This window comes from Salvelinus fontinalis, chromosome 9 (assembly GCF_029448725.1).
Source record: "Salvelinus fontinalis isolate EN_2023a chromosome 9, ASM2944872v1, whole genome shotgun sequence".
In the NCBI taxonomy this organism is placed as follows: domain Eukaryota; kingdom Metazoa; phylum Chordata; class Actinopteri; order Salmoniformes; family Salmonidae; genus Salvelinus; species Salvelinus fontinalis.
The window spans coordinates 46,043,508-46,187,686 of NC_074673.1; the positions used below are offsets into that span (position 1 = coordinate 46,043,508).

The following is a 144,179-nucleotide window of genomic DNA, read 5'->3' on the forward strand; positions in this document are numbered from 1 at the left end:
CTGGAAAATGGTGAAAGACCTGAAAAAAACACTCTCCTCCTCACAGCTGCCCGTGTCCCTTAATGTTGATGATATGGTTGTTACTGACAAGGAGTGCATGCCTGAGCTCTTTAATCACCACTTCAGTAAGTCCGGATTCCTATTTGACTCAGCCATGCCTCCTTGCCAGTCCAACATTTCCTCATCTCTCAGCCATTCTAATGCGACTAGCCCCAATGCTCCTCCCTCTTTTTACCCAGCCCTGGTACACAGTTTCTCGCTGCAGTCGGTCACTGAGTCCGAGGTGCTAAAGGCTCTCCTTAATCTTGACCCCAAGAAAACATCTGGGTGTTAGGAAACTCTCCATTTATATGCAGATGATAAAGTCTTATACTCAGCTGGCCCATCCCCGGATTTTGTGTTAAACGTTCTACAACAAAGCTTTCTTAGTGTCCAACAAGATTTCTCTGTCCAAAACATTGTTTTGAACACCTACAAAACAAAGGTCATGTGGTTCAGAAAAGAAGAATGCCCCTCTACCTACCGTTGTGATTACTCACTCTGAGGGTTTAGATCTTGAGGTTGTCACCTCATACAAGTACTTGGGAGTGTGGCTAGACAGTACACTGTCCTGCTCTCAACAAATATCCAATCTGCCGGCTAAGGTTCAATCTAGACTTGGTTTCCTCTATCGTAATCACTCCTCTTTCAAACCAGCTGCCAAATGAACCCTGATTCAGATGACCAGCCTACCAATGCTAGATTACCTAGATGGAATTTATAGATCGGCAGGTAAGGGTGTTTTCGAGCAGATAGATGTTCTTTACCATTCCCCATCAGATTTTCCACCAATGCTCCTTATAGGACACATCAGAGCACTCTAAAGTATACTCCTCTGTAAACTGGTCATCTCTGTATAACCAACGCAAGACCCACTGGTTAATGCTTATTTATAAAACCCTCTTAGGTCTCACTCCCCCCTATCTGAGATATCTACTGCAGCCACCATTCTCCACATACAACACCTGTTCTGCCAGTCACATTCTGTTAAAGGTCCCCAAAGCACACACATCCCTGCGTCACTCCTTTTTTCAGTTCGCTGCAGCTAGCGACTGGAGTGAGCTGCAAAAAAAAATAAAACTGGACAGTCTTACTGACACTTGTGGCTGCTTCGCGTTATGTATTGTTGTCTCTACCTTTTTGCCCTTTGTGCTATTGTCTGCCCAATAATGTTTGTACCAGTTTGTGCTGCTACCATGTTGCACTGCTGTCATGTTGTGTTGCTACCGTGTTGTTGTCATGTTGTGTTGTTACCATGCTGTGTTGTTGTATTAGGTCTCCTTTTATGTAGTGTTGTGGTGTCTCTCTTGTCATGTATGTTTTGTCCTACATTTTTCTTTTCAATCCGAGCCCCTGTCCTTGCAGGAGGCCTTTTGCCTCATGGTAGGCCGTCATTGTAAATAAAAATGTGTTCTTAACTGACTTGCCTGGTTAAATAAATGTTAAATAATTATATATATTGTCCTCATCAAACTCGTTGATGGTCTGGACCAAATTTGTAAGCAATGTGGCATCAGTGTCTACATAGTGTGTCTCTCAATGGTCGGGTTCAGCTTTTTGCACAGATTCTAAGGAGGAAGTTTAAGATAGATACATTTCATTCAATTCATTTAATTTCTATGCAAATCAAATCCATCCAAAAGAAGCTTTAACACCTACTGCAAAATCAATACGTAGCACGGCAGATAATTAAGTTCGGATTTTGTGGTACCCATTGTATGGCTGTATGGATGATTTCATATGTCAGGTATTCAAAGCAGATCAATGAGAATAAACTGGTCAGAGTGGTACGATACCTGCAGCTCAGGAAGACCCCCAGGCATATCAGAGCAGAGCAGTTATCTTCCATATACGCTGCCTTTTCCTTTACTGCTTCTTCCTCCGGCAGGTCATGGGCAATCGAAAGCATCAAGCTCTAGAGAACAGGGGGAGAACGGGTGTTAGAGCAGCTAACACAGACCAAGACTAGGCAAACACATGTGGGACTCACCAATGGAAACAATGGCTTGGTGCAGAGTTTGTATTTCTCTTGATACCATCTTGTGCTACCATTTGTAAACATAGTTACTCTGTGGTTATTTGATTAAATGAGGAAAGATATTTGTATTTTATATCGCTGCTGTGCTCGCCTTTTGCCATTCATATTTTTTTTTTAATAATTGACTTACCTGTATAGATAAAAGTTATATAATAAGAGAGCAAGAACAAAACAGCTTTCCATATTGGAGGGGAAAATTGGATTAGATCAGAATATTTACCATCAGATGACCACTGCGACTCGACGTCATCTTTTTCCTGTGAGATGAAGATGTAGACAAATTGTGACATGATAGAGATCTGACAATCAAATCAAATGTTATTTGTCACATGCACCGAACACAACAGTTGTAGACCTCACAGTGAAATGCTTACTTACAAGCCCTTAACCAACAAAACAGTTTTAAGAAAATAGCTAAAAAAAAAGTAAGAGATAAGAAAAACTTATAATTAAGGAGCAGCTGTAAATAACAATAGCGGGGTCATATACTGTACAGGGGGCACCGGTGTCGAGGTATGCTTGCATGCTGCAAGGAGGCATGAGGACTGCAGATGTCGCCAGGGGAAAAAATTGCAATGTCCGTACTGTGAGACGCCTAAGACAGCGCTACAGGGAGACAGGACGGACAGCTGATCGTCCTCGCAGTGGCAGACCACGTGTAACAACACCTGTACAGGATCGGTACATCAGAACATCACACCTGCAGTTCAGGTACAGGATGGCAACAACAACTGGCCGAGTTATACCATGATCGCACAATCCCTCCATCAGTGCTCAGACTATCAGCAATAGGCTGAGAGAGGCTGGACTGAGGGCTTTAAGCCTGTTGTAAGGCATGTCCTCACCAGACATCACCAGCAACAACGTCGCCTATGGGCACAAACCCACCGTCGCTGAACCTGACTGGACTGGCAAAAAGTGCTCTTCACTGACGAGTCACGGTTTTGTCTCATCAGGGGAGATGGTCGAATTCGCATTTATCGTCGAAGAAATGAGCGTTACACCGAGGCCTGTACTCTGGAGCGGGATCGATTTGGAGGTGAAGGGTCCATCATGGTCTGGGGCGGTGTGTCACAGCATCATCGGACTGAGCTTGTTGTCATTGCAGGCAATCTCAACGCTGTGCGTTACAGGAAAGACATCCTTCTCCCTCATGTGGTACCCTTCCTGCAGGCTCATCCTGACATGACCCTCCAGCATGACAATGACACCAGCCATACTGCTCATTCTGTGCGTGATTTCCTGCAAGAGGGGGATGTCAGTGTTCTGCCATGGCCAGCGAAGAGCCCGGATCTCAATCCCATTGAGCACGTCTGGGACCTGTTGGACCGGAGGGTGAGGACTAGGGCCATTCCCCCCAGAATTGTCTGGGACCTTGCAGGTGCCTTGGTGGAAGAGTGGGGTAACATCTCACTGCAAGAACTGGCAAATCTGGTGCAGTCCATGAGGAGGAGATGCACTGCAGTACTTAATAATGCAGCTGGTGGCCACACCAGATACTGACTGTTACTTTTGACCCCCCCTTTGTTCAGGGACACATTATTAATCTGCTGTTAGTCACATGTCTATGGAACTTGTTCAGTTTATGTCTCAGTTGTTGAATCTTGTTATGTTCATACAAATATTTACACATGTTAAGTTTGCTGACAATAAACGCAGATGACAGTGAGAGGACGTTCCTTTTTTTGCTGAGTTTATAAATATACATACACTATCAGTCAGAATTTTTTGAACACCTATGTTTACTATTTTCTACATTGTAGAGTAAAAGTGAAGACATCAAACGTTGAAATATCACATATTGAATCACGTAGTAACCAAAAATGTGTTATACAAATCAAAATATGTTTTATATTTCAAATTCTTCAAATAACCACCCTTTGGCTTGATGACAGCTTTGCACAATCTTGGCATTCTCTCAAACAGCTTCATGAAGTAGTCACCTGGAGTGCATTTCAATGAACAGGTGTGCCCTCTTAAAAGTTCATTTGTGAAATTTCTTTCCTTCTTATTGAGTTTGAGCCAATCAGTTGTGTTGTGACAAGGTAGGGGTTGTATACAGAAGATAGCCCTATTTGGTAAAAGACCAAGTCCATATATGGCAAGAACAATTCAAATAAGCAAAGAGAAATGACCTTCCACCATTACTTTAAGAAATAAAAGTCAGTCAATACAGAAGATTTCAAGAACTTTGTTATAGTGCAGTCGCAAAAACCATCAAGTGCTATGATGAAACTGGCTCTCACGAGGACCGACAGAGGAAAGTTATCTCTGCTGCAGAGGAGATGTTCATTAGAGTTACCAGACTCAGAAATTGCAGCCCAAATAAATGCTTAACAGAGTTCAAGTAACAGACACATCTCATCATCAACTGTTCAGAGGAGACTGTGTGAATCAGGCCTTCATGGTCAAATTGCTGCAAAGAAACCACTACTAAAGAAGAAGTCTTTGTGAGATGTGGTGTGGGTGAATGGATGATCTCCACATGTGTATTTACCACCGTGAGGCATGGAGGAGGTGGTGTTATGGTGCTTTACTGGTGACACTGTCTGTGATTTATTTAGAATTCAAGGCACATTTAACCAGCATGGCAACCAGAGCATTCTGAAGCGATACGCCACCCCATCTGGTTTTGGCTTAGTGGGACTATCATTTGTTTTTTAACAGGACAATGACCCAACACACCTCCATGTTGTGTAAGGGCTATTTTACCAAGGAGAGTCATGGAGTGCTGTATTTTTATAGATATGTTTAACCTTTATTTAACTAGGCAAGTCAGTTAAGAACAAATTCTTATTTTCAATGACGGACTAGAAACAGTGGATTACCTGCCTTGTTTAGGGGCAGAACGACAGATTTTTACCTTGTCAGCTCGGGGATTCAATCTTGCAACCTTTCGGTTACTAGTGCAACACTCTAACCACTAGCTTACCTGCTGTCCCATATAAGATGACCTGGCCTCCACAATGCCCCGACCTCAACCAAGTTTGGATGGTTTGGGATGAGTTCGACTGCAGAGTGAAGGAAAAGCAGGCAACAAGTGCTCAGCATATGTGGGAACTCCTTCAAGACTGTTGGAAAAGCATTCAAGGTGAAGCTGGTTAAGAGAATGCCAAGATTGTGCAAAGCTGTCATTAACGCAAAGGGTGACTATTTGAAGAATCTCAAATATAAAATATATGTGTAGGTGTGTAGGTGTTCTAAAACTTTTTACTTATAGTCTATATATATATTTTTGCTTTCCTTTCAACTTCCCTAAATTGTTGTTGATTCCTCCTGACTGTTTCGAAATTACAATTTACATACAGTTTGGAGAAATGACAACACTCTAAAGAAGTCGAAAATATGCGAATAGTTCAAAAAAGTTAAATATCAGTTATTTTTTTAAAGAATGCTACAATCTTACTCAGACAAAATGCAACTTGTTTTATTAACTCATGATACAAGGTTTCATATTCTGATTATTGTTTATATTTCATTCCTATGCATTCCCGACATCTAGAGACAATCTATTCAGGAAAATACATTTTTGCATGAGATTACACAGACATAGCGGAAGTAAAACATCCAGGTAACAAGGTTCCCTTGAGCATCATCATGCATGCAATCTGCCTACGAAGTAAACTATTCTTAGTGACCAAGACGGCTCAAACTATTGAGCTAGCTATACTTCCTGAATAGCTAGATTCACATTTGGTGACGCAAAACAATCCAGCAATGAAATAAAAGCAATTAAGCATTTAAATTCCTTAATATCTGTCAATCATGTGCACATAATGAATTAACATATTTTACATACAAAACTAAGGTGTGGATACAGACCTATATTTACTTCCAATTATACTGTATGCCATTTAACAGACGCTTTTAGCCAAAAGTGTCACGATCGTGTGGCGGATTGACGGACCAAAATGCAGCAGTTGGAAAATAAGCCATCTTCTTTTATTAACACCACGAAGATGAACACGACACAAAACTCTATACAAACTAACAAAACAACAAAACATAAACATTACCCATGTCACACCCTGACCTAACTAAAATAATAAAGAAAACAAAGAATAATAAGGCCAGGGCGTGACATAACCCCCCCCTTGAGGCGCGAACTCCGGGCGCACCATACACAGTCTAGGGGAGGGTCTGGGTGGGCTCCCCTCCACGGTGGCGGCTCCGGCTCTGGTCGTAGTCCCCACGTCACCACAGTACCTAACCACCTCCTAGGCTTCCTCCAAACGACCCCCCTCCACATTAACCCCATTGCATTAAGGGGGAGTTCCGGACTAAGGGACAGCTCCGGACTAAGGACCAGTACCAGGGTAAGGGGCAGTACCAGGGTCAGGGGCAGTACCAGGATAAGGGGCAGTACCAGGGTAAGGGGCAGCACCAGGGTAAGGGGCAGCACCAGGGTAAGGGGCAGCACCAGGGTAAGGGGCAGCACCAGGGTAAGGGGCAGCTCCAGGGTAAGGGGCAGCTCCGGACTGAGGAATGGCAGCTCCGGACTGAGGGACTGCAGCTCCGGACTGAGGGACTGCAGCTCCGGACTGAGGGACGGCCCATGGCTGGCTGACAGATCTGGCTGCTCATGGCTGGCTAACGGATCTGGCTGCTCATGGCTGGCTGACGGATCTGGCTGCTCATGGCTGGCTGACGGATCTGGCTGCTCATGGCTGGCTGACAGATCTGGCTGCTCATGGCTGGCTGACGGATCTGGCTGCTCATGGCTAGCTGACGGATCTGGCTGCTCATGGCTAGCTGACGGATCTGGCTGCTCATGGCTAGCTGACGGATCTGGCTGCTCATGGCTAGCTGACGGATCTGGCTGCTCATGGCTAGCTGACGGATCTGGCTGCTCATGGCTAGCTGACGGATCTGGCTGCTCATGGCTAGCTGACGGATCTGGCTGCTCATGGCTAGCTGACGGATCTGGCTGCTCATGGCTGGCTGACTGATCTGGCTGCTCATGGCTGGCTGACTGATCTGGCTGCTCCTGTCTGGTTGGCGGCTCTGGCAGATCCTGTCTGGTTGGCGGCTCTGGCAGATCCTGTCTGGTTGGCGGCTCTGGCAGATCCTGTCTGACGGACGGCTCTAGCGGCTCCTGTCTGGCTGGCGGCTCTAGCGGCTCCTGTCTGGCGGACGGCTCAGTGGGCTCATGGCAGACGGGCGGCTTTGCAGGCTCATGGCAGACGGGCGGCTTTGCAGGCTCATTGCAGACGGATGGCTCAGATGGCGCTGGGGAGACGGATGGCTCAGATGGCGCTGGGGAGACGGATGGCTCAGATGGCGCTGGGGAGACGAGCAGTTCAGTCAACGCTGTGCAGACGGCAGACTCCTGCCGGCTGAGGCGCACTGTAGGCCTGGTGCGTGGTGCCGGGACTGGTGGCACCGGGCTGGAGACACGCATCTCAGGGCTAGTGCGGGGAGCAGCAACAGGACGCACAGGACTCTGGGGACACACAGGAGGCTTGGTGCGTGGTTTAGACACTGGTGGTAAAGGGCTGGAGACACGCACCATATAGCTAGTGCGTGGAGGAGGCACTGGTGGTACTGGATTGGGGCGGGGAGGTGGCGCCGGAAATACCGGACCGTGCAGGCGTACTGGCTCCCTTGAACGCCGAGCCTGCCCAACCTTACCTGGTTCTATGCTCCCCGTCGCCTGACCAGTGCGGGGAGGTGGAATAACCCGCACCGGCCTATGTAGGCGAACCGGGGACACCATGCGTAAGGCTGGTGCCATGTACGCCGGCCCGAGGAGACGCACTGGTGACCAGATGCGTTGGGCCGGCTTCATGACATATGGCTCAACGCTCAGTCTAGCCCGGCCGATACGTGGAGCCGAAATGTACCGAACCGGGCTATGCACGCGTACAGGAGACACCGTGCGCTCTACTGCGTAACACGGTGTCTGCCCGTACTCCCGCTCTCCACGGTAAGTACAGGGAGTAGGCGCAGGTTTCCTACCTGACTTCGCCACACTCCCTTTAAGGCCCCCCCCAAGAAATTTTTGGGGTGTACTCACGGGTTTCCAGCCTTGTCTCCGTGCTGCCTCCTCATATCGCCTCCTCTCGGCTTTCGCTGCCTCCAGCTCTTCACGAGGGAGGCGATATTCTCCAGGTTGATCCCAAGGTCCATCTCTTTCCAATTCGTCCTCCCAACTCCAGAGATCCTGTGTAGGTAGGTCCTGTTGCCGCCTTCCATGCCGCTTGGTCCTATGGTGGGTAATTCTGTCTATGTAAGAACGTTTGTAGCCTGTTTGTATGTGCACAACGTTTGTAGCTTCACGGTCGTTTTGTTGTTTTCTTGTTTTGTTAAAGTGTTTTTGTGTCTTGTTCATCTTCGTGTTATAATTAAAGAAGATGGCTTATTTTCCAACTGCTGCATTTTGGTCCGTTAATCCGCCACACGATCGTGACAAAAAGCAACTTAGCTGTCTTGCATGCATAGATTTTTTGCGTGGCTGGCCCTGGGAATTTAACCCACAAGCCTATCCTTGCAAGCGCTGTGCTCTACCAACTGAGCCATAAAGCACCACACTTCAACTGAGATCTTAATACCTCACAATATGCAGAAACCAACAGTTAATACACAACTGCAATACTAGACACAGTTCAAAACAGTCAAGAGACAGGAGCACATTATGGATGCTGGAGCACTATCAGATCCCACTATAATCCTCACCTATGAGAGAAACAATGATGAGAAATGAAGAGCAGCTCTGAGAGGATGGCAAGCCACTGGCAGATGAACGAGGCAGTACACAGTATTAAATGCTAATAGTGGATACCAGTTGTTTATCCCTCCCTCTACATGGTAATTTTTACTACGGTCTTTATGGTAATAGAAAATGATGCTGCCGGCCCCCTGTCAGCCTGATATACTGCCCTGTCATGCCCTGTAATATCATCATATCCTGCCATCCGCAAGCGAACATTGGCTCTTGCATTATTCTACATCATGAGAGGTAACACATGTCATGAGGGTCAGTCTGAGCCCCAAGCTTAAAATAGGCTCCACACTGACCAACCAGATAACTACAGTATCAATAATATTTTCACGTCTTGCTCTGTAACGTAAACAATAAAAAACAACATGCAACTGCTTGTCACAATTTCATCCCTCTCTCTCTATATATATATATATCCCTCTATAGCTTTCTTGTTGTGATTGAGTTTTAATCAATTAATGCAAAATAATGTGGTCATAGTTGGCCTACACTACAGGGCCAGATGTTAGACGTGTTGGATTAGTGGATCTTACTATTTAGAGTCGCTGACATATTTCGCGGTAAAATATGATGTATTGCGGCGGTGCTTCGGGATCTTATGGTAGGATAGGTAGGGGGTCTGATCCATACTTTGACCACATCTATACTGTTTATTTACTGTAGGTAATTTGGTGCCAGAATTAGCTTTCTAACCGTGTAGGCCTAGTCCTATATTCCCCAGCCATGTAACTAAAGGCATAAAGTCTGGCAAAATGATTTGCCAAAATGTAATGGTCCCTCCTAGACAAATGTATTGGAATATGTGGTGGCAAATATTTCTGCAGCTCTTATAAGATATTGCAGGCGTCCTCTATTTTGGGGAGAAGGGCTCCTCTGTATTAGTGACATGCAAACTTGGAATGCAACGTTTGCTTAATGTGAAACTGTAAGGAAATCTGTCCGTTAAAGACACAGTCGGTTAAATTTGATATCCAGTGAAAAGTGTCACCTTGAAACTAAGAGGGACGATTTGGCAAATGGGCCTTACAGCAACCAAGAAGTAGAGGCAGAGACAAAGACAGACACCAAGACGTAGAGACAGGGGAATCATGCACCCTATGGTTTATCAGTTTATATATAGAAGGTTTTGTCACGCATTGCTTACAGAGTTATGATCCTGTAAGCTTCAACAATGCAATCACACAACCATTTCCTTTTCACCTCATAAAGCACCATGATCTAAACAGTACTTACATCACTCACCCAATATCCTTTTTAAATCAGATGTCTCAATTGTTCATGTACCCAGACTGAATTCTACACTCTAATTGACAATAAAACCAAGGCACTTGTCAATAAATCACATCAAAGCTGTTGTAAGTGAAAGGTTAAGATAAGTGTACTACACTGATGGTCGATGTATTGATTCATTTTTACATCATCCAGCAAACAGGTTTCTTATCCAGTTTCTTATTTCTTCCTTACCTGCAGTTGTGTGAGCTATGGTGGGGCAGTAGAGGGCATCATATCCATGCTATTCCTCAACTGTCTTGCTCTCACTGCATCGGAGATGTCACAAGATGCAGCACCAACCTATGGTGTCACAAGACACAACAAAACATAACTTTTTCAGCATGAATACTCAACTACCCTGGTCAACACATGCATGCTGATTTTTGTGTGAGAAAAACTAACAATCCTATATTCTGTAACTCTTTAAGCTTTATAGCATGTATTTAAATGTACTTTGTTTACAAACATTGGGGTGAAACAAGCTTATATTTTGGGTTCTGATGGGGAATGACACTTGAACTAAGCTCATGAGGCATTTATAAGTATTATTCTTCAAGAGTCAATGGGTATATATAATTCATTTAGGATTCCAAAAATTGATGTACTGTAGCAACTACAGATTGCCCCTTTAAAATAACTCTCATGAAAAAACCATTACAAATGCTTACAAAACTTTATAGGCCTAAATGATCATACATGTTATAAATGCTTATCAATTGTAATGCTGTTTCTGCATATAAAAGTTTATAAATGTTTACAAATAATAGATTGTAAATAGTTCATTAAGACATTCATCAAATGTGTTACAACATGTTAGTCTATATTCATTCTTCATTACTTATATCAAATGAGTGTTGTATTTTAGTGTTAGTACTGATAAAACATCAACAATTGATTAAATCCTAGCTTAAATATGTTCCTATCAGTTTTCATGCACAAAATGCTCACACAATAAAAATTTGCCATACCAGTTATAGGAGTTATAATTACCTCAAGTTCAATAGGTCAGCAGATTGACACAGAGATAGAGAGACAGGGGGAGAGGGAGAACGATAGAGAAACGGGAGAGGGAGAGAAGAGGCAAGGAGAACAGGTGCTCCACTGACATCTTGTGGTTTTGGTTAATATATATAGTTTATTGTTATATTATTTAAAAAGTTATGCAATGATTAATTAATGAAATTATTATTCATTATATGAGAGCAAAAGAGTACATGCACAGAGAATATGCCTTTTGGTGTGTGTGATATGTTCCAATAAATCAAGTCCTAGATTTAAAGTCCTTTAGTTATTCCAGTTTTTTTTCACACCTAGCTTTTCATGCCCATTATCTTCTATTGAATAACATTGAATAGCATACTAATCCTACCCAAATCAAGTAGTCTACTGCATAAGTAGTTTCGTTTTTTAATCTCACACATTATGAAGACGTGCAAGCAAAATAAAACTGCTATTCCAGGTGTTGAAATATTTATTTAACATACAGTAAGTGCTTTTCAAAATGTGTTTAAGTTGCTGTGAGGTAATTACCTGGGTCTGGGGTATACAGACTAAAAGGAAGCAGTGAAATCGATAACAAGGTCGTACAAATCCACCTGTGACTTAACCACAGTACTACCTTATATATCCAACACAAAAGACGGCCATGGCTACCAACTGATTTATTAAGACACAGAGAAAAGCAGGGGAAATGGTCTTGCCATAGCGTTTATGCGGCCTCAAACATCTTCTTCCTGCCGTCCATGCCGGCCTTGTCGTCAATGTTCTTACGCCAGTCACCAACTGTATCTTTGTCCTTTAATGGAAAGTGGGTGTTACAGCAGAGATATCAGGTCAAGAGTGACTATAAGCTATTTGTTTAGGTCAAGGAAATGATTTATTTTGAGCTTTAAGGGGTTTATAAAAGGAAAATAAATACATAGGATGATATTAGTCAATATGAAGTCATATTTGTGCCAAAATAATTGTATTTGAGTAAAATGATTGACTACAATTGTAATGTATATTGGCACTGATACATAGCCTTGGGAAGTAAGGGTGCTGGAGGTTCTGCAGCACCCTCTGATAAATGAAATACAGTTAACCAAAATTATAGAACTACTCCTGTCTGTACAGAAATATAATCAAATCATTCAAATTACTACACCAGAGAGCATAATTTAGCCAGAGAGGATCAATAGCTTCTTTAGCTGTCGATTGTGTGTAATCACAAGCGCATACTGTCAGGAATCCTGCTACAATTTGGACAGCACAAATATCAAGCAGCTGATTTTTGAGTGAACAGCAGCTAAAATATCCTGGCCTCTCGCAATATTTTGAAATACAATCACGGGAAAAACAGTTTGGAAATCAAATTGGCTACTGCTGAAAAGAGAAGTTAGGCTACACAAGTATTACCTATAATTAAGCTACTGAATATGTTATCAACTTTGCAATATTGAATGCACAGCATTGTTTTACAAAGTATCTATGAGAGATAGGCTATTGGCACGACTGCATCTGCCATCGCTGGTGAGGCGTGTATTCAGTCTCTCCATCACTGGTAGTCAAAATTTTTGAGGACTATACATTCCTCCTCATATTGTTTAGTCTGTGTTTCTCCACTCTTTTCGTTGGCCTAGGCTATTGTTTGCAACTAGGTCGTTTCAATTGATCTTAGTTTGTCAGTGTCAGAACCCTGTCCACTTGATCATTTGTGTGGTATTAAAACATACTCTGGTAACTTCTCCACACGTAAAATGACGTAGAATTGCATGAAATCCGTTTTTAAAATGCCACATTTTCCCTGGACCTTACTAAAAGTCTGGATTCCTTTTTCCCCATGTGTGAAAATTCTAGAAACACCTCTGCTCTACTCTATGCCACTATACGCAAACAAGATGATAGACGTACCCCACCAACTCAAAACATCTTCCGGCGGCTATGCACTGATTTCAATCCATAGTACATATATATATATTTGAACATTATTATGCCTCCATGTTACTCACATCCTCTTTGACTTCCTTCTTCACTTGTTTCAGATTGGATCTCAGATCCATGGTCACCTTGTGCTTGGAGCCCAACAGAGCCTGGAGCATAGCATCAGCAGACATACGTACTTTCTTCAGGGCTGGCTTCTTAATGCCCTGGATCTCAACCACTTTAATCCTCAAATCATCAATCTGTAAAGAGAAAAGATCAGGAAAAACGCAAGATATGCACTTTTATCTTCAGGTCTTCAATCTAAACAAGAGAGAAAATCAACAAATGTAATCGACCTCAACTGGATGACAATACCTCTTTGTCACACTTGCCCACTTTGCCTGCCAGGTCGTATCTCTCCTCATCCACTTTATCAAGCTGGTGATGGATTGTCTTGCACATTTCCTGCAGTTGGTTATCAACAAAAGGAACCTTCAACAACAGTACTGTGGGGTTACAGTGAATATACTGACAGCGTAGATTGAAAATCCAGTTTAAAGGCCCAGTGCAGTCAAAAACATGATTTACCTGAGTTTTAAAAACACAGAGTGTATAAAACATTAGGAACACTTGCTCTTTCCATGACAGACTGACCAGGTGAATGCTAGGATCCCTTATTGATGTCACTTATTAAATCCACTTCAATCAGTGTAGATGAAGGAGAGGAGACAGGTTAAAGGACTTTTAAACCTTGAGACAAATGAGATTATGGATTATGTATATGTGCCATTCAGAGCGTGAATTCGGCTAGACAAAAGATTTAAGTGCTTTGAACCGGGTATGGTTGTAGGTGACAGACGCACCGGTTTGAGTGTGTCAAGAACTGCAATGCTGCTGGGTTTTTGGTGCTCAACAGTTTCCCTGTGTATATCAAGAATGGTCCACCACCCAAAGGACATCCAGCCAACTTGACGCAACTGTGGAAAGCATGGAGTCAACATGGGCCAGCATCCCTGTGGAGTGCTTTTGACACCTTCGACACAGTCCATGCACTGACAAATTGAGGCTGTTCTGAGGGCAGAAGGGAGTGCAACTCAATATTGGGAAGGTGTTCATAATGTTTTGTACACTCAGTGTATATTTCCACACAATGAGGTTGGAATGATACTGTTAAGTTGTGAAAATTATGATAATTCCCTTTAATATTTCTTTGGGATTGGTGTCCCCTCCTCGGGACGGTTGAACTAATGTAGGCTAATGCGATTAGCATGAGGTTGTAAGTAACAAGAACATTTCCCAGGGCATAGATGTATCTGTAATGGGCAGAAAGCTTAAATTCTTGTTAATCTGACTGCACTGTCCAATTTACAGTAGCTATTACAGTGAAAGAACACCGTGCTATTGTTTGAGGAGAGTGCACAATTTTGAAAATGAAAAGTTATTAAAAAACAAATTAGGCACATTTGGGCAGTCTTGATACAACATTTTTAACAGAAATGCAATGGTCATTGGATCAGTCTAAAACTTTGCATATACACTGATGCCATCTACTGCCCAAAATTAAAATTGCACCTGGGCTGAAATAATACATTAAGGCCTTTCTCTTGCATTTCAAAGATGATTGTACAAAAATAATACAAAAGAACGGTTGTTTTTTTCTTTGTATTATCTTTTACCAGATCTATTGTGTTATATTTTCCTACATTCCTTTCACATTTCCATAAACTTCAATGTGTTTCCTTTCAAATGATACAAATAATATGTATATCCTTGCTTCAGGGCCTGAGCTACAGGCAGTTTGATGTGGGTATGTCATTTTAGGTGAAAATTGGGGGGGAAAAGGGGCTAATGCTTAAGTGTAAGACCACATGAAATTTCATCCTGTTTTGGTGGGATGGAGTTTTGGCCTGATATACTACATTAATTAACAGACCGATAAGAGAGTTCCAAACCTCTCTGCCTCTCTGCCCTCCCCACTCAGACCACTCCAAGACAGTTCTCGCAAAATTCTTGCTTGAGAAATTGTTCTTTGCTAAGAAGCTATTTTTGTTTCCTTTTGACCATTGTATTTGAAAACAATCACTGTAAGGTACTTAATTATTACCCATAAATGATGCCTGCATTGGACCGTTACAAACAGCTGTTTAAGCACTGCTTTGTGAAGCTATGGTAAACACTGGTGATTTCAACTATTGGTGATACTGTACCTGCAGTTCCACCAACGACCCAGGCAGGTCCAATGCGGGGCAGTTCTCTTCCATGTACCTTTTTTTCTCTTCCACTGCCTCTATGGCCTCTGCCTCCAGCAAGTCCTTAGCAATCTGGAGCATCACGCTCTGGAGGAGAGAGAAGCATGAATAGTGACACAACTGGTTTATGGTTAACAGGGGAATACACAACACACAGAGACTTTTATAATAATAATAATATAATATATTTTGCTCAAGATTAAGTTTCATTACAAAAATAACAATTCAATGTTACTAGTGACCACTTACCTTCAGATGATGCTTGCGACTCGATGGCATTTTTTTCCTAAAATATTTCATGAAAAGACGTGTGAATTTTCCAGAAAGGTACACATTTCTGACACTGGGGAGGTAAAGATGAGTTTCTAACCATTAATATAAAAAAATGTCAGTTTCTTGATTTCCATGGATGCCCAAGATCCTGAAGATGATATCATAATTAGAGTGAATACTATATTTCCTTTTCCACATTGAGCATCTCTCCTCTAATAGGAGGATATTACATAGATGAACACCAATATAAAGGTGCTGTTAATATAATTCAAACAGGGCATAAAATATACAGGTGAAGTCGCAAATTACCTACACTTAGTTTGGAGTCATTAAAACTCGTTTGTCAACCACACCACACATTTCTTGTTAACAAACTATCATTTTGGCAAGTCAGTTAGGACATCTACTTTGTGCATGACACAAGTAATTTTTCCAACAATTGTTTACAGAAAGATTATTTCACTCACTATCACAATTCCAGTGGGTCAGAAGTTCACATACACTAAGTTGACTGTGCCTTTAAACAGCTTGGAAAATTCCAGAAAATGATGTCATGTCTTTAGAAGCTTCTGATAGGCTTAATGACGTAATTTGAGTCAATTGGAGTTGTACTTGTGGATGTCTTTCAAGGCCTACCTTCAAACTCAGTGCTTATTTGCTTGACATCATGGTAAAATCTAAAGAAATCAGCCAAGATCTAAGAAAACAAATTGCAGACCTCCACAGTCTGGTTCACCCTTGGGAGCAATTTCCAAACACCTGAAGGTACCATGTTCACCTGTACAAACAATAGTACACAAGTATAAACACCATGGGCCCACGCAGCTGTCATACCGCTCAGGAAGGAGACACGTTTTGTCTCCTAGAGATTAACGTACTTTGGTGCGAAAAGTGCAAATCAATCCCAGATTAACAGCAAAGGACCTTGTGAAGATTCTGGAGGAAACAGGTTGAAAATTATCTATATCCACAGTAAAATGAGTCCTATATCAACATAACCTGAAAGGCTGCTCATCAAGGAAGAAGCCACTGCTCCAAAAGTGCCATAAAAAATCCAGACTACGGTTTGCAACTGCACATGGGGACAAAGATCGTACTTTTTGGAGAAATGTACTCTGGTCTGATGAAAAAAACAAAAATAGAACTGTTTGGCCATAATGACCATAGTTATGTTTAGAGGAAAAAGGAGGAGGCTTGTAAGCCGAAGAACATCATCCCAACCGTGAAGCACGGGGGTGGCCGTATTATTTTGTGAGGGTGCTTTGCTGCAGGAGGGGCTGTTCCACTTCATATGATAGATGGCATCATGAGGCAAGAAAATTATGTGGATATTTTGAAGCAACATCTCAAGAGATCAGTCAGGAAGTTAAAGCTTGGTCGCAAATGGTCTTCCAAATGGACAATGACCCTACGCATACTTCCAAAGTTGTGGCAAAATGGCTTATGGACAACAAAGTCAAGGTAATGGAGTGCCGACCTCAGTCCTATAGAAAATGTGTGGGCAGAACTGCAGAAAGAGTGTGCGAGCAAGGAGGCCTACAAACCTGACTCAGTTACACCAGCTCTGTCAGGAGGAATGGGCCAAATTTTACCCAACTTATTGTGGGAAGCTTGTGGGAGGATCCCCAAAACGTTTGACCCAAGTTAAACAATTTGAAGGCAATGCTACCAAATACTAATTGAGTGCATTAAACTTTTGACCCACTGGGAATGTGATGAAAGAAATAAAAACTGACATAAATCTTTCCCTCTACTATTATTCTGATATTTCACATTCTTAAAATAAAGTGGTGATCCTAACTGACCTAAAACAGGGAATTTTTACTGGGATTAAATGTTAGGAATTGTGAAAAACTGAGTTTAAATGTATTTGGCTAAGGTGTGTGAAAACTTCCGCTTACGACTGTATACTGATATCATAAAAACATATTGGAACTTACTCAGACATCTTGGACTCTTGTTTCTTTCCAAAGGGTTCTGAAGCAAACAATACAACAATGTAAAAAACTCACAGAATATACAGTTCACTTGCAAATAATTTTGTACTGTTGACAACCTTTTCTTTTTTCGAAAAGCATTTGAATACCAATAGCAATCTTTGACCAAAAATAATTGACTTCAGTGAATGAGATGTTTATCAAAAGTGTTGGAAAAACTTGTCAATAATCAACAGACTGGCTTTCTTGATGTTTATAGTATTCTCTTTGGTATGCAACCTGGTTTCCCCTCAGGTTATGGATGTGTCACTCCAACCTTAAAGGTCCTCATTGATGTCACAATTGGTCTTGATTCTAAGAAAAGTTGTGCTGCTATTTTTATCGACTTGGCCAAAACGTTTGATACGGTAGATCGTTCCATTCTTGTGGGCCGGCTAGGGAGTATTGGTGTCTTTGACCTGGTTTGCAAACTACCTCTCTCAAAGAGTGCAGTGTATAAAGTCTGCAGAAAATCTGCTATCTCAGCCACTGCCTGTCACCAAGGGAGTACACCAAGGCTCAATCCTAGGCCACACGCTCATCTCAATTTACATCAACAACATAGCTCAGGCAGTCTTATACATGCAGATGATAATGTCTTATATTCAGCTGGCCCTTCCCCGGATTTTGTGTTAAATCCTCTACAACAAAGCATTCTTAGTGTCCAACAAACTTTCTCTACTCTTAACCTTGTTCCGAACAAGAAAGAAGAATGCCCCTCTCCCCAACCGTGTGATTGCTACCTCTGAGGGTTTAGAGCTTGAGGTAGTCACCTCATACAAGTACTTGGGAGTATGGCTATACGGTACACTGTCCTTCTCTCAGCACATATCAAAGCTGCAAGATAAAGTTAAATCTAGACTTGGTTTCCTCTATCGTAATCGCTCTTCTTTCACCCCAGCTGCCAAACTAACCCTGATTCAGATGACCATCCTACCCATGCAAGATTACAGAGACATAATTTATAGATCGGCAGGTAAGGGTGCTCTCGAGCAGCTAGATGTTCTTTACTATTCGGCCATCGGATTTGCCACCAATGCTCCTTATAGGACACATCACTGCACTCTATGCTCCTCTGTAAACTGGTCATCTCTGTATATCCGTCACAAGACCCACTGGTTGATGCTTATTTATAAAACCCTCTTTGGCCTCACTCCCCCCTATCTGAGATATCTACTGCAGCCCTCATCCTCCACATTCAACACCCGTTCTGCCAGTCACCTTCTGTTAAAGGTCCCCAAAGCACACACATCCCTGGGTCGCTTGTCTTTTCAGTTCGCTGCAGCTAGAGACTGGAACGAGCTGCAACAAACACTCAAACTGGACAGTTTTATCTCAATCTCTTCATTCAAAGACTCAATCTTGGACACTCTTATTGACAGTTGTGGCTGCTTTGCGTGATGTATTGTTGTCTCTACCTTCTTGCCCTTTGTGCTGTTGCCTGTGCCCAATAATGTTTGTACCATGTTTTGTGCTGCTACCATGTTGTGTTGCTACCATGTTGTTGTCATGTTGTGTTGCTACCATGCTGTGTTGTCATGTGTTACTGCCTTGCTATGTTGTCGTCTTAGGTCTCTTTTTATGTAGTGTTGTGATGTCTCTCTTGTCGTGATGTGTGTTTTGTCCGATATAATTTATTTATTTATTTTAAAAATGTATCAAAGCCCCTGTCCCCACAGGAGGCCTTTTGCCTTTTGCTAGGCCGTCATTGTAAATAGGAATTTGTTCTTAACTGACTTGCCTAGTTAAGTAATGGTTAAATAAAATAAAAAATACAAGATGTAACATCGTGCTTTGTCATGTAACAGATAAGATCACAACTTAAACTTGCTTGAATATTGCCAATGGTGCAATTGAATTGGATACTTTTCTTTATATATATATATATGTTTTTATAACAATTATAAAGACAAACAGAAAATAAACAGAAAGACTATCACATGCACATAATATTTTACATATAAAACAAATTCAAATAGCAGCAGACATAATTTTTAGCAGTCGATACAATTTTAAAGTACAGTTAGGGCTCGATTCAATAGGATCTTCTTCAGCCAACATCCGCAATAGTGGTTGTTTTGGAGGTGTCGGAGGTGAAACTTCGTTAGAGCTGTCATGTCCACAAGTAGCTACCGGAATTACACCTACGAGTGGGGCGGGTGTGGCTTCTGGACAATGATCACAAGGGCAGCTGCTCACAAATTTGATGGCTCTAACACAGTTCCACCTCTGACACCGCCAAAACATCCGCTATGCGAGTGTCTGCTATCGCCAGTTAATGCTGGATCTGATTTGAATCTAGGCCTTAGTATTACAACTTAGCAGTAGATAGCAGCAGATATAATTTCAAAATACTGTTAATGTTGTTAATACAGATATATTTTCATAGTTAATCAAAACAAGTACTATAAATGTAGATACAATTTCAAATAGGGGTACTTGCTGGGTCTCAGGATGCTGGACACTTTTGAAGAGCTTTGTTCTATTAATAAGCTACGCCTCTTGAAAATAACCTAAAGATTACATTAAAAAAACAGCTGCATGGTTAACCCTGCATGAAAGTAAAAAATACCCAACCAATGGTTATATTAACCCGTGTTTGGGTAATTTCAACATCCCAACATGTTGGGTTATTCACGCAACCCAACTGGCTCGGTCAAAATAACCGTTCTGTCCATTACTTCTGTCTAATATTTACCCAGCGCTGGTTTACCAAATAGCCCAAATTGGGTTGGTTTTAACCCAGCATTTTTTTATTGTGTATGTTCCCCGCTATTGTCCTTTAAACCTCTTAAGGTTCCGCCCCCTTTTTTCAATTTCCGCCTAAAATGACATACCCAAATCTAACTGCCTGTAGCTCAGGCCCTGAAGCAAGGATATGCATATTCTTGGTACGATTTGAAAGGAAACACTTTGAAATGTATGGATCCGAGGAAGGGACAACGATCCCGAAAAAGTTAAGGGCATGGCTTTCCGATAGATCTTATTGACCACCCGTGAGAGTAAACGTCATTCCTGTTCATCATGTTAAGTTCACAAACTGCATGTTTTTTCACAAATTCTTCTATAATATTACAGTTATTTATTACATTTTATCATAAAGTATACCACCTTATTGCATCCCAACAATTTACATAGGCTTTTAGGGAACTCATACACTTCTGTAAGACTCATTGAAGCTACACAAATGGCAATGCTCAGTTGGTGGGATGTAATTCTTCCAACACACAAGAATACGTTTCTTTGAAAAGTAGAAATAGTTATCAGCAACCTTATCTTGTCTGAAACAAGCATGTAATTAACAAGGTAAAGGCTTGGGAATTGTACCATTCCGTATTTAAATAATCTGTCTGACTAGTTGTATGAATAGAGTGCCAGAAATCCATTTGTTTATCGCACTGCCAAAAAAGTTCCTTTCTCAGCCTTACATTTCAGGCAATTTGGTGAAGTGTCTGGGAACATACGGTTTAATTAAACAGGAGCAAAATACAGCTTTAAGATTAATTTGTAGTTAGTTTCTTTAATATTGGGACTAGTAAGTGGGTAGTGGGTCTTTTTACAGATCTCAAGCCATACCTCTAATCAAATTCCATGCCGAGGTCGTTTTCCCACACCATTTGACGAGGGACATAGGAGGATTCACATTGTTTGGATAATGTACAATACAGCTTAGCAAATATTCCTTTGATAGATATATATGTGTCGATTCATTCTTCAACTTCTGACAAGTGAAATCTCAACCTTTCCTTCTTTTACAAACATAAAGACGAGCTCTGTAAAAAAAAATCTGTACCAGGGATGTTATATTCAGTACGGATTTTGTTAAAATTCTTCATTGTTTTAGATTCACTATGGAACAAGTCTGCAAACCTCCTAACATACAGTGCCTTGCAAAAGTATTCATCCCCCTTGGGGTTTTTCCTAATATGTTGCATTACAACCTGTAATTTGAATCGATTTTTTATTTGGATTTCATGTAATGGGCATACACAAAATAGTGAAATGAAAAAAAGAACTTGTTTCAAAATATTCCAAAAAATAAAAAACAGAAACGTGGTGCTGGAATATGTATTCAACCCCTTTGCTGTGAAGCCCCTAAATAAGATCTGGTGCAACCAATTACCTTCAGAAGTCACATAATTAGTTAAATAAAGTCCACCTGTGTGCAATCTAAATGTCACATGATCTGTCACACAATCTCAGTATATATATACACTTGTTCTGAAAGGCCCCAGAGTCTACAACACCACTATGCAAGGGGCACCACCAAGCAAGCAGCACCATGAAGACCAAAGAGCTCTCCAAACAGGTCAGGGACACATTTGTGGAGAAGTATAGATCAGGGTTGGGTTATAAAAAGATATCTGAAACTTTGAACATCCCATGGAGCACCATTAAATCCGTTGTTATAAAATGGAAAGAATATGGCACCCCAACAAACCTGCCAAGAGAGGGCCGCCCACCAAAACTCACAGACCAGGCAAGAAGGGCATTAATCAGAGAGGCAACAAAGAGACCAAAGATTACCCCCTGAAGGAGCTGCAAAGCTCCACAGCGGAGATTGGAGTATCTGTCCTTAGGACTACTTTATGCCGTACACTCCACAGAACTGGGCTTTACGGAAGACTGGCCAGAAAAAAGCCATTGCTTAAATAAAAAATAAGCAAACACGTTTGGTGTTTGCCAAAAGGCATGTGGGAGACTCCCCTGGACAGATGAGACTAAAATTGAGCTTTTTGGCCATCAAGGAAAACACTTGTTCTGAAAGGCCCCAGAGTCTACAACACCACTATGCAAGGGGCACCACCCAACACCTCTCATCACCCGAGAATACCATCCCCACAGTAAAGCATGGTGGTGGCAGCATCATGCTGTGGGGATGTTTTTCATCGGCAGGGACTGGGAAACTGGTCAGAATTAAAGGATTGATGGATGGCACTAAATACAAGGGAATTCTTGAGGGAAACCTGTTTCAGTCTTCCAGAGATTTGAGACTGGGACGGAGGTTCACCTTCCAGCAGGACAATGACCCTAAGCATACTGCTAAAGCAACACTTGAGTGGTTTAACCCTTTCATGTGTGAGTTCCAAATATCTCTAACGGTCGCCTCAGCGTGAGTTTTTTTATGCACGTGATGTTAGAACGTTCTCTCCATTCAAGAATGTGATTGTTATGTAACAGTACATTTAATCTGCGCTGCCCTCAAACCAAAGCACGCAGCCTGTTTTATTTGTCAATTTTAAATTATTTTCTAACAAGTTTTTTTTTTTCTAATAACATTTTGAAATGAGGTGTGTTCCGCCTCATTCATTCACATAAAAGTAGTCATTTTTACTTTTGAGACCAATTAATTTTTTTGACATTTCTGACCCGGACAAAATTCCCCAAACACTTCTCAATTGTTTGTGCAGGACATTTACTCATCTGCCGTCCTGCATACACGTGTTCATATTTTCCACCTGTCGCCTGCAACGAAATCAAAGTTGTTTTCGTTACCAATAATACCTTTGGAAATGTGTGCGTTTCTATCAAAGTGCCTTAATACGTTATAATAGTTTCTGCATGTCGTGTTATGTCGTTTCTACTGTAACATCATGTTTTTGTGTATATTCCTTATAACCACGGACACGCGATGTAACGTTACTCATTTCATAACATTTATGGTGTTATACTCAATGCTTAGGTATCTAGCTACATTCTCCTATTAGCTCTGGAAAACAATGCTAATTGCGTCAGGGAAGTATTAGCATGTGTTGTATTTCGAAGCTACCCTGGCCTTATGACCCAAGTGGCACAGAAATCTGAAATCTGCAGGCTGTTCTGAGGTCGGTTTATTAATTTGCGTGTCTTCTATTGGTTGAGATGCACTGCATACGCCTTCCCCTGGATGTCAGCAAATAGTGAGAATTGGAATGGAGTTGCTATGCAGATCTGAGGCCTTATAAATGGGCTGGCAACGTGGGGTCCTCTCTTTCTTTCATTCGCAATGACGCAAGACAGACCTCAGGATGGCGTTCTAGAAAGCTCCCGTTATAGCCCTTAGATATATCCGGCTCTGATTTTATTCAATATAGGTGTTAAAGACATCATAATGTTGTTATTTTAAACCGAGTTATATCAGTTTATATCAGTATATTGCGATTTTCGGGTATTTATTTGTGCTGCGTTCTAGTGAGTTGGGCACGTCTGGCTAATGTTTACTGCTAATTCCAAAGTTGAAGGCGACAATCTACAACCGAGCAACGATTATTTTGGACAAAGGACAACTTGCCCAAGATTCTGATGGGAGCTCATCAAAAAGTAAGAACTATTTATGATGTTAATTCGTTGTTCTGTTGAAAAATGTAAAACTCATATTCCGCCATTAATTTCGGTGCGGTCTCGCTTTAAAGCACGCTGTATGTCGTAGTAACGTTCATTTTAAAAATCTAACACAGCGATTGCATTAAGAACTAATGTATCTTTCATTTGCTGTCCAACCTGTATTTTTTAGTCAAGTTTAAATTTAGTTACTGATTAGATTAGGTGCCTCTCCCAAGATTTCTCCCGACATATTGTTGGCAGCTTGGCTACTATTCTCATTGTATAACCACGATTTGTGCCGCTAAATGTGCACATTTTCGAACAAACTCTTTACGTATTGTGTAATATGATGTTATAGGACTGTCATCTGAAGAAGTTTGAGAAGGTTAGGGAAAAAATTAATATCTTTTGCTGGTTTATTCGTTATCGCTATTGTTGGCTTGAATCAATGCTGTTGTGTGGTTGGCTATTGTAGTAAGCTAATATAATGCTAAATTGTGTTTTCGCTGTAAAACACTTAAAAAATCTGAAATATTGGCTGGATTCACAAGATCTTTGTCTTTCATTTGCTGTATGCTGTGTATTTTTCATAAATATTTTATGATGAGTATTTAGGTAATTCACGTTGGTCTCTGTAGTTATTCTAGTTGCTTTGGTGAGAGTTGTGATGGTGGCTGCAATGGTAAACTATGATTTATACCTGAAATATGCACATTTTCTAACAAAACATATGCTATACAATAAATATGTTATCAGACTGTTATCTGATGAAGTTGTTTCTTGGTTAGTGGCTATTTATATCTTTATTTGGTCGAAATTGTGATAGCTACCTATGCAGGAAAAAAATGGTGGGAAAAAAAGTTGTGTCTTTTGCTATCGTGGTTAGCTAATAGATTTACATATTGTGTCTTCCCTGTAAAACATTTAAAAAATCAGAAATGATGGCTGGATTCACAAGATGTGTATCTTTCATCTGGTGTCTTGGACTTGTGATTTAATGATATTTAGATGCTAGTATTTACTTGTGACGCTATGCTAGGCTATGCTAGTCAGCTTTTTTACTGATGGGGGTGCTCCCGGATCCGGGATTGTGACCAAGTTTAAGTTTCTGATGAGCAATAGTGGGAACTCTGATCCTCTCATTGGAACGTATGGACTCTGCCAATGTGTAACGGCTGTCTAATGCCTCCTCCTCAGATGAGGAGGAGAGGTAAGGGTCGGACCAAAACGCAGCATTGAATGAAGACATAATTAATTTATTTACAGACAGACGAAGACGGTAAAACTCTTAAACAAACTACAAAACAACTGTAAAGGGTGACGCTCTCCTCATCCTCGGATGAGGTGAGGAGAGAAGGATCCTCAGACCAAAACGCAGGCTTTGGGAAATAAGCCATCTTTATTAAACAACGATGATGGCAAACACGAAACGAAACAAAACACTTTCAAACTACAAAATAACAAAACGACGTTGACGAAACCTGAACATAAACTTACATAACTAAACATAAACTTACGTACAGGAAACAGACGACATCGAAACGAAAACGAAACAAACAAACGCTACAGTCCAGTGTGGTACGAACAAACATACTGACACAGGAGACAATCACCCACAAACAAACAGTGAGAATGCCCTACCTAAATATGACTCTTGATTAGAGGAAAACGCAAACCACCTGCCTCTAATCAAGAGCCATACCAGGCAAACCAAAACCAACATAGAAACAGATAACATAGACTGCCCACCCAAAACTACCGCCCTGACCATAAACACATAAAAACAACATAAAACAGGTCAGGACTGTTACAACAACAAACGACTAAAGACAGACCTGAACTTGAGAACTTACATATACACGAAGAACGCACAAACAGGTACAGACTACACAAACGAACGAAAACACGAAACAGTCCCGTGTGGTGCATACAGACACAGACACAGGAACAATCACCCACAAACAAACAGTGAGAACAGCCTACCTTAATATGGTTCTCAATTAGAGGAAACGTCAAACACCTGCCCCTAATTGAGAACCATATCAGGCACCACATTTCACCCAACATAGAAACACATAACATAGACTACCCACCCAGCTCACGTCCTGACCAACTAAACAAAGTTAAACAAAGGAAAATAAGGTCAGGAACGTGACACAATGGTTCTACAGCCATCGAAGGAGGAGGGGAGACAGAGGACAGCCTTGCCCCCACTCAGTGGGAGTTGTTGTGACCTTAAACCATTAGTGGAGACCATAGCTCGGGGACTGGTATAAATCGATTTGACCCATTTCAAGAAATTAGCTTATGTATAAAATGTTTGCAGAATAGAAAAGAGGAAATTCCTTAAACTGCCTTAATTTTGCTGGACACAAGGAAGAGTAGCTTCTGCTTTGACAACAGTATAGGAGTCTTATACTCATTTAAGTGGTCGATAACATCAAACAGTACTGACTTTATCCGATAAATACCCTTTTTTTTTTACAAATCCTGTTTGGTCGGGTTTAATAAGCGAGTGTAATAGGGACTCTAGTCGTCTGGCTATCAATTTAGTAATCACTTTATAATCAAAATTCAACAAACTTCAAATGAAGAGCATTCTAATGGGTCTTTCCACTTTTAAGCAAGACAGTGATACACGCTCTATTCATAGAATCAGGCAAAATTCCCTTAGTACAAAAGTTGTCTATCATAGCCATAAATATTGGACATAGTTCTGGCCAGGACTGCTTGTAAAATCCACCTGTGAAGCCATCTGGGCCTGGGGATTTATTAGCAGGCATGGACTTAATAGCTACTAACACTTCCTCATGTGTAAAACGAGAATTGTGAAGCAGCTGATCTGGTTCTGATAGTTTGGGGAGGAAAATGCCGTCCAAATATGATAGTAGTTCACTCAGAAAATTCTATATCATCTTGGTACAATTAGCAACTCCAGTGTATATTTGGCCTTGTGTTTAAGGATATTGTCCTGCTGAAAGGTGAATTTGTCTCCCAGTGTCAGTTGGAAAGCCCACTGAACAAGGTTTCCCTCTCGGGAATTGCCTGTGCTTAGCTCTATTCTGATGACAAGCATACCCATAACATGATGCAGCCACCACCAGTCTTGAAAATATGAAAAGTGGTACTCAGTGATGTGTTGGATTTGGCCCAAACATAATGCTTTGTATTCAGATTGTATAGTTAATTTCTTTGCCCCGTTTTTTTTCTTTGTACTTCAAATCAAATGTTATTAGTCGCATGCGTCGATTACAACAGGTGTTGACCTTACAGTGAAATGCTTACTTACGAGCCCCTAACCGACAGTGCAGTTCCCAAAAAATACGGATGAGAATAAGAGATAAAAGTAACATGTAAATAAAGAGGAACAGTAAAAAATAACAATATATACAGGGGGGTGCCGGTACAGAGTCAATGTGAGGGGACACCAGTTAGTTGAGGTAGTATGTACATGTAGGTAGAGTTAATTAAAGTGACTATGCATAGATGACAACAGCGAGTGTCAGTGGTGTGGAGAGGGGAGGATAATGTGAATTGTCTGGGTAGCCATTTGACTAGATGTTTAGTACTTTAGTACCTTATTGCAAACAGGATGCATGTTTTGGAATATTCTGAAGAGGCTTCTGTCTTTTCACTCTGACATTTAGGTTAGTATTGTGGAGTAACTACAATGTTGATGAGCCATCCTCAGTTTTCTCCTATCACAGCCATTAAACTCCCTAACTGTTTCAAAGTTACTATTGGCCTCATGGTGAAATCCCTGAGAGCTTTCCTTCCTCTCTGGCAACTGAGTTAGGAAGTACGGCTGTATCTTTGTAGTGGCTGGGTGTATTGATACACCATCTAAAGTGTAATAAAACACTTAACCATGCTCAAGAAGATATTCAATGTCTGTTTTGTTTTTTTATCCTTCTACCAATAGGTGCTCTTCTTTGCGAGGCTTTAGAACATTTCCCAGGCCTTTGTGGTTAAATCTGTGTTGGAAGTTCACTACGTGACTGAAGGACCTTACAGATAATTGTTTGTGTGGGGTACAGAGATGAGGTAGTCAATCAAAAATAATGTTAAACTATTGTTTCACACAGAGTGAGTCCATGCAACTTATTATGTGACTTGATAAGTGCATTTTTACTTCTGAACATATATAGGCTTGCCACAACAATGTGGTTGAATCCTTATTGACTCAAGACATTTCAGCTTTTTATTTTCAATTAATAAAAATATGAAAATGAAAATCATATTTCCACTTTCACATTATGGGTGTGTTAAGCCAGTGACACAACATCTACATTTAATCCATTTTAAATTCAGGCTGTAACACAACAAAATGTGGAAAAAGTCAAGGGGTATGAATACTTTCTGAAGGCACTGTAGCTTTCTAAACAAATTGCTTGTGTAGGAGTCTGGTTTCCGAATGTCACATCAACAGTTCATATATCAAATAGCTGGCAATGTCCCCAAGAATTTGCTACACTTCATCAGACAGCGATGTTCTCCAGAATTGGAATCTGATTCGGTCACGTCAGTCACAAAATTGGAAAGAATATGATACATGTAACACTATATTCCAGAGTATATGGAACTCAAACAAACCTATTAAATGAGATCACCATGTTTTACCCAGCAGTTTTTTCCCCTGTATGATTTCATTTTTCTAAATGAATTCCAGGTTTAAATAATATACACTCCCCTACGTATTTGTTTGGCGATTGAAGGTGACACGTTTAACTTGGCTCTATACTCAGGCATTTTGGTTTTCGATAATATGTTTTATGAGGTGAAAGTACAGAATATCAACTTTTATTTTCCTAGAAATGAATATGTCTAGTCCCCCCATTTGAATGTGTCATAGGTATTTGGAGAAATTCACTTATAGTGTATTCAATTAGTCAAAGTTTAGTATTTGGTCATATTCCTAGCACACAATGTCTACATCAAGTCTGTGACTCTTTTTGGATGCATTTGAAGTTTGTTTGGTTGAGTTTTGGATTTCGTTGTGCCCATTATAAATGCATTTTGGAGTAACTTTTATTGTCACTTTTAACAATATAAGTTGTTTCTGAACATTTCTACATTAGTGTGGATGCTGCCATGATTACAGATAATCATAAATTAATAATGAATAATGATGATTGAGGAAGTTAAAAACATGCTAACTTTCTTGATTATTGGAAACGGTTACAGGTTAGTATTTTTGGGTGGGTATAATCTTTGTTCCCTTTAACTTTCTCACTCATCATTATTCACTATTTATTCCTGATTATCCATAATCGTGGTAGCATCAACATTAATGTAGAAGTGTTCAGAAACATCTTCTATTCTAATTTACAATAATTCTATTGGGCAAAACGTAATTCGAAACACAACCAAAACAAACTGCAAATATATCCAGAAAGTTTGTAGAGACACAAGCTTCATGTGGTCATTGCATGCTCGGAATATGGGACCAAATACTAAACTTTTAACTACTTTAATACACTGTAAGTGAATTTGTTCAAATACTTATGAAAAAAACCTACATATTCAGTTGGGGGGGACTAGATACATAAAGTGCTTTTATTTCTAAATGATCAAATATATATTTATGAAAATACTCTCAAATGAAACATCAAATCCAAAATGCTGGAGAGTAGAGCCACATTTGTTTTTAAATGTGCTTACAAATTTTTATTATGTATGGAGTGTATGATGCTGCATATGTTAAGAAGACCAATTTGCTTGTCAGGATCAATACTTCTAATGCCCTCTACACATGGTAAATGTGGAATACTAATAGGACATGCTCAATATAAAATACATAGCTATTGCAGTCATGCCACCATTCAATTAAAAAACAAAAACCTCGTAGCACAATGCAGCTCTGCAATAACAATATTAAACAGTCTAACATGCAAATTAAATCACATACAGTAGGTTAGTTCAAATCAACTCACACAATCACAACGGCAATAATAAAGTGTGTCTCTTTCTCTATTATCGCAATAGCTGAATATGTATTTAGGTACAGTAGGTTTACATCAACAGGTATGAGGCATACATGGATGGCTTCACAATTTTATGACTAAAAGACAAGTGAGCAAAGTCATTCATGCTCTATAATATGTGTGTTGTGACAGGACTATGTCCTAGTTACTTTATCATCCAAGCTTTGTATATACCAATTTGAACAAGTAATTTTGCACATAGAGACACATGGTCTGATCTCACGTGTGCAGCTGATTGCTGGGTTTCCAAATGGAAAAAGTAGTGCTAATCCAGAACGGGAGAGCCGGTGGAGTTGCTGAAATCCTGTCATGCTTAACCAAGCCGAGAACAGAGAGCAGATAGAGTCAGGATAGACAGGTGAGAGGTTCTTACCTATTAGAGAAGGCTGGCGATCAAGCAGGACACACGCTTGGGACTGGAACAGGCAACTGAAATGCTCTGAGGGTTTTAATGGGTTTCTATGATGGGTCAGCAAAACTCTGCATTTCTCTTTCTGAAATTGGAACGGAGTCCCACTCCAGACCAATGGTTCAGCAAGCTGCTGAAACTCTAGCCACAACCTAACCTCCATGCATATAAATAACCAACCCTTCAAGATTGTTATTCTAGTTTTATTGCTTGTTTATTTAAGCTTTGATGAGTTACAAAATTACAGTGCAGATCGGATAGTTCAACTCTACATCTTTGTACAATCTTGATAAAGAGATAAGCATTGGCCTAATATTAAACAACTCTTTCTGAGAATATAATATGCATGTGAACTGACATAACCAGGGTGGAGGGCAGCCTAACGGTTAAAAGCATTGGGCCAGTAACTGCAAGGTTGTTGGGTCGAATCCTCGAGCTGACTAGGTGAGATAAAAATAAAATGAATTTTCCCTTGAGCAGTTAACACTAATTGCTCCTGTAAATCGCTCTGGATAACAACGTCTGCTAAATGTAAAACATATTTATGTGATTTTTAAAAATGTATTTAACCTTTGTTTAACTAGGCAAGTCAGTTAAGAACACATTCTTATTTACAATGAAGGCCTAGGAACAGTGGGTTAACTGCCTTGTTCAGGGGCAGAACAACAGATTTATACCGTGTCAGCTCAGGGATTCAATCTTGCAACCTTTCGGTTACTGGCTCGAAGTTCCAACCACTAGGCTACCTGCCGCCCCAAATGATGATGGTGGGAGATGTGATGGTTGGAGAATAAATAAATATCCTCAATATATAGACACTTACCACTGAAGACTCCATCTGATGATTAAGGGACTGTTTCTGTTGAGAGTAGGAAAGTAATAAATTACAGTAAATGGCAATGTAGACTGGAAAGATCATTTGAAACAATTTAACTCTGATTTTGAAAACATAAAATTGCTTAGTCAATGTGTTACTTTTAAAACAATTCAACAATGGACTAATAATATACTTGATAACTTTGTGATGCAAAGAAAAAGAAAAACGAATAATGAAACTCACCTTATTTTCAGTTGCCCTAGTGGTAAAAAAAAAAACTGAATTAGGAATTAGCATTTGCAGAATAGCAGGATCTCTATGGGAAAAAGCTACAAAGCCCTCAAAAAGTAGAAACTGGTACAGAATGCAACAGAAAAAAGCTGTGCCCAATTTTTCAAGCTCTTAAAATACATACAAAATCTCTAAAACAAACCTCATGATTTCACTTAACATGTCTTGGGAAGTGATCTTAATCCAACAGTAAATGAATAACAATCCAAATACAGTTGTATAACATGACAGAAAGCATTGGTTTCAAAACCTCTAGAAACTCGTTACATGTTGCTCCATTTAGACTCAATTGAGATGAGTATCAACTATAGCAGAGATTAAGGGTCCACCCTATACGGTAATAGTCCAGGATAGTGGTTCCGAGATATAGCATTTTAGTTCTCTTAGTGTATCAGCATGACAAAATATAAATAACACAAACTAAGAAAGATTTCCTTTAAAGGCAATTTATTAGAAAAGTTGTCCACCTTTACCTCTACTACAGTAAACCAACTGTCAAACAATTACACACATCTTGTTTCTGTTTCTTTCTGTCTTCAAAAGAAACAAAGATGTATTACATAGTTCTGATATTAGTTGTAATGAATATCAGTATGTGGTTGACAGCTAGACATTACAGGACGGTAGTCAGCCACATCACACAAACACATCCCAATGATCTAAGAATCTCCCTGAAACATCTTCTTCCTGCCGTCCATGCCAGCCTTGTCGTCAATGTTCTTACGCCAGTCACCAACGTCACGCAAATCCTTATCCTGTGATGATAGAAAAGGTGAGAAGACGTCGAAGGGTGGAATATTAAGGCCTAAAGTTCATTCAACATTGACAATGTCTCCCCATGCGATATCTCTGTTATATATTGTGTTAGCCTGATGGACAGATACTCACCTCTTTCTTCTCGTCTTTCTTCACTTGTTTCAGGTTGGATCTCAGATCCATGGTCACCTTGTGCTTGGAGCCCAACAGAGCCTGGAGCATAGCATCAGCAGACATACGTACTTTCTTCAGGGCTGGCTTCTTGAACTTGCCCCTCATGTCAACGATTTTTATGTTTAGGTCTATAACCTGGTGGGTGTAATTTTTATACAGGAAAATCAGTGATTCAGGAGGGCTCAACGGAGGAAACATATACAACGTTTGGACACACCTACTCAATGCAGGGTTTTTCTTTATTTTCACTATTTTCTGCATTGCAGAATAATAGTGAAGACATCAAAACTATGAAATAACACATATGGAATCATGTAGTAACCAATATATTTTATATATCAGATTCTTCAAAGTAGCCACCCTTTGTCTTGTCTTGCTTTCTGCAGTGATACGCCATCCCATCTGGTTGGAGCTTAGTGCAACTATCATTTGTTTTTCAACAGGACAATGACCCAACACACCTCCAGGCTGTGTAAGGGCTATTTGACCAAGAAGGAAAGAAATGGAGTTGTGCATAAGATGACCTGGCCTCCACAATCACCCGACCTCAACTCAATTAAGATGGTTTGGGATGAGTTGGCCCACAGAGTGAAGGAAAAGCAGCCAACAAGTGCTCAGCATATGTGAGAACTCCTTCAAAAGTGTTGGAAAAGCATTCCAGGTGAAGCTGGTTGAGAGAATGCCAAGCGTGTGCAGAGTTGTCATCAAGGCTGGTGGTTGGAGCGTTGGACTAGTAAATGAAAGGTTGCATGATCAAATCCCTGAGCTGACAAGGTATAAATCTGTTGTTCTGCCCTGTAAAAATCTGTTGTTCTGCCCCTTAACAAGGCAGTTAACCCACTGTTCCTAGGCCGTCATTGAAGATAAGAATTTGTTCTTAACTGACTTGCCTAGGCTAAGGGTGGCTAAGGGTGGCTTAGAAGAATCTAAAATATAATTAGATTTGTTTAACACTTTTTTTTTATTACGACATGATTCCATGTGTTATTTCATGGTTTTGATGTCCTCAATATTATTATACAATGTAGAAAATAGTCACAATAAAGAAAAAACCTTGAATGAGTAGGTGTGTCCAAACTTTTGACTGTTACTGTAATTACAGTATATACAGTACATTCATTCAGTGTATATGAAGGGGAGGAGACAGGACAAAGAAGGATTTTTAAGCCTTGAAAGACAAAAGATTTAAGTGCCTTTGAACGGGCTATGGTAGTTGATGCCAGGCGCTCCGGTTTGTGTGTAAAGAACTGCAACGCTGCCGGGTTTTTCATGCTTAACAGTTTCCAATGGGTATCAAAAATGGTCCAACACCCAAAGGACATCCAGCCAACTTGATACAACTGTGGGAAGCATTGGAGTCAACATCAGCCAGCATCCCTGTGGAACGCTTTCGACACCTTGTAGAGTCCATGGCCAGACGAATTGAGACTGTTCTAATGGCAAAAGGGGATGCAATATTAGGAAGGTGTTCCTAATATTTTGTAGACTCAATATATATATATATATATATATATATATATATATATATATATATATATATATATATACATACATACATACATATATATATATATATATATACATACATACATACATACATACATACATACATACATACATACATACATACATACATACATACATACATACATACAAACACAGTTGAAGTCGGAAGTTAACATACACTTAGGCTGGAGTCATTAAAACTCATTTTTCAACCACTCCACAAATGTCTTCCTAACAAACTGGTCAGTTAGGCTGGTCGGTTAGGACATCTACTTTGTGCATGACACAAGTAATTTTTCCAACAGTTGTTTACAGACAGATTATTTCCCTTATAATTCACTGTATCACAATTCCAGTGGGTCAGAAGTTTACATACACTAAGTTGACTGTGCCTTTAAACAGGAAAATCCCAGAAAATCATGTCATGGCTTTAGAAGCTTCTGAAAGGCTAATTGACATAATTTTAGTCAATTGGAGTTGTACCTGTGGATGTATTCCAAGGCCTACCTTCAAACTCAGTGCCTCTTTGCATGACATCATGGAAAATCAAAAGAAATCAGCCAAGACCTCAGAAAATAAATTGTAGACCTCCACAAGTCTGGTTCATCATTGGGAGCAAATGCCAAATGCCTGAAGGTACCACGTTCATCTGTACAAACAATAGTACACAAGTATAAACACCATGGGACCACGCAGCCGTCATACTGCTCAGGAAGGAGACACATTCTGTCTCCTAGAGATGAACGTACTTTGATGCTAAAAGTGCAAATCAATCCCAGAACAACAGCAAAGGACCTTGTGAAGAAGCTGGGGGAAACAGGTACAAAAGTATCTATATCCACAGTAAAACGAGTCCTATATCGACATAACCTGAAAGGCCTCTCAGCAAGGAAGAAGCCACTGCTCCAAAACCGCCATAAAAAAGCCAGACTACGGTTTGCAACTGCACATGGGGACAACAATAGTACTTTTTGGAGGAATGTCCTCTGGTCTGATGAAACAAAATAGAATTGTTTGGCCATAATGACCATCGTTATGTTTGGAGGAAAAAGGGGGATGCTTGCAAGCTGAAGAACACCAGTCCAACCCTGAAGCAAGGGGGTGGAAGCATCATGTTGTGGGCATGCTTTGCTGCAGGAGGGACTGGTGCACTTCACAAAATAGATGGCATCATGAGGGAGGAAAATGATGTGGATATATTGAAGCAACATCAAGACATCAGTGAGGAAGTTAAAGCTTGGTCGCAATTGGGTCTACCAAAGGGACAGTGACCCCAGCATACTTCCAAAGTTGTGGCAAAATGGCGTAAGGACAACAAAGTCAAGGTATTGGAGTGGCCATCACAAAGCCCTGACCTCGTTCTATAGAAAATGTGTGGGCAGAACTGAAAAAGCGTGTGCGAGCAAGGAGGCCTACAAATCTGACTCAGTTACACCAACCCTATCAGGAGGAATGGGCCAAAATTCACCCAACTTATTGTGGTAAACTTAAGGAAGGCTACCCGAAGCATTTGACGCAAGTTAAACAATTTAAAGGCAATGCTACCAAATACTAATTGAGTGTAATGTAAACTTCTGACCCACTGGAAATGTGATGAAAGAAATAAAAGCTGAAATAAATAATTCTCTCTACTATTATTCTGACTTTTCACATTCTTAAAATAAAATGGTGATCTTAACTGACCTAAGAGCAGGAATTTTTACTAGGATTAAATGTCAGCAGTTGTGAAAAACTGAGTTTAAATGTATTTGGCTAAGGTTTATGTAAACTTCCGACTTCAACTGTATATACACTGCTCAAAAAAATAAAGGGAACACTTAAACAACACAATGTAACTCACAGTCAATCACATTTCTGTGAAATCAAACTGTCCACTTAGGAAGCAACACTGATTGACAATACATTTCACATGCTGTTGTGCAAATGGAATAGACAAAAGGTGGAAATTATAGGCAATTAGCAAGACACCCCCAATAAAGGAATGGTTCTGCAGGTGGTGACCACAGACCACTTCTCAGTTTTTTCCAATGCCTCGCAAAGAAGGGTAGATGGGTAAAATACAACAACAGAAAGACAGACATTGAATATCCCTTTGAGCATGGTGAAGTTTTTAATTACACTTTGGATGGTGTATCAATACACCCAGTCACTACAAAGACACAGGCGCCATTCCTAACTCAGTTGATGGAGAGGAAGGAAACCGCTCAGGGATTTCACCATGAGGCTAATGGTGACTTTAAAACAGCTACCAATTTTAATGGCTGTGAGGAGAAAACTGAGGATGGATCAACAACATTGTAGTTACTCAACAATACTAACCTAAATGTCAAAGTGAAAAGAAAGAAATCTGTACAGAATAAAAAATATTCCAAAACATGCATCCTGTTTGCAATAAGGCACTAAAGTAAAACTGCAAAAAATGTGGCATAGAAATGAACTTCATGCTCTTAATACAAAGTGTTACGTTTGGGGCAAATCCAACACAACATCTCATTGAGTACCACTCTTCATATTTTCAAGCATGGTGGTGGCTGCATCATGTTATAGGTATGCTTGTCATTGGCAAGGACTAAGGAGGTTTTTGTTACATAAAAATAAATGGAAAAGAGCTAACCAGAGGCAAAATGCTAGAGGAAAACCTGGTTCAGTCTCCTTTCCAACAGACACTGGGAGACAAATTCACTTTTCAGCAAGACAATAAGCTAAAACACAAAGCCAAATTAACACTGGAGTTGCTTACTAAGACAACATTGAATGTTCTTGAATGGCCTTGTAACAGTTTTGACTTAAAATGGCAAGACTTGAAAATGGTTGTCTAGCAATGATCAACAACCAACTTGATACAGCTTGAAGAATTTAAAAAAAGAATAATGTGCTGATATTGTTCAATCCAGGTTTTCTAAACTCTCAGAGACTTACAAAGAAAGACTCACAGATGTAATTGTTGCTAAAGGTGATTCTAATGTGTATATACTTATGTTAATTATATATTAGTGTGTTTTATTTTTATTTGTAATGTTTTTTATGTTAGAATTTTTCTTCCACTTTGACATTACAGGGTATTTTCTGTAGATCATAGACAAAAAATGACAATTAAATCCATTTTAATCTGTTAAAATGTTTGTTGCGGTGTGAATACTTTCTGAAGGCACTTTAAATATATTTATATTGAAACATAAATCAATTAAAAGAGGGTTGCTTACCTCATTGCAAACCATGACTGCTTTGTATTCTAAGTTGTATCTCTCCTCATCAATCACATTAATTTTGTCGTACATCTTTGTGCAAAGGTCCTAATGAAAGAATACAACAAAGAAAAATGTTACCACCAGCATATAATACCTTAACTTCCTTGGTACAGCTGAACCTGATAGAAGCACAACTCATACAGCACACTGTATCAAGCAGGTATGATATGTTTTCATAATATCTGTGAATATCTGAATATCATACCACCAAATCATCCTTGGAGTGGGGAATCTCCAGAGGAGGGCAGTTCTCGTCCATGTATCTCTCCCTCTCTTTAACTTTCTCTAACGCTTCAGCTTCGAGCAAATCCTTAGCAACAGCCAGCATACAACTCTGAAGACAAATTTATGACAACCTTATTTTGACAGTTGATAAGACGATTGACCAATATCTCCCTTTGTTTTACTACTTTATAAAAAAGTGTATTTTATCAATATTTTCATACATTATTTATGTTTTTATTACATAAAAAACAAAGCATTAAAGGAAGGGCTGAGTGGGATTCCTTACCTTCAGAGTATGCTTACGGCTTGAGGACACATTGCCTTTCTTGCTATTGGACAAAGGAGAGAAAGTCAGGTTTAGTAACACTCCAAACCAACCAATATTACATCATAATCCAATTCTGAATGATGTCTCTGCACAATTTTTGTTTTAAGTGTTTCACTGTCCATACTTTCATACTTGCATATTTTTGTTGTTACTATAAACAGCATCATTCAAACATGGATTTATGGCACAGTGGACACGTTTTATTTATTTGGTGCAGAGACAATTCAGAATGGGATTCTGATTTAATATGAGTTGGTTTGGAATGTTTTGGAGTGTTTTCCATCATGCTTTAGACACATTTTCATAATGTATTGTAGTCAAAGGCAATTGATTACTCAGCAAAATGTGACAACCAATTTTCTCTGTAAGAAACAAGATATAAAGCAATGGTTTGGGGGATCAATTACAAGCCCAGAAAAAGTGAAAATAAGGCCATGTAAAAATGAGTGAAAGACCCCTTTGAAACTCAACATGCAAACGAATTGGCATATACTTACTCAGCCATCTTAAGTGTTTGGTGTCTTCTATTCCAAAAAATGAAAAACAATAATAATCATGAAATGTGTACTTATAACAGCCAACATTTTACCAACAATACTAGTATATCCTCCATCAACTATTCAAATACGAAAACTATACCAATACGATTACTGATACTATTATATACAGTTCCAGTCAAAAGTTTGGACACACATACTTATTCCAGGGTTGTTCATCATTTTGACTATTTCCTACATTGTAGAATAAAAGTGAAGACATCGATACTATGAAATAATACATATGGAATCATGTAGTAACCAAAAAATGTTAAACAAATCAAAATATATTTTATATTCTTCAAAGTAGCCATCCTTTGCCTTGATGACAGCTTTGCACACTCTTGGCATTCTCTCAACTAGCTTCATGAGGTAGGCACCTGGAAACATTTCAATTAGCAGGTGTGCCTTCTTAAAAGTTAATTTGTGGAATTTCTTAATGCAGTTGAGCCAATCAGTTGTATTGTGACAATTTATTTTACCTTTATTTAGCTAGGCAAGTCAGTTAAGAACAAATACTTATTTTCAATGACGGCCTAGTAACAGAGGGTTAACTGCCTTGTTCAGGGGCAGAACGACCTTGTCAGCTCAGGGAATCATTCTTGCAACCTTTCGATTAATAGTTCAACACTCTAACCACTAGGCTACCTGCTGCCCCTACAATGTAGGGGTGGTATATTGAAGATAGCCCTATTTGGTAAAAGACAAAGTCCATATTATGTCAAGAACAGATGACGCAATCTCAATCGCACTCCACACTGCCCTTTCCCACCTGTACAAAATGAACACCTATGTGAGAATGCTGTTCATTGACTACAGCTCAGCGCTCAACACCATTGCGCCCACCGAGCTCATCACTTAGCTAAGGACCATGGGACTGAACTCCCTCTACAACTGGATCCTGGACATCCTGATTGGCTACCCTCAGGTGGAAAGGGTAGGCAACAACATGTCTGCCAAGCTGATCATCAACACTGGGGCCTCTCAGGGGTGTGTACTTAGTTCCCTCCTGTACACCCTGTTCACCTATGACTGCGTGGTCAAACATGACTCCAACACCATAATTAAGTTTGCTGATGACACAACACTGGTAGGCCTGATCACCAACTACGATGAGACAGCCTATAGGGAGGAGGTCCGAGAACTGGCAGTGTGGTGCCAGGACAACAACCTCTCCCTCAATGTGAGCAAGATGAAGGAGCTGATCGTGGACTACAGGAAAAGGCTGGCCGAACAGTCCCATTTTAACATCAACAGGGCTGTAGTAGAGCAGGTCAAGCGTTTCAAGTTCCTTGGTGTCCACATCACCAACGATCTATCCTGGTCCAAACACACCAAGACAGTCGTGACGAGGGGACTGTTTTCTCTGCTACAGCACGGCAAGCGGTACCGGAGCGCCAAGTCTAGGACCAAAATGCTCCTTAACAGCTTCTACCCCCAAGCCATAAGACTGGTGAACAATTAATCAAATGGTCACTGGACTATTACATTGACCCCCCCCCCCCCCCCTCCATTTGTTTTGTACACTGCTGCTACTCGCTGTTATTATCTATGCATTGTCACTTCACCCCTTCCTACATGTACAAATTACCTCTAACCAGTACCTCCTCACAATGACCACGTACCGGTACCCCCTGTATGTAGCCTCATTATTGTTATATTATTGTGTTACTTTTTATATTTTTTCACTTTTATTTGGTAAATATTTTATTAACTCTTCTTGAACTGCATTGTTGGTTAAGGGCCTGAAAGTAAGCATTTCACGGTAAGGTCTACACTTCTTGTATTCGGCGCATGTGACAAATAAAGTTTGATTTGATTTGAAACAAGCAAAGAGAAACGACAGTCCATCATTACTTTAAGACATGAAGGTCAGCCAATACGGAACATTTCAAGAACTTTGAACGTTTCTTCAAGTGCAGTCGCACAAACCATCAAGCGCTATGATGAAACTGGCTCTCATGAGAACCGCCACAGGAAAGGAAGACCCAGTTACCTCTGCTGCAGAGGATAAGTTCATTAGAGTTATTTGCACATTAGATTGCAGCCCAAATAAATGCTTCATGGAGTTCAAGTAACAGACACATCTCAACATCAACTGTTCAGAGACTACAGTGTGAATCAGGCCTTCATGGTTGAATTGCTTTAAAGAAACCACAACGGAAGGACACCAACCAATAAGAAGAAGAGACTTACTTGGGCCAAGAAACACAAGCAATAGAGATTAGACTGGTGGAAATCATCTGTCCTTTGGTCTAAATTTGAGATTTGATATTTTTGGTTCCAACCGCCGTGTCTTTGTGAGACGCAGCGGAGTCGGTGAACGGACGATCTCCGCATGTGTAGTTCCCACCATGTCACTTTGCTGGTGACACTGTCAGTAATTTATTTATAATTCAAGGCACATTTAACCAGCATGTCTACCACAGTGTTCTGCAATGATACGTCATTCCATCTGGTTTGAGCCTAGTTGGACTTTCATTTATTTATCAACAGGAAAATGACCCAAAACAACCCTTCAGGCTGTGTAAGGGCTATTTCACCAAGAAGGAGAGTGATCGAGTGCTGCATCAGATGACCTGGCCTCCACAATCACCCGACCTCAACCCAGAAAACGTAGTGGAGCAAATACTGTGAATTAGGTTATACACTGGGTGTACTAAACATTAGGAACACCTGTTCTTTCCATGACATGGACTGACCAGGTGAAAGTTATGATCCCTTATTAATGTCACTTGTTAAGTCCACTTCAATCAGTGGAGATGGAGTGGAGACAAGTTAAAGAAGGATTTTTGAGACATGGATTGTGTGTGTGTGCCATTCAGAGGGTGAATGGGCAAGCCAAACTATTTAAGTGCTTTTGAAAGGGGTGTGGTAGGTGCCAGGTGCACCGGTTTGAGTGTGTCAAGAACTGCACCACTGCTGGGTTTTTCACACTCAACAATTCCCTGTGTATATCAAAAATGGTCCACCACCCAAAGGACATCCAGCCAACTTGATACAACTGTGGGAATCATTGAAGTCAACTTGGGCCAACATCCCTGTGGAACGCTTTCGACACCTTGTAAAGTCCATCCCCCAACAAATTGAGGCTGTTCTGAAGGCAAAAGTGGGCGCAACTCAATATTAGGAAAGTATTCCTAATGTTTTGTACACTCAGTGTATGTTCAGATGGCGAATTAGGTAATGTATCAGAGATGTCTACGATGTTGTAACAGGCTGTTTAGTTATTTCCAAAATATGTTGACAGGAAGGAAAACATTTGTAGATCACTTTCAGATCCATGTCTTGTGGTGGTGTACCCTTTCAGCATGTCAAATCATCAGTCCATATATCAATCATTTACCACCCCGTGGATAATTATACAGTTGATGTCTGCTCAGTAAAACATATTTAATACACTACTGGTACCTGAGAAACTTTTCTTTATGCAAATACTACTATTGAAATGTTACACATTAAGATCCATCAACAACATAAATCAAGAAATACTGTACAAAACAACTGAAATGTCAAATGTATTGAATGTGTTGAAATAAACCAAGTAATTAAGAAATGTATGTATGCACTTTAAAACACTGATGTCAATATTTTATCATTTATATTTGAGTCATTTAAACATGGATCATTTTATTGCAATCCAGCCGACTATGAAAATATGTATTAGTGAAAGACATTACATTTGTTTAAATATGAATAAAATGTAATAGACAGAGAGCATTACCATGTGAAGCAACGATCCAAAAACCTTAATTTATGATTACAGGAAATAAATCAATATTTCCAAAACATTCTAACACTCTTGGACTATAGCCAATGTTAATAGCCAATTAAAAAATGAGTAATCACATTCAAATACAATTCCAATGCACAATACAATTCTCATACATTTCACAAATTCAAATGCATTTCACATGCTAAAATCTTTTTCTCAACCAACAGCTAGGTAATTACATTAAATCTGTAATAGGCATATCACTATAATACTACAAGTACTCATGAATAAGTTGGAGCAAAGACGTCATGCTGCTATATAGTAATTAAGTTTCTCCGAAAATCTAAATCTCTAAATGATTCTTCTTTCCTCTGGATAGTGTCTAACTAGATAGAAGTACAGAACAGAGACAGACTTGATGGTTCTCACCTTGGAACTGAGGAGAGCAGCACAGGCTTGTTAAGGGATGTCCAACTGACTGACTGACTGCAGGCAGCTCAAGTGTTAAGAAGGTATATATTGCATTCTCTGATCACTCTCTATAATCCTAAATTCTCTTTATGGAAGCGGATTACAGACCAAACCAATGGGCTGACAAGGTCATGAAATACAGTACAGTGTTTCCCTGTTCGCTCCCCTCCCCAGCGTCTCCATTATAAATAACCCGTCCTTCAAGATTGTTGTTCTTATTTCATTATCTTTTATTTAGCATATGCCATCACCCATAAGCAGAGAGGGGTAGAACTTTAAAGGCCACTCACATCAACAGTAATAGAGAATGCTGTAGTTCACACACATGCAGTATGTTCAGAACACCAGACGTGCAACTCTCTGGCATCCATGTTATATATTGTAAAAGGATGACAAACTATTAAACTGGTCATACCTCGGAGGCGTCATGTGTCTGGGATTGATGTCCGTGCCTCCTGAGGCGCCCAAAGGACCTGATGACAGTTCTGTCACTTTCGGATCTCTTACTGAAAGAAAAGTAAGATAGACAAGGATTTCAAGGATGATTTATGGATATTTATTTTACTACAAACTCAAGTTTTCATTATGGATGAAAGAATTAACCTTGGAAACATATTGAGGGCTACTTGGAAACATTCATCAGCACTACTTAAATACTAACATTTGCAATCAGTTCTCACATTGAGCGCTCTATTTCAACAAACCTAATGCAATGGTAAATCTAGGCGCTCACAGTAGCACTATAGGTCTGGGTGTATGTCAAATATTTTGGCTATTTTCACAGCCATTACGATGAGTGCAATAGTTGGAGGGGGTGCAAAGGGGCTGGGTTTTGATCAATAAACAAGTTGGAGGTGTGACACGGGTTTGTCCACTCACGACATTCCATGGCTTAATACTGCATTCATTTGTCTCAAGTTTTGTAAGTTATTGACACCAGTGTGTCTTGAACAACATTTGCATGAGCAACAATAATGGAATTTGGAATTCAAAATAAAAGCCCCCCATTACAACTGATGCAAACCTATAGAAATTGTTAGAAAGAAAATGCCACAATTGGACTAAATAATACTACACAAGGTTGGAGTGTTGTTATATACATGAAACAAAATACAATTGTTAGTTGAATTCGCACTGGGGGCATTGCATTGGGGCATACTTACAGTGGTAAGAAAAAGTATGTGAACCCCTTGGAATTACCTGGATTTCTGCATACATTGGTCATCAAATTTGATCTGATCTTCATCTTAGTCACAACAATAGACAAACACAGTTTGACAGTATATAAACATTATATAAAGTGGCATTGTTTAAATAAAGTGGCATTGTTTAAGGTGTTTAGTGATACATTTCTTGCATACAATTTTTTATTATTAAAGTGGCTAGAGATTTGAGTCAGTATGTTGGCAGCAGCCACTCAATGTTAGTGGTGGCTGTTTAACAGTCTGATGGCCTTGAGATAGAAGCTGTTTTTCAGTCTCTCGGTCCCAGCTTTGATGCACCTGTACTGACCTCGCCTTCTGGATGATAACGGGGTGAACAGGCAGTGGTTGTTGTCGGGTGGTTGTTGTCCTTGATGATATTTTTGGTCTTCCTGTGACATCGGGTGGTGTAGGTGTCCTGGAGGGCAGGTAGTTTGCCCCCGAGGATGCGTTGTGCAGACCTCACTACCCTCTGGAGAGCCTTACGGTTGTGGGCGGAGCAGTTGCCGTGCCAGGCGGTGATACAGCCCAACAGAATGCTCTCGATTGTGCATCTGTAAAACTTTGTGAGTGTTTTTGGTGACAAGCTAAATTTATTCAGACTCCTGAGGTTGAAGAGGCACTGATGCGCCTTCTTCACCACGCTGTCTGTGTGGGTGGACCATTTCAGTTTGTCCATGATGTGTACGCCGAGGAACTTAACACTTTTCACCTTCACTACTGTCCCGTCGATGTGGATAGGGGGGGCTCCCTTTGCTGTTTCCTGAAGTCCACGATCATCTCCTGTGTTTTGTTGACGTTGAGTGTGAGGTTGTTTTCCTGACACCACACTCCGAGGGCCCTCACCTCCTCCCTGTAGGCCGTCTCATCGTTGTTGGTAATCAAGCCTACCACTGTAGTGTCGTCTGCAAACTTGATGATTGAGATGGAGGCATGCATGGCCATGCAGTCATGGATGAACAGGGAGTACAGGAGAGGGCTGAGAACGCACCCTTGTGGGGCCCCAGTGTTGAGGATCAGCGGGGTGGAGATGTTGTTTCCTACCCTCACCACCTGGGGGCATCCCGTCACAATGTCCAAGACCCAGTTGCACAGGGCGGGGTAGAGACCCAGGTCTCGAGCTTAATGACGAGTTTGGAGGTTACTATGGTTTTAAATGCTGAGCTGTAATCAAGGAACAGCATTCTTACATAGGTATTCCTCTTGTCCAGATGGGTTAGGGCAGAGTGCAGTGTGATTGCGATTGCGTCGTCTGTGGACCTATTGGGGCGGTAAGCGAATTGGAGTGGGTCTAAGGTATCAGGTAGGGTGGAGGTGATATGATCCTTGACTAGTCTCTCAAAGCACTTCATGATGACGGAAGTGAGTGCTACGGGGCGATAGTCGTTTAGTTCAGTTACCTTAGCTTTCTTGTTAACAGGAACAATGGCGGCTCTCTTGAAGCATGTGGGAACAGCAGACTGGGATAGGGATTGATTGAATATGTCCGTAAACACACCAGCCAGCTGGTTTTACTCACGTTGGCTGCGGTGAAGGAGAGCCCACAGGTTTTGGTAGCTGGCCATGTCAGTGGCACGGAATTGTCCTCAAAGCGAGCGAAGAAGTTGTTTAGTTTGTCTGAGTGCAAGACATTGGTGTCCACGACGAGGCTGGTTTTCATTTTGTAATCCGTGATTGACTGTAACATACGTCTCGTGTGTGAGCCATTGAATTGCGACTCTATTTTGTCTCTATACTGACGCTTAGCTTGTTTGATTGCCTTGCGGAGAGAATAGCTACACTGTTTGTATTCGGTCATGTTTCCGGTCACCTTGCCATGATTAAAAGCAGTGGTCCGCGCTTTCAGTTTCGCGTGAATGCTGCCATCAGTCCACGGTTTCTGGTTGGTGAAAGTTTTAATAGTCACTGTGGGTACAACATCACCGATGCAATTGCTAATAAACTTTCTCACCAAATCAGCGTATACATCAATATTGTTGTCCGATGCTATCCGGAACATATCCCAGTCCAAGTGATCGAAGCAATCTTGAAGCGTGGAATCAGATTGGTCGGACCAGCATTGAACAGACCTGAGCACGGGCGTTTCCTGTTTTAGTTTCTGTCTATAGGCTGGAAGCAACTAAATGGAGTCGTGGTCAGATTTGCCGAAAGGAGGGCGAGGGAGGGCTTTGTATGCGTTGCAGAAGTTAGAGTAGCAATGACCCAGAATTTTGCCAGCCCAGGTCGCGCATTCAATATGCTGATAAAATTTAGGAAGCCTTGTTTTCAGATTAGACTTGTTAAAATCCCCAGCTACAAATACCTTTGTATGCCTCCTCGTCTGTATACCTGCAGACACAGACACAAAAGTGAGCAGTTCAGTCATCTGCATCCAATACACCTAGACTTCAACATATTCTTATAGCCTACATATTCTTACCTCTTTGTTGATTGATATCCATTGAATTGTGTCCATTTTCTGCTTTAGAAAGATTGGTACAAATTTGAAAAGATAGATGTTATCATCATAAATCAATATCAATTTAGATCATACAACCGACAAACCTTATCTTAAATTGAGATCTTTACATTTTTCAGTTAAGTGACTACACCTGCTGTCCTTTCAAATTTAAATCCAAATGTTTCTCTTGGGCAGTTATGTTCCTGCAAAAAAAAACACGAACTAAGGAGGTTCCTCAATGAACCCTGTCTCCTATAGTGTTCTTGGAAGAACCTTTTGGGGGCAATTTTCAGTGCCAAGAACCCTAAGGGTCTTCAAAGAACTTTGAAGATCTTTGAAGAACACTTGTTGAACCCCTAATTTTCAGAGTGTAGGACTGACAAATTTGAATAGCCTATGTTTGGAGTAGTGCGTCTTTCTTAACTGGACAAGAGGCACTCTTTGGAAATGGGGATGGATACAAGCCGAATGGAGTAAGCACTGCAGGTAGGCCTATGTGAATAATGCAAAGCATGTCGGCAAAAGCCTTAGGAGTAGACCATTTAGAAACATGTTATGGACAAGCTACTTGCCTAATGCATGGCCAGGATACAAAAGACACGAGAAGCATTACTGTTGAACCAGCTTTCGTTATAGTAGGGTAAGGGTAGCCTACTAAGGGCTTGTTTTTTAATCAAAGTAAACGGAAAACAAGCAATTTTTGGAAAATAACTGAAATGTTTCTAAATACAAATGTCAACGGATTATCGCATTTCTCCTTCCATGACATATACTGTAGCCTACATTGACATTTGTTTACGCACATCCAAAATAACATCAGTGGCTGATAATGTAATAGCCTACATACAGTGGGGCAAAAAAGTATTTAGTCAGCCACCAATTGTGCAAGTTCTCCCACTTAAAAAGATGAGAGAGGCCTGTAATTTTCATCATAGGTACACTTCAACTATGACAGACAAAATAAGAAAAAAAAATCTAGAAAATCACATTGTAGGATATTTAATGAATTTATTTGCAAACTATGGTGGGAAATAAGTATTTGGTCAATAACAAAAGTTTATCTCAATGCTTTGTTATATACCCTTTGTTGGCAATGACAGAGGTCAAATGTTTTCTGTAAGTCTTCACAAGAGACCTAAGTCTCTTTTACAAATGTGCCCTGTATGTATGTATGTATGTATGAATTGTTAGGTTCTACAGGTCTACAGTCTTTTTTGATTTTCCCATGATGTCAAGCAAAGAGGCACTGAGTTTGAAGGTAGGCCTTGAAATACATCCACAGGTACACCTCCAATTGACTCAAATGATGTCAATTAGCCCATCAGAAACTTATAAAGCCATGACATCATTTCCCCAAGTTGTTTAAAGGCACAGTCAACTTAGTGTATTTAAACTTCTGACCCACTGGAATTGTGATACAGTGAAATAATCTGTCTGTAAACAATTGTTGGAAAAATTACTTGTGTCATGCACAAAGTAGATGTCCTAACCGACTTGCCAAAACTATAGTTTGTTAGCAAGAAATTTGTGGAGTGGTTGAAAAACAATTTTTAATGACTCCAACCTAAGTGTATGTAAACTTCCAACTTCAACTGTAAAGGTGAATTAATCAGTGAAGTGGTGAAGTCCAGATGTGCCTAGTGATGAGGTGCATTAATCTAAAGTAAAGGAATGGAATTAAGAATACATAAATATTTGGGAGAGCAGTGTCAGAGCGGCATAGACTAAGACACAGTAGAATAGGATAGAATACAGTATATACATATGAGATGAGTAACGCAAAATATGTCACATTTATTCAAGTGACTAGTGTTCCATTATTAAAGTGGCCAGTGATTTCAAGTCTATGTATATATGGCAGCAGCCTCTAATGTGCTAGTGATGGCCTTGTTTTCGGGTGCAGTGGTGATGAAGAAGGGAAGACTTTCCTGGTGCATGGTGAGGGTGAGTGGTGCTGTGATGTGGATAATAGTCCCGGATCCCAAAGGCCACGTATCTAGGACTAGGAAAGGAAAAGAAAAGGAGAGCGGGTACGAGGCTAAGTTCAGGAAGGAGGCTAGGGCCTGGTCGAGGAAGTTCTCAGCGGCACCAGAGTCCACAATAACTGTAGAGACAACACTTGAGGGACAGCCAGCCAGTGAAATAGGAACCATAAAGGGTTTGGGAGAAAACAATGATACTGGAATACTCCATACGGAAGGTCATGAGGCCGCCTCTCTGCTCTAGTGGACCCCAGGTTAGGGCACACCGGACTCCACTGAAGCCCCTCCTGGCCACAATAGGAACAGAGCCTCAACTGTCTCCGGCGATGTCAAGCGCCAGAGAGGGGGAGCGGCGGTAGACGTGACCGAAGATAGCCTAACATTAGTTTTTTTTATAGTTTGCCAAGTGTTTCCTGCTCAGAGATTTTGAGATCCTCTGTCCAACTTTCATCACTCAAACTCTCCTATCGAATTTATCTGTAGCTATGCAAATTCTCAAAAGGGATTTATTCATGATTATAAACTGGGTTCGAGCCCTGAATGCTGATTAGCTGAAAGCCGTGCTATATCGTTTTGCTTAATCATAGCAGTCAAATTAGTTAAATCGACATCCATTGATGGGAAATTATCTGGCGAGTTGAACAAGGGCAAATTATATTTTCTCTTGCAACATATTCAAAATGGTGTATTACTTCATGTCATAGTTTGCAATATTATTATTTTGATGAAAACAAAATTTAGCTTCTAACATCATTAGAAGTTACATTGATATTCCTTCTTAATTGGTTCAATAAAGTTATGGAAAAGGGAGTACTGTATAAATGTGGCAACTACTCTCTTTCCATGAAAAGAAAACCGGGTCTAGTTTTCAGGCCTTTTGGGTGGGTTTTGAGTGATTATTGAGCTATAATTGTTTTCCTAGTCTCACACACTTCCCCAGGCTCTGGGACAGTGCTGTTTAGAAAAAAAGTTAGCTAGCTGATGGATGCAAACAATGTTCTCTGCCAAAAACAAAGCAAAATGACATCTGTTTCACTAGCTAGGTGTCATCATCTAAAAAAAAACGTAATTTATATAACAGTTTCCGTATTTGGTTGATGATGGTCGGACCCGATGCGGTCAAGCCACACGAGCCAGATGAAGATAGCTACTGAATGTAGCTGCTTATAAATATTAGCTTGGGGCAAGAGGCCTGCCTAGCTGGCTAGCTTGTTTAGTTTGTTATTTTCAATAGTGGGACAACAAGTGGCTGCCTAGCTAGTACTTAGTCACGTTGATTTCTAAATAATCGCTAACAATTTTGAAAATTATTGCAGCTTCTCTGGTCATTGTTTTCAGGCTGGTTGCATTGTTCTAGCTACAGTAGCTCAGTACCAAGCTAAAGCTTGCTAGCTATCTACCTCAAAAGTTGCTAATAACATCAAAGATATTTGTGACTGACTTTGTCATACTGAAAACCAGAGTCAATGTAGTAGGGAGACGGCCTACCTCCAGTTTCTAAACTGTCATCAATGTTGACACAATGCTTGATTATTATTCTGGATTTTGAATTGCTAGGATGAATCAGGTGCAACTGCTTGGGATGTGGCTGGCTGGCAGGCAAAAGCAGCAGGGACTCTCGAAGCAACAGGATCACCATCCTTTCTTCTCTGCCTGTGGGATGGTTGCATGTCAGGAACCTTATGGTCGGAGAGAATGTTGGACTAACTAGCTAACATTTTTTATCCTGATAGTTTAATCCTGATCTTATGTCAAATGCTCACTCAAACGTATTCCCATTCAGTGAAACAAATAACTTTGGCTTATTAAAAACGCGGTATTGTAATCACATCGTGTCAAATGCACACAAAGAAAAATGTTATGTGCAGTATGTAAACTTAACATGACGAACAGGAATTACATGTACTCTCACGGGTGGCCAATAAGGTCTGAAAGCCATGCCACTACTAAGCCACGCCTCCTGAAAATAACCTGAGGATTAATATAAAAAGAACAAGCTGCTAGGTCAACCCGTCATGAAAGTAAATAATACCCAACTGATGGTTAAATGAACCCGTGTTTGGGAAATCTTAACAACCCAACATGTTGTGTTATACACGCAACCCAACTGGCTGGGTAAAAATAACCCAACGTGGGTTCTGTTTTATATTCACCCAGCACTGGGTTACCAAATAATCCATATTGGGTTGTTTTTAAACCAGCATGTCTTCGAGTGTAGACAAGACAGAGACAAGTCATAAACAAAACATAGACTTGATCACACAGGGACAAGAAATTGTGGCCAACTGAAAAGCATTTATTAATAAGTTTCTGTCCCACTGTTCCATTGCTACCATCAGCCATTAAAGATGATCACACAAACGTCTTCCCATTCGGTCGAAACAAATAACTTTGGCTTATTACAAACGCTGTATTGTAATCACATCGTGTCCGGTGTGTGTGCCTGTTTGCAGAGTTTTTTTTGCAGCTTTGACAGTGCTACTGACCATAGTGGTGGCTCTTGACTTCAATGCATTGCGCATGCAAATTCAGTGCACACAACATTCTATAATAGACTTGTGTTTTTTGAAGTGTCAAATAAAAATATTTTGTGACGTCAAATAGTGTTATTTGACGTGTATCTTTTGTGTGTCTTTGGCAATCTGAAAATAATCTATTAATACTTTTCTGTTCCACTAATAAAATGTAAATGTACTTTGTTTTACAGAAACATACACTGGTGCAAATTATAACATGGTGATAAATATGACAAACTCTGAGCTATGTGTTGCTTATCAGCCATTGCTAGCATGAGCCATTAAAGATGCTCACACAAATGTTTTCCCATTGTGTCGAACAAATAACTTTGGCTTATCGGGATCTATACAGGGAAAATATGTGGACTAATTTAACTCTCGGACTCAAACATCTTCTTCCTGCCATCCATGCCAGACTTGTCTTCAATGTTCTGACGCCAGTCTCCAACATTACGCAGTTCCTTATCCTGCAATAGCAACATAGTCAAAGGTTCAGGGTTTAGAATTCACTAAATGGTGTCGGTGAAACCTTGAGATAATAGAGTGGTGAAGGCAAAGAAGGCGGCTTGTTTGTCATGTCACATGATCCCTAACCACAGATCTACTGTAGATGACCCTTGACCCTTCTCCCAATCCTACTTACAGTAGGGGGATAAAAATATATCTTACCCTGTATTAGGGGTTTGGGGCAACTCTATATAAAATCAATCAGTCTTATTAATATAGGCTCTGCTGAGCTTATCTATGAACACATTTCAGTAAGACCAACCTCTTACAATAGAACATAATAACAAGGCCTCAGGTTTGACAATAACAATGTCTCCCAATGGGTCACCTTGGACACCCAGAACTAAAATCTTGTGTAATTGCGTCAGATGCTCAATTGAGGGGGAGACGTGTTAGAAAATGTGCTAATGAGACAAGTTAAGTCTCCACCCCTCTAAACGGAATCTCTCAGACAATTTTCGGCAAGTCTATGGTCCAAATGTCCCCTCCCCTTCTGAAATTCGAAAGACTTCCGGAATTGTGATTTGTCTAAATGATCAGTGACTCAAAATAAGTGCACCAGAACAAAGTTAGTCGATGAGACAACTCTACAATATAGTGTTATGTTATTGAACAGTTACACACCTCTTCTTTCACCTCCTTCTTCACTTGTTTCAAGTTGGCTCTCAGATCCATTGACACCTTGTGCTTGGAGCCCAGCAGAGCCTGGAGCATAGCATCAGCAGACATACGCACTTTCCTCAAAGTTGGCTTCTTGAACTTGCCCTTCAAGTCAATAACTTTAATGTTCAAATCTTCAATCTGGTCAATGGAAGAAGAGAACAACAACTGTCACCACATTGTTGCTACTGATGGAATGGATTTCAAGTTTTAGGAGGTGTGAGGGAAAGTGAATTTGATATACCTCCTTAGTTGATTTGTTCACTTTGTTCTCCAGATCATATCTCTCCTCATCTATCACGTCAATCTTATGGTGTAACTCTTTCAAGAACTCCTGAGGTGATATCAACAAATATCAGACATTAATAATCAGCATCATAATGATAATACTAATACAACTACTAATGTTATTATTATTTTATTATTTAATAGTGAAAACGTTATTCAACACGTTTGAATACAGCAACAAATGTTGTAATCATCTTTATACAAAGGCACATCCACCCCCCCCCTCCAAATAGATTTAGGGATATAACCAAACTTTGATTGTGGAGTGAAATGCCACATTAAAGATGCACTCCAGATATTTTTTTATCTTTCCTGTTGAAAACTATATCCCAAGTATATTTTCTTTACACAACTGCAAACTTCAATGAGTAGGGCATTCACGGAGTTTGTCTGATGTGATGGCATCGGCCACCCCCCTTGCTTGAGGAATATCATGTAATTATTTGATTAGTTGTTTGGTTTACCATTAACTGTTGAGTACCCACTGGTAGGGACAGGGGAGGGCAGTTCTCCTCCATCCATCTTATTCTCTCCTGCTCATTCTCCTTTGCCTCTTCTTCCAGTAAGCCTTTAGCAATGGAGAGCATCAAGCTCTGGAGACAATGGAAAGCATGCAGGTTACACTTATGAAAAGCCTAGCCCGACCAGAATCAAGTAGACCTTTTTTGTAAACAGGCTTTAGTGTAAAACTTAACCGTAAGATATGATGTACTTGTGTTCTCCAGTATAACCATTGTATTTATGGTTGCTGACATAGCCGAAGGAAGTAGGGGTGCTGGAGGTGCTGCAGCACCCCCTGATTATTTGAAATAATTTGGGCAAATTTTTTTATTTTTAATTTTTAAATGTACATTTATATTACTCCTGTCTGTACAGACATAAATAAAATACTACACCAGAGAGCATAATTTAGCCACAGAAGATCAAAAGCTTCTAAAAATAACTGTGGATTAAGTCATTTACAGTCGGGAAGGCCGCAATTTGGGCAGCAAGCATGCACACCTAATATGGAACAGATTGTTAAATTGTGGCCATAGACATATAATCCATAGAAGAGTTTTGGAACCTCTAACTCTGGAAATTTTACAGTTAAACCCATGGGTGAGCTAGCAATGGCTGTCAGTCCTGACTTGAAGGGGAACTGCCATCTACGGATTATATTTCTATGGTTGGTTGCCACTGTCAGGCTATAGGCACGAGCGCATCAAACATCACCGGTGAGTAGCCTAGGCTTCATCTTCACCATTGGGTGAGTCAGTGCAACTGGAAAGTTTGTTTACTAGCCTAGGGTCTCTTCATTGGCCAGAGCTATTGTTTGAATTTTAGACCAGGTCATTTTTATTGCTCTCAGTTTGTCACGGTCAGAGTATTAAAAAATATAAAAAACATAAAAAAATATTCTGGTAATGTCTTCTATCTAATTATTTTTTAAAAGACCTTTTTTTCAGATCCGAAAAACGCCTCAACTGTATACCACTATACGCAAATGCAATTTATTGATAAAGGAGTTTTTTTCACTCTCCCCCCCCTCCCCCCACCAGCACCCCCAACTCAAAGAATGTTCCCATGGTTGCTACCTCAGTAAAAAATATACATAATAAAACAACGATTAACATCAGATATTTTAAAATGTTTACCTTCAGGTAATGCCTCCGACTCGAAGGCATCTTTTTCCTGTGGAGGTATAATATATTGTTTGATAAAAAAAAGGTTAAGGGAAAACTTGGACTGGGTCATTTACGTCATAATAAATGTTTGATCATAATCAATGTTCGTTCTAAGTTACTCACTCCGACATCTTGGCGTTCCTTTAATTTCACACACTGTGAAAAAAGAGAGGTCAATTATTTATAGTGATGGGCACTGATATGGAAAATCTGTATTGATATACAGTGCCTTTGGAAAGTATTCAGACCCCTTGATTTTCCACATTTTGTTAGGTTACAGCATTATTTAAAAATTCATTAAATTGTTTTTTTTCCCACTCATCAATCTACACACAATACCTCATAATGACAAAGTAAAAACATGTTAAGAATATTATGCAAATTCATAAGAAATTTAAACAGAAATATCACATTTACAATAGTATTCAAACCCTTTACTCAGTACTTTGTTCAACCTTTGGCAGCGATTACAGCCTTTAAGTCTTCTTGGGTATGATTCTACAAGCTTGGCACACCTGTATTTGGGGACTTCCTCCCATTCATCTTTGCAGATCCTCTCAAGCTCTGTCAGGTTGGCTGGGGAGCGTCACTGCACAGCTATTTTTAGGTCTCTCCAGAGATGTTCAAACGGGTTAAATTACGGGCTCAGCTTGGCCACTCCCTAAACCACTCCTGCATTGTCTGGGCGGTGTGCTTAGGGTTGTTGTCATGTTGGAAGGTGAACCTTCGCCCCAGTCTGAGGTCCTAAGCACTATGGAGCAAGTTTTCATCAAGGATCTCTCTGTACTTTGCTCCGTCCATCTTTCCCTCGATCCTGACTAGTCTCCCAGTCCCTGCTGCTGAAAAACATCCCCATAGCATGATGCTGCCACCACCATACTTCACCATAGGGATGGTGTCAGGTTTCCTCCAGACGTGACGCTTAGCATTTGGGCCAAAGAGTTAAATCTTGGTTTCATGAGACCAGAGAATCTTGTTTATCCTGGTCTGAGAGTCCTTTAGGTGCCTTTTGGCTAACTCCAAGCGGGCTGTCATGTATCTTTTGCTGAGGAGTGGCTTCCGTCTGGCCACTCTACAATAAAGGCCTGATTAGTGGAGTGCTGCAGAGATAGTTGTCCTTCTGGACTGTTCTCCCATCTCCACAGAGGAACTCTGGAGCTCTTTCAAAGTGACAATCAGGTTCTTGGTCACCTCCCTGACCAAGGCCCTTCTCCCATGATTGCTTAGTTTGGCTGGGCAGCCAGCTCAGTCTTGGTGGTTCCAAACTTCTTCAATTTAAGATTGATGGAGGCAACTGTGTTCTTAGGGACCTTCAATGCTGCAGACATTTTTTGGTACCCTTCCCCAGATCTGTGCCTCCACACAATCCTGTCTCGGTGCTCTACGGACAATTCCTTCCACCTCATGGTTTGGTTTTTGCTCTGACGTGGACTATCAACTGTGGGACCTTATAGACACGTGTGTGCCTTATCAAATCATGTCCAATCAATTGACTTTACCACAGGTGGACGCCAATCAAGTTGTAGAAAAAATCTCAAGGATGATCAATGGAAACAGGATGCACCTGAGCTCAATTCCGTGTCTCATAGCAAAGGGTCTGAATACTTATGTAAATAAGGTATTTCCGTTTTTTTTTCTAAAAACCTTTTTTCGCTTTGTCATTATTGGGTATTGTATGCAGATTGATTATTGCGTGTAAATTATTGTGTGTAAATTATTATGTGTAAATAGTCAAGCGGTCTGAATACTTTCCGAATGCACTGTAAGTCGCAGTTTTTTAAATTATATCATATCAGATTTATAAATAACATTGCAATAGTGACATGCGTTCAGGGTAGGCAGGGCGTACCCATGTGATAATCAAATAAAAAAAGCTGTTATGAAAAAAATGTTTTACTATCTAATGTTTTTTCTCAATGATTCTGGTGATTTATGCTCAAAATCTCAAAGTTGTCTAAAACTGCATCAAAACCTAAGTAAAGGCACCAGGGTATTCATGCCTTTCTGTCCATCCATTCAAATCCATTAGAATCCTTGACGCGAGATCTTATCTGACTCCAGTCACTGTTAATAGACAGGGTCAGCATGGGCATCACTGCTTTGCCTTGCTTGAAGTAGCTTAAATCGAGACGATTTCATATTTTGAGATGCATATTTTATCAACATGTTGTCTGGGTTTTGCCCTGGGGTAAGCTGTCCAGAGGCAACCACCATGACATCATCTCCTTCACTGCTTGCTGTTGGCAGGTGAACAGAGTGAGCACTGGACTGTCCATTTGTCTGAAATGTCAATACCAATTAAAACGTGTTACCCAGACTTTTACACATCTTGGACATTGCATTACTTTTACTTTGTGGATTTAAGGAATGGAGTTTACTTGCTAGCTAGCTAAGAGATTCAAAACCAGATGGCTGAAAAGGTAAGAGATAGCTATATTTTGCTAAATAAAGTGATATGTTGTGTTTGCTATGTTGTTAAAAATATGTATGCGAGTGTTGTAGCTACTATGGATTACTTGTTTTGATCCTTGTTTTCAAACTACACTAGCAGCCAGTTAGCTAGTGTAGCTAGCTTGTATTAAAAAAATTATGACAAAGTGAAAACATGCTTTTAGAAATGTTTGCAAATATATTGAAAATGAAATACAGAAATATCTAATTTACATACAGTACCAGTCAAAGGTATGGACACACCTACTCATTCAAGGGTTTTTCTATGTTTTTACTATGTTCTACATTGTAGAACACTAGTTCAGACACCAAAACTATGAAATAACACATTTGGAATCATGTAGTAACCAAAAAGTGTTCAATAAATCAAAATATATTTTATATTTGAGAATCTTCAAAGTAGCCACTGTTTGCCTTTGCACACTCTTGCCATTCTCTCAACCAACTTCATGAGGTAGTCTTTTTAATTTTTTTTATTTAACCTTTATTTAAAACTTCTTGTCAATAGGGGGAGCTGTTAGCACTATGTAATCTTGACGTTCCCAAATTAAACTGCCTCGTACTCAATTCTTACTCGTACAATATGCATATTATTATTACTATTGGATAGAAAACACTCTCTAGTTTCTAAAACCGTTTGAATTATATCTGTGAGTGAAACAGAACTGGACTTAGAGCAATTTCCCTATGTGGATGTGAGAATGCCAAATTTTCCAACCTGCTCTCAGACCTGTGTATAACTCTGCCTGTCTTCTATTGGTTGAGATGCACTGCATACGCCTTCCCCTGGTTGTTAGCGAATAGGGAGACTTGAAATGGAGTCTCTATGTAGTTCCCAAAGGTTATAAACCCCTTGGCAAAGACGTGTATCGTTCTTTTCCCCTTCGCTCTGACGCACTGAGGACCTTGGCACGTTCTACTGGAAACATCGGTTATAGATCTTAGACATTTCCGGCTGTGTTTTTATTCGATATAGGCTTTAAAGACATCATAATCTTGTTATTTTTAACCGAATTATATCAGTTTATGTCAGTATATTGCGATTTTCGGGTATTTATTTTCGTGGCGTTGTAGGAAGTTGGGTATCTCTCTCTCTCATGCTATCGTTTACTGCTAATTGCAACGCTGAAGAGGACGTTCTCCAACCTAGCAACGATTATTTTGGACAAAGGACACCTATCCCAAGATTCTGATGAGAGTTCATCAAAAAGTAAGAACTATTTATGCTGATAATTCGTTGTTCTGTTGAAAAAAGTCAAATGCATAAGCCGCCATTACTTGCAGTGTAGCCTTGCTTTATTGCACACTGTATTTTGAAGTAACGTTAATTTTAAAAATGTAACCCAGCGATTGCATTAAGAACTAATTTGTCTTTCAATTGCTGTCCAACCTGTTTCTTTTTAGTCAAGTTTATGAATAGTTTTCGATTAGAATAGGTGCCTCTCCAAGATGGCGCCGGACAGATTGCTTGAGGTTTTGGACACTATTCTCATTGTATAAGCACGATTTGTGCCGCTAAATATGCACATTTTCGAACAAACTCTATATGCATTGTGTAATATGATGTTATAGGACTGTCATCTGAAGAATTCTGAGAAGATTAGTGAAAAAATTTATATATTTTGGTGGTTTATACGTTATCACTATTTTTGCCTTGAATCAATGCTGGTGTGATGTTCGCTATTGTGCTAAGCTAATATAACGCTATATTGTGTTTTCGCTGTAAAACACTTAGAAAATCTGAAATATTGTCTGGATTCACAAGATCTGTGTCTTTCATCTGCTGTACGCTGTGTATTTTTAAGAAATGTTTTATGATGAGTAATTAGCTAATACACAATGGTCTCTGTAGTTATTCTAGTCGCTTTGGTGAGAGTTGTGATAGTGGCTGCAATGGTAAACTCTGATTTATACCTGAAATATGCACATTTTTCTAACAAAACATATGCTATACAATAAATATGTTATCATACTGTCATCTGATGAGGTTGCTTTTGGTTAGTGGCTATTTATATCTTTATTTGGTTGAATTTGTGATAGCTACTGATGCAGTAAGAAAATGGTGGAGTATGGAAGTGGTGTCTTTTGCTAACGTGGTTAGCTAATAGATTTACATATTTTGTCTTCCCTGTAAAACATTTTAAAAATCAGAAATGATGGCTTTATTCACAAGATGTGTATCTTTCATTTGGTGTCTTGGACTTGTGATTTCATGAACATTTTATTATATGATATCCCTGTGGCTTTAGGCTAGGCTATGCTAGTCAGCTTTTGTGATGGGGGTGCTCCCGGATCCGGGTTTGGTAGACGTTAGAGGTAAATTCTTTCTCAACACTTATTTTTCTTAAATCTGTGTTGTTGGTTAAGGGCTTGTAAGTAAGCATTTCCCTGTAAGGTCTACACCTGTTTTATTCAGCGTATGTGACAAATAACATTTTATTTTATTACGATATGCCTATCTCATATCGATACCAATATTATATTGAATTATTGATACCCCAAAATATTTCATATAAATTTCCAACTCATTTAGTACAATTACTTGCCAATGAGCAATTACCTGTTTTTTTCCCATTGCTGCAGAAATGTTTCAAATTTTTGTATTTGAAAGTGGGACAATTCAAATCTTGTTTGTATCATGAATTAGGTTTAGATTTACTTGGCAACTTTTTGTTATAAAATACCTGGTTTTGTTTTACAGTGGGAAAAAAATAAGAATACATTTCACCATTATGTCAACTTATGTGACGTAACTACAATGGTTAAAGGTCTTAACTTTTGACATATTCTAATGAGAGTATGAGTATCGAACTATCAAATAGTTTGTGTTTTCCATTCCTGTTCAGATTAACGTTGATGGAACGTGGGAGGATACCACATACCAAAAAATAATTACACATGACTGTGTTCACCTAACCTAAACAGATGTACCAATTAACCTCTCCCGGAATCTCTTAAGGAGGCCCTTTCAGAAGTCATGCCAAGTTGAGTCACCTAGGAATGTCCCTGTACAGTAGATTCTGCCATAAGTGTTCCGCTAAGGGGAAACACTATAGCCTACCAATGCAAGTGAGGGCCATTTGGCCCTGGAAAAGCAGCAGGGTCTAAATTAGGCTAAATATATGAGAGCCAGCTGTTATCCATGAGAAGTACCGTAATGGAAGGCTGGGAGATTATCAACAACCTGATACCACCTCTGTTGATGCCCACCTTACCCTTTAGAACATCCCTGGGATGGCAGAGACGTTACACACCATCTGAAATAAAGGCCCCCTGCCTGCAACAGACCAATGAGACCACTCCAGTGCTTCAAGACTTAACATAACTACTTTGAGTTGGTGTTTAAACACCTATGGTCAGAACTGATGTCAAATACCACAATAAAAGCCCCTGGATATATCTGCTAAAACGAAATCTCCTATAAACATGTATTGTGAATTTGATAATCCCAGTGCTTTCTTAAAGGATTAGATGTGGCTTTGACTCTTCTTCTTTGGCAGATGGTGCCATGGACAGTGACTATCCTCAGTAAAAATCAAAGAGGCTTATCAGCTGGGGAAGTTTGAAAGGAAACAGCTTTCAAAGATGGTCATCATCATCAGTGACATTGATATCAGTGAAAAACATATCTAATTCCTCAAAATAGACATAAAAAGTAGATCTGTGTTCTCCTTGTAATGAACACGAGGGGAGACAGAGAGCTGGTTTAAAGTGCAGTGCAAAGCAAGTGTTTTTTTGCAAAGGACCACAGGAGGATGCAGGTAACTGGGTCCAGGGACAGGCAGAATGTCATACACAGGGGGTCCAAAAGGGCAACAGTACAGGCAGGGAAAAGGCTAGTAACGTAGTCCGGGAGATCAGGCAATAGGTAGAGAACAGGATATCCAGCTAAAGTACAGGCAGGGAATAGGCAAAAGGCATCGTTAATGAGGCAGGCAAAAACTATCATACACGGGAGGCGTGCATCATGGGCAACCCAGAGCGCTGAAAGACATGCGTCACAAAAAAAACAATATCTCACAGTGACGGGGTGCAAAGAACTGAAGTGTGTGTTAATGATAATGACATAATGACAGGTGTGTGAATAGGTGATTAGAATTCAGGTGTTTGGGATCTGGAGATTGAGCTGCGTTCAGGGGATCTAGGTGTTTGAGAGTGTGAGCTGGAAAGTGGGCTGGAAAGTGAGCTGCGTTCAGGGGATATACGTGTTTGAGGGTGTGATTTGGAAGCAGACGTTACACTCCTGACGAAAAGGGAACTCTTCTTGTTGTACTTTGGATATGTACACATCTTTAAAAAGACATTATTTGAGGGTATTGCATACTAAAATGTATCAACACGTGATAAATACCATTTCTGTGACATGAGTGTTGGTATCATTGCAGATACATAAAACCATGGAATATCAACATGCAGCCTTCAATGCTTGAAGTTAACTTCACACTTGATTAAACACTGATATACAAATGCAGTGACTTCATTCAGCACACAAAGACATGTTCAGAAAGCTGACAATCACTGTATCACATTACAATGGCAGGACAAAAGTCTTAAATCACCTCTGTGATAACGTAGTATAATCCTCTATGATCTCCTTTATTATGCAAACCCAATTCATCAACCTGACGTAGCTGCTTTACCACGGTACGCGCCTTCCCATCCCCACCATCAACATAACCATCCTCAAGTTTGAGATACTCCAGCCGAGCCTTCATCTTTAAAGTATTAGTTACATCAAAATAGTTTGTGTTGACACCAAGATACACACTGGGGGTATTACACCGCAATCCATAAGATAAAGGTGTCACGTTTCAACACTTTGTCGGACCGCATATCAAGGCAGGTGACTGTATGAACATAGCCCACCTATATCTCCGCAATATTGGTTGGATTACCTCTTGTTTACCTGTTTACCTCAGAAATGGACATGGTGTTTATATTTGCAATGTCAAACGGCCCCATAAACAGCATCTAAATCTAGAACAACTGAGATACAACTTACTGTAATGTAGAAAGTGCTGGATATCTCTTTCACAAATGTTTGCAAGGTACTTCAATGAAAACATGCTGTAATCATAAACCTTTGGGCAATACATCTGCTTGAAACAACCACTCTGACAGAATTCAAGAAAGCAACACCACAAAAACCTCCAGGTCCAAACAGAATCATTAAGTCCAAAACCCCAAATATAAAACTAACATAAACCAGCACCAACGAATTTAAAACTAGGAAACAGAATGAATAAATCCAACCAATTCACCAGCAGAGCAGGCTGAAAGAATAGCAGTTCTTACCTAAGAGCTAAGTAGAAAGAGGAGAGCGACAGATTTTGGCAGAGGGATGGGTGAGACTGGCTAGTGGGTACAGCAGCAGATGGAATTATAAGATGGTATATATTGCATTCCCCAATGGCCAAGGAAATCCAATCGTTCTGTTTATGGAAGTCAATTTATCCATGGGCCAATAGGCTGGCAAGCAAGAACCCCCTCCTTCACACTTTCCTTTAGACAACAGCCTTATTTAGTACTTCCTTTTTGATTGGTTGTGGGTATCTTGGTTTACTACTGCCAGTTAGATGGGCACCTTTCGCTTAGAAAGTGTGAAGAATTGAGAGACAGGTTTAGAGTTGCTAGTGTGTTTGATAGGGAGATTTAGAAAAACATGTCAACAAAGAAGTGGCGGTGTGATATGGAAGTGTACCACCACCACCAGTTTAAGCAGGGAGAAGAAAAGAGGGAACGGAGGGAACGCTCAGTGATGAAAGTTAAGGAGACGGCAGGTTTAAGTGTGACCTGGTAAAAGGTCCCAGGGAATTGGTTTTGTCTGCATAGTGAAGGAGACTGTTCAGGAAGCTGTTAATCAAGTGACCATAGACTTATAATTATCAAGAACTGACAACAGTGTGGCCTACAGTGCAAGCTACTGTAGAGAAACAGTGAGCAGTTAATGGTGATGCAATATATACTGAACAAACATATGAACCTAACATGTAAAAGGTTGGTCCCATGTTTCATGAGCTGAAATAAAAAATCCCAGAAATTTTCCATACGCGCAAAAAGCTTATTTCTCTCAAATGATGTGCACACATTTGTTTACATCCCTGTTGGTGAGCATTTCTCCTTCGCCAAGATAATCCAGCCACCTGACAGGTGTGGTATATCAAGAAGCTGATTAAAAGCATGATCACTGCACAGGTGCACCTTGTGCTGAAAACAATAAAAGGCAACTCTAAAATGTGCAGTTTTGTCACACAACACAATGCTACAGATGTCTCATGTTTTGAGGGAGCGTGCAATTGGCATGTTGAATGCAGGAATGTCCACCAGAGCTATCGGCAGAAAATGTTATATTCATTTCTCAACCATAAGCCGCCTCCGTCGTTTTATAGAATTTGTCAGTATGTCCAACCGGCCTCACAATTGCAGACCAACTGTAACCACGCCAGCCCAGACCTCCCACAGGCTTCTTCACCTGTGGGATCGTCTGAGGGAGGTGGGGGGAGGGATGTTGAGGAGTATTTCTGTCTGTAATAAAGCCCTTTTGTGGAGGAAAAACATCATTCTTATAAGCTGTGCCCCTTTCCTGTCATTAGAGCCTTGTGAATTAATTTTAATTGACCGATTTTCTTCTATGAACTGTAACTCAGTAAAATCTCATGAAATTGTTGCATGTTGCATTTATATTTTTGTTCAGTATAGAACAGCATCATGCTTGGGCTTTTCTTCCAGAACTTACCAGGTAGAGGTGGCGCTGAGCAGTGTTCATCCTAAACAGAGAACAGCACTGAGAAAAAGTGTTCATCCGAACAGAAGAAAGTAGTGTTGTAGTGCCTTATACAGTATTGTATGATTTGATAAAGTGTATGATGTTAGCTCAGGAGCTGTTTCTTTCAGACAGCCAGACTACATTGAATCCAACACTGTGTTGCAATGGGCAATAATTTGTTTTATTACACTCATATAGCAGTCAATACAAACTGAATACAATGTGCATACAAAATAATAATGGGTAAAAATAAAAAAATAAGAATCCAATTATGTAAATCAATAATGTCCTGCAGTCTTAAAGTGACTCATTAATCAATGAGTAGAAATATGGGATTGGTGACCTCATGTACTGTTCAGTTCTAGACTTCGGTATAACTTGATTTATTTCTTTGGACTTTGGGTTGTAATGATATCAAATCCCCGATTGCATGTAAAAAGGGCTTTTTGCAGACGTCACTTCGCTAATGGGTTGGACAGACGAGTTAGTGAAGACAGCAGCCTCAGCATGCAATCAGGGAATGGGGGAGATAGAAGGGAAGGAAGAGAGGAAAACCGTAAGGGAAATGTAGCACCACTGAGCGCCAGAAGGGGAGGACCCCGGGGCGGTGGAATGATGAAAGGGAGAGCTGAAGTCATGCCGGTTATAGAAGTCATGGAGGCTGGTGACTGACAGATCACAGCAGAGGTTGTGTTATCCCTGAGTGTGTGGGATAAGGCTAATAATACTGTGATAGGGTCAGGGTTAGGAAGCCCCCCCCTCTACAGAAATGTGTGATGTCATCAAGATGCAATTTCAAATCAAATCAAATGCATTTGTCACATGTGCCGAAGGTGTAGACCTTACCGTGAAATGCTTACTTACAAGCCCTTAACCAACAGTGAAGTTTTAAGAAAATAGAGTTAAGAAAAAATATTTACTAAATAAACTAAAGAAGAAAAGAAAAGTAACATCATAAAATAACAATAATGAGGCTCCATTGACTCGGTACCGGTACCGAGTCATTGTGCGGGGATACAGGTTAGTCGAGGTAATTTGTACATGTAGGTAGGGGTAAAATGACTATGCATAGATAATAAACAGCGAGTAGCTGCAGTGTAAAAACAAAGGGGTGGGAGTGTTAATGTGTCACGCCCTGACCATAGTTTGCTTGGTATGTTTTTATGTTTTGTTTGGTCAGGGTGTGATGTGAGTGGATATTCTATGTTGTATATCTAGTTTGTCTGTTTCTATGTGTTTGGCCTGATATGGTTCTCAATCAGAGGCAGGTGTCAGTCGTTGTCTCTGATTGGGAGCCATATTCAGGTAGCCTGTTTTGTCATTGTGGGTTGTGGGTGATTGTTCCTGTTTCCTGTGTCGTTGTGGATTTCACCAGACAGGACTGTTTCGTTTCGTGTTATTTTCGTTTTTCGTTATTTTGTTGTTTTGTTCAAGTATTCGGTTTTCATTAAAAGGAATATGATTACTCACCACGCTGCATCTTGGTCCTCCTCTCTTTCTCCTAACGGCAGACGTTACACAATGCAAATAGTATGGGTGGCCATTTGATTAATTGTTCAGCAGTCAAATGGCTTGGGGCTAGAAGCTGTTAAGGTAACTTTTGGACCTAAACTTGGCACTCTGGTACCTCTTGCAGTGCGGTAGCAGAGAGAAAAGTCTATGACTTGGGTGACTGGAGTCTATGATAATGTTTTGGGCCTTCCTCTGACACCGCCTAGTATATAGGTCCTGGATAGCAGGAAGCTTGGTCCCAGTGATGTACTGGGCTGTACGCACTACCCTCTATAGCGGCTTACAGTCAGATGCCGAGCATTTGTAATACCAGGAGATGATGCAACTGGTCAGGATGCTCTCGATGGTGCAGCTACAGAACTTTTGGAGGATCTGGGGACCCATGCCAAATATTTTAAGTCTCCTGAGGGTTAAAAGGCATTGTCGTGCCCTTTTCATTACTTTCTTGGTGTGTTTGGACTATGATAGTTTGTTGGTGTTGTGGACAAGAAGGAACGTGAAACTTTCGACCCGCTCCACTACAACCTCGTCAAATCAAAATCAAATCAAATGTATTTATATAGCCCTTCTTACATCAGCTGATATTTCAAAGTGCTGTACAGAAACTCAGCCTAAAACCCAAAACAGCAAGCAATGCAGGTGTAGAAGCACAGTGGCTAGGAAAATCTCCCTAGAAAGGCCAAAACCTAGGAAGAAACCTAGAGAGGAACCAGGCTATGAGGGGTGGCCAGTCCTCTTCTGGCTGTGCCGGGTGGAGATTATATCCGAGCCAAGATGTTCAAATGTTCATAAATGACCAGCATGGTCAAATAATAATAATCACAGTAGTTGTCGAGGGTGCAGCAAGTCGGCACCTCAGGAGTAAATGTCAGTTGGCTTTTCATAGCCGATCATTAAGAGAATCTCCACTGCTCCTGCAGTCTCTAGAGAGTTGAAAACAGCAGGTCTGGGACAGGTAGCACGTCCGGTGAACAGGTCAGGGTTCCATAGCCGCAGGCAGAACAGTTGAAACTGGAGCAGCAGCACAGCCAGGTGGACTGGGGATAGCAAGGAGTCATCATGCCAGGTAGTCCTGAGGCATGGTCCTAGGGCTCAGGTCTTCCAAGAGAGAGAAAGAAAGAGAGAAAGAGAGAATTAGAGAGAGCATACTTAAATTCACACAGGACACCAGATAAGACAGGAGAAGTACTCCAGATATATCAAACTGACCCTAGCCCCCCGACACATAAACTACTGCAGCATAAATACTGGAGGCTGAGACAGGAGGGGTCAGGAGACACTGTGGCCTCATCCGATGATACCCCCGGACAGGGCCAAACAGGAAGGATATAACCCCACCCACTTTGCCAAAGCACAGTCGATGTGAATGGGGTGCTTGTTCAGCCCTTCTTTTCCTGTAGTCCACGATCATCTCCTTTGTCTTGCCCACGTTGAGGGAAAGGTTTTTCTCCTGCCACAACAATGCCAGATCTCTAACCTCCTCCCTATCGGCTGTCTCTTCATTGTCGGTAATCAGGCCTACCAGTGTTGTGTCATCAGCAAACTTAATGATGGTGTTGGATTCGTGCTTGGCCATACAGTTGTGGGTGAACAGAGAGTACGTTAGGGGACTAAGCACACACCCCTGAGGGGCCCCCATGCTGAGGATCAGCGTGCCAGATGTGTTGTTACCTACCCTTACGATCTGGGGGTGGCCCGTCAGGAATTCCAGGATCCAGTTGCAGACGGAGGTGTTTAATCCCAGGATGCTTAGCTTAGTGATGAGCTTTGAGGGCACTATGGTGTTGAACGATGAGCTTTATTCAATAAACAGCATTCTCATGTAGGTGTTCCTTTTGTCCAGATGGGAATGGGTAATGTGGAATGCTATTGAGATTGCGTCACCTGTGGATCTGTTGGGGAGGTATGTAAAATTGGAGTGGGTCTCGGGTTTCCGGGATGATATTGTTGATGTGAGCCAAGACCAGCCTTTCAAAGCACTATATGACGTGTATGCTACGGGGCGGTAGTCATTTAGGCAGGTTACCTTCGCTTCCTTGGGCACAGGGACTATGGTAGTCTGCTTGAAACATGTTGGTATTACAGACTCGGTCAGGGAGAGGTTGAAAATGTCAGTGAAGATACTGGTCCGAGCATGCTCTTAATACACGTCCTGGTAATCCGTCTGGCCCTGCGGCCTTGTGAATGTTGACCTGTTTAAAGGTCTTGCTCACATTGGCTACGGAGAGCGTGATCACACAGTTGTCCGGAACAGCTGGTGCTCTCATGCATGTTTCAGTGTTGCTCGCCTCGAAGTGAGCAAAAAAGTATTTAGCCCACCTGGTAGGCTCGCATGATTGGGCAGCTCATGGACGGGGTTCCCTTTGTAGTCCTTATCCGTTTTCAAGCCCTGCCACATCCAACCAGCATCAGAACTGGTGTAGTATGATTAATCTTAGTCCTTTATTGACGCTTTGCCTGTTTGATGGTTCGTCTGAGGGCATAGCTGGATTTCTTATAAGCGTCCGGATTAGTGCTCCGCTCTTGTAAGCGGCAGCTCCAGCCTTCAGCTCGGTGCTGATGGCCTTATACAGCTCGTTGAGTGCAGTCTTAGTGCCAGTGTCGGTTTGTAGTGGTAATAGACAAAAAATATAGATTATCTCGATAGATAGTGTGGTCTAAAAGGTATCATGAGGTACTTTACCTCAGGCGAGCAATAACTCGAGACTACATTAATATTAGACATCGTGCGCAAGCTGTTATTGACAAATAGACACACAACCCCACCATGTGTGATTTTCTCCTCTTCAGAGAGCAGAATAAGAGTTTCCTTATACTGAACCTCAGACCTTGAAGCCCCTATTCTCCTAGTTTCCTAGGATTCCTTTTCCCTGAGTGTGCATTTGTTTACATTACGACTGATATTGATGGGGGAATCCAAGATGAAATGAGCCTTATGTAAATACTGGGTTGTATTCACTAGACACCAAACAGAAGAAAATGGACCGAAATGGTGGAGGGACTTTAACTGATAAGAAACTCTCCTTTTTGTTGCATAAACGTTTTGCTATGGAATGCTCTAATGAAAACATTCCTGGGAACACTATCAAGAAAAAACTCATTCGGGTTTTTGTTTAAGCCTATACAGAATAATCCAGTCAAACAATATACATAATGGCAACAATGTATCAGGTATTTATTTTACATTTAGACCTACCAATACATTTGACTCTTAAAAACATGACACAGGAAATACATTTCTTCACATATTCTGGTTTTATATTCAGTTCAGTCAGAACATTCTGGGCCATGATTATACAGTTCACTTAAGAACAAGTTGTAAAACCAAACAAGTTGAGAGACGACCCAAACACTCACCACAAGGGTCAAATTAACCTTCAATAACGTTTATTTTTAAATATAGCATTTTCCCCTTGAAAATATTAAAACATGTGTCTAGATACATCATGGCCTAAATTATATGGTGTGCACTAAATGTTCAATGACTACATCTAGGGTTGCAAAATTCTGGTAACTTAAAAATATGTTAAGGGTCCAAAACAGTTACAGCAATACAGAAATAACCATTTCACATAACTGTATTATTTCATAAAATCATTACATCATGTATTCCAATTAAAACATTGATAGCATCAATTAATAGACAACATTTTACAGCATAAAAAACTTTTATTGATGCCCAACAACTGCATACAAAGTGTACAAGTGTCACCGTACAGTACTCTGATAGCTACCATTCCACCCATACTGGTCACAAAGGAACAAAATGTATTACCACCACTGCCGACAAAAATAATTAATTCTAATACTACATCTCTGTCAGAGAAAACAGTTTTTTAAACAGTAATGTAACCATTTTTGAAATCATATGAGCCTCTACACAATTTCCTATGGGAAAGTGCTGCTTCCCAATGTGATGTTACTTTGAGTTGATTTTGCAATTCAGACAGTGCTAAACTGGGCAGCATTCAACCCTTGGGTTTTGGGGTAGAGGATGGTAACATTTAGCCTGTGGTGGTTGAAGCAAGGTAATGAAACCCTAATCATAGACACAGTCATTACTGGCATATGACTTCTTCCAAGATAAGTTAAATTGTGGAATTATTACAATTGAACAAACTGCCCCGTTAAGGGAGAAATATTGGGACCAAATGAACTGAATCGAACACTAGATCACAAGTCTTCAAAGCAATGACATTTCTATACCACAGAATCCAATTTCTTTGGACCCTTTAACCCCCAGGAAGAAAGATCCAGAAAAGTATAATCCGCAGCCACTCTGAAGCCTCTGTGCATGTGGATACTCTTCTCTACTCGTAGAAAACAAGCTACTCTGGCGATTGGTGCTCGTTTAATAAAGTTAGATCAAAGCTGAATCAATGTCTGCAAGATCACATAATGATAGTATTGTACAGTACATAACAGAACCAACTAATAGCATAGTATAACATTCCTTACTGTAAAATATTTCTTATGAGATTTTAGATCTAAATGCATATTCCCATGTAACTGATTGAGATAAAATGGTTGACATGCAGATGGTCAGGTAGTGCAATAGAATTTCTCGCAGTGCAACACTGAATCACCATTCAGTCAGATTCATAATATATTGACATTCCAGAGAGATAGATACTGACCGTCAAGTTTCACTGCATACACAAAAGCTGAAATCACAAAGTCACAGTTTCCAAGAAGTACCACAGCAAGTTATTGCAATTGTGAGTAAAAGGGATAAGGTATGTCATTTACGAATCCGACAGTTAGTTTTCCTCATAAGAGGATGATACAGGGTAATTCATCATCTTCTGCCTAGTCTTCTGAACCACAATGGAAAATGTCTGCGGAGGGCAGGAGGATCACAGACCAATGGAGCTGTGAGGGAGGGATTTACAACAACTACAATCGGTATCCATGTGCAAAGCCCCATGTACACTACCTTTCAAAAGTTTGAGGTCACTTAGAAATGTCCTTGTTTAAAAAAAAAATATTTAAAAAAATCCATTAAAAAAACATCAAATTGATCAGAAATACAGTGTAGTGTCACACCCTGGCCTTAGTTATCTTTGTTTTCATTATTATTTTAGTTAGGTCAGGGTGTGACATGGGGAAGTTTGTGTGTTTTTGTATTGTCTAGGGTGTTGTATGTTTTAGGGGGTTTAGTAGAGGAGATGGTTTAGTGTTCAGTGGAGGTATCTAGGAAAGTCTATGGTTGCCTGAATTGGGTCTCAATTAGAGACAGCTGGTTATTGTTGTCTCTGATTGGGAGCCATATTTAAGGCAACCATAGGCTTTAGCTGTTTTGTGGGGAATTGTCTATGTCTAAGTGTTTAGTGTCAGCACTTATGTTTGTATAGCTTCACGGTCGTCTGTTTTGTTGTTTAGTTTTTCCTTCTTATAATAAAAAGAAGATGTATTTTTCATGCGCTGCGCCTTGGTCCTCTCTCTCTCCCTTTGACGATCGTGACATGTAGACATTGTTAATGATTTAAATTACTATTGCAGCTGGAAACGGAAGATTTTTTATGGAATATCTACATAGGTGTACAGAGGCCCATTATCAGCAACCAGCCAACAAAACCAACCAGCAACCTGTGTTCCAATGGCACGTTGTGTTAGCTAATCCAAGTTTATCATTTTAAAAGGCTAATTGATCATTAGAAAACACCTTTGCAATTATGTTAGCACAGCTGGAAACTGTTGTTCTGATTAAATAAGCTATAAAACTGGCCTTCTTTAGACTAGTTGATTACCTGGAGCATCAGCATTGTGGGTTCGAACACAGGCTCAAAATGGCCAGAAACAAAGACTTTCTTCTGAAACTCGTCAGTCTATTCTTGTTCTGAGAAATGAAGACTGTTCCATGTAAGAAAATGCCAAGAAACTGAAGATCTCGTACAACGCTGTGTACTACTCCCTTCACAGAACAGCTCAAACTGGCTCTAACCAGAATAGAAAGAGGAGTGGGAGGCTCTGGTGCACAACTGAGCAAGTGGACAAGTACATTAGAGTGTATAGTTTGAGAAACAGGCACCTCACAAGTCCTCAACTAGAAGCTTCATTAAATAGTACCCGCAAAACACCAGTCTCAACGTCATCAGTGAAGAAGCGACTCCGGGACGCTGGCCTTCTAACTGGCACGGGCGCAATAAAACCAACCTGACACAGAGCTTCTTCAGATTAAAGACACCATTTTTTTCCATATTTAGCACCTGTATACAGTAAAACATTTAATCTCTTTCCTCTTCTGAGAAACCAAGTCATATATTCATAGGGTTATAAGTCGGCAAATAAACTCAGCAAAAAAAGAAACGTCCTCTCACTGTCAACTGCGTTTATTTTCAGCAAACTTAGCATGTGTGAATATTTGTTTGAACAAAACAAGATCCAACAACTGAGACATAAACTGAACAAGATCCACAGACATGTGAATAACAGAAATGGAATAATGTTTCCCTGAACAAAGGGGGGTCAAAATCAAAAGTAACAGTCAGTCTCTGGTGTGGCCACCAGCTGCATTAAGTTTTGCAGTGCATCTCCTCCTCATGGACTGCACCAGATTTGCCAGTTCTTGCTGTGAGATGTTACCCCACTCTTCCACCAAAGCACCTGCAAGTTCCCGGACATTTCTGAGGGGAATGGCCCTAGCCCTCACCCTCCGATCCAACAGATCCCAGACGTGCTCAATGGGATTGAGATCCGGGCCCTTTTCTGGCCATGACAGAACACTGACATTCCTGTCTTGCAGGAAATCATGCACAGAACGAGCAGTATGGCTAGTGGCATTGTCATGCTGAAGGGTCATGTCAGGATGAGCCTGCAGGAAGGGTACCACATGAGGGAGGAGGATGTCTTCCCTGTAACGCACAGTGTTGAGATTGCTTGCAATGAAAACAAGCTCAGTCCGATGATGCTGTGACAAACCACCCCAGACCAAGACGGACCCTCCACCTCCCGCTCCAGAGTACAGGCCTCGCTCATTCCTTTGACGATAAACTCGAATCCAACCATCACCCCTGGGGAGACAAAACCGCGACTCGTCAGTGAAGAGCACTTTTTTGCCAGTCCTGTCTGGTCCAGCGACGGTGGTTTTGTGCCCATAGGCGACGTTGTTACCGGTGCTGTCTGGTAAGAACCTGCCTTACAGCCGGCCTAAAGCCCTCAGTCCAGCCTCTCTCAGCCTATTGCAGACAGTCTGAGCACTGATGGAGGGATTGTGCGTTCCTGGTATAACTCGGGCAGTTGCCATCCTATACCTGTCCCACAGGTGTGATGTTCGGTTGTACCGATCCTGTGCCGGTGTTGCTACACGTGGTCTGCCACTGCGAGGACAATCAGCTGTCCATCCTGTCTCCCTGTAGCAATGTCTTAGGTGTCTCACAGTACGGACATTGCAATTTATTTCCCTGGCCACATCTGCAGTCCTCATGCCTCCTTGCAGCACGCCTAAGGCACGTTCAAGAAGATGAGCAGGGACCCTGGGCATCTTTCTTTTGGTGTTTTTCAGAGTCAGTAAAAAGGCCTCTTTAGTGTCCTAATTTTTCATAACTGTGACCTAAATTGCCTACCGTCTGTAAGCTGTTAGTGTCTTAACGACTGTTCCACAGGTGCATGTTCATTAATTGTTTATGGTTCATTGAACAAGCTTGGGAAAGAGTGTTTAAACCCTTTACAATGAAGATCTGTGAAGTTATTTAGATTTTTACGAATCATCTTTGAAAGACAGGGTCCTGAAAAAGGGAGTTTACATCAACTTGCATGATCCGCAAGTGGGTGCAACATCAATATATCCAGTTGACTATGACAGAAATGCTGCCTTTAAAAAAAAAATCCATAAAAAATGATCCGGTGAATGCCACGATTAGATTTGAAAAATAAAGAGGGCCGAACTGTATCGAGAGGGGAGGGAGTCCGGTCAAGTCCAAGCCACTTTCCTTGAGATGGCCTGCTTGAAGCACTCTGGGTGCACGTTTCCTCCAGGCCGCAGAGCTCTCTCCAGGGTCACCAGCACATTCTGGTGACACTCCCTGATGTTGACAGGATACTTGGCCCTCAGCAGCTCATAGGCTGCGATCAGATGCATATTCTGTTTCACCATGAGGTACTGGATGATACAGGTCGGTGCCAGGGAGTGCCCGTCACGACAGTGGACCAGCACACGTTTCCTTTTTTCCGTGGACGCCTCGATGCATTCGTTGATGTCCTCGAAGCAGCACTGCTTTAGGGCGGGGCTGCCCTCACCCAGCTCGTCCGGCACGTCGCAGATGTCCACCTTGAGGCGGGACCAGCTGTGGCGGGCGCCCTGGGAGCAGGTGCATGGGATAAGGCAGAGGCTGGGGCCAGGGTCCCCCGGCAGGCTGCTCATGTCGATGATACTGTCGATGTTGTTGCAGCACAGCACGCGCCCATTGTATGCAGTGTTCAGGTTGCCCACGAAGATGTAGTCCGTCACTTTCGATATGACGGGCAAAGAGTACTGGAATTGTTCCGGGACGTTCTGTTTGTGCATGTCTGGAGTGTCTGGTGGACCTACCCTGCCCACTGACCCCACGCCTACCCCGGCCGGACCTGTGGCCGCCCTAATGCTGTAGTTACACAGCTTCTTGGAGCCGGAGCGGGAGGAAGGGTTGGAGTCGGACTCTGAGCTGCTGTTCCAGGGAGGGAAGAATAGGGAGAAGCGGCTGGTGATCTTGGGGAGGTTCTCCAAGGGGCTGGACAGGCCAGAGCTGGAGGCCGGGGTGGAGCCAGAGGCACAAAACAACGAGTCCCTCTCCAGAGAGCCTGTGCTGCCGGCTGCTCCTGCACTGTGGGCCTGCTCCAATTGTAGGAAGACGCATACAATATCAAACACACACACACACACACACACACACACACACACACACACACACACACACACACACACACACACACACACACACACACACACACACACACACACACACACACACACACACACAGCACACTGTTGTAGAGTCCTGCATGGGTTTTTTGGAGCTGCACCCACCTGCGCTGTCCATATCAATTCCGAGCCCCATCAGGACATATTTTTCTCTGCAACCCGACCCACCCACATAGAATTGTTCCCAGAGCCGATCCATTACCCGGCAAATCATTTGCAACACAATGCAACACAACAAGCTCCTAGGTTTCTAAAATCAATTATTATCTTGATTTAAAACGTTTATCGACCCACAATATAATTGTTCTGAACTGCGAGCCGACCCACTGGTTGAGAGAATAATTTTTCCACCCACCAGCGGATTTTTTTGCAGGTAACTGGAGGGGAACCGTGGGAATCCAACCCAATGCAGGACTCTACATTTAAGTGCGATACGATACCATAATGACATGACAATCATCAGTTTTCAAGGAAATTCATTTTGAGAGGTCAGCAATATATTAATATACTAGATGAACAAAAACAATAGAATGCAGTTAGCATACATACAGTTACAGCCCTGCTACTCTATATTCAAATGCTTCCTTTGAAATCAATGAAAGCTGCTTTACTGCCCGTGTTGCACTCGTTTGTGTCACGTCAAATGGTGACAAGCTCAATAATTGCGGTTAAATTTTGGATGGCTGACACACACATTCATTATATCTTGTGTATTTAAATAATGAGAAAAAAAGTTGATTTTGGTTGCATATGGAGTCGCCTATACCACTGGTTATTGTACTAAGATATATGAAGTCAATAAGCTAGTAGCTAGCATAAACTCTTGCTAGCTAAATTGACTATGTTCACAATGTAAACAAAAGCAACTTCTGTAATTAGAGGATAATTTAGTACAACCACTAGCAACAATTACATGCTAAACTACATGCTAAAAACTGGACCAAAGCAATAATCGATGAATACGGTACATTAGTGTAGGGAAAAATAGAATAAAGACGTTCTTCGCCTCTGCTCCTCTCAGCTCTCAAAACAGTGCGCTCTGTGTAGCAGATAGAACGTCACATTGACACAACTCTGATAGCAAAGCAACACCACACGCATAGTGGACCTAAAGTGTTACAATGTAAGTACTACAGCCACCCACATAGCTAACGGCAGTCACTGAGGAGAAAATCCACCAGTATGTGTAGGCCTAATAGAAAGACCTGGGCTTTGAGGTTGTTCTTCCACTCCTGGGTCTCCAGAGCTTTGAAGCGGCCATTGCTGTCTGAGGAGATGGAGAGGCAGAGAGGGCGGTGGGCCCTTGGGGGCAACTTGGCGGCAAGGACCATGGGGACAGGCCAAGGCTCACGGTGCTCATTCCTACTCATCATCAAATTTGGACAGGAGCCTGAATTACACACACAGGGAAGACATCCAGGTTTTCTGTAACTTTGCACAGTTTCTTAAAAACTATGAGAAAGGCCTCAACAGCATAGTGGATCTCACAAGCAAAAAGACTACTCTGATTTTATCTACAGCTTAACCACTGCGTGAACATTGCCATTTCTGTTCTACTGGATAGAGTCTGTTATATCAGACCAAATGTTGCTTGCTAAGGGACTAAACATTAACACAGACATCCCTGATTTACAAAGGACAAGGGATTAGTTATGAACCCCATGAATCCTAGAGATGTGCTGTTGCCTAATAAATCAGACTGATACTGTACTAATAATTTGTATACAGTCTGAAACAACCCTTCCAAAAAATTATAGCAGTTTTGAAACTGCAGCAAAAGTGCAGTAACTGAAGTCGACTGTGGTATTTTGGAATCAGTAATTGCATAATAACTACACTTAAGGACTTACATCTGGTGTATTAGAAGCAATTATTGGTACCATGGTTGTCTTCGAATGATTTATTACACACAGATTGACCATGAAGATTTCCACTTTTCCATGCACTATAATGGGGGACCCTGTTTTCTGCTAACAAGGCCTGCATTTCCGTGGTCGGCGTTGAATTTCTGTGGCTTCAATGAGAGGGGGCATACATTCTCCCCTGATACGCATGCATGTACTTCCGTCTTGTGTACGTGCCTTAGATCATGAGCAAACATCTTGATTGCCACACACAGAGACCCACGTTTTGAAGTCAGTTTAATAAAACTTTTGGTGGATATTTTGTCTCAAATTTCGACGAGCTGAAGAACCAACCCCACTGACAATCGGCAGAGTCATTTCTATGTAAATGTGCGTGGCTATGCTGTACACAATGGAAAGCATCACCACATTAGGGATATATATATATGCTGTAACTAATACATAGTTCTAAAACAGATTGTTATCAAACTAAAGGCTAAAACCCAACATTTATGATGCAGTGCTCAAACAGGATTCAACATTGAAATATTACCAGGATATGAAAGGGTAAAAAGGTCAAACGTTTTCTTACCAGTGGCATATTCTGAGCAAGTGATGGACTGTCCATGCAAACTATGTTGAAGTCTGAATGTGTTGTGAAGATGCTTAGCAATCATTCCTGTGAATGAAGGAACATTGATCTTTGCAGTTCCATCTGTGTTATTTACCATTCATTCATACCCAATGACTAGCTAACCAACATTATGTGTGTACATTACTACAAGTGCAACCCTAGCCCTTGATCATGATGACACACGGTAGGAATGTCAGACATTATATCCACAGGAATGTAGAATTACATCAACTTTTCAAAGCACTGGTAGTGCGTTCAGATTTCAATCACCTGAATCTTGCAAAGAACATGTAAACCCGTTCACGAGCTCGGCAAGTATGCATGAGTCTCATGCATGTGTTTTTATCTTGTGAATGCTGAAAATCTGAACACGTAGCACTACCAGTGCTTTGAAAAGTTGATGTAATTCTACATTCCTGTGGATATAATGTCTCACATTCCTACCACCGAAAGGACCAACCACATGGACAACCAGTCAAGTACATTAAAATATAATTTTGGTTTGTAGAGCTCGTGAGAGGAAACTTAACCCTTGTGTTGTCTTAGGGGTCATAAATGAGCCGCCACTATGTTTAACAGCAGAGAAAACCCCCTAAATGATGTTTTTTGAACTTGAAATGTGATGACTTTTTCCAGAGTGACCCCAACATTAGAAAAAGTGAAACATCGCCTTTGTTCATATTTTCATGAAAGCTGTACACCACCAGCGTACAAAGATTGTCTTAGGGTCATTTTAGGCCCGGCAGTTATAAAATCATTTACACACCACAAAAACCACAAAGACACACACACACACACACACACACACAATGAGAAATTGAGATTGAATATTATTTTGCATGTGCAGCATCTCTCCTCCACAATCCCACATATGACTGAAGTTCACTGTAACGGTCCTGACCTGTTTTCTGTTGTTTTTGTATGTGTTTATGGTCAGGGCGTGTGTTTTGGGTGGGCAGTCTATGTTTTCTGTTTCTATGTTGGTTTTGGGTTGCCTGGTATGGCTCTTAATTAGAGGCAGGTGGTTTGCGTTTTCCTCTAATTAAGAGTCATATTTAGGTAGGGTGTTCTCACTGTTTGTTTGTGGGTGATTGTCTTCCGTATCTGTGTTATGTCTTGCACCATACGGGACTGTTCGGTTGTTCGTTTCGTTTCGATGTAGTCTGTTCCTGTCCGTGAGTTTTACGTTTTAGTTTAGTAAGTTCATGTTCAGGTTTTTTCGTCTACGTCGTTTTCTTGTTTTGTAATTTTGAAAGTTTTTTTCTTGTTTTGTTTTTCGTGTTGCCATCGTCGTGTTTAAATAAAAGATGGCTTATTTCCCTAATGCTGCATTTTGGTCTGATGATCCTTCTCTCCTCTCCTCGTCCGAGGAAGAGGAGAACGACAGCCCTTACAGAATCACCCACCACGCTAAGACCAAGCGGCAAGGGAATGCTCAACAGAGCAACAAGGACTCCTGGACTTGGGAGGAGATCCTGGATGGTAGAGGACCTTGGGCTCAGCCAGGGGAATATCGCCGTCCCAAGGAGGAGTTGGAAGCAGCGAAGGCTGAGAGGCGCTGGTATGAGGAGGCAGCGCGGCGACGCGGTTGGGAGCCCGTGAGTCAGACCCCAAAATTTCTTGGGGGGGGGGGGGAGTGTGGCAAAGCCGGGAGGATACCCGAGCCAACTCCCCGTGCTTACCGTGGAGGTAGAAGGCGTCGTACTGGTAAGACACCGTGTTATGCGGTAAAGCGCACGGTGTCCCCAGTACGCGTGCTTAGCCCAGTGCGGGCTATTCCACCTTGCCGCACTGGGAGGGCTAGGTTGGGCATCGAGCCGGATGTCATGAAGCCGGCCCAACGTATCTGGCCTCCAGTACGTCTCCTCGGGCCGGCGTACATGGCACCAGCCTTACAGGTGGTGTCCCCGGTTCGCTTGCATAGCCCAGTGCGGGCTATTCCACCTCGCCGCACTGGCAGGGCTACGGGGACCATTCAACCTGGTAGGGTTGGGGAGGCTCGGTGCTCAAGAGCACGTGCCCTCCTTCACGGTCCGGTAGACCCGGTGCCACCTCCATGTACCAGTCCTCCGGTGGCAGCCCCCCGTACCAGGCTGTCTCTCCGGGTTCTCTCTCCTGCTGTTTCCTCCTCTCCAGCGCAGCCAGTGCCTAGACCACGCACCAGGCTGTCTCTCCTTCTCCTCCCTACAGAGCCGTCCTGCCATGACCAGCCAGAGCCGTCCTGCCATGACCAGCCAGAGCCGTCCTGCCATGACCAGCCAGAGCCGTCCTGCCATGACCAGCCAGAGCCGTCCTGCCATGACCAGCCAGAGCCGTCCTGCCATGACCAGCCAGAGCCGTCCTGCCATGACCAGCCAGAGCCGTCCTGCCATGACCAGCCAGAGCCGTCCTGTTATGACCTGCCAGAGCCGTCCATTCAGGACCTGCCAGAGCCGTCCATTCAGGACCTGCCAGAGCCGTCCAGCCAGGACCTGCCAGAGCCGTCCAGCCAGGGCCTGCCAGAGCCGTCCAGCCAGGGCCTGCCAGAGCCGTCCAGCCAGGGCCTGCCAGAGCCGTCCAGCCAGGGCCTGCCAGAGCCGTCCAGCCAGGGCCTGCCAGAGCCGTCCAGCCAGGACCTGCCAGAGCCGTCCAGCCAGGACCTGCCAGAGCCGTCCAGCCAGGACCTGCCAGAGCCGTCCAGCCAGGACCTGCCAGAGCCGTCCAGCCAGGACCTGCCAGAGCCGTCCAGCCAGGACCTGCCAGAGCCGTCCAGCCATGATCTGCCAGAGTATCTCAGCCGGGACCTGCCCCTTGTCCCGGTGCTGCCCCTTATCCCGGTGCTGCCCCTTATCCCGGTGCTGCCCCTTATCCCGGTGCTGCCCCTTGTCCCGGTGCTGCCCCTTGTCCCGGTGCTGCCCCTTGTCCCGGTGCTGCCCCTTGTCCCTGTGCTGCCCCTTGTCCCGGTGCTGCCCCTTGTCCCGGTGCTGCCCCTTGTCCCGGTGCTGCCCCTTGTCCCGGTGCTGCCCCTTGTCCCGGTGCTGCCCCTTCTCCTGGTGCTGGCCGTTTATTTAGGGGATGTTAGTTTTAGGGTGGTCATTGGGAGGGGAAGACAGAAACGGGGAGTGACTATGGTGGTGTGGGGACAGCGTCCAGAGCCGGAGCCACCACCGTGGTCAACTGCCCACCCAGACCCTCCCCTGGACTTTGTGCTGGTGCGCCCGGCGTTCGCACCTTGAGGGGGGGGGGGGGTTCTGTAACGGTCCTGACCCGTTTTATGTTGTTTTTGTATGTGTTTAGGTCAGGGCATGTGTTTTGGGTGGGCAGTCTATGTTATCTGGTTCTATGTTGGTTTTGGTTGCCTGGTATGGCTCTTAATTAGAGGCAGGTGTTTTGCGTTCTCCTCTAATTAAGAGTCATATTTAGGTAGGGTGTTCTCACTGTTTGTTTGTGGGTGATTGTCTCCTGTGTCGTCGAATGTATGTACCATACGGGACTGTTTGGCTGTTCGTTTATTTTGTCGTCTGTTTCCTGTCCGTGAGTTTACGTTTAGTTATGTAAGTTTATGTTCAGGTTTCGTCAACGTCGTTTTCTTGTTTTGTATATTTGAAAGTGTTTTGTTTCGTGTTGCCATCGTCGTGTTAAATAAAAAGATGGCTTATTTCCCGAAAGCTGCATTTTGGTCTGATGATCCTTCTCTCCTCTCCTCGTCCGAGGATGAGGAGAGAGACAGCCCTTACATTCACAGACAAAATTAAAACAATTTCAGACAAAATAAACATTTCTTGAAAGAATTGTTTACTAATGGAGAATGCAGTCAGAGTCTATAAAGGTACTGCATATGACAGTACCCCCATATCTCTCTTTGCTGAAGCCATGAGTGCACGTTTCAGTGCCCAACAGGTCGTAGATCAGATTTTTTCAGATGTCCAGGAGGAACAAGAGAACAATGATTTAGAAGAGGAGGTATCTGAATAAGAAGATGGGGAAGAATACAACCCAGAGCACGATGCATAATCTTCAGATGAAGAAGAAATCCCCCAAGCTGAAAGCTTAAAGAACAGAAAAATAACAAGGTCCTTGTCACCATATGACAACCAGGGCAGGATGGCAGCACAAAATGTCAGAACGATGACCCCAGGGCCCACATGACATGTAGTTGCCCATGCCCAGGACATTGCCTCAACATTCTACATGTCCATCACACCAGCCATCGAAAAAATCATCCTGCAGATGACAAATTCTGAGGTTTTCTGTAAATATGGAGACAACTGGAAAAGGATGGATGAGATTGACCTGCGTGCCTACTGTATGTAGGGCTGCTATTCTTAGTGGGTGTGTATAGGTCCCGAGGCGAGGCTACATGTAGTCTCTAGGATGCAGAGAGTGGAAGGGCGATTTTCCATGCCACGATGCCACTGAAAGTCTTTCACACTTTCTCAAGAATGCTACGATTTGATAACCATGAGTCAAGACCTGCAAGACGTGTGAGAAGAGAGGTCTGGAAAAGTGGGTGGAGCATCTACCATACCTCTACAACCCTGGGCCTGAAGTAACAGTGAATGAGCAACTGGTTCCATTCAGAGGTCATTTTTTATTTTCATATTTGTAATATAAGTGATTTTCACTGTTAATTTTATTATGTATTGCTGTAATATCATTGATTTATGTGATTGTTTTCTGTGACACTGATACTAATTACTGATAGTTATCTCTTTTGTCAAAAGGTCGCTGTCCTTTCCGGCAGTATATGCCCAGCAAGCCTGCAAAGCATGGCCTCAAGTATGGCATCAAGATATGGGTGGCCTGTGACGCACAATCCAGCTAAGCTTGGAAGATGCAAGTCTACACAGGGAAGCTGACCAGTGGAGGCCCGGAGAAGAACCTGGGGATGCGGGTTGTGCTTGATGTGACAGATGGACTGAGGGGGCACAATGTCACGTGTGACAATTTCTTCACCTCTTATAAACTCAGCCACCAGCTCCTGAAGAGGAAGATCACCATGATTGGCACAGTTAGAAAGAACAAGCCTGAGCTCCCAAAAAGGAACAAGAATGTGATCCTCCTGAGCACACTGCACAAAACGGCTGAGATCAATGATCATGAGCCATCATCCTGGACTGCAACCACAACAAAGGAGGCATGGACAACCTGGACAAGGTGATTGGAACTTACAGCTGCAGGAGGATGACTGCCTGCTGGCCCCTGGTCATCTTCCATAACATTATTGATGTGTCCTCATACAATGCCTTTGTGATATGGAACAAGATCCACCCTACCTGGATGCCTGATAAGCGGAACAAGAGGAGGGTGTTCCTAGAGCAGCTGGGAAAGGCACTTTTAACCCTACACACTCTGCAGTGCTTGTGAAAGCTGTCAGGGGGCTGAATCTTGTCCTGATCGACCTGAGGCTGCAGTAGGGGCAGGCAAGAGGAGGAGATGCCAATTCTGCCCCGCAAAGAAGGACTGTAAAACAAATACTATGTGCTGCACATGTGAGAAATACATCTGCAAATTCCATACACACACTTCAATACTGTCCTACATGTGCTAATTAGAGTTGATTTATTTATTTTCTTCACGTTTTTGTTTTGTATCTATTTTCTTATTTTATTCTTATTTATTGTTGTTGTTTATACACTTGTAGGTGGAGGCAATGGTTAAAAATGGGAGAAGACTAGTATTTTGTAGTTTAATTCCTCATTGTACAGTATATAAGAATATATCACTATTGTTTCCCTTCAATAAAATGCATTCAAAACTACTTTCTGCACATTTCTGCTACTTTCTTAGGCTACACAAGTGCTATCTCTTGCTAAAAAATGTATGTTTACACCTATGCAGTACCTTAAGCAATACTAATAATAATAATAAACATCTACTTTAATAAAGAAAACAATTATGACAAGTGTGTTCTAATAAAAACGAGTGGTGTCCACTGATTAAATGTAGTCGTACTGCATTGTGAAGAGGGAAAACCCAGATATTCTCAAAGTTTGTGATGAATGGCAGGTTGTTTCTTCATGCAAAATTGATTTGGGGTTTAAAATTCAACTAAGCTGCTTTATTTTAGGGGTTTAGTGAAGCGGGTCATTTTTGTCCCTTAGAACAAGGGGAGCATACAGAATGTTAAGACTACACAAGGGTTAAGAAAAATGCTCAATATTGGCTGAATTAAACGTATCCAAATGTAATCAATGATTACTTGATAAAATAATCAAACATAAAACATTAAATAGCCTAAAGTAATACAGCTTTACCAATTGGTTTGGTATAAATCTGCTGGGCTGGGGAAATTAGGTAAACTCAATATCATAGACGGGGCTATGGATGCAAGGGACTGGCAGCCCATGAGAATGACATGATATATGTTTTAAACATATTTTGAAGCTATGTGTGTGTTTTTAAAGACCTCACATAACAAAAACATGGTATAAAACAACCTTATATTTTGTGTTAGGACAGAGTAGGCTCGTAGCTTTTGTATATTATTCAAGAATCAGATGAGCATGTCATTACATTAAATGGCCATTGAACAGCACACTATCACAGATGTGTTCCTCCGGGGCGGCAGCGTAGCCTAGTGGTTAGAGCGTTGGACTAGTAACCGGAAGGTTGCAAGTTCAAATCCCCGAGCTGACAAGGTACAAATCTGTCGTTCTGCCCCTGAACAGGCAGTTAACCCACTGTTCCTAGGCCGTCATTGAAAATAAGAATTTGTTCTTAACTGACTTGCCTAGTTAAATAAAGGTAAAAAAATCAGTTGTATGCCTAATTCACATTCCAGAAAAGTTTAAACACTCATCGTGTGTAGTAGTAGCCTATGAATTTGTTGGATTTGCTCTCGTCGTCTCTGAAATGACAAAAGATCCGTCTTATCATGCACTGGTTGAAATGTGAAAGAAGCAAACCCTCCCTAAGAGCAATCACTTATGAGGCAATGATTTCAAGGAGTGCTTTAATTGGACAGCCTAGTCGCACTCCAGGTATCCTGGAAACGCTAGTCCTACGATGTCACCCTGCTGCATACCGAGGAGCTGAGCACATAGCCGCGGAGATAGAATAGATATAATAGCCTATGGAGGACAGAGGGAACTCACTCGATATAGGGTGTGGGATAGGGAGAGAGTAAAGGCCAGATGTTGTGATTGTGTCCTTAAAACCAGTGGAGGCTGCTAAGGGGAGGACGGCTCATAATAATGGCTGGAACGGAGTGAATGGAACGGAAACCATGTGTTCGATGTATTTGATACCAATAGGTAAACTCAAAAGGTATTTATAGTATTGATGACAGAAGAGTCAGTCAGCAATGTGTCATACTGCACATTTACTGACAAATGTCCAGGGCATTTGCGGTGTCGGTGTGAATGAAGTGTTGGCGTGCGTCGATAAGAACTTTGTCAGACGACCAGGGAATGCCCCACCTGCCTGTTGTCAAGACACCTGCCCCCCCAAGGCCTTTCTCTCTCCACCCTGCCTATTATTCAACACCTGTTATAAAAACATTGACGACAAACAGACTTCAAAGACTTTGAGTGTGCAGCGTGGCTTGGGCAGCTAACACCATCATTTTGAATTAGATGGAGCCCCATTGACAGATAATCTGCTTGTTTTCTGTCCATTGGCCTCATGCCAAATGGCTCTTGGTGTCATGTGATGTATCTGATATGTATCTGATATAGTCACGATCAGAAAACAGAGGTTTCATGGTTCTTTGATGTAACTGTGCCCAGCCTTGGGAGGCTTACCACAGGCCAGGTCACCCAGCGGGAGGCCATGTGTCACAGGACCGTGAACATGACCTTTGGCTTTTGACTGAATAGACAGCAGTGTGAGTCATGACCTTTGGTTTTGGCTCTGCTGCTGGATCACTTAGATACTCAAGTTCTGGGAACACATCTGCAGTTCTGCACTCACACGCACTTGTCATCCATTCATCTCTTTCCAAAAAGTAGCAACAATTCACCAGAATCATTCAGAAAAAAAATCTATTTGATTTTTAATGAAACATTTGAAATGGAAATGAGAGAAACTCCATTTGATTTCCAACAAAAAAAAAACGTTTGGAAATTGAGGACATTTTCTTTAAATCCTTATTGAGTTATATTTCCTCTTAAAGTCATATCTTCTTTTTCGACTTCAACTGTCAGAAATCTAGCATGACTACAATCCGGGTCAAACAAAGTACCATGATTTAAAGTCAAAACATTTCTGAGTTACACCCAAGCTTTCATATTTGTTGCAATATTATTGTATTGAGGATATGTCTGACAACATGCCCTCAAATGATAAAATAAATGTATTTACTTCTGTCATACCATTTAATGTGTTACACCAGACCACCTGTGAGAGCTGTAAACAATATCCCAGTAAAACCAGCTCCTTATTAGGAGGTTTTAAGGAACCTGTGTACAGTAGGTGCTGATGACACTGAGACAAAGCGTGTATAAACATTATAAACCATCTCTGGCTGAGACTCCAAGCCCTTGATCTGTTGTTTTCTTCCCTGTTAATGAGGTATCATAAGGTCCTATAGGCTGACACTGCTGTGGCTCCCTGATTTCCCACTGTCCCAACCCTGTGTCACTTGGGAGACAGGAGGCTGCTGAACTCAGGTTAATTGAGCCATGGTAAGCCACATGATATTTTCACATGAAATTCAATCAGACACAGTCAATTAGACGCTTGCGGAAATGAGAAGCCATACATGGATTTATTACATATTTCCATTAATTACGAGTATTAGAGTATTTCCATATAGGGGCAGTGTTTGTTGAATAACTTGAGGCAGACACTATGACATTTGTTCTACAATTGAGACAAATATACTGAACAAAAATATAAATGCAACATGTAAAGTATTTGTCCGTTGTTTCATGATCTGAAATAAAAGATCCCAGAAAAGGTTCCATATGCACAAAAAGCTTATTTCTCTCAAATTTTGTGCACAAATTTGTTTACATCCCTGTTGGTGATAATTTCTCCTTTGCCAAGATAATCCATCTACCTGACAAGTGTGGCATATCAAGAAGCTGATTAAACAGCTGCACCTTGTGCTGGGGCCAATAAAAGGCCATTCTAGAATGTGCAGTTTTGTCACACAACACAATGCCACAAAATTTGAGGGAGTGTGCCATGCTGACTGCAGGAATGTCCACCAGAGTTGTTGCCAGTGAATTTGATGTAAATTGCTCCACCATAATTCGCCTCCAACGTTGTTTTCAAAAATTTGGCGGTACATTCAACTGGCCTCACAACCGCAGACCACGTGTAACGCACCAGCCCAGGACCTCCACATTCGGCTTCTTTACCTGCGGGATCATCTGAGACCAGCCACCAGGACAGCTGATGAATAATTAAGCCCTTTGTTGTGGAAAAACTCAATCTGATTGGCTGGGCCTGACTTCCCAGTGTGTGTGCCTGGCTCCCAAGTTGGTGGGCCTCCAGTATGCTCTCCCAGGCCATGGAGTCTTTTCCCAAGTTGGTGGGCCTCCAGTATGCTCTCCCAGGCCATGGAGTCTTTTTGTATGCTGGTCATACTGTCTGTGCAGCATTCAAGTTGGACTGTACTGCTATATTCAACTTGAGTATAAAACCAATAAACAATGGGCTACATGGAAAATAGTTTGATTCTTTTCCTATTCTTAACTGGACCTATCACGTATGTATTTCATAAAATGTCTATAAAAATTGCAACTATTTAAATCCGGATGTCCAGCATACATATTGGAATATTTTATCAGTGTTTTAAAAGTGGTAGAGCCTCCAAGCTGCTATTAGCTTAGTGAAGTAGAGGACGGAAGTTGGTTATTTCTAGCCTCTTCCCACAGTCGCTGGAGTGCCATGAGTCTGGCAAGCAAGTCTAAGTTTTCTCAAAAGTTCTTATTAATGAAGGGGATCCTGACTGAGTGTTTGAGTTCGAGGATGGAGTCCACCTGTTCACTGGGAAACAGGTTGTGCCACTGGGCCACAGGCTTACGGGGGTTGGACAGCATGTCTTCCCAGTGCCTCTGCTGGTTCCCTGTAGCATCACAACCCAGGAAGATCTTCCCAATAGCATCGTTCCTGCTAAACTTGTCATGGTCCCACACGGAGATCACCAGCTGAAGCCTCTGGAGGGAGCAACAGCAGACAACAGTCACTGCAAAATGTACTACAGAGGTCCCATCACCTTTTTTGTTTAAAGGGGCAATCTGCAGTACAACCAATATTGGTTTTGGTAAACAGCTGAGGAATGGGGTTGAAAATATTTAACCACCCTCAAATGTATAGACAGAGCAATGGATGCAAGGGCTGACCATCCATTATATCAAAGTTATAGTTTAACCATGCTTTGATGCTATACAGTGTTTGTTTACAATGAAATCGTTTACAAATTGTGGAGTAAAACAAGCTTATACACTGTGTACAAAACATTACGAACACCTGGTCTTTCCATGACATATACTGACCAGGTGAATCCAAGTTTAAGTGTGGAAATAAGTGCAACGCTGCTAGTTTTTTAAAAACAGTTTTTTAAAAACAGTTTCACTTGTGTATCAAGAATGGTCCACTACCCAAAGGACATCCAGCCAACTTGACACAAGTGTGGGAAGCATTGGAGTCAACATGGGCCAGCATCCCTATGGAACGCTTTCGACACCTTATAGAGTCCATGCCCCGATGAATTGAGGCTGTTCTGAGGGAAAAAGGGGGTGAAACTCAATACTCATATTTTGTTTGCTCAGTGTATTTTGGGTTCTGATGGGGTACAACAGTTGAACTCAGCTCATGAGGCATTTTTAAGTTATATTCTTTAAAAATGTCTTTGTTTATATCACACTGTAAAGGGGTTGCTGTTAATTTGACAGTAATTTACAGGCAGCTCAGTGGCAAGTAAAATGATATATTTCATAATACAGTACACCTACTCTACTATAAATACAGTATCAAACCAAGTACTGTGATAGACACACGGTACAATACCGTAAAGTTGACTGTACTTTACTGTAGAAAAAAGTACATGTTACCGTAATCTGAAGGAATGAATGGATGAATGAAATTCATTGAGGGGAGGTGTTTGTATTTCACAGTATTTTACTGTAATTGTAAGGGATTGGTACAAGCAGGTTGGCTGCTAGGTAAAGTGTTAAACATTACAGCATATTAATTAATATTTTTTGTGTTTTATATCACTTGCACTTTGGTTTGACATTCAACATCCCTATGGGCAAGTTAGGGACCACTGTTGATGGGAGGACTGTTCTTAATAATGGCTGGAATGGAGTGAATGGAATGGTATCAAACACATGGAAACCATGTGTTTGATGAGTTCGATACCATTCCATTGACTCCATTCCAGCCATTATTATGAGCCCGTCCTCCCCAATTAAGGTACCACCAACCTCCTGTGTTAGGGACGATCAGTCAACTACACAATGTACAGGGGACAATATTTTAAAATGTCAAATGCTCCAAATTTCAATGACTTAAAAACCTCAAACCAATTATAAACTGTAGAAATTCATTTACAAATATTGAAAGCATTTAATGAGACAACTAAAGGATGTGCAACATGAAAATATTGTCCTATTTACATTGTGTAGTTCATTGACGGTCCCTAACTATCCCCACAGATCGGCAATCCAAAGTCAAACCAATTTTGCCACAGGTCGCACACCAACCGGCTAAAGAAGTTGGCTAGCTTGCTAGCTAGTCCAGGCTACTTCCAAACACAAGACCTGGTTAAACTGTTTCAAGTTATCTAGAAATGTGAGTGACTGTAACTGTGTACTGTTTTGCAGAGTGAAAGAACAAACGCTTCTCACGAGATACCCACATCAGAGATACACATATCAAAGCACTCCTCCAAGACACAAATCTCATTCTCAGTCAAATTAGATAATGAGGAGAATTGAAACCGAGGCTAAAACAGGAAGTTCAGCCCGCCTTCAAGGTTAAAGACTTGCTGCTACTCCAATCTGACCCCTATACATTTTAAATTGATGGGACACTATAACCACATATGAGTTGAATTGGTATAACATTATCACTCATGGGTGCAAGAGGTTCGCCTCTTACAAGGCAGAACTCAAAATATAATAATGAGCCAGAAACAGCAATACCATGCACCAACTAGTGGTCAAAAGGTTTTTGACGCTCCACAGGTACAGTACAGTACTGTATTCTATGGGGTGGAACGGAATTCCATTCTAAATACAGCAATTATGTCCCCGCCTACAACATTTTCCCACAATGCACCATCATTTACAGTATGCTTCAGTTAAACGTTTCTGAGTATTTAACTGTTGATAATACCATAAATTACCATATAAATTACAGTTTCGTTAAATATAACTTACAGTTTCAAACAGTGCATTCTTTAAAAAGAGTAAAAATGGATGTACAAATCGCAGATTGACGATTGAAATTATTTTAGCCAAAATATAACAATGGATTGTAAAGGGATGGCCTCTTTTCTGGAGCTCCATAACATGCAGGCAGCTGAGCTTGAAACTGTCTGGAGAGCATCTGTTACGGGATTTTTGTGTTTGATGACTAAAATATGTATACATTTGACTTAGAATTATAACCAAACAGAATACTACTATATTACTGTAAGAATGAATCTTATTATAATCATAATGTTGAATGTTATGTGTTCCTTGTTAGAAAGAATTGGTTTATCTTCAGACAGGCTAGAATGATGTCTCTACCCAGGGAGGGGAAAGACCTTGGGTTGGTTGCAGATAGTTTAACAGGTGGCAGACAGTAATGAGAACTCTAACTATACTGCCATTGTATCCGAGAGGAGGATGGACATTATAACCTATGACATCATCTTTATTATATAACCTGATGTAAAATGTATTATGATCAGTACTCTCGAGAATAAACGCTGTTGATTGATTGATTTTAAGACTGGTTTCTGCCCATTTTATGCTGATGTAGCAGTGTGATGTTGTTCCCCTAGATTACGCACCAAATTGCACACAAGGACCAATTCAAATAGGCCAGGTCAAGAGGGGACGTTAATAATCTGATAATAATAATAATTCAGTGTATTTTTTTTATTTAATTACAGCTGCATAGCTAATGTTTTTATTTGGTGTACAAACACTTTTTCATACCAATATTGTACATACAAGTGATTGTAAAAGTTTTGTATATTTTGGTTTGGCCCATCGCGGGTTATCTGTATTCCCATACCATTTTATCGTTCTCTTTTGCCTGACCCTCGGCTAGCAAGGTGCCGGAGCGCTGTGACTGCACCAAGGGTAACGTGTGTGTTGTCTCTTCGTGTGCAGGGCAAATAAAAAGATTTCAACGAGCAGACCATCAGTTGTGGCAGCGTCCTAATTAAGAATTACACAACGCAGAACGAACCACGCTACAAACTGGTGCCGCGACCTGCCGACTGGTTAGCTTAAGCTGACCACCGGAGCTGTGCATGTGGAGGAGATGCGCGACCCGCGCATGCGCACTTGTTGATGGTTTGCTATAAGTGAATGTATACTGTAAATAGTGAAGGGGAATGTAGCATATTCACTAGATAATTGTATTGGCGTTTATTTGCATGTTTTGAGGGAATTTGTTTATTGCATTTTTTTTGTATTTGTATGCAGTAAATTACATTGTAGTTTAGTTCTCTATTGAGCCATGGAAGACTCTCAAGTCCATAAGATGAGTTATGCTGGGGATTTTGGTGTGGTTAGTGTGGGTAGAGGGAGGGGTGTCCATGCATTTACACCATTGGTACAGTCAGCTCCTGGGAGTAGAGTGGCTGCTAGTCCTGAGTTTACAAGCACTTGGAGGGGTAGGCTGTTTACTCCACCTGACCAGGGTCTCCCACCTCTGTCTCTTGATGTACCATTGTCTCCAGTCCTCAGTAATAATGGGACACCGAGTCAGCTTAGTGACCTTATTAAGCAGATTGGTTCAGAGATAGGAGAATCTATCAGAGAGAGTTTACTGCAGCCTGGGGCTTCAAGTCTTTCTCCAGCCCATTCCCCTGACCAATCCCAGCAGTTTCCCCTGCCTGAACAATGTGGGCCAACTTTTATTGATGCGTCCAAGCTGAATCTGGTTGTGAAGTCAGAGGTTAGTGCTCCACCTTTCTTTAGGGGTGATGGCTCAGATAAGTACTCTGTCCTGGAGTGGGAGGAGCTAATGGGAGTCTATCTAGAGAAGAGGGGTTACTCTGGGTCTGAGAATGTTGGGGAGGTGATGTCTAGGCTCATGGGGAGGGCACGGGATGTGACCAAAGTCTGGATGCGTAACAACCCTGTTGTCACAGATGTTAAGGCAGTGTTCAGTGTTCTCAAGCAACACTTTGGGGATACTGTCTACTCAGGTATGCCATTAGCTGACTTCTATTCAATGAGACCATATGCTAATGAGGGTCCACTAGATTTCTGGATTAGGCTTAACAAAGCTGCAGAGGCAGCTGAACAGTACCTTGTAAGTGAGGGTAGAACCTTGCCCAATCAGTGCTCAGAGTTGGCAGTCATGTTTGTACGCAACTGTCCTGATAAAGAGTTGGCCCAAGTGTTCAAATGCAAACCCCTTCGTGACTGGACAGCCAGTGAGGTACAGGATCGTTTGGATGAACTGTTAAGGGAGCGTAAAGCATGTAGAATACAACTTTCACAGCAGGTGGCTGCTGTCTTCGACTCCCCCCAGGAGGAAGTGGATCCTGAGAGCAGACCTAATGTGTCATCTTTTTCTCGATGTGGCCGTGAACCAGAACAGGCCCAATCTGTATCTGAGGGTGGGACATTAGAGAAAGTTTTGAGTATGCTAGAGAAGGCTCTTGTCAGCAATACTCAGTCTGTGAACAGAGGGCCCCGTAAACAGTTCCCCAAACGTGAGCGCGCTGTCTGTGGAAGCACTAATCACTGGACCAAAGCTCACTGTCAGATGCACCAGCTGTGTTTCAAGTGCTTCTCTCCTGGCCACATGAGCTTTGACTGTAGTGAGACTGGGAAGCGAAAGAGCCCTGTATGTGGACAGACTGGCAGGTCTCAGGAAAACTAGAAAGTCTCCATTCTGAGGAGGGCAATGTGAGGCAGTCTAATTTTTCCTCCACTGATGATGATATCCAATCTGTTTATTCTTATTTTTGTGAGTCAGTACCCAAGAACAACACAGTAATTTTTCAGAATACAATGAGAATTTCTCAGAATGACAGTTTGTTTTACACCACCGTGCTAGTACAGGATAAAGTTGAGCTGAAGGGGATGTTAGATAGTGGGTCCATGGCTACTACTCTGCGTGCAGATATTGTACCTCGGTTGAGGGAGGCAGGAGTGGTAGAGGGGAACTTTCTAGCTCCTTCAGATATCATACTGGTGGGTTGTGGTGGGACGCAAACTAGCCCAGTGGGCATGTGTGACTTGAAACTACAGCTTTATGGCTTCAGTTATGTAGTCCCAGTGCTGATTGTAGATGGGCAGGTTGATGAACTCATTGTTGGCACTAACGTGTTGAAGTCTCTGATTAGACAGTTCAAATCAAATGACAGCTACTGGCGGGTGGTGGGTACGCCAGGTCCCTCTGGCCAGTGTGAGGACAGCCAGTTCCTGCGTCTCCTATCAAATCTGGAGAGATGGAGAGGAGACTCCATCCCAGATAAAGTGGGCACCATTAAGTTGAAGAGGGCAGTAACGCTCCAACCCATGAGTGAGCATCTGGTGTGGGGCCGCTCACCCCCAAAGACAAAACTCTCTGTGGGCAGTACTGTTGTTGTCGAGCCCAGCACGTCTCGTTGTGTGAATCGACACATACTAGTAGGGAGAGTAGTTACGCCTCTGTGGGGGGATGTTTGGCTCCCTGTGAAGATTGTGAATCCAACAACTTCGCCAGTTACCCTGAGACGAAATGCTAAAGTGGCAGATGTGTACCCTTGTATTGCATTGGAGGATTTTGATGATGTCAAGCAGCAAGCTGCTTACCAGAACGTGGCAAAAGTACAATGTGACAGCTCACATGGCAGTCTTACAGCTAAGAGTTCAGTTGGTGGCAGTGTAGTTAATGACAACAGTACACTGAGCAATCTTGGACTTCAAGGCCTGTCTGTTGAGGAGTGTCCAGTTTCACAGTTCTGGAAAGACAAACTTGTCGGTGTAATTGAGAAGTATGACACGGTGTTCTCTAGACATAGCCTGGATTGTGGAGAGGCAAAAGAGTTCTGCCATCGCATACGGCTGACTGATGACCGCCCATTTCGATTACCTTATCGTAGGCTTTCTCCAGCTGATTACCAAAAACTCAGGGAAACACTGGATGATATGGAGGAAAAGGAAATCGTCAGAAAATCCAGCAGCGAGTATGCCTCACCATTGGTGCTGGTATGGAAAAAGAATGGGGACTTGCGTCTATGTACTGACTTTAGGTGGTTAAACGCCCGCACAGTGAAGGATGCTCATCCCCTGCCTCATCAGGCGGATGTACGGGCGGCGCTGGGAGGTAATGCCTTCTTCAGCACAATGGACTTGACATCAGGGTACTACAATGTGCCACTGCATGAAGAGGATAAGAAATACACTGCCTTTTCCTCTCCTTTAGGTCTGCACGAGTACAATCGTTTGCCTCAGGGCCTTTGCAACAGCCCAGCTACTTTTATGAGAATGATGCTGACCATCTTTGGGGACCAAAACTTTCTAAGTCTCCTTTGCTATTTGGATGATCTGATGGTTTTTGCTAAGACGGAGGAAGAGAGTCTGCAGAGACTTGAGATGGTTTTCCAGCAGTTGCAGGAGCACAATCTTAAACTGTCTCCGTCTAAGTGCAAGTTTTTGAGGAGGTCTGTTAAGTTTTTGGGCCACATCATTTCTCAGGAGGGCGTAGCCACTGATCCTGCTAAGGTTCAAACCATTTTGAATGTGACTGAGAGTGAGATGATGGAAGCTGATGGTGTCACTCCGTCTCCTAGCAAAATCCGTTCTTTCCTTGGTATGGTAGTATACTATCAACACTACATTGAGAATTGTTCCATGGTTGCTAGGCCATTGTTTCAGCTGACTACAGGTCAGAAGAAGCCTAGGAGAGGCAAGGGCAGAAAGAGGCCTGGTCCCTCTCGCAGTTTCACTGCTGCAGACTGGACTGCCGAATGTCAACTCGCTTTTGAAGCTTTGAAAGCAGCACTAGTTGACCAGGCACTGCTGGCTCATCCAGATTTTTCTCAGCCATTTTTGCTTTCTGTTGATGCATCTACTAGTGGTTTGGGAGCTGTACTATCCCAAGTGCAAGATGGGAAGGCCATAGCCAGGCCAATAGCTTTTGCTAGTAAATCTCTTAATCATGCACAATCCAAGTATCCTGCTCACCGGCTGGAATTTCTAGCCATGAAATGGGCCATTCATGATAAGTTCAGCCATTGGCTGCGAGGGCATAAGTTTACGGTGTGGACCGACAACAATCCACTCAAATATATTCTTACAAAGCTGAGACTTGATGCATGTGAGCAGAGATGGGTTGCAAAGCTGGCACCTTTTGATTTTGATATCCAGTACATACCAGGGCCCAAGAATGTCGTTGCTGATGCTTTGAGCAGAGAGACATTTGTCCGCTCCAAAGTTCTGCACCGACTGACAAGAATTCCATATGATGTCCTGCTGGAGGAAGCCAGAGGTCTTCGACTGGATGATGTACAAGACATGTTCCGTCTCTCCTGTGAGCAGCCCGAGGCTGGCTGTGGAACGTCTATGGCTCCTGGGAGTGAATTGAGTAGAGCTGGAGACGATGTCAGTGGGTTGGTTTCCTGTGAAGAGGTGTCTGCTGTCCTCCAGGGCCATCGCCGATGGGATGATGGTGCCACAGTGAGGGCCGTTTCACATGTGCAGCACCTTGAGAAGTTGATGTCCATGGGTCAGAGCCCTTTACCTGTCCTTACACACAAGGAACTGTATGATAACCAGTCACTGGATCCTATCATCAGCAGAGTAATGTTCTTTGTAGATAGAGGCCGGCGCCCATCTAGGAGAGAGCGAGTCTTTGAAGCTAAAGAAACAGTTTATACTCTAAGACAGTGGGGGAAACTCACCACGCGGTTAGGGATTCTGTATCGTGTCTCAAAACACCCAGTGAGTAAGAAGAAAATATTCCAGTATGTCGTACCTGTGTCTTTGAGAGGCCTTGTGTTGAAGGGAGTTCATGATGATGCTGGTCATCAGGGTCAGCAGCGCACATTGTGGCTCACGAGACAGCGGTTTTACTGGGAATCTGTGGAGAAGGATGTCAAGGAATACGTGGCCCACTGTAAGAGATGTGTGTTGAGTAAAGCACCTGAGCCTGAAGCAAGAGCTCCACTTGTCTCCATTGTGACAACGGCACCTTTAGAACTTGTGTGTATTGATTTCTGGACTGCCGAAGATTCAAACAACAAGTCTATTGATGTGTTAGTAGTGACTGATCACTTTACTAAGCTGGCCTGTGCGTATCCATGTCCAAACCAGTCTGCTAAGACTGTTGCTCGTGTTCTCTGGAATAATTTCTTCTGCATTTATGGGTTCGCTGATTGCATCCATTCTGACAGGGGTGCAAACTTCGAGAGTTTACTTATTGCAGAATTACTTCAGTTATCTGGTGTTGAAAAGTCCCACACCACACCTTATCATCCCATGGGTAACGGTCAAGCAGAACGTCTGAATCGCACACTGGGTGGGATGATTAGAGCTCTGCCAGCTAGGTCTAAGGCTAAATGGCCTCAGATGTTGAACACATTGACATTCTCCTATAACTGCACTGTTCATGAGACTACTGGGTTTCCACCCTTCTTTTTGATGTTCGGACGCACCCCTAGGTTGCCGGTAGATGTTATGTTTGAAAGTGTGCTGTTGGATGGGGATACAGTAGATGTGGATAAGTATGTCCAGTCTCTGGGTGAGGATCTGAGAGAGGCCATGACATTGGCCCAGCAGCATGCCAGTAAGCAACAAAAGAGACAAGCCGAGGTCTACAACAGACGGTCTAAGGGTCACTCGGTGCAGAAGGGAGATAGAGTTCTACTTGCTAACAAGGGGGAGAGGGGCAAGAAGAAACTGGCTGATCGCTGGGAGAGTGTGGTGTACATAGTGGTTGCAAAGAACAGCTCACTGAACACATATCGTATCCAACACCCTACCACTGGACGCATCAAAACTGTGCATAGGAACCTGATTATGCCAGTCAACTTTCTGCCTTTATCTTCGTGGGAGGAACCTGAGCGTCACGGATCTCTATCGAGTGGTGACGTGATCTCTGAGATGTCTGCAAAGTCCAGCCAAATGGATGGGAGTGACGCCAGGACTGTCCACTGGGTAGCAGGCCTTCCTGAGTCTTCTGGGAGGATACTCCAAGAGGATGGTGAAGTCCCGGCTGATGGAAGTGAGGTGGAACAACCGTATGAAGTCCCCTTAAGTGAGGTGTGCTCAGCAGAAGTGGACCAGAGAGATATCCCCGAAGCCTACAAGAGTTCTGATTGCGAAACTCCATTCAGTGTGGATGATGTTACCTTGGTTGAAGATGCTTCGTCAGTGTGGTCTGTGACAATCTACCAGGATTCTGATCAGTCGTCTGACACTACTAGTGTTGAGTCGGTAACTGAAAGTGTGCTGGCTCCGGAGATGCGGATCTGTAGTACTCCCCATCCTGAGGTTAGACCTCTGAGCAGGGTTAGTGCTGTCTGTGACATTCCTGCTAGGTTTGTGGGTGAGGGTGTTCGGACTAGACTGGGTAGACTTATTAAGCCAGTGGATAGGCTAATCCAAACTATGTCTACACAGGAAATGAATCAGTTCTTGGTTTCTCAGTGACGGTAGGATATTGCCTACCTTTTCTTTTGTAGGAATGTAGGAAATCTAAGCATGTCTTAGAATGATTTGTGGGTTTGTCTAATATATTTGACAATTCATGTAACTTTGTGTGTAGTCCATCGGCATAAAATGTATATGGCATTTTTCGTATACGGTTGAATAAGGGATTAGCTACCCCTTATTTTTCCTAATCCTTCGCGGGATAGCTTTTCAGCTGATCGACCATTTGTGGGTCTAGAATTAAGGGACTACACTGGGTTACTCTGTCGCACTGTGGGTGTGAATTTTTTTTCTTTCTTTGCTTTGTTACCTTTGAGGTAATGTGTTTTGTTTTGGGCCTATAATCTAGTGTAAAACAGCGGGGGTGAATGTAGCAGTGTGATGTTGTTCCCCTAGATTACGCACCAAATTGCACACAAGGACCAATTCAAATAGGCCAGGTCAAGAGGGGACGTTAATAATCTGATAATAATAATAATTCAGTGTATTTTTTTTATTTAATTACAGCTGCATAGCTAATGTTTTTATTTGGTGTACAAACACTTTTTCATACCAATATTGTACATACAAGTGATTGTAAAAGTTTTGTATATTTTGGTTTGGCCCATCGCGGGTTATCTGTATTCCCATACCATTTTATCGTTCTCTTTTGCCTGACCCTCGGCTAGCAAGGTGCCGGAGAGCTGTGACTGCACCAAGGGTAACGTGTGTGTTGTCTCTTCGTGTGCAGGGCAAATAAAAAGATTTCAACGAGCAGACCATCAGTTGTGGCAGCGTCCTAATTAAGAATTAAACAACGCAGAACGAACCACGCTACACTGATAAGTATCTTACAAATTCTTATGTATGGGCAGTGTTTTAATTGAATTGGTTGATAAACATAGGAATAAAATTCCTTTAACAGCATCTTAGCCATATTCTGAGATACGATCATACTTACTTGAATTTGTTCAAATGACACCACAAATGTAAAAGATTCGTTGAAGTAGGGATTTAGTGTGGACTTTTTAACAGATGTCTTCTTTGTCTTCCACTTCTTCTTGTCCAGAGCTAGCTGCACTTTCACATAGGGATCTACAGTGTACATGAATGACAGTAGAATGTAGTTTGAGCATCCAGTATTATTTGTAATAATCGAAACTGGCCACAATAATCCTGTAGTATTATTTGTAATATTCATAATTTTGCCTGGAATCCTGACCTGTTTTATAACAGTCCACTCCTTGTTACTCCATGTCATATGTTTGGCATATGACGCTTAGTACAAGGAGTGGAATTTCAGCACAAAACCGGTCTGGATTCCAGGCTAATCATAATTAGCCTCTTCACAAAAACAACCATTCAGTCTTCCTCTCAGAGAGCCAGGGCTTGGACCTACCTGATGAGCCCCTTAAATCCATATTCTTTAGGTTCTTGACTTCCAGGATGACAACAGTCAGTTTGCTGGTGGTCGGGACGTAACGCAATGAGAAGCAGATCTCTCCCAGAATGATATCCTGTAATCACAGAAGGTAACCAGAAACGACATGAACAACCAGGTGGAAATACAGTATGTAGGTCAATATTATCTCAAGGAAAATTAGGTAGGGGTAGACTAAAGAGGTAGACTACAATTACACATTTTGCTTTCTGTCCTTGTATCAGCATTATGACCGGTCCAAAAATCAAGTCACATCCTAACCTCAGACTTGGAGGGTTCACTAAGGTTTTTCCACTCCTCGATCACATGATTCCAGTCGATGGTTCCGAGCCGCAGCCTCAGCTCCCCGATGATGTCATGTTTGGAGAACCTATCGAAGTCGAACACCTTCATGACTATGGTGGACTCATTGAGCTCAGCTTTGTCAATCTGGACACAAGACAGTCAGATGAGATTGAAGAGTGGGGCAGAGACACAGACTCACTAACACTGTGTATGAAACAATAGCCTGGCTAAAAAGCTCTTAAACATATACAACATACAATAGGAATATCAATCTAATACCTCAAATGTGAAGTGTTCATTGAAAACGGGGTTAAGGGTTTTCCTGTAGACCTTAGTCTCGAATGTCTTTGACTTGTTGGGGGTGATGTAGACTTTAACATAGGGGTCAGAGGTGCCTCCCAGGTCCATAGCTGGCAGTGCTACAGCCTGTTTAATCCCCACTGTCAGCTGCAGGGGATGAGAGACGGCAGGAGAGTCAAAGACAGTAGGGGAAGATAAAGGGCCACACACACATGCAAGATCACTGTAATTCCAACTGTTGTATGGTATAAAAATAAAGACACACTGAAGTATACTTAAATGACATTTTGAAAAATCTGACATTTTGATCTTGTAATGTGTAATAATTCATACAATATACTGTATATAAAAAAGTATGTGGAAATTGAAATTGAAATTAGTGGATTTGGCTATTTCAGCCACACTCGTTGCTGACAGGTGTATACAATCTAACACACAGCTATGCAATCTCCATAGACAAACATTGGCAGTAAAATGGCCTTATTGTAGAGCTCAGTGACTTTCAACGTGGCACTGTCATAGGATGCTACCTTTCCAACAAGCCAGTTCATCAAATTTCTGCCCTGCTAGAGCTGCCCCGGTAAATACTGTTATTGTGAAGTGGAAACCTCTAGGAGCAACAACGGGTCAGCCGTTGAAGTGGTAGGCCACACAAGCTCATAGAATGGGACCGCTGAGTGCTGAAGTGTGTAACACGTAAAAATCGTCTGTCCTCGGTTGCAACACTGACTACCGAGTTCCAAACTGCCTCTGGAAGCAATGTCAGCACATGAACTGTTCATCGGGAGCTTCATGAAATGGGTTTCCATGGCCAGTGACTGACTTCACTAATGTGCTTGTGGCTGAATGGAAGCAAGTTCCTGCAGCAATGTTCCAACATCTACTGGAAAGCCTTCCCAAAAGAGCAAAGGCTGTTATAGCAGAAAAGTGGCGACTAACTCCAAATTATTGGCCATGATTTTGGAATGAGATGTTGGCTTGTGGTGGCTACGGTGTTTTGAGAAAGTTACAAGTTCAAAAGACTAACTAACCTCTTGTGCCTTGTATTCCAGAGAGTAGAGTAGTCTTCCACGGTTTTTAGCTGAGCCGTAGTTTGAATCATCCGATGCAGGTTGGACCTGCCCATCAAGAACACTGTCATAGCTCGAACCAGCCAATCACATTCATCGGTTACACAATCAATCCCTCAAGCAGTGGCCCATCCTAACATACAGTGCCAGTCAAAAGTTTGGATACATCTACGCATTCAAGGGTTTTTCTTTATTTGTCCTGTTTCCTACATTGTAGAATAAAAGTGAAGACATCAAAACTATGAAATAACACATAGGGAATAATGTAGTAAGTAATATCATGTAGTAAAACTTAAACAAATCAAAATATATTTTATATTTGACATTCTTCAAAGTAGCCACCCTTTGCCTTGATGACAGCTTAGCACACTCTTGGCATTCTCTCAACCAGCTTTATGAGGTAGTTACCTGGAATGCATTTCAATTAACAGGCATGCCTTTTTAAAGGGAATTTGTGGAATTTCTTTCCTTTTTAATGCATTTGAGCCAATAAGTTGTGTTGTGACAAGGTAAGGGTGGTATACAGAAGATAGCCCTATTTGGTAAAAGACCAAGTCCATATTATGGCAAGAGCAGCTCAAATAAGCAAAGAGAAATGACAGTCTATCATTAGTTTATGACATGAAAGTCAGTTGCAAAGACCGTCAAGTGCTATGATGAAACTGGCTCTCATGAGGACCGCCACAGGAAAGGAAGACCCAGAGTTACTTCTGCTGCAGAGGATAAGTTCCGTAGAATTAACTCTACCTCAGATTGCAGCCCAAATAAATACTTCACAGAGTTCAAGTAACATTCACATCTCAACATCAACTGTTCAAAGGAGACTGATTGAATCAGGCCTTCATGATCGAATTGCTGAAAAGGAACCACTACTAAAGGACACCAATAAGAAGAAGAGACTTGCTTAGGCCAATAAACACGAGCAATGGACATTAGACCGGTGGAAATCTGTCCTTTGGTCTGATAAATCTAAATTTGAGATTTTTGGATAATGTCCGCAAGTGTGGTTCCCACCATGAAGCATGGAGGAGGAGGTGTGATAGTGTGGGGGTGCTTTGCTGGTGACACTGTCTGTGATTTATTTAGAATTCAAGGCACATTTAACCAGCATGGCTACCACAGCATTCTGCAGTGATACACCATCTCATCTGGTTTGCTCTTAGTGGGACTATCGTTTGTTTTAAACAGGACAATGACCTAAACCACACATCCAGGCTGTGTAAGGGCTATTTGACCAAGAAGGAGAGTGATGGTGTAACATCAGATGACCTTTGTCTCCACAATCACCCAACATCAACCCAATTGCTTTAGGATGAGTTGAACCGCAGAGTGAAGGAAAAGCAGCCAACAAGTGCTCAGCATATGTGGGAACTCCTTCAAGACTGTTGAAAAAGCATTCCTCATGAAGCTGTTTGAGAGAATGCCAAGAGTGTGCAAAGCTGTCATCAAGGCAAAGGGTGGATACTTTGAAGAATCTAAAATCTAAAATCTATTTTGATTTGTTTAATACTTTTTTGGATACTACATGATTCCATATGTGTTATTTCATAGTTTTGATGTCTTCACTATTATTCTACAATGTAGAAAATAGTGAAAAGAATAATGAGAAACTCTTGAATGAGTAGGTGTGTCCAAACTTTTGACTGGGACTGTACATAAGGAGCTAAGGCTACACCTCTACTTTACTCCTCCACAACGGCGACCAATCCAAGCAAGAAGAAATGGATAGAATGGAGCGGACGCTCTGAGTTATCCCAAGAAGACCAAGCTAGTACTACTGCTACTACCTTTACTTACTAGCGATGTAGTCGTGGAACCAGTCACTCCTTGTAGATTGATCTGATGGTCCGGCTTGTTCTTTCTCTTTTTCTTGCTCTTGCAGCAGTATTTCTCAAAGACCCAAATAATACACACCAAAAACAGCAAGACGATGACGGCAAAGATGGTGTAAATGGCCCATCTTGGCACTGCGTGAGATAGAAAAAGACAGCAGTTTGTCTCATTATGACACACTTCTGAAGCATGAGGCAAGAGCACAGCCAGCAAGATTAAGGAGAGATAAACTTGTAACAAGTTGAAATGGAGAGCTATTTGAAAACATTTGCCTTGCATTTATTTGACAGCAGCAGCCCCTAGCTGCCGAGTCCTGAGAGTCAGTGTAGTCAAGTAGTCTCACACATCTGAATCATGCAGCAAAGAGCACAGCCAGCAGGATATATTAACATATATAACAAGTGAAAATTGAGAGCTAAAAAATGTGCGCTTGAAGTGGAATTTGGAATTAGATATGTCACACAGCAACAGGTGCGCAGGCAGGCAGGCTGCTCTACTCGGCTATGTCTGTTGAAAGTGGGACAGATGGGGGCAGCGTAGGGGTGCCCACTCATGAGAGAGTGTGTGTGGGGGGGGGGGGGGGGGGGGGGGTGTCAGAAGAAGAGAGAGGGTGGAAAGATAGATGGAGGGAGAGATGTGGTGGGGTGGGGGAGTGGTGGAAGAGGTGTGGGCAGTTAGGTGGTTACTTACAGTGAATCTTGTGCAGCAGATGGTCTATAAACCCGAAGGCGGCGCTAGTGGGGCTGGCAGTAGTTTTGTTATTAAGTAGTGGTAGGGGTTATTTTGCCGTTTGCTAGTGGGGTTTTAGGAAACATGGTATATGTATAGGTGAATAGCTGAGACCTAGAATCAAGAGGAAACAGCAAAAACAGGCTATGAGGAAAAGCAATTTGGGTAATTCATAGCTCAGGTTGTTACTGTGTCTGCTGACGGCAACTGCTACTTTAACACAGCTACCGTACTGTTGCTCCACAGCAGCCTCTTCTGGTTACATAAAGGACTAATCATTTTCATAGCTTTGATGTTGGAACTATTTTCAAACTCAAGTTATGCCCCCACCCATTCTTTCTTAACATCCATTCTTTAAACACATTGTGCCTCTGCTTGCAAAAACTTGGTTGCCGTGACAGAGAGCGGATACTTAGCCATAACCATTGTTAAACAACTGCAGAGTTGAGTGCTGACAGCTCCACACAGGCAGTAGCTCATTAAAAGAGGGTGTGCTGTACACCCTGATAACATTATTTGAGACAAAATGGCCATAGCACAGAGGATTACTTTTCTTTACATATACACGGCAAATTGGCCAGTATTACCTAGTGTTGATTTTTCAGTGTAACATTTCTAGAGTTGATTCAGGAGTTAAATTAACTATGTTAACAACCAGTGTTGAACCAAAACCACACCCATCAGTATAATATATCCGAGAATACTCTTTTGTAGGTTGATTTTTCGAATTGTTTCAATATCTATGTTTTATTCAGGGACATAGATTGATTAATAATAATCCAATGTGCTACTTAATTTATTGCACCATTACTAAAATGGTTGTTCCAGTTTAGATGCTTTAGGTAGTCTCATATCTTAGTCTTCTTGACCCTGGCAATCATTCTGAATGCAGGTTGCGGGTGAATAAAAATTCTAAATGTTGGATATCCCCACACTGGCCAGCATAATGTGACTTGCAGACCTGATGTGGCCTGTAAACCATGAGTTTGAGGCCACTGTATTAGGTTAAAACTGGGCCCTCAAAATAAGGCCTTATGAAATACATATTATATTGTTTTAAAGAATTAGATTTTAATGATAACATATTCACTTAAGATCTCACTTGGTGAAGTCCACACAACTGAAAATGAATGAATGCAGCAACCATGTCTTTGTCAGTAGCAATACAGTCACGGGTGGTAACTCTACAATTCATTGAAAAGCACTTTGGGAAATATGCAAATAAGGCTTTAAACTAAGCAGTGTGTCAATTTAACACTGAAGAGTGTGGACCCATGTGGACACTGGAACAGTGTTAAATGTAATACTCTCAGTGTTTATTTAACCCTGGAGAATTTGCTGTGTATTAAATACAGTTCACATTATTTGAGCGTTAGAACAAAAGTGGAAAGACAAAGTACCACAAGAGCTTGAGTCTTTGTTCCCATGAACACAACCAACAACCATACAATAGCCCCCAAAAAACGTAATCAAAAGATACCTATATTCTGACAGAATCAAGTTTTACAATATAGGAAAAGGATTATGTAAGCGCCGAGTTAACACTCACTGTTTCAGGACCAGTGTAGGTTGTATCCTTGTTACCGTAGCCTACTTGAAGACTGTATTACTCTATCCTTCATCCATGCAGTTCTCCAGCAAAAGGGAGTTACAGGATAACAACAAACAAGGGGAAGGAAGTCACTTTGCCCTGAAAGTCTGAAAGTGGCTGGATCAGCCCATAAACGTTCTGTATGAAGTGTTGATCAGTGAGAAGAAGACGTGATCACATGGGGAAGATAAATATTATACCATTATGCATTTTGCATAGTTCATTGCTAAGTAGATAAAAGGCCAACTTAGTTAGGCTGTAGCCTTTAATATTGTTCCAACTACAGTATCACAGTTTCGTTTAGAATACAATTTTTGAGTAACCTATGTTACAGGTGCGTATTACTAGAATTTAACAACACAATAAGCTGTGTATTCTGGTTTACACACATCTTTCTGTAGTGTTTAAGTACTCAATCTTCAGCCATACAGTGTTTACACTTTACAAACACACATTTAGGTCATCTATTGACAGAGTTGATGCATGTGTCAGTATACCTAACGAGTAACACAACAAAGACGTTTCCAAAATGAACCATCCATGATTTTGACTATATTACTCAAAAACACATGTCTGTTAGACAGTCACGTGATAAGTACATTTTGGAGAGGCTTGAGTGGGTTTCTTTTAAATGTGTAAATATTGCACTGGTATATTGCTTGACTTGACTTTTTGTGCAATGATAACAGATAAGTTTGTTTCCAGAACTTGTTATTCCAATGATGTGTGCTAATCCCAATCATCCCTTCCCTCTATTTTGTTACAACTTGTAGATAGGTATGGTAGGAAGCCAGTGGAGGCTGATGGGATGAACTATAGGAGGACGGGCTCATTGTAATTACTGGAATGGAATCAACGGAACGGTATCAAACACGTCAAACATATCAAAACCCGTGTTCGATTCCGTTCGATTTATTCTATTCCAGCCATTACAATGAGCCGGTCCTCCTATAGCTCCTTCCACCAGCCTCCACTGTAAGAAACTTTGATGTATACCCTAACACATGTAACAGAGGCAGTGGCTACAACAACTCATGTACACACATTGACACCACACAGTGTGTGTGTGTGTGTGTGTGTGTGTGTGTGTGTGTGTGTGTGTGTGTGTGTGTGTGTGTGTGTGTGTGTGTGTGTGTGTGTGTGTGTGTGCGTGCGTGCGTGCGTGCGTGCGTGCGTGCGTGCGTGCGCGCGTGCGCGCGTGCGTGTGTTTGTGTGTCAGGGAACACGTACAACATTGGAATGCTTGGCTCCATCTCAGGATTAGAAGAGGAGAGACATTCGATTGACTAGGAGATAGTACAATAGTCTGGAAATGTTTTATGCACATGGGGTAATAGCCTTCTACAGTAGAGTATCAAATAACATCTTGGAGGGAAAGCAAGAGTAAACGGAAGCATTTTCATTTACATATGAATTAGCATAAAAAACGGTTCTGTTACACCACTGTGAAAAGTGACAACCGTCCCTCCATGAGTGAATAGTCACCTCTCCTATCATCTCATTAACTATTTATATTTATCCCATTACTTTCCTGTATTCAAATTATACACATCTGACTACTTTGTATTTATGCTGCAACTTTTTAAGTCCTCTTGGTTTTATAAAAATGCAATTTATAAATATGGTTGCCATGACAAATAAACAACATAATCTCACAATTCGTGTAGTTCTGTCTGTCTGCTAGTCCTACTACTCCTGTACAGCGGGTGGCAGTATTGGATAAGTATCTGAGATGTTTTTTACGGAAAAACACTGTAGCATACACGAAGGCTACTGGTTTCAAATGGTTCTGTATTCTGCATAATCTGTTCAACATATGTGGAGGTTTGTCATTATAGCCTATTCAAATAGACCATTTTGCAAGAACAAATGCCTTCTAAAGTACTCCTGAAAGTCAATTGGCTTTGTACTTTCGTTTTCATGGTTAAGAAACTTTAGAGTTTGGAGATTGTTTGCGTTCTTATTTTTCAAACTATTATCGTTCAACCTGCTTTATCGAGCAGGATGGATTCAATGGTGCGCAACCCGGATGTCAAGCAGGTGAGACAACGTCATGTCACATATCCTGCGGCAAAACTGTATTTTCATAATCGTCAACAGAAAAACGACTTGTATACGTCTATATTTGAGCACTGCTGTTGAATGTTTATGTTTGTCTCTAGAGAGACGCAGCTCAGGCTGTGGTTGTTGCAGTGTCATCAGACGCAATTTTTGACCCAGAAGTTGAGCAAGTCCATGGAGCAACAGAACCTTTGAGAAAGGGAGATGCTTTTTCTTTCATGAAGGTGATAATTCATTATTTTAAGCACCCATAATATATGCACAGGTAGCAGTATTACGAAGTGACATTTAAAAGTGTTATGCATACTAGAAATGGAATTACAGTCTTTACAGAAATTTAGTTGGCCGTACTATATTTTTATGGACTATATTTTTATGGTTTTGCATGCTTTCATCCTCATCAGGCCATCCAGGTAGTGAATGAAAGACTGCTGACCATGAACTCTGATGAGACATTGCTGTTCGATGTGATTCTGCTGTCCAATGACAGCGAAGAAAAACACTCACGGATCATTGCCAGTGCAAAACATTATGGTACGGCATACACTCCGAATTAGGCCTACAATAAGGGTATGTACTGTATGTAAGATTAATCACTATTTTGTATTTCTTGTATTCCCCAAAAGGTCTTGATATTGGCAGATTTTGCTTCTGCAACAAGGAGGATTCCATTGAGAGCCTGCAATCAAACAACGTGAAACTGTTTCTGTCAACGGATACTAATGATGTGTGCAAGGCCTTACAAAAAGGTATGGTGTTTCGAAGTCTTACATTAACTTAGAAACAAACCTTAATTTGGTGAACATTTGTTATCGTAAAGGTTTTAATTAAATACCGCCCTCACTCACTCACACTCACACAATCTTTCTCTCAACCCAACTGTTAAATTCCCCTGTTTCTTTGGACATTGTTTCAGGTGTTCCAGCAGCCCTACTGTACCGTCCGACAGACCCACATCATCAGACAGAGGATCAGCTCAAAGTGGTGTTCTCAGGAGACGTGATTGGATCCTCAGAGGAGATGCTGCATGGCTTAAGAGAACAGGGCTTCACCGAGACCCAGCTGCAGGGCTATAAAACTGCAAAGGTACAGTAATTGTGGTATAACAACATACCTGTCCTACCCTTCTAGAAGACATGACTATATAGAACCAAAACGGGTTCAATGGCTTACTTCATATGGCCTTCAGAAAGGTTCTATATAGAACTGCAAAGCACTTTTATTTTTAGCAGTGTATATAATACTGTATGGGTTTCCATTGATAATGCACTTACTATATGTGAGTTGGATTAATTATTGGCTTTCACTAAATAAAAGTATTGCTGTTTGTACTCAAGGGTTCTGTGAAAGAGTTTGCCGTATTGATGGGAGAGATGAGGAGGAGGTTTGGGTTGGAGGGCAGCCCCCTCTGCACCGGCCTGATGACAGTGTGGAGCTCCAGGAATGTGTGTGCCAGCGCCCTGAAGACTCTACGAGGCTGGGGACTGCTTGTGGATGAGGCCTTTTGCCTGGCCGGAGCCCCTCGTAGCCCCATCCTTAACTTGGTACAGCCTCACATACTCTGCCTCGATGGCCTGTATCACATGGAGGGGTTCACTGCAATGTCATGATGGATGGCAGACCAATGGGAAGAAGATGTATGTTTGGGTATTTTTCTGTTACATTTTTGGATGGAAGCTTTCTTGTATGCTTTTTGGCTCGAGTTTTATTTTAACTCACCAGCATTTTTATCATTCATACAACAGCTGCCAACTTCAGTATATCAATGAACCAACTGCTTGAACAGATTGTTGTGTAAATAAATATTTAAATATTCCTTTAGTCTTGATTATTTAATTTTTACAAACTACAAAAATTGAATAAACTCCAAGAGCAGCACATAATGCATTCCGAATGACACACAATTTTTCTCAGGTGGTGCGGTGCATATAGCCTGCGTAAACAAGAATGACCATAACTCCAATATTTGAACCTGTGAATTAGCCTCAGGTAAGTCATGTGGAATGAGAGGTAAATAGCAACAAGTAATCAATGATGTGCATGAACACCTCTCAGGAGAGACTGTATCCAGTGTATGGATCCTTTACAGTCGAACACCACAGAAGTGGTAGAGAAGCCATCAGAACTTGCAAAACAACAAACAAATTAATTAATTAAAAATACAGATTTGAAATCTCTGTGTATTAGCAGCTTGATGTCTGAGTCACTCATACAGGAGGCCGTAGGAGAGCCACTTGTGTGGGTTGTAGACTCCGTCTCATGCTACCACTAGAGTGAGAGCACCGCCAGCATTCAAAAGTGACCAAAACATCAGCCAGGAAGCATAGGAACTGAGAAGTGGTGTGTGGTCACCACTTGCAGAATCACTCCTTTTTTGGGGGTGTCTTACTAATTGCCTATAATTTCCACCTTTTGTCTATTCCATTTGCACAACAGCATGTGAAATTTATTGTCAATCAGTGTTGCTTCCTAAGTGGACAGTTTGATTTCACAGAAGTGTGATTGACTTGGAGTTACATTGTCTTGTTTAAGTGTTCCCTTTATATTTTTGAGCAGTGTATATGAATTGTATAGTGACAAAGATAAGATTGCTGCAGATCGTGGTAAAATGATACTGCTTGAACCATTATTAGTAGTCTAAGGACCTTTTTTGTTCGTAAGGCTTGACAGGTCCTAGGGGCACTGAGAAGATCCTTATAGCATCCTGTGTACCATTTCTGTTTGTTTTGCTATCCAGTGTTCCCTTCACAAAGTTCAAGACCTTGAGGCAATCTATGTTTGACTCAGAAAGGGATTTCTGTCATCTACAGCAACACCTTTGACGACGATGAAGGTGAGCCCAGCAAAGGAACTATCCTGAACCAAAATATAAATGCAACAATTTCATAGATTTTTCTGAGTTACAGTTCATATCAGTCAATTTAAATAAATTCATTAGGCCCTAATCTGGATTTCACATGACTGGCCAGGGGCGCAGCCATGGATGGGCCTGGGAGGGCATAGACCAACCCACTTGGGAGCCAGGCATAGCCAATCAGAATGAGTTTTTCCCCACAAGAGCTTTATTACAGGCAGAAATATTCTTCAGTTTCATCAGCTGTCCGGGTGGCTGGGCTTAGACGATCCCGCAGGTGAAGAAGCCGGATGTGGAGGTTCTGGGCTGGCATGGTTACACGTGGTCTGCGGTTGTGAGGCCGGTTGAACTTACTGCACAATTTTCTAAAACAACATTGTAGGCGGCTTATGGTAAAGAAATTAACATTACGTTCTCTGGCAACAACTCTAGTCGACATTCCAGCAGTCAGCATGTCAATTACACCCTCCCTCAAAACTTGAGACATCTCTGGCATTGTGTTGTGTGACAAAACTGCACATTTTAGAGGGGCCTTTTATTGTCCCCAGCACAAGGTGCAGCTGTGTAATGATAAGTAAAAAATGGCACCGAAGGGTAGGGCTGCCGTCTTATCGGCTCTTAACCAACCATAATATTTTGTTTGTTTTTTTGCATTGTTCGTAACTTGTTTTGTTACATAATGTTGCTGCTACCATCTTTTATGACCAAAAAGAGCATCTGGTCTTCAGAACTGGGATTACTCACCTGAAATTGGACGAGGAGTTCTTATTTAATGAGTCGGACGCAAGGGATATACTATGGAAACCCGACCAGGCCCAGATCGACGTCATTTGCAGGAAAAGGAAACGTAGGTTTCGTGGGAAAAAATCAGGATGCCTTGTGAGGATCAGGCGATGAGTGGCTAATCTGCCCTTGCCTTCCGTTCTGCTAGCTACCATTCAATCTCTGGAAAATAAATGGGATGAACTGAAAGCAGGTATATCCTACCAACGGGACATTCAAAACTGAAATATCTTATCTTTCACCGGGTCGTGGCTGAACGACGACATTAAGAACTTACAGCTGGTGGGTTATACACTCTATCGGCAGGACAGAGCAGCAGCCTCTGGTAAGACACGAGGCGGGGGCCTATGTATATTTGTAAACAATAGCTGGTGCAAGATATCTAAGGATGTCTCAGGGATTTGCTCGCCTGAGGTAGAGTATCTCATGATAAGCTGTAGACCACACTATCTACCTAGACAGTTTTCATCTATAGAGAGTTTTCATTCATCTGTTTTCATCCATCTGTATTTTTTATAGCTGTCTACATACTACCACAGACCGAGGCTGGCACTAAAACTGCACTCAATGAGCTGTATTCCGGCAAAAGCAAACAGGAAAATGCTCATCCAGAGGCGTCGCTCCTAGTGGCCAGGGACTTTAATGCAGGGAAATCAGTTTTATCTAATTTCAATCAGCATGTTAAATGTGCAACCAGAAGGAAAACAATTCTAGACCACCTTTACTACACACACATAGACTCGTATAAAGCTCTCCCTCGCCCTCCGTTTGGCAAATCTGACCATAACTCTATCCTCCTGATTCCAGCACCAGTGACTCGGTCTATAAAAAAGTGGTCAGATGAAGCAGATGCTAAACTACAGGACTGTTTTGCTAGCACAGACTGGAATATGCCCTGTGATTCTTCCGATGGCATTGAGGACTACACCACATCAGTCTCTGGCTTTATCAATAAGTGCATTGAGGACATCGTCCCCACAGTGGCTGAACGTACAAACACCAACCAGAAGCCATGGATTACAGGCAACATTCGCACTGAGCTAAAGGGTAGAGCTGCCGCTTTCAAGGAGCAGGACTCTAACCCGGAAGCTTATATGAAATTCGACGAACCATCAAACAGGCAAAGCGTCAATACAGGACGAAGATTGAATCGTACTACACCAGCTCTGATGCTCGTGGGATGTGGCACCGCATGCAAACTATTACAGACTACAAAGGGAAGCACAGCCGAGAGCTGCCCAGTGACATGAGCCTACCAGACAAGCTGATTAACTTCTATGCTCGCTTCGAGGCAAGTAACACTGAAACATGTATGAGAGCATCAGCTGTTCCGCACGACTGTGTGATCATGCTCTCCGCAGCCAATGTGAGTAAGACCTTTAAACAGGTCAACATTCACAAGGCCGCTGGGCCAGACGGATTACCAGGACGTGTACTCCGAGCATACGCTGACCAACTGGCAAGCGTTGGTCAGCGTTGAAAACTGGCATTTTCAACCTCTCTCTGTTTGAGTCTGTAATACCAACATGTTTCAAGCAGACCACCATTGTCCCTGTACCCAAGAATACTAAGGTAACCTGCCTAAATGACTACTGACCCGTAGCACTCATGTCTGTAACCATGAAATGTTTTGAAAAGTTTATCATGGCTCACATCAACACCATTATCCCAGAAACCCTAGACCCACTCCAAATTGCATACCGCCCCAACAGATCCACAGATGATGCAATCTCTAACGCAGTCCAAACTGCCCTTTACCACCTAGACAAAAGGAATACCTATGTGAGAACGCTATTCATTGACTACAGCTCAGCGTTCAACACCATAGTGACCTCAAAGCTCATCACTACTCTCAGGACCCTGGGACACCACCCTCTGCCACTGGATCCTGGACTTCCTGACGGGCCGCCCCCAGGTGGTAAGGGTAGGTGACAACACATCCGCCACACTGATCCTCAATACGGGGGCCCCTCAGGGGTGCGTGCTCAGTCCCCTGCTGTACTCCCTGTTCACTCATGACTGCACGGCCAGGCACGACTCCAACACCATCATTAAGTTTGCTGATGACACAACAGCCTGATCACCGACAACGATGAGACAGCCTATAGTGAGGAGGTCAGAAACCTGACTATGTGGTGCACGGACAACAACCTCCCCCTCAATGTGATCAAGACAAAGGAGATGATTGTGGACTACAGGAAAAGGAGGACCGAGAACGCCCCCATTCTCATCGACGGGGCTGTAGTGGAGCAGGTTGAGAGCTTCAAAGTTCCTTGGCGTCCACATCACCAACAAACTAACATGGTCCAAGCACACGACAAAACCTATTCCCCCTCAGGAGACTGATCCTCATAAGGTTTTACAGCTGCACCATCGAGAGCATCCTGACGGATTGCATCACTGCCTGGTATGGCAACCTCTCGAACTCCGACTGCAAGGCATTACAGAGGGTAGGGTGTACGTCCCAGTACATCACCGGGGCCAAGCTTCCAGCCATCCAGGACCTGTATACCAGGCAGTGTCAGAGGATGGCCCTAAAAATTGTCAAAGACTCCAGCCACCCTAGTCATAGATTGTTCTCTCTGCTACCGCAGGGGAAGCGGTACCGGAGCGCCAAGTCTAGGTCCAAAAGGCTTCTTAACAACTTGTAGCCCCAAGCCATAAGACTCCTGAACAGCTAATCAAATGGCCACCCAGACTATCCCCCCCCCCCCCCCCCCTCCTCGATGCTGCTGCTACTCTCTGTTATTATCTATGCATAGCCACTTTAATAACTCTACCTGCATGCACATAATTACCTCGACACCGGTGCCATCCGCACATTGACACATTGACTCTGTATCGGTACCCCCTGTATATAGCCCTGCTATTGTTATTTACTGCTGCTCTTTCATTATTTGTTATTCTTATCTCTTATTTTTATATGGATTTTCTTATAACCGCATTGTTGGTTACGGGCTTGTAAGTAAGAATTTCACTGTAAGGTGTACCTGTTGTACTTTGCGCATGTGACAAATTATATTACTTTTTTTTGGATCATGCTGTTTAATCAGATTCTTGACATGCCACACCTGTCAGTCGGATGAATTAACTTGGCAAAGGACAGGGGGAATAGGTGTAACGGTGGTCCTCCTCCTCTTCAACCGAAAAGGAGGAGTAGTGATGGAACCAAGATGCAGCGGATTGTGAAGACATAATTTTAATAAACAAGACGGAAAAAACACGAAACGAAATACACTTGACTAATAAACAAAATACAAAACGGAGTAGACAAACCTGGACATACGAACTTACAATAAAACACGAGAACGCACGAACAGGGAAAATAGCCTACACATAAATGACGATGAACAAACAAACCGAACAGTCCCGTATGGTGCGACAAACACTGACACAGGAGACAACCACCCACAATGAACACTGTGAAACAACCTACCTAAATATGACTCTCAATTAGAGGAACGCCAAACACCTGCCTCTAATTGAGAGCCATACCAGGCAACCCTAAACCAACATAGAAACAGACAACATAGAATGCCCACCCAAACTCACGTCCTGACCAACTAACACATACAACAAACTAACAGAAATAGGTCAGGAACGTGACAATAGGGTTCTAACAAGAACAGTTTTTATCTGAAGAACCCTTTTTTGGGAGATGAGGGACCTTTGTAAGGCAAAGGGTTTTACCTAGAACTTGTATCATCCTAAGAACCGCTTTTTGAAGAAAGGATTATTTTATGATTCTTTAGAATGCAAGAAAGATTATTTGGAAGGTAAGAAGGGTTCTACATAGAACCCTTCTGAATCTGAATAAGCTTTTTTATCGTATGTTTTTCCTTTATTTGAAATAGTGACCGAGCATTAGTGTTTACCTCAGTGTTTGAACTTTAACATCAGGAGTGAGTAATCTGACGGTGTAAAAAATATAGGTGTGAGAATGTTTTAAACTGTACCTATATGGGAATATTTGTGCATGTATCTGGTATTTCCTTAATCATTTTACATAAACAGTAGACATAGTGGATATTTGTTACATGATTTCTGTCTTTCAAATGATTATTTTCTGTGATTTTATTAAGCTGAGAGTAGGAGAATAAAAGGGAATAAGTGAACCAGCTGTGTATTGTACGGTACACAGCAAATTGGCCAATTTTACCAAGTGTTGATTTTTCACTGTAACATGTATAGTGTTGATTCAGGAGTTAAATTAACTTGACACTCACAGGTGTAAAAGAACCACAGTGTTGGTGTTCATAACCAGAGTTGAGTGTGCTTTTGTCGTTTTTACTCTGTGTAAAGTAAAACACTCAAAACCACGTTCATCATTATAATATTTCCCAGCATACTCTATTGCTGGTTGATTTTCAGAATTTTCTGTTTCAATATCTTTCTTATTGCACGTACATTCATTTGTTGATTAATATTATTCTACACACAAAGATAAATAACATACATTTTTCTAAAATAATCTAATCTGTTAGTAGTTGGATTTATTGCACCCGTTACTGAGATGTTTTTTTTTTCTCCAGTTTAGATGATTTAGGTAGTGTCCTTACTCAATCTTCCTTTCATTCAGAATGCAGGTTGAGGGTGATTAATTCCAATTGTTGGATGTCCTCACTCTGGCTGGATTCCAATAGGAATTACACATCACTTTGCAAGCCACCATAATGTAATTTGCAGGCCTGATGTATCCTGGAAACCTGGAGTTTCCTACCATCACTGTGTTAGGGTATAACTAGGACTTGCAGGCCTGATGTAGCCTGGAAACCTGGAGTTTCCTAACATCACTGTGTTAGGGTATAACTAGGACTTGCAGGCCTGATGTAGCCTGGAAACCTGGAGTTTCCTAACATCACTGTGTCAGGGTATAACTAGGACCTGAAATATATGTTTTATGATATTTGTAATGTATTGTCATAAAAAGGCTAATTATAAAGGCTAATAAGGCTGGTGGAACCGTTCATAGATCCCTTCAAAGATAAAAAATGTTCTCAGGGTAACCATTTATAGGGGGTTCTAGGCAGAACCCTTCATAGAGGGTTCTATATAGAATCATTTACAGGGGGTTCTATGAAGAAACCAAAATAGAGGATTCTCAGTAGAACCCTCTGCAAAGGGTTCTACATACCACCAAAATGCGTTCCCCTATGACACGTGTCAAAGTCATGGAATGAGTTTGACACCCCTGCCCTATGGGGACAAACCAAAGAACCCTATAAAGTTCTACTTAGCACCTTTTTTCTAAGATAGGAATAAACATGAGAATTGTAGCTTCATGTCTTAGCTAGTTTGTTCAAAAAACACCATATCAAACGGATGAGACGTTTAATGTTGTATTGCAGTGATTCATCGGAAATACAATGAAACCAAGTCCAGCACATATGTCAAGGATGGAAGAGACTATTCAATGTATTATGGACTGGAAGTGTAACTAGGTATCTCAGCCAGGATACATACACAGGAAGTTTGAAATGGAGGAGAAATACATTTTTGCCACTGACAGATGATATAGTTTTAAAACATCTTATTTGCTGATCCCTTTAGCTCTACCCTATATCACAATATGATCTCTCTTCTGTTCCATTGACGTCAGAATACCTCTTTCCCAATGGAGACCTCAGTATCTGTGGCCCACAAAGTGCAATTTGTCTCTCTAGTTTCCTTTATATAAAGACTAAAGGCTTCTGTTTTTAACCCCCCATCCCACACACACTTGAGAGATCAACTTTATGTGCATGATCAAACTTCTTAAAAACAACTGCTCCTCTATATTCTGTTTCCCTAACTAAATAGTTGAGTGTCATTGGCAGAATTAGCGTTGGGGACGTACACTGTGTAAAGGTGGCTGTGAAGTCGTGGTGGGCACTGGCACCTCCCTGATCCTCAGCCCCTATGATGAGATCAACGCTCTGCAGAAGGCTGTTGGATCTGTGCCCTGGAACCATGGAAAAGTAGGACATAACAGATGACATATTACATTTCTAGAATCACCCAATAATCCTTTATTTTTTTACATTCTGATGTCCACATCCTTCTTGTATCTCCCAAATTCAAGAGGGTAAAAATTATTTTGCGTTTCGGTAGGTCCTTGAATACCCATTTCACAACCCTCTAGAGATTCTAATGCCATTCACGTGTGTAAACTGTGAGAGGGAGTTGGCTGGTTACTGTTGTTAAATGCTAGCTGTCATTTCCCTGTTGTTTCACACTACACGGTTGACTTTGAGAAACTGCCTCCCCACTGTCTATTTCACATCAGTTGAAGGGTCTAACCTCTGACTGGAGAACAACAGTAGATTACAAGTCCCTTCATGAACAGGCAGTTTGTAGAATAAACTTAATGTACTACTCACTTTGATCAGTTGAGGGCAGCATACCATCACTATACAACCTTGTTAGTAAATCAAGAGAGGAAGGGGAATAGAGAGGCCCAACTCAGCAGAAAATCTGTCTCCCTCCAGCAGGTGGCGATTTTTCATTGTTTCGCCCAACAATCAAGGCGTTTTTGTATGGAGGTCAATGAGAGCGTGCCGAATTTGTTCAACAAAAAAATGTATGGTTTATTTGATTGAATAGAAGTTTTGTAATGCTTAAGTTGTTACAAGTGTACTGATAGAAGTAGGGCATGTGACATCCCGGCAGCTTTGAGAACAAACGCTTTCTATTGAAGTTGTCTCGAGAAGGCTATGCATATTCATGGTATGAGGCTAGTAGCATAGCATCTCTCTCCATTGAATACAGGCGGTTGACGTTAACAACCTCATCGAATATTCAAAAAAGGATCACAATAATGAGATGTATCCACCAATCCAAAGAAAGGATAGGCAGCCCGCCGTGCCGATTTGTCGACAATGACTTTCATTGTTAGGGCAGAGAGACTATCTTGTCAGTATATCCTTGTGAAGATATGAATGAATCAAATAAAGACTTAACACCCAGTTATTTGGCCTTTCCTGTGTACATTGTGTTCTTTCAGAGTAAATGCAGCTGATTGGGTGTAGCTGCGATGTTGCACCAACAGCAATGTTTATCAGGATGTGTTATGGTTGGCTGTTGCCATGAGGAAATGAATGTGATTTCCTTTGACCCTTCCACTTCAGTCTCATCTACAGTATATGGACTGTCATTAGCCCAGATGCCCTCTACATGCTTTTCTTCCTGGGTACATGCATACTGTACATGTGCATTATTCAATGTTATGAGAATATTAGGCTACTTTATGTTCCGATTTTAACACGGAATTTGACATTAGGTAAGAGTGATATTACCAGTGTTATGTTCAAGACTACCTAAAGCGAGACCGATTCAAGACCAGGACCGGAGCAAATTGAGACCGAGTCAAGACAGAGACTGAGACCAGTAAAATGCAGCTCAATTCAAGACCATGATTGCAATTTTGTCAAATCACCACCATAATAAGAGTTCAAAATGTCCAGTATTTCTGTGTTCATATTTCAGAACAACATGTGGATTCTTTAGACCAGAGCTGCCCAACCCTCTTCCTGGAGATCTACTGTCCTGTAGGTTTTCAGTCCAACCCTGATTTAGCGTATCTGATTCAGCTAGTTAAGGTCTTGTTGAGCAGCTAATTAGTAGAATCAGGTGTGTTATATTAGGGATGGACTGAAAACCCACAGGATGGAAGACCCAGGAAGAGGGTTGGGCAGCCCTGCTTTAGACATTCAGAATAGTGAAAAAATGCATACTGAGGGACAATAGAGCCACTCTACAAGTGATTAATAACCAAAACACAGTGGGGAACAATGAGCCTTCAGAAAAGGCCTAAGGATTTATAAAAAATTATGATTACAGTAATATAACAAGAACGATAATTATATTATTATTTTCATGGACCTTCTGATTTAATCTCTTCAGTTTTTGTTGGAAAGGGTTTTAAAACTGAAGAGAAAAAAGATCCAATCAGGATTTTCTTTACTGTTTTCCGGGGAGATACATCTAGCTAGCTACATCAGAAGCTAGATAAAGGCTAGATAAAGGCACCTGCCATTCAACTGTATTAGGGACATTTTGAGGAGTGACAGTGGAATCAACCAATCACATTTTGACTTATTGTGTGGGACCATTTTTACAAAAACTTATGGAAACTTCTGCCTTCTTAAAGGCAACAGGTCACAATAGCAATGGAGGGCAATAGTTTTCCCACGGTCTAGCTAGCTAGCTAGCTTTTGTTGTCGGCTAGTTTGCAGCAGCTGCAGAAAGTGTTATCAAAGAGGATGTTGTTGCTAATTTGTTAGCTTCTCCCTTTTCAAGAATAACTTTCAACAAGAAGGTGATTATCATCTGGTGAGTGGAACTGTGTTTTTCACTGCAGCGCGCTTGCTGTTGTTAGCCATCTCTTTGAAATATCTTATGTGTGTGAAACATTGTTGCATTTAAAGTGGAACTGAAAGCATTTTAGCAACATTAAATCTTATTAAAAAATCTGTTTATATACACCCCCAGGAAGAATTACACTTATTTTTTATTCTTAAATTCTTAGAATGTTTGGGAATTAGGTATACTAAGGCATTTGTGAAACTTCTATAGTAATATAGAGTGGGAAAGAGTTTGTGCGTTTGGACAATTAATAGACACTGCAGTAAATAAAACGGAATAAAAACATCTGTCTTGTCCAGGACCAGACTCTACACAGACATGTGCACTATAGCCAAGCAGAGCTACAGTAGGCCTTTATTAAAACAAGCCATATGCCACACAGGCCTGCCATTATTCACTTTGAACTGGCCTATGTGTTTACAGGCAGTTGCAACAGCGCACCTTTAGATCATTAGAATGTGTTCACCAAAAGCCACAAAATGCACCTGAATGAATTTCTGCAAATATGTGAACACCATAGGTGTCCTCTCACATTTGGGAACTTTACAGTCCTATTGAAAAGGTAGGCTCTCTCTCCCTCAGTTATGCAGAACAACAACGAGATCAACAACTAATGCTAGCCAGAGAGAGATGATCTAAAATCTAACGAAGGAACATTAGATAAACCCTCTCAAACTTTTTCAGCTAGTTGGCTGTCAAAATTGCACTGATAAACAATGCGGAATTGTAGCCTCCTTGTCCTTCTGCAGCTTGCCTGCCAACGCATGCTTGTCCCAACCAAGCACCTGAGTTAACTGGCTCAGACACAAATGAGAGAACACCTCACTTTGACCATTTGACTCGCCATAGCAGAGCTGGTTAGGCTGTTTACATGTTATCTAGAGTGTTCTTGACTAACTATTCATTTTTTTGCCTAAGTTTACTGACACCAATCATATTCAGTAGGTGTTGCGCATTAATAAAGTAAATCAGTAGTTCTGCTCTCTGGCACACTCAGACATGAGTGCTTTGAATTCGGAGTAGATAGCCAGAGTGAATTTGCGACCGCAAGAGATATGCTAACTGCATAACAGTCATTCAAGTTCTTGCTAGCTAACCAAATAACACCTGCATCTCTAGCTGTGTAGCCACCGAAAAACGATATGAGGGGAAAATGTTACTCGCCCAGTCCTCCACTGGCATGACATGACATCCATCTATCTAGCTAACATTAGGCTCTGTTTTTTAGCATGCTACATAATTAGATATTCTAGCCTATTAGCCAAGTTTCGACTGACTTGTGATCATTACCCTAGCTAGTTTGATTGTATTGACATTCCCAGCCTTAGTTACATTTGTCTGTTTGTGCCCAGAATATTGAGCCATTGAAACTGAAAGTGCATCCCGAATGGAGGCAGCAAACAATGTAACAGGCCAGCTGTGATTTACAACGTGATAGCAATATTTTTTGGACTACCAAGAAATGTTTTGGTGAATTATATTAATCATGCATTGAACTGCATCCATCTATTCTGCCAGCAATACCTTAGTGTACGTCATGGAACGTTGAGTCAAATCAAACTTATTTTTAAAACTTCTTATAAGTTGGTTTTGTAGCTTAAACTGGGAATTTGATATTTTTTGCTGATATTATGATTGTCTGTTTTCATATCTGCAAAGTAGGTCACCGGTTACTTTGTGTGCTAAATGTGAAATGTTTTTTTTTGCAATGGGAAGTAATAGTTGTACATTTCGATTGGGAAATGCTTAATGCTTGTGTTTTTGTATTCTTATGATTGTGACCCACTGGCTCATTATTATGTCCGAGTGTATGGACTGCTTATCCTTTAACATCATGCTGTGTGTTACTGCTGTCTTTCAATCGGCCCTATGCAGTGGTGTAGTGGTGCCTGGAGAAGTGCATATACTCTAATTTTGTCAAAACGTTTCCAAACGTCCAGCACAGCGAAGGAAAATCCCCCTGTGTGAGAAATCCTATGTTTTCCTATGTTTTTTAAATGATTTTTCTTATAGATTTTCAGATTTTCACTCTCAAAATCAAACTTTTTTTTAATTGAAAAAACCCCCCAAAATGTGATGGTCTAAGTCTACAAAAATGCTTAAACCACATCAATCTGATTGGGTGGGCCTGTCAGGGCCTGGCTCCCCAGTGGGTGGGCCTCTGTCCACCCAGGCCCATCCATGTCTACGCCCCTGATGCAAACAGCCCATGATGACCATTGCACATCACAAATAGCCTACTAACCAACACTTCGGACTAAACTTTTTCCAACCTAGTTTGCATACCCATTGTTGTCTTAGTTAGCATTTACTGGTCTATATCTTAAGTTGAAACTTCTTGCCTACCTACCGGCTACCAATGTCATTCTTCTGTGAGCTGCTCCATGCCAAAACCAGTTGACAGCTGCACACTCTTGCTACCTGCAGATGATATTCCCTTGAAACTAGGCTATGTGTGCGGCACGCATGTGAATATATTTCACGTGCTTTGAAATCGTGTAAACTACTTTGCATGATTTCTCTATTGTACTGCATAATACCTCCATTACACAACATTGATATGCATCAGTAGGGATTAAGAAGTGAGTATACGCAATGCCCACTGGAAAAAAAGTGGGTATGGGGCTTATACCTGCATAGGCCTACCCTCCACTAGCCCTTTGGTTTTACAGAAAGTGCACTCTCCTACATGAGGGTGCTGGTATTACGGTTGCTGTCCTTTCAGTATCACAAACCTGTCACACACCCAAGTCCTATAGGTTTGCCACTGCGCAAACATGTCTATAATAGATGTAATGTTTAAATAGTTTAAATAGATATTCATGTTTAAAGAAAATACTTTAAATATTTGTCCTGGTGAAGTGGTTTTATTGCCCTGACTGAATGGAAGCTGAAAATTGAGTCCTCACTGTCCAAGACCGAGTCAAGACCGAGTACAAATGTATAAAATATGTTTTTATGTCACATAAACCGGATGTGTGATGTTCTACAGGCCCCTGGAGCAAATTAGGTTTAAGTGCCTTGCTAAGATTTTTCACCTTGTCAGCTCGGGTATTCGAACCAGCAACATTTAACCGCTAGGCTACCTGCAATTACAATTCGATTACAATTCGACACAAATGCTGCAGTGATGAATAACTGCAACAAATGTAATTAAGTCTGTGCTATTGATTGGCTCTGAAGTAAACTTTTTGACCCCATGGTATGTCATGGGCAGTGGTGGAATAAGCACTAAAATTGTCATACTTGAGTGAAAGTAAAGATACTTGAATAGAAAATGACTCAAGTAAAAGTCACCCAGTAAAATACTACTTGATTAAAAGTCTAAAAGTATTTGGTTTTAAATGTATCAAAAGTATAAATTATTTCTTATTCCTTATCTCAAGCCAACCAGACGGCACAATTTTCTTGTTTTTTTTTCTTTCCATTTATGGATAGCCAGGGGCACACTTATAAATTAAACATTTGTCTTTAGTGAGTCTGCCAGATCAGAGGCAGTGGGGATGACCAGGGATGTTCTCTTGATAAGGTGAATTGGACCGTTTCTCTGTGCTGCTAAGCATTCAAAATGTAATGAGTACGTTTGGGTGTCAGGGAAATGTATGGAGTAAAACGTACATGATTTTCTTTAGGAATATAGTGGAGTAAAAGTAGTCAGAAAAATAAGCAGTAAAGTACAGATACTCAAAAAAACTACTTAAGTAGAAATATTTTAAAGTCCTACTTAAGTACTTTACACGACTGGTCATGGGTACATCTTGAGCTGACAAAAATCCTAGTCCTCGAAAACAGGTTCTAGGCTGTTTAAATAAATACAATAAAATGTATCAAATAAAACTGAAAAGTCTAACATAAATATGACATGGTTGGTTTTCAGCTCTCCGCTGTGCTCCCAATGGTGTGCATTATACTGTCATACAGTGGATGTAAGTGGTACTACATTACCTATTTTTGTAACAGTCCCTGCTAAATGTTCATTGGCTCAGAGAGACTCATGTGAGGATGTAGATTTGCTTGTGAAAAAAAGACAGCTGAGAGAAGTCCTAGTGGAACCATGGGCCTCTAATCTTGGTGGAAGTGAATGTCAAGTTTGAAACGAGAAGCGAGTGGAGTTGGAGAAGATGAACGGACAACAGTAGTGTCGAAGAATGGAATTAAAAATAAGTGTCTGTAATTGAAGGGGATGTCAAGTGTATTTCGAACAAGGATTTGTTTCTTGATGGGGTGCGATTATTATAATTGTTTTATTTATTATAATTATTTTTTATCTATTTTTTATGTTTATCTGGGAGATCCGTTTGGGGTCTCAAAGATGGTGAATCGTATGTTGGGAAAGTCTAGCAGTGGGCTTATCCTGATAAATTGTGTGTCTGAGGAACAAAGGAAGATGGCAGTGGGCCTCACGAGAGTCATCTTCGGGTGTCGTGGAAGATAACCTCCTGATGAGAATCCCAGGTGTGGTTTGTAAAGGAAATTGTAAAGTATTTGGCCATGTTTCAAGTGTGTGCTGACAGGTGGAGTATACACAAGATTGGAATGAAGAACGGCCATGTTGCAATTGTGGTGGGGATCATGACTCATGACTTTGTCGAGTGCCCTGTAAGAGTGAAGGAGGTTGAGGTGATAAAAGTTATGGTGGTCCATCGGATCTCCAATCGAGAGGCAATCAAAAGAAATTGAGAGAGCAAGTGAAGTTGAAGAAATAGTAGTGGATGTGGCACAGCCCATAGTGATAGGCCTATTTGTCAACCAAGATAACCAGACGTGCTGTACGTGAAGAAAGTGGATTCTGTGGCGTTCATTGCAACTGTGATAAACTCCATGGCTCATGTAGCATTGAAATCAAAGAAATTGGACATCATTTTGGCTGCAGGTCTCGTCAGGGGAGAGTAGGGTTGACAGATTTGCAGTGTTGTACGTGGAGGACTTGAATTCAAGGTGTTGGTGAAGGGTGGAGTCACGGCAGTGAGTCCAATCGAATTGACTACTGATTTGAAGAGTACATTTTTTGTAATGGAAGTTTGGTGGCATTGTGTACCGATGCCAAACAGAGTGAGAAGGCTCTCAAACTCAAGCAGGTATGTAAAGGTGTGGTTGACAGTAGAGTGCCGGATAAAATCGCGTAGCAGTGGGTTATTACAGGAGTTCCAAAAAGTGTTAACAGGAAAAAGAAATAAAGGAACACTTGAAGGGAGGCTCTCTTATTGAGGAGAAGAGCCTCCAGATGACACGATATAGGAACAAAGTGGATAACCTTCCAGTACTACTAAACTTTGAGGATCTGGTACTGCCAGAAAAAGTTAGGATTGGGTATATGATTTACTATGTGCGAGCTTACGTTCCGAAACCATTGCGTTGCTATGACTGTCAAACATTTGGGCATGTGGCAGCAGTTTACTTTTAGTGTGTAAAGGCAAAAGGAGTTGTGTGGGGGAGAACAGGCATACGGGGAATGTGGAGAAGTGGTCCGCATACCTTTATAAAGCAGAGGATCCCATATAGGCTTGTGAGAAATGGAGTTGAGCAGGAGTATGTAGTGGTAGAAGTGTGGTTGGGAGGGGGGAATCTGCTAATAGTGAACGTTTACATCCCGTTTTAAGACTATAGTTGGTGGCCCTTGGGACTGTAGAAGGTCAAGATAGGAGACGGGTAAATTGGTGTGGGGATTTTAATGCCCACAATATGCTCTGGGGAGGGTCACAGACTGATGTAAACGGACAAGTGTTGGAGGAACTCCTGGATGAGAAAGGGCTTGTGAGTCTTAATGGCGGCCGGGGAAACAGGGTTGACCTAGTAACTGGAAATGAGTCTGCTCTGGATCTTACTCTGATCTCAAGTTCAATGGCAGGAACATGTAGTTGGGAAGTATGGGAGGAATCTAAAGGGAATAGTGATCACTATCCAATCATGTGTATGGTAGGAATAAGGGTGGAAGACACAGCAGGAGATGGATATTTGGGAAAGCGGAATGGGGTCAGTTTCGGGAGTTGAGTGAACAGGGGATGTTGCAGGTGGATCTCAGTGCAGATATAGACACAATGAATGCTGTATTAAGAGGAGAAATAGAAGGGGCCGCAAGGCAGGTGATACCCATGGGTACAGGGGGGAGAAGGAGTAATGCAGTTCCCTGGTGGACTGAAAAGTGCAGAGAAGCTGTGAAGAGCAGGAACGGGGCTTTCAGAATGTTAAAAAGGTCCCATAACTATCAGCACTTGATAAAGTATTAGCAAGCACAAGTAGTAGTAAGGAGGACCATTAGGACAGCAAAGAGAGAGTATTGATGTCAGTTCTGTGGAAACATAGGCAGTACTACTCCTGTGGGAGTGGTATGGGGGATGATTAAGAGGATGAATGGGGTCAGAAGAGATTGGGATCTCCGTGTGCTGAAAAGTGGGTAGACTGTTGCAGAGAGACATGGGAGAAGGTAGAGATGTTAGCCCAGGCAAAAAGTGCACAGCTGAAATAATCTGACAGAGGAGGGAAAACGTGGGAAAGAGAGGGTCATAGGTGAACATCCAGGGATCCTGGATCAGAGAGAGGTGGCGGAGGATGCATTGAATGCCCCTTTTACATTAGCTGAGATGTGTGTGCTAAAACTGGGGTAAAATCTACTGGGAAGATTACATCATGATCCTACATCTGTGACACAGCAATGGGAAAAGTGTTGGGCCTTTACAATAAGGTGTGGCAGGAAGTGAAGCTGCCTAACAGTTGGAAGAAGACCCTAGTGATGCCGATACGGAAACCAGGGAAAGACCCAACTAATCCATCAAGATAAAAATAGGCCGATAGCGTTGACATGTCCTCTCTGTAAACTTACAGAAAGGATGTTAACAGAGCCTATGCTGTGCCAATTCACATACAGTACATACAATTATGCAAGTTCTCCCACTTGAAAAGATGAGAGAGGCCTGTAATTTCCATCATAGGTACACTTCAACTATGACAGACAAAATGAGGAAAAAAAATCAGAAAATCACATTGTAGGATTTTTTATGAATTTATTTGCAAATTATGGTGGAAAATAAGTATTTGGACCAGTTCAATGTATTCTACAGCTCTGAAGCTTTCTATGGATATAAGGGTTTACTAGTCCTTTCTTCATGGCTCTCTCTATACTTTCTTTAATCCGGGCATAGCAAGTAAATGGGTTACTGTAAAATTGACAGTTTACAGGCAGCTCGGTGGCAAGTAAAATTCTGTATTTCATATTCCAGTACACCTACGTAATATAAGTACAGTATCAAAGCAAGTACTGTGTAATGACACAGTACAATACCATAAAATGTACTGTATTATACTGTAAAAAAAAGTTAATTCTACCTTAATCAGAATGGATGAGTTAATGAAATTCATTTGAGGGGGTTTGTATTTTACTGTAATTAAAAGAGATTGGTGCAAGCAGGTTTGCTGCTAGGTAAGGTGTTTACACATTACAGCATATTAATGAATATTTGGTGTTTATATCACTTGCACTACAGGGCAAAACAGACCAAAAGGACATGGCAAAATTCTGAACCATTTAAGGTTTAACACTTGCTGACACTCCAATCTGTTCCATATACATTTTAAAATAACGGGACACAATAACCACATAGGACCTAAATTGGTACAGCATTCTCACTCACGGGTGCAACAAATATAGCCTCTTACAAGGAACGCTCATGTTAATGAGCCAGAAACAACAATAGTGGTCAAAGTTTTTTTGGCGCTCCAAAGGTACAGTACTGTACTGTATTTTCTGTTGTTGAATTATAGTACCATTTGGAAATACAGCAATTCCTTCCCTACCCACAACATTTTCCCACAATGCACCAGGAGAATGCTACCTGCCCGATTGCATAGTGGCAACTGTAAAGTTTGGTGGAGGAGGAATAATGGTCTGGGGCTGTTTTTCATGGTTAGGGCTAGGCCCCTTAGTTCCAGTGAAGGAACATCTTAATGCTACAGCGTACAATGACAATCTAGACGATTCTGTACTTTCAACTTTGAGTTTGAGTTTATTGAGTTTATTTATTTTATTTTTACAGGGACAGTGCACATTAATCAACGTTTCAGTAAAAGTGCCGGTTTTAGCCAGCCGGCTAATTTTCAACCGCAGTCCCTGGGCAGGTTATTAAAAACAATTACACTATAGACAATCATTGAGCAGTGAGCACACGCAGAGCAACATAGGACAAGCAAGACATAGCATACAGACAGAGCAACATAGAACAAAAAGCAGCAAGACAAAATTCATAAAAGCAACAAAGTGTTTCCACACCTCACAAGCAACAGACAACATGGAAAGCGGCAATACACAGCTAGGGATTATGTTCACAAATCTGATTGACCTTTAGCCATGTCTTCATGCATTTTGTGAAAGTGTGATATGTGGTGCAGTTATGTGTGTCTGATGGCAGTGTATTCCAGACATGGGAAGCTCTCACAGAGAAAGCGGATTTACTAAAGGTGCTTTTCCTTAAGGGAACTATACAGTCACCTCTCATGGCAGACCTTGTGGATCTGCTGCCATATGTTTAGGTTTTCTGTTTAACAAAAATACTGAGAGGCGGGGGAGCCAGGCCATTTAGGATCTTGAATACAAGACATGCGTCGGTGTATTGCACAAGATTTTCCCAACTCAGGAGCTCATGCTTTCTGAGGATGTAACAGTGATGATGGCTATTGGGCTTCCTATCAAGCACTTTGAGAGCCTGTTTGTAGACAGACTGAATAGGTTTTAATGTTGTACAGCAAGCTTGGGCCCAACTAATCAAGCAGTATGTTAAGTGGGGGAGTATCATAGATTTGAAGTACAGTTTTGCTACCTCTGTAGTCAAACAATTTCGTATAAATCGGAAATTAGCTAAGTTGAATTTGTTTATTTCTATGACCTTTTCACATGCTTTTTAAAAGAGAGGTTGGAATCAAGTATGATGCCAAGATACTTAAAATCAGATACCACCTGGAGCTTCCCCCCTGACACATAGACATCTGGCTCAGTAGCATCTGTTGCCCTCTTTGTGAAGAACATGCAAACAGTTTTTTTCACATTGAGATGCAAACACGAGTCGCTGAGCCACTTTGTAACCTGGACCATTACACTAGTGAGTTCTTCTGCAGCTTGTTGTTTGCTCTTTGCATGCACATATATTACTGTATCATCTGCATAAATTTGAACTTCAGACCCAGTACAGACAGAAGGCAGATCATTAATGTACAGGCTGAACAGGAGGGGCCCCAGTATTGACCCTTGGGGCACGCCCACATCATAGCTAAGAGTGGGCGACAGCTCACTGTTCACTCTAACACACTGAGTTCTGCCTTCAAGGTATGATTTCATCCATCTCAAGGCATCGGGGGAAAAGTTGAACTTGGACAATTTTGTGATGAGAATCTCATGGTTAACAGTATCAAAAGCCTTTCTTAGGTCCAGAAACACAGCCCCAACAACGCCCCCTTTGTCCATCTTGGACTTCACATTTTCCAGAAGAAAGCAGTTGGCCGTTTCTGTGGAGTGTTTTGCTCTGAAGCCAAACTGCATGGAGTGTAATGTGAATTGTTCTGCTACACACTTTTCAACAACCTTCGACACCACAGATAGTATACCACAGCAGCATACCACCCTGCATACCACTACTGGCTTGCTTCTGAAGCTAAGCAGGGTTGGTCCTGGTCAGTCCCTGGATGGGAGACCAGATGCTGCTGGAAGTGGTGTTGGAGGGCCAGTAGGAGGCACTCTTTCCTCTGGTCTAAAAAATATCCCAATGCCCCAGGGCAGTGATTGGGGACACTGCCCTGTGTAGGGTGCCGTCTTTCGGATGGGACGTTAAACGGGTGTCCTGACTCTCTGAGGTCATTAAAGATCCCATGGCACTTATCGTAAGAGTAGGGGTGTTAACCCCGGTGTCCTGGCTAAATTCCCAATCTGGCCCTCAAACCATCATGGTCACCTAATAATCCCCAGTTTACAATTGGCTCATTCATCCCCCTCCTCTCCCCTGTAACTATTCCCCAGGTCGTTGCTGCAAATGAGAACGTGTTCTCAGTCAACTTACCTGGTAAAATAACGGTAAATAAATAAATAAATAAAAAATACTAATGGGCCTGTAGTTACTCACGTCAGCAGGGTCGCCCGATTTAAAGATGGCCGTTATTATGGCCGACTTCCATACCCTTGGAATTGAAGGCTATTGCTATTTCGACTGCATCCTGTGTTAGATTGTTATTCACCATGATGTCTTGTTGCAGTGTTACTATGGTCTTTCCCTGTTAACTTTTTTAGATTCTCCCAGATCAATTTAGAATTTCCCTTTGCTTCACCAATTATGTTAATAAAAAAGTTTGCCTTGGCCTGTCTGATTTCTTTCATCACCTTATTTCTCAACATGGTAAACCTAAGTCTGTCATGCTCTAATTTGGATCTTAGGGCTATTTTTAGAGCATAATCTCGTTCTTTTATCAATTTCCAGATTTCTCCATTTAGCCACGGAAGAGTGCTCTTTTGGCCAGGTTAGGATTTGATTTTCTTTAGGAAACCATTTATTGGAGTCTGGATTGTGGATAGAAAAGCTTTCTGGCTATAAGTGTCAGATTATGATCAGATAGCCCAGTAACCATATTGAATGATTTAGTCACTCTCTCTGGTTTATTACTGAACACCAAATCAATCTGTGTTTTAGAGCAACAAGTCACCCTGGTTGGTCCTTTAACTAACTGCGTAAGGTCAAAGGTATTAGTGATCCGTTTGAGGGTTTTCCTACAAGACTTGTCTTCATAATAATATTAAAATCTCCCATTAAGATGACCTCTTTCCCAAAATCACATTCCCTAAGCATGTTATTAAACTTATCAAAAAACACAATTTTGGTGGATAGTGGCCTATACATTCCAATAAGGGTAAAAGACATTTGGGGAGACAGTGTAACGTTCAGGCCAATATATTCCAGTTCATTATTACATGACCACTCAATTTGTTTACATCGGATATGTTCTTTACTTTAAATCAAATCAATTCTTTACTGTAAATCACCCCCTCCTCTTCCTTCAATCCTGTTTTTCCTGAAAACGTTGTAGCCAGGCACAATCAAAGCAGTATATGGAGAGTTTTTATGGAGCCATGTCTCTGAGAGGCAGAGGAAGTCAAGGTTGGAGTCTGTGAGTAGATGTTGAATTTGATCACTTTTTGGAATGACACTACGAATGTTCAAGTGCCCCCCTAGTAGTCCCTTGGGCTTAGCTTGTGGGTCCCAGATGACTCGAGAGTGATTGACACATTGAAAAAAGTTACATTTTCTGTGTTTTCTGACCGCTGGGTTTAGGCCGTTTTTGTTTCTGGATTTAGGCCAAGAATTGAGTTGCACATCCCCGGAGAGCAGGAGGGTAGTGAACAGGTAGTTTAACAGTTTGCGATAAATGTTGGACTTGTGTTTGCTACGCCTAAGCGGTTCAGTGGAATAGGGAGCAAGGTAGACTTGGCCATTATTCAGAACATTATGGTATGCTGTGTACTGTCCGCTCCCGTGGAACGGTGAACCAATGTGTTTGGTGTTGATATTCTCCGGCAGTAGATTTGTGTCATCCCAGCAAGGACGCACAGAGATTATCAGTAGAACAGCTACATAACTGACAATCATGGCACAGTACTGGAGATAAAACACATAATTGCTCTTTAACTCTTTGCATGATTTACCTAGCTGGGGTCGGCGTACACCTGATGTTTTAGATAAAATAACAGCATTCGTATGAGAAGCGGCACCTGCCTCACCACCCTGTCTTCCGTCCGCTATTATCCGATCCGCTTGTTGTTTGTCCTAATTTTCATTAGACCCAGTTCAGACATTGAGACTCAACTTGATAGAAAATAAAAGAACTTGAGACTTGACTTGGAACCTCTAGTCTCGGGACTCGACCTTGCCTTGAGACTGATGACTTGAAATTATCTAACATGTTTTGTCACTCCTTTTGTGGCACAGGTTCTACGTGGATTAGGCCTACTCTACACGCAGCCAGAGACAGTAGCCGCAGCATCGCCCTTTGTGGCAACAGTTTGGGAAAGGCCCTTTCCTGTTTCAGCATGACAATGCCCCCATGCACAAAGCGAGGTCCATACAGAAATGGTTTGTGGAGATCGGTGTGGAAGAACTTGACTGGCCTGCCCAGAGCTTCTACACCTGCATTGCTTGCTGTTTGGGGTTTTAAGCTGTCTTTCTGTACAGCACTTTGAGATATCAGCTGATGTAAGAAGGGCTATATAAATACATTTGATTTGATCTCCACCCCATCGAACACCTTTGGGATGAATTGGAACGCAGACTGCGAGCCAGACCTAGTCGCCCAACATCAGTGCCCGACCTCACTAATGCTCTTGTGGCTGAATGGAAGCAAGTCTCCGCAGTAATGTTCCAACATCTAGTGGAAAGCCTTCCCAGAAGAGTGGAGGCTTATGTAGCAGCAAAGGGGGGACCAACTCCATATTAATGCCCATGGTTTTGGAATGAGATGTTTGACGAGCAGGTGTCCACATACTGTACTTTTGGTCAACGTGTCCACATACTGTACTTTTGGTCAACGTGTCCACATACTGTACTTTTGGTCAACGTGTCCACATACTGTACTTTTGGTCAAATATCCACACTTCTCTTTGAGGACCATGTTGAGCTTTCTGCTTGTGTATTTGCTTCACAGATCAACTCAAGCTCAACAGAGTAAGTATTACTAAACTGAGTAATACTACATCCAAGATTAAAACATGCCCAGCTCCATTGCCCTGTTCAATTGTACTATCAATCCCAAAGAAAAGGGTAGGAATAGTGTGGCCTCCGTACCCGCTGGGTACTTGTCTGCAGTGTCAGTCTGGCCTGAGGAGAGAGAACTGACTTCAGTCCCAACCTTTGTAACGATAGGGCTTATCTGTTGTTTTATGATCAGAGGAGAGGAGCATGTCTATGGTGGACTTTTCCACTCATTAAACACACACATTTGTTCTGGAGACGTCAGACAATAATGCGAGCCGCATGACTCCCGTTTCATTTGCAAAGAAGTTAATGAAAGCAGATCTGTTTTTGAGATTGAGATGAGATCTATTTGTCTGATCATTATATGAGAAATGTGCACGTTATCTGTTTTGAGGGCAGTATGGGAGCATACTGTATCCAGCCCTATAGGCTATAGCATACAGAGAATTGAACCGAAATGTGTTAAAGTAGAGTGAATAACCTGTATGAAGAAATAATGTAAGGCATGACCTCCCTAAAATACGAGGAATAAGGCCGTATATGGTTCAATTATGGAACTACTAGGACACAAGTTCTGAAGGATAATGAAAACGGGAATGTGTGGAGGCACGTTTAGTCAGTGGCTATAAACGTCATGCCTGTGTGCTGTAAATGTACAACAACCATCCACATGAGCCAGACAACAAATAACAGAAGTTACAAGAAATCTTCAGGTTTTTTTGCTTTGACGTTGTGAAAAGGGACAGCATGACGAATGATTGATTGCATAATATGATTTTACTATGGCACCACACACAAACCAAACACACAGAGAACAGGAAACCGTTGGCCAGTGGGAGTCTGCCTCGTATAAGGAGGGAACAGAAGCAGGAGACAGATAGGCCTATATTACTGACTATGCAAGCATCACTGTTAACTACCCCATAACACATTTCCGGTTGTTTTTATGGTAACTTACTGTACATGCAGTGAGTTGTCTAAGTTACAGTAAAAAAAGGTACAGTATGTTAATATGTTGTACCGTTGCTTTTACATTAACTGACTGCTTGTAATTTACCATAAAACAGTACAGTGCGTTACTGTAATCTTTTTACAATGATTGTAATTAATTTAGGGGAAATGGGGTTTGTATTTTACCATAATTGCATGGGATTGGTGCAAGCAAGTTGGCTGCTAAGTAATGTGTTGAAATTTCAATTCATATTTGTTTTTTTAGATCACTTGCACTTCTAGAGGCCTTAACAAAGGTGTCAAAACTGGCTGCCACTCCAATCTGTCTCCAATCCACATTTTTGGAGCATTACAGTGGCTTGGCATTTTTCCTCTTTTGTTGCCTTACAACCTGGAATTCAAATATATTTTTGGGGGGTTTGTATCATTTGATTTACACAACATACATACCACTTGAAGATCATTTCTATTTTTATTATTGTGAAACAAACAAGAAATAAGACAAAAAAATATACTTGAGCATGCAAAACTATTCACCCCCCCAAAGTCAGTACTTTGTAGAGCCAAAATGGCTTTTTTTCTGGCCACTCTTAGGTAAAGCCCAGCTCTGTGGAGTGTACGGCTTAAAGTGGTCCTATGGAGAGATACTCCAATCTCTGCTGTGGAGCTTCGCAGCTCCTTCAGGTTTATCTGTGGTCTCTTTGTTGCCTCTGATTAATGCCCTCCTTGCCTGGTTTGTGAGTTTTGGTGGGCAGCCCTCTCTTGGCAGGTTTGTTGTGGTGCCAGATTCTTTCCATTTTTTAATAATGGATTTAATGGCTCTGTGGGATGTTCAAAGTTTCGTATATTTTTTTATAACCCAACCCTGATCTGTACTTCTCCACAAATGTGTCCCTGACCTGTTTGGAGAGCTCCTTGGTCTCCTTGAGCTCCTTGGTGCCGTTTGCTTGGTGGTGCCCCTTGCTTAATGGTGTTGCAGACTCTGGGGCTTTTCAGAACAGGTGTATATACTGAGATTATGTGACACTATATGACACTTAGATTGCACACCGTTGGACTTTATTTAACTAATTATGTGACTTCTGAAGGTAATTGGTTGCACCAGATCTTATTTAGGGGGTGAATACATATGCACGCACCACTTTGCCATTATTTATTTTTTGAAACAAGTTACTTTTTTCATTTCATCTTCACCAATTTGGACTATTTTGTGTATGTCCATTACATGAAAACCAAATAAAAATCTATTTTAAATTACAGGTTGTAATACAACAAAACAGAAAAAATGCCAAGGGGGATGAATACTTTTGCAAGGCATTGTACTATCACATATCTGTTAAATTGGTACAGCACTCACATTAACGGGCCTCTTACAAGGCATGCCTCAGAAACAACAATACCATTTACCCACTAGTGGTCAGAAGGTTTTGGGGGCTCCAAAATTACGGTACGGAACTGTATTCTGCGGGGTGGTACAGAACCATTTGAAACGCAGCAATTCTTTCCCCGCCCACAACAATATCCCACAATGCACCATCATTTGCATTATACTGCTGTATAATGCTTTACAGTATTTTACTGGTGATGAATGTAAACATTTATCATATAAATCAGTGTTCCATTACAGTGTAATATTCGGTATGAGAAAAAAAAATTGAACGTATGTTGTACAAACTTTATTTGGTTGGTTCACTTCAGACCTTGATGTCTCTCAATCCAATCAGAGTTGTTTGAAAAAGTTGCTAGTTACCAATCCTACAATACTGTGTGGTTACGGTAATGTACTGTTAAACCAACAGTTCTTTGGAATTAACGATATTATTATTATACATTTTTTTTATTTTACCTTTTATTTATACAGCTTTTTCTCATTGAGAGAACATCTCTTTTCCAAGAGAGACCTGGTCCAATATTTACCCTTTATGCCTAAAATATAGCAGACACTACAAATGATTTGGGGTAAATTACATCCATATAACATCCATAAATGGATTTAACCTCTATAGGATCGGTCGGTCCCCCAGGGGACGGTTGAGCTAACATAGGCTAATGTGATTGGCATGCGATTGTAAGTAACAAGAACATTTCCCAGGACATAGACATATCTGATATTGGCAGAAAAATGAATTTCTTGTTAATCTAACTGCACTGTCCAATTTACAGTAGCTATTACAGTGAAATAATGCCATGCTATTGTTTGAGGAGAGTGCACAGTTATGAACTTGAAAATGTATTAATAAACCTATCAGGCACATTTGGACAGCCTTGATACATACTTTTGACAGAAATGCAATGGTTCATTGGATAAGTCTAAAACTTTGCATGTACACTGCTGCCATCTAGTGGGTAAAATCTAAATTGTGCCTGTGCTGGCATAATACATTTTGGCCTTACTCTTGCATTTCAAAGATGATGGTACAAATAAATTACTAAAAAGAGCATGTTTTTTTCTATTATCTTTTACCAGATCTAATGTGTTATATTATCCTACATTAATTTAACATTTCCACAAACTTACGAGTGTTTCCTTTCAAATGGTATCAATAATATGCATATTCTTGCTTCAGGTCCTGAGCTACAGGTAGATAGATTTGGGTAAGTCATTTTAGGAGAAAATTGAAAAGAATGGGTGGTCCTTAATTGGGCTATACACTAATTAAAAAATACAATGGGTTAATAAGGAAACAATTGGAAGTAAGATTGTTGTATTATTCAGATGAGAGATGGAGGACCTTTGAATGGCTGGAACTCAAGACAGGGGTTAGAATATGGGATATAACCTAGTTTCAGAGAACATTTTACTCCTGTCCAGACTCCCTGAGCTCATCTGTGATTCTACACCTCAAGTCTATTTAACTCCAGCCACCAATGGCTGGTTTTCATTATTTGTTTTTATGTAGTTCAAAAAATAGATTTAGATCTTGGAGGCCAGGTGTGTGGACTGACTCTCTGGCCATATTTTGGCAAAAACAAACCAAGCATGTCTATACTAAATGTACTCAAAGCTGAAGCCTCAGAGTCCAGGTGAGATCTTTGATAACCAACTGCGTGTTGTGCAGTCCAAATGTCATGATATCTGTATGTGTTGCTTCAAGTCCATGTTTAACTTCTTGACGCTAGGAGGCAGAATTTTTATGTTTGGAAAAATAACGTTCCCAATGTAAACGGCCTATTTCTCAGGCCCAGATGCTAGAATATGCATATAATTGACAGATTAGGATAGAAAACACTCTAAAGTTTCCAAAACTGATTCCTTCAGCAGTTCTGCACATCGTGTTCATATTCATTACATGCATGTAGCACTAATTCCAAAAAGATTTGTGACACTGTAAAGTCCATGGAGAATAAGAGCACCTCCTCCCAGCTGCCTAGTGCACTGGGCAGCTGGAGAATAGGAAACATTGTCACCACCAATTTAAATCTACGATAATCGATAATTTCAGTAAGCATTTTTCTACGGCTGGCCATGATTTCCACCTGGCTATCCCTACCCCGGCCAACATCTCAGCACCCCCTGCAGCAACTTGCCCAAGCCCCCCTCCCCCCACTTCTCCTTCACCCAAATCCAGACAGCTGATGTTCTGAAAGAGCAGCAAGAGCAGCAAAATCTGGATCCTTACAAATCATCTGGGCTAGACAATCTGGACCCTCTCTTTCTAAAATTATCCACCGACATTACTAGCCGATTCAAACTCTCTTTCGTATCGTCTGAGATCCCCAAAGATCTAAAATCTAAAAAGCCAAGTTAACCTCACTAGGGTGGGGGGCACTATTTTCACCTCCGGATGAAAAGCGTACCCAAAGTAAACTGCCTGCTACTCAGGCCCAGAAGCTAGGATATGCATATAATTGGTATATTTGGACAGAAAACACCCTGAAGTTTCCAAAACTGTTCAAATTAAAATAATTTTTAAATAATAAATAAAATAATTTCTATGAGTATAACAGAACTGATATGACAGGCAAAAACCTGAGAGAAATCAATCCAGGAAGTGTTTTTTTGTTTTGTTGTTGTAGTTTTCTATTTAATGCCATTACAGTATCCATTGATTTAGGACTCAAATTCCACTTCCTATGGCTTCCACTAGATGTCAACAGTCTTTAGAAATTGTGTCAGGCTTGTATTCTGAAAAATGAGGGCGTAAGACCACTTTGAATGAGTGGACCATTCAGTGTCCCTGAGGTTTTTCATGCGCGCGACCGAGAGCACGCCTTTCTTGTTTTCTTTTTATATTGACGAAGCTTTTGTCTTGTGGATTACCGAACAAAACTAAGGTTTTTGGAAATAAAGAGGGACTTTATCGAACAAAACAAACATTTATTGAGTAAATGGGAGTCTTGTGAGTGTAACCATGTGAAGATCATCAAAGGTAAGTGATTCATTTATCACTATTTCTGTCTTGTGTAACTCCTCTATTTGGCTGGTAACTGTTTGTAATCATTTGTCTGCTGGGCGCTGTTCTCAGATAATCGTATGCTTTTGCCATAAAGCCTTTTTGAAATCTGACACCGTGGTTGGATTAACAAGAAGTTAATCTTTAAACCGATGTATAACACTTGTATGTTTTATGAATTTTTATCATGAGTATTTCTGTTTTTGAATTTGGCGCTCTGCAATTTCACTGGATGTTGGCCAGGTGGGATGGTAGCGTCCCACACCCCCTAGAGAGGTTATCAAACAGATCACCAACCATTTTCGAATCTCACCGTACCTCCACTAAGCAATCTGGTTTCAGAGCTGGTCATGGGTGCACCTAAGCCATGCTCAAAGCCCTAGACGATATCATAACGCCATCGATAAAAGACAGTACTGTGCAGCTGTCGTCATCGACCTGACCAAGTCTTTCAAATCTGTCAATCACCGTATTCTTATCGGCAGACTCAACAGCCTTGGCTTCTCAAATGACTGCCTCGCCTGGTTCACCAATTACTTCTCCGATAGAGTTCAGTGTGTCAAATCGGAGGGCCTGTTGTCCAGACCTCTGGCAGTCTCCATGGGGGTGCCACAGGGTTCAGTTCTCGGGCCGACTCTTTTCTCTGTATATATCAATGATTTCACTCTTGTTGCTGGTGATTCTCTGATCCACCTCTACGCAGACGACACCCTTCTGTATACATCTGGCCCTTCTTTGGATACTGTGCTAACAAACCTCCAAATGAGCTTCAATGCCATACAATACTCCTTCCGAGGCCTCCAGCTGCTTTTAAATGCAAGTAAAACTAAGTGCATGCTCTTTAACCAATTGCTGCCCGCACCCTCCCGCCCAACTAGCATCACTACTCTGGACGGTTCTGACTTAGAATATGTGGACAACTACAAATACCCAGGTGTCTGGTTAGACTGTAAACTCTCCTTCCAGACTCATATTAAGCATCTCCAATCCAAAATTAAAACTAGCATTGGCTTCCTATTTCACTACAAAGCCTCCTTCACTCATGCTGCCAAACATACCCTTGTAAAACAGAATATCCTACCCATCGTTGACTTCGGCTATGTCATTTACAAAATAGCCTCCAACACTCTACTCAGCAAATTGGATATAGTCTATCACAGTGCCATCCGTTTTGTCACCAAAGCCCCATATACTACCCACCACTGCGACCTGAATGCTCTCGTTGGCTTGCCCTCACTACATATTCGTCGCCAAACCCACTGGCTCCATGTCATCTATAAGTCTATGCTAGGTAAAGCCCTGCCTTATCTCAGCTCACTGGTCACCATAGCAACACCCACCTATAGCACTCGCTCCAGCAGGTATATTTTACTGGTCACCCCCAAAGCCAACACTTCCTTTGGCTGCCTTTCCTTCCAGTTCTCTGCTGCCAATGACTGGAACGAACTGCAAAATCACTGAAGCTGGAGTCTTATATCTCAATCAATCAATCAATCAAATGTATTTATAAAGCCCTTCTTACATCAGCTGATGTCACAAAGTGCTGTACAGAAACCCAACCTAAAACCCCAAACAGCAAGCAATGCAGGTGTAGAAGCAAGCAATGCAGGTGTATCTCCCTCTCTAATTTTAAGCATCAGCTGTCAGAGCAGCTTACAGATCACTACCTGTACACAGCCAATCTGTAAATAGCATACCCAACTACCTCATCCCCATATTGTTACTTATCCTCTTGCTCTTTTGCACCCCAGTATCTCTACTTGCACATCATCACTTCCACATCTATCACGCTAGTGTTAATGCTAAATTGTCATTTGTTTGCCTCTATGGCCTATTTATTGCCTTACCTCCCTACTCTTCTACATTTGCACACACTGTACATAGATTTGTCTATTGGGTTAGTGACTGTACATTTGTTTAACTCTGTGCTATTGTTTTTGTCGCACTGCTTTGCTTCATCTTGGCCAGGTCGCAGTTGTAAATGAGAACTTTTCTCAACTGCCCTACCTGGTTAAATAAAGGTGAAATAAAAATAAAATGGTGCAAATTAGTTGACAAGGGTCTCTTGGCTTGAGGAAAAGTAGTTTGTGCTTTCAGCGTTGTCAAAAAACACATGGACATAAACAACATACAACTAGTCAAATACTCTTTATTCACAACAATGACAATAAAGGAAGGAACATCATGTGACATTTCAGAATTGTTATCAGATACATTTACAAAGAAAAGGGTAAGTCCATGACAGTCTTTATATACACTCTTAGGAAAAAAAGGTGCCATCTAAAACCGAAAAGGTTCTTCAGCTGCCCCCATAGGAGAACCCTTTGAAGAACCCTTTTTGGTTCCAAGTAGAATAACCCTTTTGTGTTCCATGTAGAACCATTTCCACAGAGGTTTCTACATGGAACCCAAAAGAGTTCTGCCTGTAACCAAAAAAAAAAAAAAAATGGTTCTCATATGTGAATAGCCAAAGAATCCTTTTGGAACACTTTTTTTCTAAGAGTGTAGTATCAGGTTCAGGAATCATTTTAACTACCCAGTCTATAGATTCTTGGGTAACATTTTTCGTAAATTAGCCATTACTTTTAAAAGTGTTATAAATACTCATAAATAATCATGCTTATAAATGTTTACAAATAATGAAGTACATATTTATGAATAGTTTGTTAATGCTTAATCATGAAAGTAATTATTTGTAAAGTGATACTGACACTGGTGGTACAGGTAGGAGATTATATATATATACTGTGTATATATATATATATATATATATATGGCTTTCTGAGACATTTACAAAGAGTGCACATGTAAGAGGGGTAAAGGAATAGTTTTGGATCTTACAATATACGGTAGTGCCATCAGGGCACAGACTCAGGTTCTCTTTAAACCAAGAGATCCACTAACAGTTTTGTACCGATATCAGTACATCTTTTAAGTGAACATTTTATTTGTGTGACTTGTGTTTGTCTTGTAAGCATTTATATCTGTCGTGTGAATGTTGCTGTTTACATGTTCACTATATATCGTTAGATTTATCTTATCCAACTTGCCACAACTGATGTTCCTTCTGTATCAATAAATGCATTCAAATAATTACAGATTAGTCTAATTAATAAAACATATGTATTACCCCTGAGACCTCCGAATGTCATAACTTTCCATGACTGATTAAACACTATTCTATTAGATTATATCTTAAAATGTTCAAGCAGCCCACTGGTTACTACTGTAACATTAGGAAGTCAGACTTCCATAGTTGTCCAGTTGGAGACTTCAGTCGTTTCCCACATTTCCAGTCCTGTTGTCCTCCAGTTATAACTCAGCCGCCCAGTGATAGACATTGGGACACATGTACTGCTTCAACAGCAGGTTGACCTTCTCTGTATCTCCTCCTAACCCACTGTGGACAAGCATACAGAGTGATATATTATGATATATTAAATCAGAGATGGGGAAATTTGATGTGGGTGGGGGCCACAAAAAATATCAACTCATCATGAGGAGCCACAGTGGCTCACGGCCCGGTCTGCATACCCACATCCGTACCCACACATGCAGTCAGAGCCAGACCGAGCCATTTGGGGGCCCTAAGTGAAATTTTGATATCTGAGTGAGAGTGACAAACTCAATGTGAGCCCCCGGTCGGTAATTCGACTATGATTTCTACAAGTTTAGATAGCTGACTAGACTTACCCTACCAATCCAAAAGATTGGTTAAGGACCATGATGCGTTGGTGTTTCCTGCTGTACGTATCAAAACTCATAACAGTTTAACACAGGGATGGGCAACTTGTAGGCCCATGGGGGAAAAAATCAGCGGGCCTACAAAAGTGCATGTTGCCCATCCCTGTGTTAAACTATTACGAGTTTTGATAAGTACACCAGGAAACAACAACACATCATGGTCATGAAGATGTTTGTTACTTAGTTCATGTTCTGTTACAGAGAGAGACAATATGAAGACCCTGGTGACGTCATAGAACTAGAAGCTATAAAACTGACATCCACATTCAAGTCAACGTTCTGTGATAGTAATTATATTTCTATGGGTGACACTGACGTTACCTTTTCTTAGCACTCTGCATGCGTCGGAGGAACGCGCAGATTGAGCTGTGCTTAGCTTTGGACCTCAAGTACTCAGCGTATCTATTGGAAAACTCAATGTCCCCCAACTGTCTCGTCTGTGGGCCCGATCTGGATTGAGTGGAATAACAGGCGGATAATTGAAATGGTGAAAACGTGAGTACTCGTGCTTATATTGCCAATATGGTCTTATTAGGATATTTAACTAATGCAGTTATATGTCACACATGAAGCCTCCATAGTAAGAGAGATTGGTTGAAATGAGGAGCATGGACGGGGCCTCTGTAACTTACCTCAGTCTGGCTTCAACCAGGGCATTCACATAGTTCCTGGCGAACAGGGACTGGGTGTTTAAACGACTGATCTCACTCCTGATGATCCCCTCCAGATCCCCTTGGTTACTGTAGTGATGACATGATATTATGTTGTAGGATAACAAACACCAGCTACGTACACCCACTACACATGGTCCTCTGTAGATTAGTTGCTAGAGCATGGCACTTGCATCGCCAGGATAGTGGGTTTGATTCCCGGAACCACCAAATTAAAAATGTCTGCTAAATCTAATACATTATTATATTACCTATGCATGATCCCAGCGGGCAAAACTGGTTGAAATGATGTAGTTGCAGAGGACCAAATGGAGTGAAGGTGATCTCTAAATTAGTGGAAAAGAGAATCTTACCTCTCCCACAGAGGAAGGGATCCTGTGTGGTGGAAGATAACTGTTGTGAGCAGTAGCATCTGTCCCAAGGTGATGAGAAAGGCCATGATTTTACCTTGGAAAAATAAAATCCTTCAATAGTTTGGGACTAACAAGAGAATCACCAGTGTCCCACAGTAGATCTAGTCTTCAAGTCCCATAATCTGACCAAAGATGTTATACAAGTCTAATTAATAGGCCTAAATGAGACCTTTTTCACCAGATTTGAGCACAAACACAACAGTGAAACACTAACAATCCCAGATGCGATTCACCCGGTACCTAGCGGCCAGAGTCACCAGACTAGCACTAAGAGTCTCAACGCCTTAGAAGTACCTAAGTGGTGGTGGCTCTCCCGATCTAACAGAGAGGAATGAGGGCAGTAAGTTACTCACCCTGGGCTGGTGCAGCGTGGAGCAGAAGAGTGACCTTCACCTCAGAGAGAATGCAGGGTCCCTCTGAGCGGTCGCCTTATGTAGCCCTGGACAATATTGACCCCCTTCACAGAACCGATGCGCTATGATGTCAGCGGCAACCTTCACAATCAAACTGACCCTCTCTGCCTCTCTGTCATATACTTTTATTGTCATTCCTATTTGCTAATGTCATTAAATCTCTGTGTAATTGGTGTTCTAATCAGTGCACGATGTTCGTGTTTACTTTATTTAATAGAGATCAATCACATTACCGGTCTTCACTTCCGTAATTGGTTTGAACTGCTGCAGATTGCTACTGTTTGGCATGTCATATGGGTGTTTTCACATGATGAAATCTGAGAAAATAAATGTCAGAGAACTGATTGCTTGACATACATTAAAATGTAGGAGTTGATCCTAGATTATCAAGTACTTGCCCACTGGGAACAGATGTCAGTTCAATGTCTAGTTTTCATTTACATTTGTTTGAGTTGTCAATTAACATGAATTCAACATGAAATCAACAAAAACAATTTCACTGGATTTAGGTTAAAAGACAAAATGCCCTTACGTTGATGACTTTTAGCAAATCCAAGCAGTTTTCCATGTTGATTTAAAGTCATCAAAAAAAAATTGGGTTGAAATGATGTGGAAACAATGTTGATTTAACCAGTTTTAACCCAGTGGGTAGTTTGCCTCATTGGCACTGAAAACAGACACGTTAATGTGGCAGATGTATCAATTACAAGTACTGTAAGATTCTCTGACCAGTCAGGTCAGTTTTGACCATGTAAGGTTCAACAACCAATGTCTCTATGAGTGTGAAATTGTGTGATTGGTTAAATGTTTCTGGAAATGTCCTTCAGTCCACAATCTGTTCATGCTGGATCTGCTACAGTATTTGGCAATAATAAATATTGTTGGGAACAAAAACAACTATAGATGGCAGCACGGAGCTAGCATAGCCAGAATCATCAATGCGGGCTGAACGTATGGCCAATCTAGACGTTATTGCCTCCATAACCATTCAGGACAGAGAGAGTAATTATAAGGCACATAGAGCTTCTTCTAGTAGCATCTTTCTCTCTCTCTCTCCCTCTGTGTGTGTGTGTGTGTTCTAAACAGTTAGCAAATATCAGCCTCCATCATTTTCAATGGGAATTAAAACATTCTTCTAATTATTGCCATATTCATAAGTCTAATCCTCAAGGACATACAATTGATGAGAAAAAAATCTCCTCAGGAAAATAAAGCCTTAAATAAACTTCCGTGAACTTTAATAAACTTCAATGAACTTCAATGTAACGGAAACCTGTCATTGACATAGTAATTTGGGGTATTATCGACAGTAACATTTTGAATGGTACTATCATTCCATCCTTCAGAATACAGTGCCATACCAAATTTTTGGAAGTGCCAAAATCTTTGGGCCACTACTGTGGGCATGGTATTGTCTTTCCTGGATCATTATCAGGTGTGCCTTGTTGGAGGTTATATTTGGTGCACCCGTTAGTGAGAGTGCTATACCAATTTAGCTGTTGTGTGGTAGTAGTAAGGTAAATACTCCATTTATTTCAGCATTGAGACGACAGGAACAGACTAGATAATGTCAAGCTTTTAGAATGAGACTCATCTGCCACAGTTCAATGGTTTTCTGTTTCTAAGAATACACATTGATCTCAAGTGGAGTTGATCATTCTTCAGCTAATCTTAAAAAATATAAATAAATACATGGGTGCTGAACTTAAAGTTTTATGAATGAGACTTTGTGTTTGCAGTATATCGATAAATTCTCAAACACAGAAGCTTACTGTGAGCTGCTTGATGGCATGCCAAGCGCCCCCCAAAAATAATGGTTTCAGGCAACTCACACTCTCCCCTCAAGTCAGGTTCTTTGGAAGTGCAGTATACTATTGAATACTTTTCATAATATTCTGGTTGTGTAACTCACTCCATCCCACAATGTCAAATTCCTTACTATGATTTGACCTGTGGAGATTTCAGAGACAATAACAGGGAGATGTATTCAGGATTTTTTTCAATTTACAAATAACATTCACAGCTGAAGTTTTACTCTATCCCTCTCCCTCTTTTCGCTCTCATAGGATCCTCTGAAATGTAGATCATCACTGCAGTTTTAATTTGCCCTCTCTGCCTTTTAGGCACTTAGCCTGGCTGGCGTGACCCACCCAGACTAATAAGCACCGGATTACAAATCGTTAATAATGTACTGTCATCATGATAATGTGGCTGTGAATAAGGAGAATAGGAGATTGTCGCTTTCTAATTTGATGTTTCAATCAGTTGCATTTTCATATGACGAACATAAATGACAGAATAACACACTCTGATGTGTTGGAGTTTATTAAAAGCATTTACATACTGCTGCACACAGTTATGAGCTAGGAGACAGCGTGGCCTGGACTGCCTGGTATGGCAACTCCTCGGCCTCTGACCGCAAGGCATTACACAGGGTAGTGCGTACGGTCCAGTACATCACTGGGGCCAAGCTTCCTGCCATCCAGGACCTCTATACCAGGCGCTGTCAGAGGAAGGCCCTAGAAATAGTCAGACTCCAGCCACTCTAGTCATAGACCGTTCTCTCTGCTACCTCATGGCAAGTGGTACCGGAGCGCCAAGTCTAGGTCCAAAAGGCTTCTTAAAAGCTGCTGCTACTCTCTGGTTATTATCTATGCATAGTCACTTTAACTCTACCTACATGTACATATTACCTCAATTACCTCGACTAACCAGGGCCCCCGCACATTGATTGATTCTGTATCGGTATCCCCTGTATATAGCCTCGCTACTGTTATTTTACTGCTGCTCTTTAATTATGTGTTACTTTTATTTGTAATTTTTTACTTATCTATATTTTTACTTAACCAACAATGCAGTTGTAAGAAAAATAAGTGTTAAGGGCTTGTAAGTAAGCATTTCACTGTAAGGTCTACAGCTGTTGTACTCAGCACATGTGACATAACATTTGATTTGATTTGACTCTCACATCCACTTGCACAAGCATTAGTAGGGCCAAAAGTCAGAGATGGAGGCGTTAGGGTGTATGTGTGTGTGTGTTTGTCCTCTGAGCTTTGCAAAGTACTTCTCGTAGAGTCTGGCTAGATGGATTGTGTTCAGTTTGAAGGACAGCTTCTTTATGTATGGAAAGGAATAAAGCAAGTCCTCTTTTCTGACACACAGGCAAGGTACCCATCCAGCTCCCCTGTACCTTGTGACCTTTTAGGCATCAGCGATGAGGAGAAATCCCCTTTATCAGATGAATGCTGCCTCAGTTTCTCTGTCTCGTCCTCTGTCGTTGTGTCAAGATGATTCTTCAGGTAGACCAAACCTGTATAGTGGCAAATACACAACATACACATATTGACTATTTCAGCAAATTCTGCTTCATGTGGCAACTTAGTTAATCATATCACCCATACTTGTTATTCTCAGGTATTGAGACTGAAGTGAGTCAGGTGTTCTCTAACCTAAAAATAATTGTCTAATGTTGAGATGAGTAGGTCTAGCTGTACCTATTGTGTATGCTCACAGTTATATGCAAGATTAATTCATTCAAACCAACTAATCTATTGTTCTCCCTCACTTCACATACGTTACACACACACACACACACTGAATAAAATGAGAATGACGTGTATATAAAACATTATTTGTGAGAGACACTGATGTTGAATGAATATGTCAATCATGAAGCTTAATGTAATGAATAATAGGCCTACTTCCACTCCCGTTAATGTGTCATGAACGTCTTCATAAAGATGTTATTAATGCTTATGTAAAGTTTAGACCCCAGGCCCCAGTTATAGTGAAGTTTTACCCAGCAAACATACATTTTATGTTATTGAATGATGTGATATTTGGCTATTCTCTGCTTTCATACATCATCTGAGTGATCTAACCAAATATAGCATCTAAAATAAGAATACAATTTGACCCATTCTGAGACTTACCGAGTCTGGCTTTTAGATTAACGTTATCCTAATTTCCACAGACAAAGTACATAGCTACAATTTCTAGGTCTCTGTCATGACCAAGCAACCTAACGTTAGCTAGCTAGCACTTGCTGACATTAGCCAAGCTCAGGGACATGTGATCGTATACAAATGTAAACAAGGTTTGAAATGATTGTTTTAGTCTAATATTATATCTGTTTGAGTTTATTGCGGCCCATTTGCAGTCTATAAATAATTTGTAATAATTTGTAGAGAAAATCATGCTGTGGATGATGATCCCTAGCCTAGCTAATGTTGTTAGATAGCCCAGAAAACTTGC

The 144,179-nt window shown here is 41.4% G+C and overlaps 4 protein-coding genes and 1 pseudogene across 4 annotated transcripts; 1 reads left to right on the top strand and 4 right to left on the bottom strand.

Annotated features, from left to right (window-relative positions):
• Positions 1 to 10,936: 10,936 nt before the first annotated feature.
• LOC129862705 (troponin I, fast skeletal muscle-like) lies at positions 10,937 to 30,214 on the bottom strand. The gene is made up of 7 exons (XM_055934606.1): positions 30,133 to 30,214; positions 17,437 to 17,473; positions 15,473 to 15,509; positions 15,182 to 15,310; positions 13,350 to 13,439; positions 13,061 to 13,234; positions 10,937 to 11,865 (listed from the first exon to the last, which is right to left on the bottom strand). The coding sequence occupies exons 2-7, from the start codon at positions 17,442 to 17,444 to the stop codon at positions 11,779 to 11,781; spliced, it is 525 nt and encodes a 174-aa protein (XP_055790581.1). The 5' UTR covers positions 17,445 to 17,473; positions 30,133 to 30,214; the 3' UTR covers positions 10,937 to 11,778.
• A 1,492-nt stretch (positions 30,215 to 31,706) lies between these two features.
• On the bottom strand, positions 31,707 to 42,246 carry LOC129862703 (troponin I, fast skeletal muscle-like). The gene is made up of 7 exons (XM_055934602.1): positions 42,194 to 42,246; positions 38,011 to 38,037; positions 37,472 to 37,514; positions 37,166 to 37,294; positions 36,916 to 37,005; positions 32,165 to 32,341; positions 31,707 to 32,031 (listed from the first exon to the last, which is right to left on the bottom strand). Exons 2-7 carry the CDS (start codon positions 38,016 to 38,018, stop codon positions 31,936 to 31,938), a joined length of 543 nt encoding a protein of 180 aa, XP_055790577.1. The 5' UTR covers positions 38,019 to 38,037; positions 42,194 to 42,246; the 3' UTR covers positions 31,707 to 31,935.
• Positions 42,247 to 50,120: 7,874 nt separating this feature from the next.
• On the bottom strand, positions 50,121 to 61,310 carry LOC129862704 (troponin I, fast skeletal muscle-like). The gene is made up of 7 exons (XM_055934603.1): positions 61,244 to 61,310; positions 53,621 to 53,653; positions 53,468 to 53,504; positions 52,295 to 52,423; positions 51,787 to 51,876; positions 51,507 to 51,683; positions 50,121 to 50,842 (listed from the first exon to the last, which is right to left on the bottom strand). Exons 2-7 carry the CDS (start codon positions 53,626 to 53,628, stop codon positions 50,747 to 50,749), a joined length of 537 nt encoding a protein of 178 aa, XP_055790578.1. The 5' UTR covers positions 53,629 to 53,653; positions 61,244 to 61,310; the 3' UTR covers positions 50,121 to 50,746.
• A 22,963-nt stretch (positions 61,311 to 84,273) lies between these two features.
• Positions 84,274 to 101,074, bottom strand: LOC129862707 (synaptotagmin-1-like; annotated as a pseudogene).
• A 3,259-nt stretch (positions 101,075 to 104,333) lies between these two features.
• LOC129861793 (cytosolic 5'-nucleotidase 1A) lies at positions 104,334 to 106,456 on the top strand. The gene is made up of 6 exons (XM_055932943.1): positions 104,334 to 104,619; positions 104,742 to 104,864; positions 105,045 to 105,174; positions 105,267 to 105,389; positions 105,557 to 105,726; positions 105,978 to 106,456. The coding sequence occupies exons 1-6, from the start codon at positions 104,584 to 104,586 to the stop codon at positions 106,248 to 106,250; spliced, it is 855 nt and encodes a 284-aa protein (XP_055788918.1). The 5' UTR covers positions 104,334 to 104,583; the 3' UTR covers positions 106,251 to 106,456.
• The last annotated feature ends 37,723 nt before the right edge of the window (positions 106,457 to 144,179 follow it).

Excerpts from the sequence above, each read along its gene's own strand:
- LOC129862704 (XM_055934603.1), bottom strand. Across the intron at positions 52,424-53,467 it reads GTCGGAGGCATTACCTGAAG|AGCTTGATGCTCTCCATTGC; the intron begins GTAAACATTTTA and ends CATTGTCTCCAG. Across the intron at positions 50,843-51,506 it reads AGAAGGAGGTGAAAGAAGAG|GATAAGGAACTGCGTAATGT; the intron begins GTGTGTAACTGT and ends TTGCTATTGCAG.
- LOC129862703 (XM_055934602.1), bottom strand. Across the intron at positions 32,342-36,915 it reads CAGTCATGGTTTGCAATGAG|GTTATAGACCTAAACATAAA; the intron begins GTAAGCAACCCT and ends TACACCCACCAG. Across the intron at positions 32,032-32,164 it reads AGAAAGACGAGAAGAAAGAG|GATAAGGATTTGCGTGACGT; the intron begins GTGAGTATCTGT and ends CTATCATCACAG.
- LOC129862705 (XM_055934606.1), bottom strand. Across the intron at positions 15,311-15,472 it reads GTCGCAAGCATCATCTGAAG|AGCGTGATGCTCCAGATTGC; the intron begins GTAAGTGGTCAC and ends TCTCTCCTCCAG. Across the intron at positions 13,440-15,181 it reads GGTCGTTGGTGGAACTGCAG|GAAATGTGCAAGACAATCCA; the intron begins GTACAGTATCAC and ends AACCAACTGCAG.
- LOC129861793 (XM_055932943.1), top strand. The coding sequence starts at position 104,584 with ATGGATTCAATGGTGCGCAACCCGGATGTCAAGCAG. Across the intron at positions 104,865-105,044 it reads ATGCTTTTTCTTTCATGAAG|GCCATCCAGGTAGTGAATGA; the intron begins GTGATAATTCAT and ends CATCCTCATCAG. Across the intron at positions 105,727-105,977 it reads AGGGCTATAAAACTGCAAAG|GGTTCTGTGAAAGAGTTTGC; the intron begins GTACAGTAATTG and ends TTTGTACTCAAG.